This window comes from Grampus griseus (assembly GCF_964374135.1).
Source record: "Grampus griseus genome assembly, chromosome: 12".
In the NCBI taxonomy this organism is placed as follows: Eukaryota; Metazoa; Chordata; class Mammalia; order Artiodactyla; family Delphinidae; genus Grampus; species Grampus griseus.
This window is the reverse complement of record NC_139006.1, coordinates 7,606,094-7,727,989: the sequence shown is the minus strand read 5'-3', so window position 1 is coordinate 7,727,989 and position 121,896 is coordinate 7,606,094. Positions and strand designations below refer to the sequence as shown.

The 121,896-nt window shown below is 52.1% G+C and overlaps 4 protein-coding genes across 13 annotated transcripts; 2 read left to right on the top strand and 2 right to left on the bottom strand.

Moving 5' to 3' along the window:
* The first annotated feature begins 1,614 nt into the window (after positions 1–1,614).
* TMEM120B (transmembrane protein 120B) lies at positions 1,615–48,313 on the top strand. The gene is given in 13 exon segments (XM_082668349.1): positions 1,615–1,698; positions 22,778–22,896; positions 24,679–24,795; positions 28,965–29,024; positions 29,647–29,742; positions 35,511–35,600; positions 42,891–42,956; positions 43,468–43,529; positions 44,787–44,844; positions 44,846–44,877; positions 45,749–45,813; positions 46,169–46,237; positions 46,780–48,313. Coding segments are annotated over 13 exon segments (1,017 nt in total). The 5' UTR covers positions 1,615–1,629; the 3' UTR covers positions 46,894–48,313.
* A 148-nt stretch (positions 48,314–48,461) lies between these two features.
* On the bottom strand, positions 48,462–72,935 carry RHOF (ras homolog family member F, filopodia associated). 10 transcript variants are annotated; one of them, XM_082668340.1, is made up of 11 exons: positions 72,680–72,935; positions 72,227–72,269; positions 70,727–70,831; positions 68,696–68,786; positions 65,094–65,143; positions 62,942–63,022; positions 62,257–62,426; positions 61,880–61,967; positions 51,389–51,498; positions 51,167–51,301; positions 48,462–50,052 (listed from the first exon to the last, which is right to left on the bottom strand). In XM_082668340.1, exons 7-11 carry the CDS (start codon positions 62,392–62,394, stop codon positions 49,888–49,890), a joined length of 636 nt encoding a protein of 211 aa, XP_082524466.1. In that variant the 5' UTR covers positions 62,395–62,426; positions 62,942–63,022; positions 65,094–65,143; positions 68,696–68,786; positions 70,727–70,831; positions 72,227–72,269; positions 72,680–72,935; the 3' UTR covers positions 48,462–49,887. The 10 variants fall into 10 exon arrangements, with proteins under 10 accessions (XP_082524466.1, XP_082524469.1, XP_082524472.1 ...); XM_082668343.1 differs by lacking the exons at positions 72,227–72,269; positions 72,680–72,935 and adding exons at positions 66,426–66,495; positions 71,899–72,036; XM_082668346.1 differs by lacking the exons at positions 62,942–63,022; positions 72,227–72,269; positions 72,680–72,935 and adding exons at positions 66,426–66,495; positions 71,899–72,036.
* Positions 72,936–73,777: 842 nt separating this feature from the next.
* Positions 73,778–96,726, top strand: SETD1B (SET domain containing 1B, histone lysine methyltransferase). Its single transcript, XM_082667840.1, has 16 exons — positions 73,778–73,965; positions 74,217–74,315; positions 74,947–75,217; positions 77,320–77,432; positions 78,641–79,879; positions 83,459–84,286; positions 84,717–84,978; positions 85,065–85,387; positions 85,474–85,579; positions 86,169–86,642; positions 88,008–89,263; positions 90,128–90,298; positions 91,443–91,574; positions 91,661–91,780; positions 91,860–91,997; positions 94,083–96,726. Exons 1-16 carry the CDS (start codon positions 73,792–73,794, stop codon positions 94,254–94,256), a joined length of 5,880 nt encoding a protein of 1,959 aa, XP_082523966.1. The 5' UTR covers positions 73,778–73,791; the 3' UTR covers positions 94,257–96,726.
* A 4,072-nt stretch (positions 96,727–100,798) lies between these two features.
* HPD (4-hydroxyphenylpyruvate dioxygenase) lies at positions 100,799–110,615 on the bottom strand. The gene is made up of 14 exons (XM_082667999.1): positions 110,539–110,615; positions 110,393–110,419; positions 109,794–109,856; positions 109,350–109,454; positions 108,707–108,749; positions 108,485–108,567; positions 107,409–107,498; positions 106,383–106,486; positions 105,912–105,989; positions 105,214–105,376; positions 105,008–105,079; positions 103,051–103,173; positions 101,262–101,378; positions 100,799–101,187 (listed from the first exon to the last, which is right to left on the bottom strand). Exons 1-14 carry the CDS (start codon positions 110,539–110,541, stop codon positions 101,077–101,079), a joined length of 1,182 nt encoding a protein of 393 aa, XP_082524125.1. The 5' UTR covers positions 110,542–110,615; the 3' UTR covers positions 100,799–101,076.
* Between the last annotated feature and the right edge of the window lie 11,281 nt (positions 110,616–121,896).

Below are 121,896 nucleotides of genomic sequence, written 5' to 3'. Positions count from 1 at the left end.
TCTCAGAGGGGTCTATGAACCCCAGAAGTTGAGAACCTCTGTAGTAGATGATCTTTAATGTTTATTCCTTCAACAAATATTTATTGAGGGCCTACTGTGTGCTTTAGGGATCCAATGATGACCAAAACAGAGACAAGATCCCTAAGATCTCATGGAGATTATATTATATACCCATGGAGGGAAACATGCAACCAACATGGAGACAAACACTTCCATAGAATGGTAAGTTGTATGAAGGAGATAAAGCAGGTGAAATGTGACTGGGAGGAGGCATGACCCGTTGGGTGTTCAGGAACAGTTTTTTTTTAGAGATGTTGTTACAGGTTGAATTTTGTCCCACAGAAAGATATGTTGAAGTTCTAATACTCACTCCCTCAGAATGTGACCTTATTTGGAACTAGGTTTTTGCAGATGTAATTAGTTAAACTGAGATGAGTTCATGTTGGAGTAGGGTGGGCCCTTAATCCAAGGAGACTGGTGTCCTTATAAGAGGAGAGGACAAACAGAGACAAGCACGTAGGGAAAGAGGCCATGTAAAACAGAGGCAGAAATTGGAGGGGTGAAGCTGCAAGCCAAAGAATGCTGAGGGTTGACCACCACCACCATAAGCTATGAAGAAGCAAGAGAAGATTCTACTCAGAGTCTCAGAGGGAGTATGATCTTGCTGACTCCTTGATTTCTCACTTCTAGCCTCCAGAACTGTGAGAGAATACATTTCTGTTGTTCAAGCCACCCAGTTTGTGGTACTTAACCCAGTTTGTAATTCGGGCAGCCCTAGGAAACTAATACAGGTGTCATTTGAACTAAGGCTAGAATGATGAGAAAAAGGCAACCATATGAAGATTTAGAGGGAAGAATATTCCATGCAAGGGTAGGAAGAAAAAACCAACAAAAACCGTGGCTGGAGAGTACTTATCGAGAGGGATGAGATAGGAGATGTGACTCGAAAACTAGGCAGGGATAGATCTTGCAGGACCACGCCCGGGAGGTGACGGAATTTGGATTCAATTAGCATTGAGGTGGTTATGTCATTTGAGCGACAGAAACAGCTGTCAAGAGAGTCACCTAGAGTCTTAGAGGGCAGGATCTAGGATGTATTGGTTGAAGTAAATAATGACAATGTGAGATGACAGGGCCCTCTCTCCAGGCCGTCGTTGGCTTTGGCTCAGTTAAGGCAATGCTCCCTCCCCGCAATCTCCCTTCTACCTCCGGATCCCAGACACCCCCAATACACACAATTTAAGTAAAATAAGCTCTACAAATGCGGTTTGCGGACAAGTTCCCCACCCAAACTAGGCGAGAGAGATTCTGGAGGCGCAGAAGCATTCCCAAGGGGGGGCAGCCGTAGACCCTACCAAGTTCTGGAAAGCTACAGCAACCCCCCGGCAGGCCCCCGACGCGCGGGGGCGGAGCCGGGGCGGAGCGTACGCATGCGCAGGGCCTGACTCCCGGCGAGGGGTGGGGCGGGCACCAGGTCCGTGGCTGTGACGTCAGGTGCGCGCGTGGCTCCCGCTGCGCAGGAACAGCTGGTGCCTCGGAAGGCGGCCGGCGAGCGGACAGGCGTGGGGTGCTGGTGGCCGGCCGCGCCACGCTGCAGGAGCAACCGCCTCCGCCTCGCACCACTGCACCATGGCCGGCCAGCTGGAGCGTTGCGAGCGCGAGTGGCACGAGCTGGAGGGAGAATTTCAGGAACTGCAGGTAGGACCGGGCCACCTAGTCCTGAAACTCTGCTACCTGATGTGCAGGGTATTCCGCTTCCTGCTTGCCCAGCCCGGGCGGTGGGAACCATTAGGGCCCAGAGGTTGCCCCTGGCTAGGCCCTGGGGGCTGGTGGTCCGCGTGAGCCAGCCCCCTCCCATCTCCCAGTATTTCAGTTCTTCATCCCCTTTGGGCGCCGAGTCGAAGCTCCCCATTTCCCCCGCCCTCGCGCCGGCTCTTTGCTCCGCGCACCTCCTTCGCTGCAGAAAGTTGGTCTATGGCCTCTGAGGGGAAGTTCCAGGCGTGTCCATGTGGGGGAGGCCGGAGGGGACAGGTATGTTTGGGGACTCAAAGAGAAAGCCCAGCGCCCACCTCCTCAGGGGTCTCCCCTGACCCCACCGCCGCCCTCCAGCTTTCGGCAGCTCCACTCGTCCTTTACTCTGGCGGGCCAGCCCTCTCCTCTGCAGCTCCATTTTGAGAGGTGTGCTTGGGAGCCATTCACCTTGAACCTGTAGACTTTGCTTAGGGGTTAGAGACCCCTATTCTCAGTCTTTGGGGCTCCTGTGTCTGTGCCCGCCTCTCCGACGCTGCTGCAGGCCGAGTTTGGCGTTGTGGATGACATCTGTCACTTGTGACAGCTGGGCTGCCTCCTTTAGTGATAGAGGCTGCTCCCAGCTCTCACCCATTTGGCCCAGAGCCTTACACTGGGTGGGGTGAGGGCGGGTGTAAGAGGCCCCTTGAGAGAATGGCATTGCCGCTGCGCGGGCCTGGCAGGAGAAGTTGTTTCCGATAGGAGGTTCGCAGAGGCCTCAGCTATCTACCTTGGTGACTAAAGACGCCTCAGGAAACCTTAGGGTTGGCCAAGAGGGATGCCTGGACCATTTTTGGAGATGAGGCTGTTCCCTCCGCAGCTACCGGATTGTGTCTCTTTTCTCCAGAGTTGGGCTCTGTTTGCCTTAAATCACATGGAACACCCCAGCCCGCTCCTTCCTGTCCTCAGCTGGAGCAGTGACATTTTCTCTGTCCATGTAGCTCTTGTCTGCAGTTTGGTTGGCCTCTTACTGTGTCCAGAGGAGGGGAGGGGAGATTGGCAAGGGTGTCTGTGATGGGTCTTTCTAGATATGATGTCGTAGGTCCAGGTGAATAGAGAGAGGGTTGCTGGAGAGACTGAGCAGGAAGGCAGGTGCTTTTTCAGGCATGAGCACAGAGTAAGGTACCAGAACCAGAAGGGTACTTTTTCTTGGCCTGTCCAGCATGTGTGGGTTCGTGCCCTTTCCTTCAGGCCCAGGGCTTAGGGCCCACTCAGTTCCCAGGGGACCCTTCAGGCTCCACTGCCATCGAGAAGACTCAGCTATTTCTTAATGCTTTGTCCTGCTAGGCTCTCAGGTCATGTGCAGCTGTGGAGCCATGGAGGGTATTAGGGTGGGAAGTGCTTCAGAGCTATGCAATTAATGCACTTAACACCAATTAGATAAAGGAGACTTTTGACTTGTTGTTATGTTCTTACTTGGTGTCTCTGGGACTCAGGTGTGTGAGGGACAGAGAGGAATTGGGAATTAACCCTGGATTTTGTCCCCTGGTGCACAGCAAGGGCTGTAGAAGGACTGACCAGGTGGAAACCGTGATGTCCCCTGCTCACGTCTTCGGCAGTGGGGGAACTGGACTGGACTAGGTCTGACTTCTCACCCTTCCCCCCAACCCCCATAATAAATGTAAGAGCTCTGAACTCCTGAGATGAAAGTCTCTGGAAATACGCATATAATAAGTAGGGTATATATTGTCATTATGTTTGTGTTGGGTGGACTTTCAGATATGAGACATTTGTTGGGGAACAGGGAGGTCACAACAGGTAGGGAGGTGGGCAAGGTTAACAATAGGAAGGCTCTTTTTTTTTCACCAGAAAATCCCGGCCTGTCTTAATTTGCCTATATCTGCCTCAGAATCTGGGATTTGTGGGTTTCATGTTCATATCTCTCTGATTCTGTCTTTCTTGGGATGATGTATAATATCTTTGTGTTTTACCTCTTCTTCCCTTTTTCCAGTGAAGGGAGGAAAGAGGGAATCTAATTTCAGATCCTAGAGGATTTGAAAGGTCTTTGGAATTCCTCCCCATCCCTAAAAAAGTCATAATCTCTGGGACTTTCTAGAGGAAAGGATCTGTTTTCTTTTGCCTGTGATTTGCATCTGCCAGGGCCTCTCTGGACTCGGGGGCAAGGTCGAGTCACCATGAGGACTTTGGTTTTGCCTGGTTGCGGTTTCGGCCATGCCGGTGAATTGAGCATTAGTCTGAGACCAGTGCGTGTTTGGCCCTGTGGCCTGTGGTGTGACCACAGAAGGTCACTTACAGATGTGGTGGCAGGTGATTTAATGTGCATTTCCTGTCTTGTATCTCTGGAAACCTCGTGCCTCTCCACCCAGGAAGGAGGTGGCCCGAAGAAGCCTCTCCCTAACCCTGACCTCACAGAAATGCAGGGTAGGCCATTGTAAGATTTTTGGCTTTTGTTACCAATGAAACGGGCATCCCTCTGGCTGCTGTGTATAGAATAGACCTGAGGAGGACAGGGTGGAAGTAGGAAGATAAGTATTATTTTATTAAAACCCTTGAAAAAAAAAAACCCTGTGAAATAGATCCTGTTATACCCATCTTGCAGAGTGAAAAATGTACCCCAAATCACACGGCTTATGAGTACTGGATTCAGGATTCAAACCCAGGCATTGAACATCAGAGTCTATACTCTTTTTTTTTTTTAATTTTTATTAGAGTACAGCTGATTTACAGTGTTGTGTTAGTTTCAGATGTACAGCAAAGTGAATCAGTTATACATATACGTATATCCACTCTTTTTTTTTTTTTTTTTAGATTCCTCTCCCATATAGGCTGTTACAGAGTATTGAGTAGAGTTCCCTGTGCTATACAGCAGGTTCTTATTAGTTATCTGTTTTATATATAGTAGTGTGTATATGTCAGTCCCAATCTCCCAACTTATCCCTCCCCCCACATCCCCTGGTAACCATAAGTTTGTTTTCTATATCCATGACAGGGCCTGTATACTCTTAACTACTACCCAAGGCAGGTCTGTGCCCCGGGTACTCTTTTGTTTCTGTCCCATCTTGCATTGCCTTCTGGGCCTCTTTCCCTAGAAGTGGGTTCTGTGGAAAGAACTCCAGACAGGGAGTCAGGATTTCTAGGTTCAGGCCTGAACTCTGCCACTGCCTAGCATCTGACCTTTAGCAAGCCGCCTCTCTGAGCTTTTCTTTATCTAGAAAACAAAGGCTGACAATAATAGCAGCAACGATAAGAGCTGACTGTATGATACATGGATTATTCCATTTAATCTAAACGACAGCCTGGCTTTACAGATGAGAGTGAGGCTAAGAGATGTTAAGTAACTTGAAACTCGAGGAGCCAGAATTTGAACCCAGGCCTGCTGTATCCATCAGATACTTTTTGGGTTCCTAACACAGTGGGCTCCAACAGTATCCTGAGACCCTTGGCTCTCGAAGGAAGCTTTTGGACTTGTGGGGACTCATTTCATTTGTATGGTGCTTTAACATGATGCGTTAGTAAGGATTCTTAGTGGTAAGTGGCAGAAACCCAGTTGAACCAGCTTTAAGCCAAAAAACAAAAATGTTTTATTGGCTCATGTAGTGGGAAGTCCAGTGGGAAATGGCTTCAGGCAAGGCTGGATCCAGGTGCTTCAGTGATGTCTGTGTGTGTGAGTGTGTGTATGTTTCCTCTATGTCAACTTCATTCTCAACAGTCTCTCCCATGTTGTGGCAAAGATGAGCATTGGCAGCCTCAGGCTGATATCTACCAGTTCAGCAGACCTCAGAAACAGAGCATCTTCTCTCCTGTAATTCTGGCAGGAGTCCCAGGGCTAACTCTCATTGGCCCGACTTGGGTCATGTGATTATCCCTTACTTAACCAGACCCTGTGGCACTAATTGGCTGGGTCTTGGTTAACATGTCTCCCCTGGAGCCCAGGACTGGGATAAGTGCTGTTCAAACCACGTGAAATAAGAGTGGTGGAGGGGTGGTCCCATGAAGGAAAATCAAAATACTGGTAGTAAAAAAAAAAAAAAAACAGAGAAGGATGCTGGACAGGTATCTTTTTAGGAGTAATAGAAACAGTCTATATCTGTGCCTCACAAACTGTGTTAAGGCACCTCCAAGGAGCTGCAGCAAGCTCACAGGGGGACTGTGGGATAATTTAAATTTTCAAGGGAAACACAATATCTGTCATTAAAAAGAATGTTTCACACATCTTTTTTTTTTTTTTTTTCGGTATGCGGGCCTCTCACCTGTTGTGGCCTCTCCCGTTGTGGAGCGCAGGCTCAGCGGCCATGGCTTATGGGCCTAGCCGCTCCGCGGCACGTGGGATCTTCCCAGACCAGGGCACGAACCCGTGTCCCCTGCATCGGCAGGCGGACTCTCAACCACTGCACCACCAGGGAAGCCCCACACATCTTTTTAATGATGTCATATCTTTGTGAAGTTGGGTTTTGGGGGCTGATTAAAATCAAATACTATGTGAAAATCAATTTAGAACAAGAAATGAGGATGACAGTGTCCAATCTATTCCCAAGGTTTGAGATTTTGTGCAGAGCCCGACAGGCACACACATCCGTAAATAATTTTGGTTACTTCTGAATGAAATAAAAATACTTTTGTCAATTTCTGTGTATTCTTTTTTCCCCAAGAGGCTACTAAGTTGGTAGGACATAAATACTTTTCAATTATTTGGCTTAAGGACTCTGTGAAAAGTTTACTGAGACGCTAAGGGTGTGGTGAACCAACAAAGTTTGGGAACCTTTGTTTTATGTCCTGATTGTGGTGGTGGTTACACAACTATATGTATTTGCCAAAATTCGTTATGTATACCTGAAAATTGGTGAATTCGTATGTAAATTCTACCTGTAAAGCTGATTTTCAAAAACCAGTACATGCCTGTTAACATATAGCTCATCCCCTAGCTCTTCCACAACTGAGGAAACTTAAGAAGTGGCAGACTCTGGACATGAAGGCAGTCTGACTCTCAAGCCTAATCACTTAACCATTATGTTATTCTGTCTTCCAAATGCCTGACATGCATGCTGATGCCCTCACTTACTGCTCCTATAACAGACATTACTAATCGATCCTGGCGCATGACTCAGAATCTTTCCCAGTATAGAATTGATACAGTTTAGGTGAAGTCAACTTGCTATCTTTGGTAGTGTTTCCATGGCATACTGAGTCTTAGTTCAGTATATTCAGCATTCAGAAATCTTTATTTGATGTTGATTCCTTGGAAGGAGAACTATATAAATGCAGTCTCTTGAAAACTTAGCACCAGCCACACCTGTAAGTGACCACATTTTAGTGGTGGCCATGGCTCTGTTGCAGTCTGCTGGGTTGCCCACCAACTTGCAATGTTCCTAGACCAGGGCCCTGTCTGAAAATGGCATATGATTCCATTGCTGGCAATTCTTTCTTTCTTTCTTTTTTTAAAATTTTTGGCCGCACCGCGTGGCTTGCAGTTTCTTAGTTCCCCGACCAGGGATAGAACCCTTGCCCCCTGCAGAGTTCGGACTCCTAAGTGTGGACTCCTAACCACTGGACCACCAGGGAATTCTTGATTGCCGGCAGTTCTTGCAATAAACGTTGACTCAAGAGTTGTGACTCAGCCAAGTTGTGTTGAAAGGGCATCTCTAGATGTTTCACAGCTGTGCTGGCACCTGGACTCATTAACCTCATCTTCCCAGTGGGGCAGAGTTTGGGGCCTCAGAGGACAGGAGAGGCGGCAGATCTCCAAATCTTCCAGCAGAAATTCAATTGTTTGTGTCTCCCATACATGGTATAAAAGGATGGTAATCAGACATGTAGGAAAGGAGCTATGGGTATCTCAGCTTACAGAGCCAATGTTAGTGTCTATCTCTCTCTGATCTATTCTACATTTTTATAAATAATACATATCCACATAGTTAAAAACTCAAATAGGAGATATGTATAAGAATTCTGTAACAGCTGAAAACTGGAAACCTAACTGTCCATCAGAATGGATAATTCCACTGAACATCCATAGAGTGTGGTATGAAGATCAGATGAATAAACTAGAGCTATATGTATCAACATGGATAAATATTTTAAAAAGAAAAGCAACATTGGGAGGAGATATGGGGATATATGTATATGTATAGCTGACTCACTTTGTTATAAAGCAGAAACTAACACAACCTTGTAAAGCAATTATACTCCAATAAAGATGTTAAAAAAACCCCCACCAAAACCTCAAAAAAAAAAAAAAACAACCCAGCAACATTGTGTGAAAAGTTGCCAAGGGGTATGTATAGTATGACATGTATAATAAAGTTAAAAGCATTCAAAACAGCACTATGTTTTGCTTACTGATACATGTCTATGTAATACAAATATAAAGACTTGCAAGGGAGTGATATGGGCCAGATTCAGTATAGTGGAGATTTGGGCAGGGCCCTGGCAGGAAGCAAATGACTCTTCCAAATGGGTGTCACTGAAAAAAGTCTAAGGAAGGGACTATTTACAGAGGTGTGGCAGTTTAAAGACGAGGTCCCTGGAGCTGGAACCAGTCCTCATCCTAAGGGGCAGAGGGAAGGGGCGGTCACCAGAGCTTGTTGCAGGGAAAGGGGAGCTGCAGGACAGGAGCTGCAGTGGTCAAAAGCTGTAGCAAAGCAGGGAGGAGGCAGGAGGAACCAATACCCCAGCCTCTCTCTCCTCCCGCTCTCCAGTCTTCTGTCCTGGCATCCCATTGGCTAGGTAGGAGGCAGGGCAAGGGAGCCTGGGAGATGCAGTCCATAGAGGTCAACCTCCCAGGGCACAGAGAAAGACAGAATTGATCTGGGGTGGGCGTGGGGGTGGACATAACCAGCATAGAGGTTCCCCTCATTGGGGGCAGCAGATGGGAATACCACGTAGAAAGAGTACATAGGGCCTCTCAACTCTTTGTGCCCTATTATGTCTTAAACTGAGGGTGAGAATATGGGTATTAATGTTATATTTGTTTTCTATTATATGATTTTCTGTCTTTTTCAATATGTCTGAAATATTTCATAATAAAATGAGCAGGAGACCAAAAAGTAACCTAACAGTACCAAAAGGCTTATTAAAAAAAATAGGCTCGGGCTTCCCTGGTGGCACAGTGGTTAAGAATCTGCCTGCCAATGCAGGGGACACAGGTTCGAGCCGTGGTCCGGGAAGATCCCACATGCTGCAGAACAACTAAGCCCATGCGCCACAACTACTGAGCCTGCGTTCTAGAGCCCACGAGCCACAACTACTGAGCCCACGTGCCACAACTACTGAAGCCCGCATGCCTAGAGCCCGTGCTCTGCAACAAGAGAAGCCACCGCCTGCGCACTGCAACGAAGAGTAGCCACTGCTAGCTGCAACTAGAGAAAGCCCGTGCACGGCAACAAAGACCCAATGCAGCCAAAAATAAATAAATAAATAAATTTATTTAAAAAATAGTCTCAGTCATTTATGTGGTTATGACCATGCAAATATCATTTACTGAAGAATTGAGTAGTGTATGATGCTTGCGTTTTCTCTCGGAGAAAGAAATTTTTATTTATTTATTTATTTATTTTTGGCTACTTTGGTTTTTCGTTGCTGTACGTGGCTTTCTCTAGTTGCGGAGAGCGGGGCACACTCTCCGTTGCAGTACGTGGGCCTCTCACTGCGGTGGCTTCTCCTGTGGAGCACGGGCTCTAGGCGCACGGGCTCAGTAGTTGTGGCTCGCAGGATCTAGAGCACAGGCTTAGTAGTTGTGGTGCACAGGTTTAGTTGCCCTGTGGCATGTGGTATCTTCCCGGACCAGGGCCCGAACCCATGTCCCCTGCACCGGCAGGCGGACTCCCAACCATGCGCCACCAGGGAAGCCCGAGAAATTTTTTTTTTAATTAATTTTTTAAAATTAATTTATTTTTGGCTGCATTGGTTCTTTGTTGCTGTGCGCAGGCTTTCTCTAGTTGCAGCGAGCGGGAGCTACTCTTTATTGTGGTGCATGGACTTCCCTTTGTTGCAGAGCAGGGCCTCTAGGTGTGTGGACTTACATAGTTGTGGCACGTGGGCTCAGTAGTTGTGGCTCGAGGGCTCTAGAGCGCAGGCTTAGTAGTTGTGGCGCACGGGCTTAGTTGCTCTGCAGCACGTGGCATCTTCCCAGGCCAGGGCTCGAAACCATGTCCCCTGCATTGGCAGGAAGATTCTTAACCACTGCGCCACCAGGGAAGTCCAGCATTTGATTCTTTGCTGACAATATTTACCTTATAACTATACTCTTTCCTCCTGCCTCCAAAGCTCCATCTTTAGATATTTTATCAAGTGCGTCTCTTTTTTTAAAAATAGATCTTTATTAGAGTATAATTGCTTCACAATACTGTGTTAGCTTCTGTTGTATGACAGAGTGAATCAGCCATATGCATACATATATCCCCATATCCCCTCCTTCTTGAACCTCCCTCCCATCCTCCCTATTCCACCCCTTTAGGTCATCGCAAAGCACTGAGCTGATCTCCCTGTGATATGCAGCTGCTTCCCACTAGCTATCTGTTTTGCATTTGGTAGTGTATATATGTCCATGCTACTCTCTCACTTCGTCCCAGCTTACCCATCCCCCTCCCTGTGTCCTCAAGTCCATTCTCTATATCTGCGTTTTTATTCCTGTCCTGCCTCTAGTTTCTTCAGAACCTTTTTTTTTTTTAGATTCCATATATATGTGTTAGCATATGGTATTTGTTTTTCTCTTTCTGACTTCACTCTGTATGACAGACTTTATATCCATCCACCTCACTACAAATAACTCAATTTTGTTTCTTTATATGGCTAGTAATATTCCGTTGTATATATGTGCCACATCTTCTTTATCCATTCATCTGTCGATGGACACTGAGGTTGCTTCCATGTCCTGGCATTGTAAATAGAGCTTCAGTGAACATTGTGGCACATGACTCTTTTTTTTTTTTTTGCGGTACACGGGCCTCTCACTGTTGTGGCCTCTCCCGTTGCGGAGCACAGGTTCTGGACGCGCAGACTCAGTGGCCATGGCTCACGGGCCCAGCCGCTCCGTGGCATGTGGGATCTTCCCAGACCAGGGCACGAACCCGTGTCCCCTGCATCGGCGCACATGACTCTTTTTGAATTATGGTTTTCTCAGGGTATATGCCCAATAATGGGATTGCTGGGTCATATGATAGTTCTATTTTTAGTTTTTTAAGAGAAATGCAAATCAAAACTACAGTGAGGTATCACCTCATGCCGGTCAGAATGGCCATTATCAAAAAACCTAGAAACAATAAATGCTGGAGAGGGTGTGCTGGAAAGGGAACCCTCCTGCACTGTTGGTGGGAAGGTAAATTGATACAGCCACTACGGAGAACAGTATGGAGGTTCCTTAAGTGTGTCTGTTTTCTTTGCTTGGTCTTGAACTAGATAGTTGGGGGGTTGGGACTTGCTTCGGGCAGCAGAATAGAGTCCTTTCTTCCATAGCTGCTTGTCTGCTTTGGTGCCCCCAGCACTTTGGGTTATTTTTGGAGGTAGCAACTTGAAGTGGGAGTCAATCACGTTTAATAAGCTGGTACTCCTTGCACTGTGTGCAGAGACCCAACTCCCAGTTTTCAGTGAGTGTCTCCCTTGCTCCAATACACTGCTGCCTAGTTTAGAAATAAAAATAGTGGTTTGGCATTCTGGCATTTTCTTTGAAAGTTAAACATATACTTACCATATGACCCAACAATTCCATTCCTAGGTATCTATCCAAGAGAAAGGAAAATAGGTATCTACACAAAGACTTGTACATGAATGTTCATGGCAGCATTAGTCATAGTACCCAAAAGGTGGAAATAACCCAACTGTCTAACAGCTGGTAGATGAATGAACAAAATGTGATATAAGTGCTGAGTAGTAATAAAAATTGATACATACTACAACATAAATACACCTCAAAAACAGTATGCTACGTGAAAGAAGCCAGACACAAAGCCACATATTGTATGATTCCATTTATATGAAGTATCCAGAAAAGACATCTATAGGGACAGAAGGTGGATTAGTGGTTGCCAGGAGCTGGGAGGAGGGAAGAGTGGGGAGCGAGTGCTCATAGACACTGGAGATCTTACTGGATAATGGAATGTTTTAAAACTGGATGTGGTGATAGTTGCATAACTTGGTAAATGTATAAAAATCACTGAATTGTACACTTAAAATGAGAATTTTATGACATGTAAATTATACTTCAATAAAGTTGTTAAAAAATGATGGTTTAGGGGCTTCCCTGGTGGCGCAGTGGTTGGGAGTCCGCCTGCCGATGCAGGGGACACGGGTTCGTGCCCCGGTCCGGGAAGATCCCACATGCCACGGAGCGGCTGGGCCCGTGAGCCATGGCCGCTGAGCCTGCGCGTCCGGAGCCTGTGCTCCGCAACGGGAGAGGCCCGTGTACCGCAAAAAATAAATATAAAAATAAATGACAGTGACCAGGGCAAGAGCTTGGTAATAAAGAGTCCAAGATTTATGGCTTCTCTTCTTACCTGGTGTGGTTAACTTTGCCCAGATGGAAAGCTCTGTTCTTTGGCATGTTAATCTAGATTCTGACACTTGCCTCTTAAAAAGCCAAACAGAATAAAATGGCATTTGTTTGCTTACATTAATAGGGAAGTCAAAGGTGTACCGCCTTCAGATATAAGCCGATCCAGGGGCTTAAATGAAACCGTCAGGGCTCACCCTTTGTTTGCCTCTCCATCCTGTTCTCCTCTCAGTTGGGTTCATTCCCAGGCAAGGCAGCCCCATTAGCTCTGCTAAGGTAGCAGGGGTAGCTCCTGCTACCTTGAGAACTAGGGGAAAGAGAGTTTCTTTTTTTTTTTTTCCAACAGTTCTGATAAAAGCCCCCCACTGAGGTTCATTGGTTTTGAATGCTCGTCCCTGAGTCAGCCAGCCTGGTCAGGAGGCTGATATTCTGATTGGCCAGGCCTGGGTCATTTGCCCTGGAACCTGGGGTAAACCTGCTCCTAGCCAGATCTCATGGACTGAGTGTTGGGGAGGGATGGATCTCCAAAGAAACCATAAGGACATTAACCAGAAAGGGAACAGCTGCTGAGCTGGCAAAAACAACAGAAAGCTTCCATCTGGCGACTAGTTGCATTCAAGGACACAGGGCTGGCTGGATGAAAGGTAGGATTGGATTGCCTCAGTGTGGCTCATCCTCCTGTTCCTGGAAAAAACGTCTCAAAGCACAAGTCCAACTGAGGGTCTGTGGGGACTTCCCTGGTGGCACAGCGGTTAAGAATCCACCTGCCAATGCAGGGGACACGGGTTCCAGCCCTGTTCCGGGAAGATCCCACATGCCGCGGAGCAACTAAGCCCGTGCGCCACGACTAGTGAGCCTGCGCTCTAGAGCCTGCAAGCCACAACTGCGGAGCCCAAGTGCCACAAGTACTGAAGCCCGCGTGCCTAGAGCCCGTGCTGCACAATGAGAAGCCCGCGCACTGCAGCAAAGAGTAGCCTCCGCTCGCCACAACTAGAGGAAGCCTGCGCGCAGCAATGAAGACCCAACGCAGCCAAAAAAAAAAAAAGAGACAGCTGTTGTAAAATGGTACAGCCTCTCTGGAAAACGGTATGGCAGTTCCTTGAAAAAGTTAAACATGGATTACCTTATGATCCAGAAATTCTACTTCTGATTATATACTCAAAAGAATTAAAAGGAGGGACTCGAACAAATATTTATCCACCCGTGTTCATAGTAACACTATTCACAATATCCAAAAGATGGAAGCAACCCAGGTGTTCAATAACAGATGAGTGGATAAAATGTGGTATATACATACTGCAGGATATTGTTCAGCCTTAAAAAGGAAGGAAATTCTGCCACATGCTGCAATTTGGATGGACCTTGGAGCCATGATGATATGTCTAAATAAGTCAGGCACAAAAAGTATAAATACTGTATGATTCAACTTATACCTAGAGGAGTCAAATTCATAGAACTAGAAAGTAGAGTGGTGGTTGCCAGGGGCTGGGGGGGGAACAGGAAATTGAATTATTGTGTGACAGGTTTGGAGTTTCAGTTGCAATGATGAAAAAGTTCTGGAGATGGATGGTGGTAATGGTTACTCAGTGATGTGAGCATATTAGATGCCACTGAGTTGTACACATAAAATGGTTAAGATGGTAAATTTTATGTGTATTTTGTTACAAGTAGAAAATTTTTTTTAATTTAATGATTAACATGGTAAATTTTATGTTATATATTTTTGCCACAGTTGAAAAAAGACTGAGAGACAGCAGGTCTGGAAAAAATTTAGAATCCAAGAAATGAGTTGATAATCTTTCCTGCTGCTTGTGGGACTGGCATGAGGTAGAATCAGCAGAGACTGGGCGTGGGCAAGGAGTGCCCTGGGGATGGACAGCGTGTCACACTAAGGGCCTTGTTTCCAGCCCCCCAGACCCCACGTTGTCCTCAAGACTGGCAAATCCTGAGCCTGGAGCCGAGGGCAGGGTGGACTGGACGTGTGGTCTCCAGTATCAGATCTCCCTTGGGAAGTGGTTCTAGCCAATGGCAGAGAGAGAGACTGAGAACTCTTAGGGATCAGGAATGATTGTATGTGCCAAGGGACAAAATTATGGGAAGGGCCATGGACTTCCTATCCCTACTCAGTCTGATGCCTTAGGATTGGGCAGAAAATATCACCAGTGAAGCATCGGAAAAGTGCCCTTAAGAAAGTCAGTGGGGGGAATTCCCTGGCAGTGCAGTGGTTGGGACTCTGTGCTCTCACTGCAGAGGGCACAGGTTCGGTCCCTGGTCAGGGAACTAGGATCCCGTAGGCCGTGCAGGGTGACCAAAAAAAAAAAAAAAGTCAGTGGGGATAGCAGTGAGTGTTGCTTGGTGAGGTGTGGAGGACAGCTGTCATGTGCTGTGGGTGGGAGTGTAAATTGTCACAGTCACTTTGCAGGCAATTTGCCAAGATCTGTTAAAACTAAAATCAAGCCTGTACCCTGTGACCCAGCAATTCTACTTCTCTTCCCCAGAGACACTTGCACATTTCCCCAGAGAGACAGTGCAAGGATATTATTCAGTGCTGCATTGTCGGTTATAGTCAGAGACTGGAAACAACCTAAACACCCAGTGATAGGAAAATGGCTAAATAAACTATTGTATGTCCACAGCATGAAGTACTGCACAGGTCTAAAAAAAATGAAATACATCTATATATTCTTATGTGGATAGATCTATAAGACATATTGTTGAGTGAGAAAAGAAAGTTGTGAAATCATATCTATATTCTGATACTGTTAATATATTTTAAAAAATCAGAAGTATGTGCTTTAGGGTATAAGCTATGCTGCTGTAGCAAAGAGGTATCCTAATAAAAGGGTTTAAATGAGGTAGCTTCTTTCTTTCTCGCATAACAGTTCAGAGTGGGATGTGGTCCAGGGTGAGTGGTGTTCCAGTTATCTGTTGCTGCATAAAGCAACAGTTATTGCATTTTGCTCACAGAGTCTGTGGGTCAGGAGTTTAGGCAGGGCATGGTGGGGATGGCTTGACGGTGCTCCATGAGGTCAGTGGCCTTAGCTGGGAAGACGTGAATGGCTGGGAGTAACTCACATGGCTGGGGCTGGAATCATCTGGAGGTTTCTTGACCCTCATGTCTGGGACCTGAGCTGGAATAACAAGGTTTGTCTTAGTTGGGGCTATTGATCAGACTGCCTCCATGTGACTTCTCTATGTGGTTAGGGTTTCCATGCAGCATGGTGGCCCCAGGGTAGTTGAACATTTTGTTCCAAGAGCTTGTGTTCCAGCAAATAAGGCAGAAGCTACGTGGCCTTCCGTGACTTTTTCTCAGAAATTGTATAGTGTCACTTCTGCCATTTAAAAAAAATTGAGGTATAGTTGACTTAACAGTACTATATGTTTCAGGTGTACAATATAGTGGTTCACAACTTTCTTTAAAATAAATTTATTTATTTATTTATTTGGTTACGTTGGGTCTTCATTGCTGTGCACAGGCTTTCTCTAGTTGCGGTGAGCGGTGGGTACTATTTGTTGTGGTGCGTGGGCTTCTCATTGCGGTGACTTCTCTTGTGGTGGAGCATGGGCTCCAGGCGCGTGGGCTTCAGTAGTTGTAGCTCACGGGCTCTAGCGCGCAGGCTCAGTAGTTGTGGTGCACAGGCTTAGTTGTTCCGCGGCATGTGGGATCTTCCTGGACCAGGGCTCAAACCTGCGTCCCCTGCATTGGCAGGTGGATTCCTTTTTTTTTTTTTTAACATCTTTATTGGAGGATAATTGCTTTACATTGTTGTGTTAGTTTCTGCTGTAAAACAACGTGAATCAGTGATATGCATACATATATTCCCATATCCCCTCCCTCTTGCATCTCCCTCCCACCCTCCTTATCCCACCCCTCTAGGTGGTCACAAAGCACCGAGCTGATCTCCCTGTGCCATGTGGCTGCTTCCCACTAGCTATCTGTTTTACATTTGGTAGTGTATATATGTCAATGCCACTCTCTCACTTCTTCCCAGCTTACCCTTCCCCCTCCCCGCGTCCTCAAGTCCATTCTCTACGTCTGCGTCTTTATTCCTGTCTGGCCCCTAGGTTCTTCAGAATCTTTTTTTTTTTTTAGATTCCATATATATGTGTTAGCGTATGGTATTTGTTTTTTTTTTTCTGACTTACTTCACTCTGTATGTCAGACTCTAGATCCATCCACCTCACTACAAATAACTCAATTTCGTTTCTTTTTATGGCTGAGTAATATTCCATTGTATATATATGCCACATCTTCTTTATCCATTCATCTGTTGATGGACACTTAGGTTGCTTCCATGTCCTGGCTATTGTAAATAGAGCTGCAATGAACATTGTGGTACATGACTCTTTTTGAATTATGGTTTTCTCAGGGTATATGCACAGTAGCGGGATTGCTGGGTCATATATGGTAGTTCTATTCTTAGTTTTTTAAGGCACCTCCATACTGTTCTCCATAGTGGCTGTATCAATTTACATTCCCACCAGCAGTGCAAGAGGGTTCCCTTTTCTCCACACCCTCTCCAGCATTTGTTGTTTGTAGATTTTTTGATGATGGCCATTCTGACTGGTGTGAGGTGATACCTCACTGTAGTTTTGATTTGCATTTCTCTAATGATTAGTGATATTGAGCATCCTTTTATGTGTTTGTTGGCAATCTATATGTCTACTTTGGAGAAATGTCTATTTAGGTCTTCTGCCCATTTTTGGATTGGGTTGTTCGTTTTTTTGATATTGAGCTGCGTGAGCTGCTTGTATATTTTGGAGATTAATCCTTTGTCAGTTGCTTCATTTGCAAATATTTTCTCCCATTCTGAGGGTTGTCCTTTTGTCTTGTTTATGATTTCCTTTGCTGTGCAAAAGCTTTTAAGTTTCATTAGGTCCCATTTGTTTATTTTTGTTTTTATTTCCATTTCTCTAGGAGGTGGGTCAAAAAGGATCTTGCTGATTTATGTCATAGAGTGTTCTGCCTATGTTTTCCTCTAAGAGTTTTATAGTGTCTGGCCTTACATTTAGGTCTTTAATCTATTTTGAGTTTATTTTTGTGTATGGTGTTAGGGAGTGTTCTAATTTCATTCTTTTACATGGAGCTCTCCAGCTTTCCCAGCACCACTTATTGAAGAGGCTGTCTTTTCTCCAGTGTATATTCTTGCCTCCTTTATCAAAGATGAGGTGACCATATGTGCGTGGGTTTATCTCTGGGCTTTCTCTCCTGTTCCATTGATGTATATTTCTGTTTTTGTGGCAGGCGGATTCTTAACCACTGAGCCACCAGGGAAGTGCCTAGTGGTTCACAATTTTTAAAGGTTATATTTCACTTATGCTTATGATAAAATGTTGGCTGTATTCCCTGTGTTGTACAGTATATCCTTTTTTTTTAAAACATCTCTATTGGAGTATAATTGCTTTACAGTGGTGTGTCGGTTTCTGCTTTATAACAAAGTGAATCAGCTATACATATACATATATCCCCATATCTCCTCCCTCTTTCATCTCCCTCCCACCGTCCCTATCCCACCGTCTAGGTGGTCACAAAGCACCAAGCTGATCTCCCTGTGTTATGCGGCTGCCCCACTAGCTATCTATTTTACATTTGGTAGTACATATAAGTCCATGCCACTCTCTCACTTCGTCCCAGCTTACCCTTCCCCCTCCCCGTGTCCTCAAGTCCATTCTCTACTAGAATATATCCTTGTAACTTATTTATTTTATGCATAGCAGTTTGTACCTCTTAATCCCCTACTCTTATCATGCCCATCTCCCCCTTCTCTCTTCCCACTGGTAACCACTAGTGTGTTCTCTGTATCTGTGAGTCTGTTCTTGTTATATTCACTAGTTTTATTTTTTTAAGATTCCACATATAAATGATATCATACCGTGTTTGTCTTTCTCTGTCTCACTTATTTCACTAAGCATAATACCCTCCAAGTCCATCCATGTTGTTGAAAATGGCAAAATTTCATTCTTTGTTATGGCTGAGTAGTATTCCACTGTATATATATATATACCACATCTTTATCCATTTGTCTGTTGACGGACATTTAGGTTGCCTCCATATCTTGGTTATTGTAAATAATGCTGCTGTGCCTATATCTTTTTTAATTAGTGTTTTCATTTTCTTCAGATATATACCCAGGAGTGGAATTGCTGGATCATGTGGTAGTTCTATTTTTAGTTTTTTGAGGAACCTCCATACTGTTTCCACAGTGGCTGCACCAATTTACATTCCCACCAACAGTGCACAGGGGTTCTCTTTTCTCCACATCCTCGCCAACATTTGTTAATTGTGGTCTTTTTTGATGACAGCCATTCTGACAGGTGTGAGATGATATCTCCCTGTGGTTTTGATTTGCATTTATTTGATGATTAGCAGTGTTGAGCATCTTTTCATGTGCCTGTTGGCTATCTGTATGGCTTCTTTGGAAAAATGTCTATTCAGATCTTCTGCCCATTTTTTAATCAGATTGTTTACTTTTTGGGTAATTTTGACATATTTTATTGGTCAAATCAGCCATAAGCCTACTTTTAATGAGAGGGAACAGAGAACCCACTTCTCTATGTGAGGAGTGCTAAAGGCTTGGTGGTCTTGTTGTAAAACAGTCACAGGTGGGAAGCCCTGTCACATGAGGTCACCCGGGATCCAGGTTCGTTTGGCTGAGGAGGGCACAGTGGGCTTTGTCATTTGTATTATGTGGCTTCCATCTCTGGTTTCAAGGTAACTGGATCCATTGTTGCCATATGCCAGCCAGGGAAAGAGAGAGCGGAGGGCGAGCCATTCCTTATAAAAATGTGGTTCAGTTATTCTTGGCAGAAAATGTTGGCTTGACATGTGAAAACTGAATAGCTAGAAATGGCAGGTGTAATGGTTAAAAAAAAAATGTGGTTCAGAACTTACATCACTTCTGCTTGCAACCCAGTGGCTAACTCTTGGTCATATTGCTACACCTAGCTGCAAGGGAGGCTGGGAAATGTCTGTAGCTGGACAGCCACGTGCCTGGCTACCACTCAGTAGGGTCCTGTTATTAAAAGGATGCAAAGGAGAATAAGTATTAGGGGCAATTAGTTTTTGCAACAGTGTGTATTTTTCATATATATGTATACATAGTTAAGTGTGTGTATATAGAAATAGGTCTATGTGGAATATAGAAATACATAGATACATACAGTCTGGAAGAATACATAGAAAAAGATCTAGAAGAAACTGGTAACAGTGGTTACTTCTGGAGAAGTGGGAGAAGACAGGATAGGGGTATATTCAAAGCCGACTCTAGCCATAGCTGCAGTGTTTTAATTTTTAACGAGGATGATGTCTTCATGTTTACTTGTGAAATTAAATATTAATTTAAACTGAAGGCCTGGTAAGCATCGGGCTGCCGATGTTTCAGTCTTGGTCTTCTCGTGCTGTGGTGGGACCCAACACCAAAGAGTGCCAGGAGGTGGCATGGCCCAGCTGGCATTGCTGGGGACTCTCAGTCCAAAGACCCCACATTCTCAAAGGCTGCTTAGTTGGGGGATCTCTCTGCCCCCATCCTCCTCGTCCAGTTCTGGAGGGTTTCCTTTGTTACCAGCAAATATTGGTTGAACATTGAGGACTGTTTTGGCACTGAAGCCTCTCTCTGTACAGATTACTTATTAATTACAGGTAGAAAGCTGGTCACTGTACAGTGGAGAAGACAGGTGGACACCACCTCTCCCAAGCAATCAAAGTTAACATCGCAGACACCACGTCCCTCCTGATGGGAGACGCTGAGGGCCCAGCGTCACTTTACTGGCATTTCTGTCCCAGGTGCATAACTAAAATTCAATCATGAGGAAATATCAGACAAACCAAGGTGGAGGGACATTCTCCAGAACAACTGGACCGAACTCTTTAAAAATGCCGATGTCACAAAAGACGGAAGTTGAGAAGCTGGTCTAGACTAAAGGAGACCAAAGTGATATGAATAGTAATACAGGGCATCAAACTGAATCGGGTCCAGGTCTGGGGGGAAATTGCCTTCAAGAGATAGTTAGCATCCAAATTTGAATTTGAATTTGGATGGTATTGGAGGTGATAGTATTGTATTGTATCAAAGTTATATTTTCTGTATTTGATAACTGAATGTATAAGAGAATGTCATGTCCTTAGGAAATATGCACTAAAGTATTTAGGAGTAAAGAAGCCTGTTGTCTGCAACTAACTCCCAAATGGTTTAGAACAGGAGTAGACAAACTCTTTTGGCAAGAAGGTCAAGTAGTGAGGATTCTGGGCTTTGCGGGCCATGTGGTCTCTGTCACACTACTCTTGCTATGCTGCTGTGATGTCACAGACAATATATAAGTGAATGGGCAGGACCGTGCTCCAGTGAAGTTTATTTATGGATACCGAAGTTTCAATTTCATGTACTTTTCACGTGTCACGAAGTATTCTTCTTCTGATCTTTTCCAACCAGGCAAAAATTATTTCTAGCTTACTGCCCATACAAAATCAGGGGGCCAGATTTGGCCCGTGGGCTGTAGTTTACTGTTACCTGATATAGAAAAAGAATACACCCAACACACATAAACGCACACACACATGGGAATAAAGCAAATATGTCATAATGCTAACAGTTGGTGAATCTGGGCGAAAGGTATAGGGGAGTTCTTTGTACTCTTACAATTCTTTTGGAAGTTTGAGATTATTTATTTTATTTTAAATTTTTTGGCCACGTCGCGCGGCTTGTGGAATCTTAGTTCTCTGATCAGGGATCGAACCCAGGCCCCCTGAAGTGGAAACACCGTATCCTAACCACTGGACTGCCAGGGAATTTCCTGGAAGTTTGAGATTATTTAAAAATAAAAAGTTAAATTAAAAAAGAGACACAGTTTTCCTCTCTTGGGGCCCGGGAAGGAGTGAGGAAACTGTATAAGTCCAGGGGACTGAGCCCTCTCTTCTGGGGGCCAAGGGGGTCTCGCTCACAGCGTTCTTCCATGTGGCTCTGAATTGCTATCTGTTCACTTCTGGGCCTTCACTTTTTCCTTATTTTCTGGTTTAACCTTCATATCTAGGAACCTGCTTGACAGACATGAGAGTTTAGGCTGTGGCCTCCCTGTCTGACCGTCCTCTTTTTCTCTGTCTCTCTGCTAATACAATTCTCTACCACCCAAGCAAACAGCCACTTTAAATATGTTCATTGCATTATTGTTTTTAATTTTATGGTCCCCATCCCCCATATTGTTTTCTCCAGATTGTTGGTATTTGTCTTAGATTATCAAACTCTAGAAGAAACTGGTCGTTTCCCTGCATATGGCATTATTTGGGGGGAGGTGTGCTGTGGCAGCAATGTCGAGAAATTACTGTGTTCCATTCTCCCTGCATTGGGGTGAAGTCTCTTGTATTTCCTCTGGCCTTATGGCCCTGAATGGTTATTTCCAGGAATGAGATGTTGAGTGTATTGGAGTGACTGTGCCTGGGGTAGGGAGGGTTGGCTTTAAGGGAAGAGGTGTGTCCTTTTCTTAGTTGACTTAGCAAGAGCTCTCTTCATTGCCAGGATCAAAAACCCAACTCAAACTGGACTAACTGGAAAGAAATTTATTAATTCATGTAACTAAGAGTATCAGGTAGCATTACATTCAGACTCAGTTAGATCCAGGGGCTGAAATGGTGCTATGAGAATGCTGTCTCTTACCATGTCTCAATTCTGTTTTCCGTTTGGCTTCATTCTTAGGCAGGCTCTCTCCACTCAGCAGCCCCAGGTGTACCTTCTACCAGATTAGCAAACCCAGGAGAAAGAAGGCATCACTAAACCAATACTTCTAGGTAAAAGTCCCAGGGCTGACTCTCATTGGCTCAGTTTGAGTCATGTATCCACCTCTGAACCAATCAGTTGCCAGGGGATTGGAGGATACTGATTGGCCAGGCCTGGATCACATGACCACTCTTGGCATGGGAACTGTTAGCTCTACTCAAACCATCTGGATTAAAACTTGACAAGAGGTGGCTGACCTCTCAAAGGCATGTTTGGTTGCTGTTCCCATCAGGAAGGATGGAACCTGCACAGGAAAAAACAGTAGTTCCTTATTACAGAAATGCTGTGCTGTGCTGTGCTGCCTTCCCCAAATCCAGTCCCAATTTTATAAGCCACATCTTTGATAGGTGTAGTTGTATCATCTTTTTTTTCCTCTCTCTTTTTTAAAAATTAATTTTATTGGAGTATGGTGGCTTTACAATGTTGCATTAGCCTGCACTGCCCAACAAAATGAATCAGCCATACACATACAGATGTTCCCTCCCTTTTGGACTTCCCTCCCATTTAGGTTACCACAGTGTAGTAGGTAGAGTTCCCTGTGCTCTACAGTATGTTCCCATCAGTTGTCTATTTTATACGTAGTATCAGTAACGTGTAAGTGTCTATCCCAGTCTCCCAGTTCCTCCCACCCCACCCCTTTCTCCCTTGGTATCCATAGTTGTATCATCTTAACTGTGAAACTGTGATTGCTGTAGTCACATCCCCAGACACAAGCAAACTGAAAAATGACCCCATTATGTCCTCCTGCACACGCTACCTGGGCTGCTCCGTCCCTTAGGATATTCACAGGATCTACAGGCAGAAGCTGGAGGAGCTGACCGCACTCCAGACTTCGTGCAGCAGCTCCATCAGCAAGCAGAAGACACGACTGAAGGACCTGAAGCGCACGCTCCAGAGGTAGGCTGGCTGCAACTCAAAGGCTCCCCTGAATCCCAACTCAAAACTGGCCCGGCTTGAGCAGAGAATGGAAATTTTAGTGGAAAAAACCAGGAGTGGCTTCAGGCATCACTGGATCCAGGGGTCAAAGGGTGTTTTTAGGAATCTGTTTTTTTCCTCTAAATTCTGCCTTCCTCTAGGTTGGCTTTACTTTGGCTGAGATGGTCACTGAGATGGCCACCAGCAGTGCCAGGCTTTTATCCTCCAGCCTTTCTTCCTCCTGGCTCGGCCACACCAGCAGAAGTTCTGGGCATGATCCCAGAACTTGGCTGGAATTGGTCACGTACCCGTCTGCAAACCAGTCATTGAGACTCTGGTTGGACAAGACTTGGTCATATGTTCACTTTATGGACCTGGGGGATGGGACAGCCCTACTTGAACCATACGGGATGGGGCAAGGATGAGGCATAGTTCCCCAGAGGAAAGGTGTTCTAATAAGTCCTACTGGGCAGGTAAATAGCAAGTATCCTTCTCATGGGTGTGGGAGCTCACTCCTCACCGGGCTCTCTGGTGGAGGGGGTGAGAAGTCTGGCATCCCTGGTGGGGATATGCTTGAGCTCATGACTTAGTTCAGTTCCTGAGGCCAGGATCACCTGTTCACTTCCTAATCCCGTGTCTTCACGGCTTGAGAAGTGCTCTCATCCCCTGCAGGTGAAAGCGTCCGCTGGATACTGTGACCCCCCCCAGGGAGGCAGGAAAACATGCTCTCAGTGGCTCGTCCCAGGTCACTTAGCTGGGCCTCCATTCCAGAGTTTGTGACAATTCTGGAATCCTGGTCAATTCTTCCTTTCCCTGGTGGGCAGTTTTTGGGACGGTTACTGATTATACCCCTATCCTTGACTGACCATTTTGGAAATGGAGGCCCGTTAGTCATGGTGTAGAGTGTGGATGGTTCCATGTAATGACATCACCACCCTTGGAAAAACACATCTTACTGATGACAGGACTCAAGAGTCTTTCATCTGTCTAGGGTTTTTCAGTCGTGGCACTATTGATAGTTCTTTGCTGTTGGGGGCTGTCCTGTGCATGGTCGGACGTTTAGCAGCATCCCTGGCTTCTACCCACTAGATGCCAGTAGAACCCTCTACCCCTGTCTTGACAACCAAAATGTTCCCAGACAGTGTCTTCATGGTTTGGGAAGTGCTCTCATCCCAGGTTTCCCCAGTTGAGAACCACTGAGTTAGAAGGTTGACCCGTGAGTTATGTTCTTACACCAAGGAGCCCTGCTATTCTGAGAGTGTCTATGACTTGCTTTCCTGGTTTTGAGATTAAGTGTCACCAAAGAATAACAGTCAGACCTTGGTTGGTTGACTGATTATACTTTCAAAGCATCCTTCCTGTCTGTACTCTTAGTAATCTTCAGGTTGTTCCTATAGAGTAGCCTGGAAAGTAGTACTGCCAGTAGATATCCATTGAACTTGTACTTTGTGTCCGGTATTCTAAATGCTTAACATTGCACTTATTCACTTTATTCTCACATTGATATTGTCTATAAGGTAAGACTGATGGGATGTATCCCTGTGTTTGAGGTATGGAAAATAAGGCAGAGAGGTTGAAGGACATTCCCAAGGTCACAAGACTAGCAGGGAGTCAGCATCAAACGCAGAGAATACAGGTGGAGGACTGAGGTTGTGAGAAGCATTGTGATGGCAAGATGGGAGGGCGGTACCCAGAGTTTCCAGATTCTTCCTGCAGTCTGTGTAACGCCCCTGCTTCTCTTTACGCCCACACCTCTGACCACAGGTACAAGCGCCACACCAGTCGGGAGGAGGCAGAGCTCATTCAGCAGTTGGGCGCCAACGTCAAGGAGCGGCAGAACGTCTTCTTTGACATGGAGGCCTACCTGCCCAAGAAGAACGGGTAGGAGCTGGGGACCTACTCCCCAACCCCCAGCGCTGTGGGCAGATGCCCCGGCCTGGAGCACCTGGTCTGTGTGACTCCTGCCTCCCTGTTGGGGCTTGAGTTGGAGGTGAAAAGGAGGGAACAAGGGCAGGAAAGAGAAGGAACCTTCCTTACACATCTCTCCATGGGCCCAGGAGGGGACCTCAGCCCCTCCCGTGTGGTAGTGACATTCCTGGAAGGGCTTTTTCAAGGAACAAGATGAAAGATCTGGTTCCCGGGATCTGCCACGTTCCTGATGCCACCTGGGGTCCAGAGGAAAGGTGTTCTCTCTTAAGAGAACAAACATTTATGGAGAGCGTGCTGTATGCCTTGCATCGTGCTGGGGGCTCTCCTGATGTCACTCACTTCATCCTCAACAACCTGGTGAGTCAGGTCCATGAATCCGCATCCTTCAAGGTTCAGAGAAGAGACATTAGGGAATATCTTGCCCAGGTGGCTCAGACCGGGTGTGACTGAGCCAGGATGTGAACACTAGACATTCTGACTCTAGAGCTTGTGTTCTTTCCATCTTCCTCCTTCAGAGAAGTCCCATCTCCTTCCAAGTGACATCACCGCCACCCTGTTCCAGAGAGAGATCCTTACAATATTGTATCATGACTTGACGTGGGCAGCTAAAAGTACGTCCTGGGAAGCACCCTGACTTTCTTCCTGGTTTGGCCTAGCCCTAAGTCAGAGCCTTCTACCAGAGCCCTTCCTCTTGTCTTCTTTTTTGCTGTATTTGGTTAAAAACTCTAGGCTTTGGGTGGCGATAGCTTTCTACAGAATGAAACAGCATAACCTTCTTTTAGAGTGTGGCTCAGATCCACTTTCCCAGCTCCAATCTCCCTAGTCCTCTGTGCATGTTAACATTAGTCAGGAGTCCTTGGACTGTAAATGACAGAAAACCCAACTCAGAGTTGCTTAATTAAAAATAGGGGATTTATTGGCTCTTGTAACTGTAAAGTCCAGGTGTATCTATAGGTATGGCTGGATCCTGCTGCTCAAATGATACTGTTAGGCTGTGTCTCTCATTTAGCTTTCTTTTTACTCTCTTTTCCAGCGTATGAGTTTTATTCTTAGGCAGGCTTTCTCTACAAGCTAGCCCCAGCAGCTCTGGGTTTGCATCCTACCCACTTAGCAAATCCAGTAGAGAATGCCTCTTTGTTCTTTAGTAGTTCTGGGAAACGTCCTGTTACTGATTCTTATTGGCCTAGATTGTGTCACATGATCGTTATTGACCCAATCGGGAAGTTGCACCACCTTAGCTGAACCTGGGTCATGTGCCTTACCCTAGAGCCTAGGGGAAAAGTGATTCTCTGAAGGGAAATTGTACTGCCCTTCTAGGAAGTGGGGACTATATGCTAGGTGGGAAAAATGGATGGTCTTTTCACACCTCTGCTCCAGGTACACCAGACGGGAAATGCCCCTAGAATTTACTCATAGCTAGAAAGAAGGCTTTCCTGTTCCCTTTTCTCCTCTCAAACTTCTACTCATCCTTCAAAGCCCAGTTCACATGTTACCACCTCAGTGAAGCCTTTCCAACCCCCTCTCTCTCCTTCTGTGAAATTAACCCTTCTTCCCCTGAGATCTCATAACCCTTTATTTGCACCTTTATTAGTGTGTTAGAGTACAGGCTATTGTAACAGAAGCCTAATGGCACAATGGCTCAAACATGCGTGGTTTTTGTCTCTTACACACAACAGTCCAGAGGTGAGTGGACTCCTGAAGGCCGAGAGTGGTGGGCTCCCAAGGTCACCTAGGGACTCAGGGTCCTTTTCCAACTTACTACTTCACCCCCGCTTGGGGAGTTGTCCTCAGCTACATGGCCAAAGCTGGCTCACACCATCTCATTTTCAGGAAACAGGGAAGAGTCAGGCAGCAGAGGGCAAGCAGATCCCTTTTTACAAAAATGTTTGCCATTTCCTACTGAAGCCAAACACATACATACCATACGACCCAGAAATTCCACTCCTGGGTGTGTGTGTGTGTGTGTGTGTGTGTGTGTGTGTATGGTGGAAATGGGTGCTGAATGTTCACAGCAAGGAAGCTAGACACAAAAGGCTGCATATTGCATGAGTCCATTTATACGAAATGTCCAGGATAGACAAATCCATACAGATGCAATGTAGATTAGTGGTTGCCAGGGGCTGGGGGGAGTCGTGAATGTGCTGATAGTGGGTATGGGCTTTCTTTTGGGGGTGATGAAAATGTTCTGGGATTAGGTGATGCTGATGGTTGCACAACATTATAAATATATCAGAAACCATTAAATTGTATAATTTATTTATTTATTTATTTATTTATTTATTTATTTATTTATTTTGCGGTACGCGGGCCTCTCACCGCTGTGGCCTCTCCCGTCGCGGAGCACAGGCTCCGGACGCGCAGGCTCAGCGGCCATGGCTCACAGGCGCAGCCGCTCCGCGGCATGTGGGATCTTCCCGGACCGGGGCACGAACCCGTGTCCCCTGCATCGGCAGGCGGACTCTCAACCACTGCGCCACCAGGGAAGCCCTATAATTTATTTTTAATTAAAAAATTTTTTATGAGCTCACTTTATTATTTATTTATTTATTTATTTTAGTTCCAGGTACACATAGTGAGTTGATATTTCTGTACATTACAAAATGATTACCACTAAGTTGCATACTTTATTTTTAAAATTTTTTTTAATATTTATTTTATTCAACAAGTTTCATGAGCATCTACTTTGTGCCCAGCACCATTCTATGTACAGTGGATAAAGCTCCGAATAAGTCAAAGTTTCTGCGTTTTCAAAGCTTACATTCTAGAAGGAAGTGGGGGATGAAAATATATATGTACATACACACATATGTACATAATATAATCATAATTTTTTTTATTGCAGTATAGTTGATTTACAATGTTGTGTTAGTTTCTGGTGTACAGCAAAGTGATTCATTTTTATACACACACATTTGTATATTCTCTCATATTCTTTTCCATTATAGGTTATTACAAGATATTGAATATAGTTCCTTGTGCTATACAGTAGGACCTTATTGTTTATCTATTTTATATACAGTAGTTTGTATCTGCTAATCCCAAACTCCTAATTTATTCCTCTCCCACCCCTTCCCCTTTGGTAACCATAAGTTTGTTTTCTATGTCTGTGAGTCTGTTTCTGTTTTGTAAATAAGGTCATTTGTATCATATTTTAGTTTCCACGTATAAGTGATATCATATGATATTTGTCTTTCTCTGTCTGACTTACTTCACTTAGTATGATAATCTCTAGGTCCTTCCATGTTGCTGCCAATGACATTTCATTTTTATGACCGAGTAGTATTCCATTGTTCATATATATATATATATATATATATATATATATATATATATATCTCAAGTTAAAAAAAAAATAAAACATTCACAGCAGCTCTATTCATAATAGCCAAAAACTGAAAACAGGTCAAATGTTCACCAACAGTAGAATGAATAATTACATTGTGGTACCTCCACTCCATAGAATAATATACACAACGGGAAAGAAGGAACCACTGATGCAGACAATGTGGATGAAGCTCACAGACTTATTATTGAGGGAAAGAATCCAGACATAAAAGAGAATACATTGTATACATTTATGTGAAGTTCAGAAACAGGGAAAGCTAACACAACAGTGGGCATCTTTGCCGGGGGGGGGGCGGTTTACTGACCAGGAGGGGGCATGAGGGCACCTCCTGGAGCTAGAAGCATTTTATTTGATCTGGGTGTTGGTTACATGGATATGTAAATATATAAAAATTCATCATGTTGTATACTTAAGATTTGTATGCTTAGGAAGAACCCTTTTTAAATTGACCTAGAAACTGTACACATGCCTTCACCTCATTGGCTGGAGCTTAGTCACGTGCTCACATTAGCTGCAAGGGAGGCTAGGAAATATGGTCTCTAAGCCAGCTGAAATGGGGAGAAATGGGTTAATCATGAAGGTCATGTCACAGCTGTCGTGTTCTCTACTTAATCATTTTCATTCTCGCTCCACGTGAGGCTTTCACTGCTGAGCTTAGCACCCTGTTTTCTAATATCCGGTGCTCAGTGCTATGCTTATTAAGCTTGGATATTTTTGGTTGGGGACCGCTCCTGGGGCTGTTAACATGGTGACCCTCACAGGTCTTTCCTTCCAGGCTCTACTTAAATCTGGTTCTCGGCAATGTGAATGTGACCCTTCTCAGCAACCAGGCCAAGTAAGTATCCCAGGCAACCCTCCACTTGGCTTTACAGAATCCAGGCATCTTGCTCTTGCAACTCAGGAGAAATGGGACCAAGCTAGTATTTTTGCATAAGTAAAAAAACATTCACAGTTGGGAGTCTGGCTTTGGTCTTTTGGACGAGACTCTGAGGTCTCTTCCTCAGTGGGTAGACCACCTGGGGGAGGTTTCCTTCCTTCCTTTCACAGAGTCAATACCTGGGGTGGACAGGACTGCCACTTTCCCATGAGAAATGGCCCCTGCTCCGTTCCACGCCTTGTTACACACATTCCTCCTGGGAGGTAGGCAGTCCAGTCCTGTCCACCCCAAATCCATCAGTTACCAGGGGAAATGGAGCCGTGGCTTTTCCACTGAAGTAGCTGGTTGGGGGAGGAGACCCTACCTCTGCTTCCTGCCCATCACAGGCTTGGAACCTTAAGCGAGGAGTCCAGGGACATGAAGCTTTGCACACTGGCCCTCTTTCCCTAACTAATCATCACCGTTAATTCAAAGTCTCTCCCTTAGTGTGATCAGCAGGTCAAGATCTGATGGGGTCAGGGTCCTTCCCCCAGGTGGGCTATAGTTATGTGACCTTTCCTGGGGGTGTCTGTCTCTGCAGATTTGCCTACAAGGATGAGTATGAGAAGTTCAAGCTCTACCTGACCATCATCCTGCTCCTGGGTGCTGTGGCATGTCGATTTATCCTTCACTACAGGTGATGGGGTGTGGTGGTGTGTGTGTGTGGGCATACGGGGGTGAGGAGAGGGCCATGAGAGAGGGATCCAAGGTCTCTCTTGCATCTACAGCATTTGGTGTGATAAGGTCTAGGGTAAAGAAGGACCATTTCTTTTTTTCTCTTTCATTTTTTAAAAAATTAAATATATTTATTTTTGGCTGCGTTGGGTCTTTGTTGCTGTGCGCGGGCTTTCTTTAGTTGTGGCGAGCGGGGGCTACTCTTTGTTGCGGTGCGCGGGCTTCTCATTGCGGTGGCTTCTCTTGTTGCGGCACATGGGCTCTAGGCGCATAGGCTTCAGTAGTTGTGGCTCGCGGGCTCTAGAGCACAGGCTCAGTAGTTGTGGCGCACGGGTTTAGTTGCTCCGCGGCATGTGGGATCTTCCAGGACCAGGGCTCGAACCCGTGTCCCCTGCATTGGCAGGCGGATTCTTAACCACTGTGCCACCAGGGAAGCCCAGGAAGGACCATTTCTTATGGGAAATAGCAGTCCTGTCTGCCCTACATCTGTCCAACAAGTATCTACTAAACGGCTGCTGAAGCGACCTTTTAACGTAGTAGTTAAGAAAGAGCCCAAGTGGTCCACCCATACAATGTAATACTATTTGGCCACAAAAAGGAATGAAGTACTGACATATGCTATAACATGGATGAATCTTGAATACATGATGCTGAGTGAAAGAAGCCAGATGCGAAAGGTCACTTACTATATGAACCCATTTGTTTGAAATGTCCAGAATAGGCAGATACCATAGAGACAGAGAACAGATTAGTGGTTGTCAGGGGCTGGGGGGAGGGGAAACGGGGAGTGACTGCTCAGGGCGACATGGGTTTTTATTTTGGAGTGGTGAGAATGTTCTGGAATTAGATAATGGTGATGGGTGCACAACTCTGTTAATATACTGAAAACCACTGAGTTTTATACTTTAAAAGGGTGAATTTTATGGTATGTGAATTATATCTCAGTTACAAAGAGAAAGGCAGTGGGGGGTAGGGTGGGGAGAAAGAAAGGAAGGAAGGAAGGAAGGAAATAAAAAGAAAGGAAGAAAAGAAAGAAGGAAATAGATTGACTACAGACTGCCCATTTTTGAATCCTGGCTTTGAAACTTACTGGCTGTTGCCATGGGCAGCTTCCTCTGGATGCCTCAGTCTCCCCATCTGTAAAACGAGGGTGACACCAGGCCCTGCCTCCCTGGGTTGTCATGACAATTCAGTGTGTTAACACGGTGCGTGGCTCTGCCCAGTGCCAGGCACCCAGCATTGTGGTTGAGAGTGCCGGCTGCCCTGTTAGCATAGGATGAGGCCAGTGAGCTGAGGCTGCGCTGCCCCGGGGGTTTCGTTCCTCTCTCTGGCCCTGGCTTTTCTCCCCAAGTGTGGCTTGGGCATTTGGCCCACGTGTCAAGGGTTTATTTCCTGACAGGCACTTGGCTGGGAGTCCAGTTGCTGGTCTGCCCACTTGAGTGTCCAAACAAAGGCTCTTTCAGGCCCTGGGCCCGTGGCGGCCTGCTGCCTCAGGCCTGGCGCATTTCCCTGGAGGGCAAAGGCTGCTCACGCCAGTAACGCCTGCTCACATGCCCCCTGGAAGGGGTAGAAGTTCTTGATGTGCAACCAGATTGCCTTGCCCTGGGGCCTTTAGGGCCCTCAAAGGACAAACCTGTGGTGTGTTGTCGAGATCTAAGGCTCACTGAGGGCCTGGCATTTCCATGTCTCCCATCCCTTTCTGTATTCATTTCCTGGGGCTGTCGTAACAAGGCACCACAAGCTGCGTGGCTTAGAACGATAGAAATATATTTTCTCACAGTTCTGGAGGCCAGAAGGCTGAAATCAAGGTTGAAATCACAGTTGGCAGGGCCGTGCTCGCCCTGAAGGCTCTAGGGGAGGATCCTCCTTTGCCTCTCCCAGCTTCTGACGGTGACCGGCCGTCCTTGGCGTTCCCTTGGTTCAAGACTGACTCCAGCCTCTGCCTCCGTCGTCATGTGGCTATCTTCCCTGTGTCTCTCTCATGGTCTTCTAATGAGGACACAGTCGTTGGATTTAGGGCTCACCCTAACCCGGTATGACCTCAGGAATTCCCTGGCGGTCCAGTGGTTAAGACAACACACTTTCACTGCTAAGGGCCCGGGTTCAATCTCTGGTCGGGGAACTAAGATCCTGCAAGCCATGCGGCATGGCCAAAAAAAAAAGTAACCCAGTATGACCTCATCTTAACTAAATTACATTTACAAAGATCCTATTTCCCAATAAGGTCATATTCTGAGGTTCTGGGTGGATATGAATTTCGGGGGGGGGACACTGTTTAGCCCACTACGCCTTCTGTGGGTTAAAAATAGGGCAGGCGAGGGGGCCTGGATGGGCAGCTCATCTCTGAACCTCAGTTTCCTCATCTGTAAAATGGGAAGTAGTACTGTCTTAGTTTGGGTTCCCCCAGAAGGAACCACCCCCACAAGACAAGTATTTGAGTGCCCATAGTTTATTTGGGAGGTGATCCTAGGAAACACTGGTAGGGGAATGGAAGTGAGACAAGGAAGGGTTATCCTGTGGGCACCTGGAGTTCAGTGCTGCTGGGGAACTGTGGGACAGCGAAGGATGTGTCTCACTTATCCCACCCGAGGGGCGAAGGAGCATGTGGTATTTATTCTCCGACTGCTGTCAGTCTAGGAAGGATTGACTCCCAGAGAGTGTTAATCCCCCTGCCCTCCTGCTCTGCCTCTGGCACCAGCAGGGTGAGCTCTGGTGGCCTGAGAAAGCCTCTAGGCGCACCAGGAGTTGCACGTTCTGGCTGTTGGAAGCCATGCAGATGGGAATGGGTGGGGTACATGCACCTGCCATGAGAGCCAGCCCTGTGGGGTTGTTCAAGGGTCCAGAGAGATCGTCCACGTAAAATGCCTGCAGCGTTGCAAGTTCCCAGTAGTTAGTGTTCGCCTAGTGTGTCAGGTTGCATAACGGTCCCCAAAGATGTGCGTGTTCCAGTCCTCAGAACCTGCGAACGCGTGACCTTACATGGCAGAAGATCTTTGCAGATGATTCAGTTAAGAATCTTGAGATGGGGAGATTCTCCTGAATTATCCGGGCGACCCAGTGTAATCACAGGGGTCCTAGTAAGTGGGAGGTAGCAGGGTCAGAGTCGGAGATGTGATGACAGAAGCAGAGGTCAGAGTGATGTGAGGCCATGAGACAGGGAATGCGGGCGGCCTCTGGAAGCTGGAAAAGGCAAGGAAGTGGATTCTCTCCTGGAACCTCCAGAAGGAACACGGCTCTGACCTGATGACCTATTTCAGACTCTGACCTCCAGGACTGTAATAGAATAAATGTGTTCCTTTAAGCCACTAAGTATGTGCTCATTTGTTACAGCAGCAACAGGAAACTCAAACACTTTGGCAGGGCAGACTGAGACCAGCACCTCAAGCATGTCCCTAACGTGCCAGGGCCATAAAACTATTTTCACTCCTCTCTTTACTGATATAGGAAGGGACCAGTGGAAACTATGCTGGTAACCACCGCTCGCTTCTGGGGCTGCCTCCTGTCTGGAGATATCTAAGTGACCCTCTGCAGTGGGAGGCCATCTTCACTCCCCTGTTTCCTGTTCAAGTCAAGTAGGCCTTTGATTTCCTCAGAGTTAGGCATATGAGACTCATTGCTTGGACTCTGGGCGCTCTGTGGTGCTTCCCAAATTATTATGACAGGGGACACCCATGGCTCTTCCTAGGCTGCAGGCACTGTTCTAAATTCAGCTGATGCTCACAGCAGCTTACCCGGGAGGTGCTGTGACTCTCCCCACTTCACAGATGGGGAGGTGACGGCACGGGAGAATCACTGACTTGTCCTTGGTCCCACAGCTGGGAAGAGGCAGAGACTGGATTGGAACTCGGGCCCCGTGTCTCCAGAGTCTGTTCCTGACCCTCCCGAGACTACCTCTGCAGGCAGTGGTTCAGCGGGGCTGAGAGTCTGTCATCTGTGACCATGAAACAGGGTCACATAGCTTAAAAGACACCTTCCAATGTCTTTTTTAAAGATAGCATTTAGTATATCAAATTGATTATTTGGTCTAAGATTTAAACAGATATTTTAATATACACATTTATGCAATATGTAGCATTTGTGCTATAATTGTCTACAAAATAAAAAGCGGAGCATGGGACTTCCCTGGCGGTCCAGTGGTTAGGACTCCACACTTCCAATGCAGGGCACGCAGGTTAGATCCCTGGTCGGGGAATTAAGATCCCACATGCCTCACACGGCGTGGCCAAAAGATAACAAATAAATAAGTAAATAATAAATAAAAAGTGGAACAATATAAGTGAGCATAATAGGTACAAGTATCCATTTCAACAGGTCAAATTTAGTTATTATCAACACTAATGAAAGCACATTTCCGTATATTTAACCTTCAAGGCCCTACTCAACTGTCATCTCTTCTTTGGGGACTTTACACATTTAAGTAATTAGGAGTCTCTCATCTTCATTCTTACAGACTCTCCCAGACGCCTCCCAACGTCTTTTATTATTGTTAAAGTTGTATCCTCCCATTTCCCTCCCAGGGCCTTTGTAGTTGGGGAAAAGGATCTCCCAGTTCAGGGATAGAATGGAGGAGATCGGGGGTGTTCTCCCTCCCCATGCAGTCATTTCTGTTCCCACGACAAATGGATCTGTGTGACAGCAGGAGGTACAGAGCTGCTTCCTGTTGGGGTCAAAGATAGAGTCTTTATCGAGGGCCCGTCAGAGAGAGCCAGTGGCGGGGGAGCCCTCTGAGGGGCTGTCTGTTGCTGGCTCTGTCCCAGGATCCTTCACCCAGGAATGCTCATGGAGGGGGTCAACATTCCCATTGTACAGATGGCAAAGTTGAGGCCAGTCAAGGTCACGCACAGCGTGTCTAAGGCTCTCCCCTCTGACCAGGGCACAGCACGACTCTAGCTGCCATGTTCTGCCTGCCTTTAAGGCCTGTTCTGCCCACTGTAGAGGAGGCAGGGTTTTTTTTTAATTTATTTATTTTATTTTTGGCTGTGTTGGGTCTTCATTGCTGCGCGCGGGCTTTCTCTAGTTGCGGCGAGCGGGGGCTACTCTTCGTTGCGGTGCGCAGGCTTCTCATTGTGGTCAGTGGCTTCTCGTTGCGGAGCACGGGCTCTAGGCACGCGGGCTTCAGTAGTTGCAGCACGCGGGTTCAGTAGTTGTGGCGCACAGGCTTTGTTGCTCCGCAGCATGTGGGATCTTCCCGGACCAGGGCTCAAACCCGTGTCCCCTGCATTGGCAGAAGGATTCTTAACCACTGTACCACGAGGGAAGCCCAGGGAGTTCTTAAGTTCATCTTTTTGTATGTGCAGCAAAGTTTACAGACGGTTTAAGGGGATGGAAGGAGTTTACACTGGAGTTAACACTGCAGATAGTTTAAAATTGCAAATTAGGTTTCCTGCTTAAAGTCCTTCTCTTGTCATCCCACCGGAAATTTCATATCAGACAGATGTCAAATTTAGAAGGGAAACAGGTTGTCGTGGGCTGAGCGGTCAAGGAAGGAGGGGAAACCTCAGCTAGAGCCTTAAGGGCGGGTAGGATTCATGTAGAAAGGTGAGCGGGGGGATGGGCATTCTAGGTGGAGAGAAGACACGCCGCCGCCTTCCCGGGGTCACTGGGGGTTTCTGGAGGCATGCCTCTGTGGGCGGTTCTCATCCTGGTTTGCTGTCCAGCTGTGGTGGCGGGGACAGCCGTCCCTGGTTCTCATGCCTGCCCCCCCTCCCGGGCGCTGTTTCTCTATGCCAGGGTGACAGACGAAGTCTTTAACTTCCTGCTGGTATGGTATTACTGCACCCTGACGATTCGGGAGAGTATTCTCATCAGCAACGGCTCGAGGTAATTGGGGGCCCAGCTTTGTGGCGGGTATGGGGGAGCCAAAGGGAAATCTGTCATGGAGGTGAGGGCTGTCACCCTCGCCTTGCGTTCCCTTCCTCCTTGTGGGGGTGGGGTATTCATGACCGTTCAGACCCAGGGAGGAGGAAAACGGTATCGGCTGCTGCACCTCATTTGCTGTGCTCAGTCTCTTGCTTACAAGAAACCCTAACTCAAATGTACTACTTAACACAGTAGGAAATTTATATTCTCATATCAAGGAATGGGTCCATTGGCACTGACTTCAGGTAAGGCTTAATCCAGGTGTTCAGACAATGTCATCAGGACCCAGTGTCTCTCTGTCTCTCACCTTTGCCTTCTACTGTGCTGTTTTTATTCTCAGATTCCAGGTAGGAGCCCCCAGCCGCTCCAGGCTCACATCTTTATTTCTAGCATTCCCAGCAAAATAGGGCACGTTCCTCTCTTCCAAGAGTCTCACTGGGTCCTACTGGCACTCACTGATCACGTGCCCATCTCTGAACCAATCGCTGTGGCCAGCGAATGCGCCGCTGTGATTGGCTGGTTGTGAGCCTTGTGCCCACCCCCAGGGCTGTCAATGAAAGCCTAGAAGCTGAGTGTCAGGAGAGGAATGGTTTCGCAGAGGAAAATCAGGGTACTGTCACCAGAAGGTTGAATGGATTCTGGTGAGAAAAGTGGATGGTCCTCTCACAGGGCAATGAGAGTCTCGGGACTGAGTTAAGATCCACGACTTGCCACTTGCAGGACCCATTTTCCACAGGTCGGATGCCTTTTGGGGGTGTCCATTTGAACCTCTGCACACCATTCTTGTCCGTTTTTCCTGAAACAAAAAGTAACAACCTCCCACCCCTCCCCACTTCCTCCTTCCTGGGGGCTGGTAAGGAACGGCCAGGAGCTGTGTGTTTAAGATTGGGGTGTTTGCCAAACCCCCAAATAATTTGCCACCATCTTACTTCTCTGCCCAGTGGTCTCTTATGGCATATCCCTGCCCTGCCGGGCCTTACCCTGAACGTAGAGCCAAGAGGTAAGGACCAGGGGAACAGCAGTTCTTAGGTATGCAGCCCTGTAGCATGTAGCCCTTTAGAAAAGATCAGTGTTTCTCAAACTGCATTCATTCTTGTCCCATGCACACCATTTTTACCATGTCCAATATCACCTGGATGATAATTTTCTCACATTTTAAATCTATCCTTCCTTTTTTTTTTCTACTTAAATAAACATTAATTTATTTTAAAAGGGAACTATTTCACCACCATATGTGGAAAAGCAGCATCAATTGCAGGAAAGAGGAAATAGTGTAAAAATAGATTTTCATTTTCATTGTCTAATTTATTGAAGTCAGTAATCTTCCTTCCTGAGGCCTGCTATTTCTCTTCAGCGTGTGTATGTGTGTAAAAAGGGAGATGAGCAGATCTCGAGAGGCATTAAAGGTGTCCTAGCATTTAACTGAGACTCTCTCCTTGACTTAATCAGGAGAATGGAAAGAAGAGAAAACATGACTTCTCACCACGTGATTCAGTATCATCTAGTGTTACACTCAGGTACCATCTAAAACTTGGTGGTACATGCCCCATGCTTTGGGAAACACTGAAGTAGAAAATCTTACCAAATAAATAACATTTGTAGTTTTCCTTAATTGTAGTGAATAGTGTCTTCCAGCTTTTGGGTGGGGTCGGAGGGGACTCAGAGTAGTACATAGTGGGGAAATGGGCCCAGGACAATGGGCCAGGCTTTCTTGTTACTAATTCTCTTTGTGCATCCCTGGGCTTGCTGTCGGCCTTGGAGTTTCCTCCTTCTGCTGGACTCATATTAAGAGTGTTCAGGGACATGCTACATCTCTAACAGTCACTAACACTTTAGTAAGAGTTATCCTGGTCACTTTTTTCTGTGGATGTGGTTGGGGAGGGGGTGGTGGTCCCCGAGAGGAGGGAGCAGGACTGAGTGGAGGTGCCTGCAAGTGTGGGGCACACCCAGAAAACAGGGAGGAGGGCTGAAGGGGGAAAGTGGGGTTCCAAAGCCCCCTCACTTTCCTGACACTTTAATGGGGCCTTTTCTGGGGCCTCCCTAGGGCTTGTGCTCTGATGGGACAACAGATGTGTTGGTGGTGGGAGTGTGGAATGAGTGGGGTGGGCCCGTAAAGGTGTCTCGTTTTCTGGAATGACTGTGGGAGTTGTGGCCAGTTTGTGGGGGAGGGAGGCACGGCAGGTGGATGGAATCTGGGTGATTAAAACTTGTGACTCATCCTCAACATCTGTTGCGTATTTAGCCTCCATCCTCCCCCAGCTCCTTCTCAGAGCTGATTCCTCTCCTGGGGGCGGGCAAGGGAGATGCCTGTGAGGTTTCCCCTCACCCTTGGCACTTATTAGGGAATAGCTAAGAAACCCTTTCAAGAAAGCACAGTGAGGAAGAGGGAGTGGGTCCGGATTGGTATGAATACTACCTTTCTTATTTCTGAAGCGTCTCAGGGCTACCTCTGGAGCTCACAGTCGATACCCAGTAAACACCCCAGGGTCTATGTAGAAATGAATTGAACCCAAGCTCTGCAATGAGGGGAAGGTCATTGGGGCCATACCTGTGTTCGAAAGACAGCTGGAACTGAGCCATATGGGTTTCCTGGAGGCCTGCTGCCCAAGTTTTGGCCTGACGGGGCCTTTTTCGTCCTGTTCCCAGTTGCATCGGAGACCTGAATTAGGGGTGTATTGGGGGAAGAAGGCCTGGAGAGGTGGGGTGTGGGGAGGGTGCCCCCCATCATGGGCTGGAGCCACCCTTGGTTTGTGTCTGATGCTTCCCATGTGAGATGTAGCTCATTAGCTCAATTAGTGTAATAAGCAGGTCAACCTCCCTTGCAAATTTTGCAAATGACAGAAAACCACCTGATAGGAGTAAACATGAGGGGTATTTATGGGAGCATATGAATCGTTCAAGGAGGTCAGAAGGGCTCAAACAATGTAACAGCCCCCCTCCTTCTCCTTATTCTGTTATCTCCTTCACTGGCTCCCAGCAGCCCAGGCCAGCATTCTACCAGATCAGCAGTCCGAGAGGAAAGAGCATCTTTCCTCTACTGGCCTAGGGGTGATCTTGAGACAGACTTCCAATTGGCTAGGTGCAGGTCACATGCTCATCCCTGCCCCAATCACTGTGGCTGGAGGGATGCAGAGCCCTGATTGGCTGGCTCTGGGTGATGTGCCCAGTTATCTTAGCTCCACTGAGCCACCCAGACTGAGAGTGGGGGTGAGGTGATTCCCCGAAGGAACGATAAGGGGGAGAACCAGAATAGGGAGTGATTGACAGGCAGGCAAAACAGATGTCCTCTGCCCTAGTTCCGGGCCAGAATGAATAATGAATCAGGAATCACGCTGGCTTTTCTGGCAAGCCAACCCACCAATGCCTAGATCTGATGGGTTTTTATAAGGGCCTTTCCTAGGATACAGAGGTGTAGGGGTGGCAGGGGCAAGAGGGTGCCTCCGTGTAGAAGCCATTCCCCCAGCCGCCCAGATTGACCCGAAGCTCAAAGCCAGCCAGGGGTTGAATAGTGACTGGTGCCCAGGTCTTATGCACACATGGCTGAAGGGCCCTGAAGGGAGCTCTCCGGCCACAATCCCCAGATACCAGGACGTGCTGTCCCTACATGCTGGCCATGCAGTGTGCCACCCTTCCTGGGGCATCTACCGTCTGCTCATTTAAAAAGCCCACAGGCTCCTGCAGGCTTCGTTTCTGTGGCAGAACGGGCCCAGAGGGTGACTGCTAACGGGTGCGGCTTTCTGTCCGGGGTGATACGGGTGATACAAAATGTCCTAAAACTGATTGTGGTCGTGTTTGCACAACTCTCTGAATATACTGAAAACCACTGAGTTGTATACTTTAAATGGGTGAATTGTACAGTGTCTGAATGACATCACAGTAACACTGTCATATAGACACACACATGTGAACGAAACCAGCCCAGAACCCTGGGGTGTGCAGATGGACCATGGGGCTGCTGAGTGCGCGCTGGGGAAGAGGCCATTTTTAGCCTCTCCCAATGCCGCTGCGCTGGGTTTATTGGTGGCATCTGTCAGCGCTGGGCTCTGGGCACAGTGAGCTGTGAAATTAAAAGCTGCTGCCCAGGCAAGCTTGTGGCCCAGAGCCTGTGTCTGCCTCCAGCCGTTCCTGTACAGAGAGAGGGCATTTCTCAAGGGACCTTTGCGGGTAGGACAAAGGACAGTGGGGCTTGCCAGGCCTCCGGGGCTTGCAGAAACTTCTTGGTAGCTCTTCAAGCTGAAAGGCTAAGGATGGGGCCAGCTGTGTTTTCAGTCAGAAAATTAGAGCCAAGGGTCCTTGTAGACTCTTGACGGGCAAGACAGGGACACAGGGAAGGGGAGACTGGGAACAAACAAGTGGACGGATGTCTCATCCTGTCCCGTGAACTCCCGTGGCACCTGCATCAGTCTCCTGTCACCTCTGTGCTGGTGGCATCTAGACCAGCTGCACCTCCTGGACATCACTTTTTTCGTTTCAACATTTCTTGAGTACCTACTGTTTACCTGATGCTGTTAGTGCTGGGAATAAAGAGCCACCTAAAACCTTGCTCCTCAGCACAGCCCCTCAGGCATCCACAGGCCATTGCCTTAACCCCCAGTTTATGGCCAGAACTCTTTTTTTTTTTTTTTTGGCCACACCCTGCAGCATGTGGGATCTTAGTTCCTTGACTAGGGATCGAACCCACACCCCCTGCATTGGAAGCACAGAGTCTTAACCACTGGACCGCCAGGGAGGCCCCTTTCATTTCTTTCTTTCTGTTTATTTTAATGGCCAGAACTGTTGAAGGGCTGCAAAGAGAAGACAGGGGTAAGGTGCTGTTCCTGCTTTTATGATGTCTGTGTTCGGGCTGGAAGGTTTTAAGAGCAGTCAGATCCACTTATGAGGACAATGCAGATTAAAGCCTCCACGACACACCAATCGTCACATAATAAGACTGGGAGAAATTTTAAAACTGGGTATCCAGCATTGGTGAGGGTTTGGGGAGCTCGACAGGCTCTACTGAGGATGGGAGTGTAAATGGGGATAGCCGTTTTGGAGGGTAATTTGAGAAGTAACCACGCACGTGCCCACCGACCCAGCCATCCTGCGTACTTCCTGGTAGCTGCCGTGGAGAAACAGCGTCATCGCACGGGGGGGCTTCCACAGTGTGTCGTGGCATCATGGAGCATGATAGCAACATTTCAGGAACGGCAGAGCCACATCCTGAAATGTCGTGTCGCATTTAAGAAGTCAGTGACAGGTCCACAGATAGCTGCCTGGGAGTCGAGACAAGAAAGCAAGTTGCAGGATGATTTTAGTTCCAAAGAAAAGTCTAATCCAGCAGCTCGTCCCCCAAACCAGCAGACCCTCAGGTGCCACCGTTTGGTGAGCAGGAGCGCCCTGGACCCCATCTCCCCACTTGGCTGCACTCTAGTTCTCTCCCGAGAGAGTTCTGGAAAGACAAAGGTTGAGTGCTACTCCCACGTGGATGCCTTGAGGTCCCAGTTCCTGGCATCCCAGGGTGCATTTGACAGGGCAGATTGCTGCCACATCATGTTCCGATAACTGAGCTCCTGGAGAGGGGCCGGGGAGCCCAGCAGAGGCCTGAAACACTCGGGGACTTTGAAGGATAAGGGCTGCCTGTGACACCGCGGAGCGGGTGACAGCCAGGTTCCCTGTCCTGCTGTGGAGTGAGAGCCCTGAGCTGGGGGACCGCTGGGCTCTGACGGCACGGTTCCCGCAGCTTCTGGACTGACTGGGGCGAGGGCCTGCTGTAGACGGAGGAGCAGATGAGCCTAGGGCATGGGGCTCCCAGAGAGAAGCTGCGTTGGGGATGGTGCGAGATGCAGCGTGTACAGCCCGTTGTCTTTCTGCATCTGTGTGGGGTAACGTAGGTAGCTACAGCTCTGCATAAACGTGTGCGAGTGTTCTGTGTTTATTCAACACGCTTACTGAGCACCTGCTCTGAGCCAGGTGTCACAGATGAACAGACAAAATCCCTGCTCTTTTGAGCAGGGAACGGGGTTCAGGAAACAAATGAGAAGAAAATAATTTCAGATAGCATGAGCACCATGAAGAAAATGAAGCAGGGTAGTGTGTTACAGATCGGGGCTGTCTAGCTGTTTTATTTATTTATTTTTAACATCTTTATTGGAGTATAATTGCTTTACAATGGTGTGTTAGTTTCTGCTTTACAACAGAGTGAATCAGCCATACATATACATATTCCCCATATCCCCTCCCTCTTGCGTCTCCCTCCCACCCTCTCTATCCCACCCCTCTAGGTGGTCACAAAGCACCGAGCTGATCTCCCTGTGCTATGCGGCTGCTTCCCACTAGCTATCGATTTTACATTTGGTAGTGTATATATGTCAATGCTACTCTCTCACTTCGTCCCAGCTTAACCTTCCCCCTCCCCGTGTCCTCAAGTCCATTCTCTACGTCTGCGTCTTTATTCCTGTTCTGCCCCTGTCTAGCTGTTTTAGATAAGGTGGTCAGGGAAGGCCTCTTGGAGGAGGTGACAGTTGGTCCGAAATTTGAACTTGGGCCAGGAGCCAGGCAGGCCAAGGTCTTGGAGCAGAGAGGACAACAAGTTCAAGGACTTTGTTAGTCTGCTCGGGCTGCCATGAAAAGATACTACAGACTAAGGGACTTGGAACAACAAAAATTTATTTTCTCACGACTCTGGAGGCTAGAAGTCAAGATCAAGGTGCCAGCAGGATTGGTTTCTCCTGAGACCGCTCACCCCTGGTGTCTCTTCCTCTGCTTCTAAGGACACCAGCCCTGTTGGATTAGGGCCCCACCCTTATGACCTCATTTAACCTTAATTACCTCTTTAAAGGCCGTGTCTCCAAATATACTCACATTTTAAGGTACTGGGGTTAGGACTTCAACGTAGGAATTTGGGGGGGGGACACAATTCAGCCCATAATAGACCTCGAGGAAGCAAGGGGCCTGATCAAAGAAAAGGATGCTTGGAGCCTCTTAGGGTGGGGGGAGGGGGGACGGGGAGGCGGGGCTTGGGGTCATGAGGAGGTTAGGGATGTGTTCTGAGGGTAGTGGGAAGCTGCTGGAGGCCCGAGTGCCTCTCTGGGTCTCTGTGTGATTGTGCATCTCGTTGGACAGAAAGAGAGAAGTCCTGGCGTGGGTACGTTTCTTCCTCCAAGGAGCTGTCTCTGGGTCACAGGGCACCCCCCCGCAGACACAGGCTGGGAAGCAGGGAGACACTTGCGTTTCTCTCCTGGCCTGAGCTCCTTTTCCTTCTCTTCTTTTAAGAATCAAAGGCTGGTGGGTGTCTCACCACTACGTGTCCACGTTCCTGTCTGGAGTGATGCTGACCTGGTGAGTGTCCCCCGCTGTGCCCCAGGGCCTCTGCTCACTCTCCCCAAGGAGCCAGTGAACTGAGCACTGGTGGTGGCTGAGGGGTCCAGATGCAGGGGCCTTATGGCCTGACATCTGGGCCATGACGTAAAGCGTGAGCTTACGACGGGGCTGCAGGGACACCCCAAGTCGGCTGGGGACTTCTCCGAGGAACGTCCTGTCTGCCTCCTGGCCGGGGTGACAGCGAGTCTGGACAGAACAAGCACAGGGACGAGGCTGTGACTGATGGAGGGTTAGGGGGAATCGGTGGGAATTTAGGCTTCAAGATGCCTGCCTGCACTCCCCTGGTTGTAGAATGGATTAAAGCAGTGATGGAAATTACCTGGTCCAGCCCCAGGGACATGGTGATAAAGAAGGTAGAATTGGGTTTTAAATCTTCTTTTCTCTTCTGGTTGGAACAGAGATGGGGTGGGGATGAACAAATGATTTCAGAGCGGGGGCTCATCTTTGCTTTTCCCTCCCTTCTCTGCAGGCCTAACGGACTGATTTATCAGAAGTTTCGCGATCAGTTTTTAGCGTTCTCCATTTTCCAGAGTGAGTGTCTCTTGCTTGGATTCAGGGGAGGCTTGGTGTGGCTTTCACCGATGGAGTCTGTTTTGTGAAGGGTGTGTCTTGTGTGGAAGGGAGGTGAGACTGGGGGAAGTCCCTGGTCGGCCAGGGACAGGGGAGGGTCCCAGAAATCCAGAAGGAGCCATCCACCCCCCATCAACTCCATCCTGCCGCCCAGCCCCTGGCCTTAAGAGAGCAATGTCTGACCCACACCCACGCCCTGGATCTCCAGCCACTGCCATTTTCTTCCCTGGATCAGAACTGGACCAATTGTACCCTTCAGGAACTGAGGGGTGTTGGGGGCACTAACTCTGTTTTCCTCAAAATGGAAATTTATGTTCTTTTTCTCATTTAAGAATAGCTCTGGATTTATATACAACGAGGGGTTACCTCTGAGAAGCAGAAATTGGGTGGTTGGGGGACAGGGAGAGAGTTTTACTCTTTACTGTTTGTTCCCCTTAAATCTGATGCCAAGTGCATATTACCTATTCAAAAAATACAATTTAATTTTTAAATAAAACCCTGCTTACAGGCAAATACAAACATAAGCCAAGAAGGAAAATTACATATAATTACATATAATTCCACCCTTAGGGTGTTAATTGATCTATGTCCTTTCAAACATTTTTATTCATAAATATATATATATACACACATATACTGCATTATGTGTAGTCTACAAACATGGGATCCCTCTACACAGCTTTGTTTATAACCTAGTTTATATTCTATTAACAATTATCGTGGGTATTTTTCCACGTCAACATGGAATTCTGCCTCCTTAATTTTTAGTGACTACAAAGTACCCCATTGTATGGAACTGTCTCTTTCATGTCTTGGTGCTGGGAGCACACAGCTCCCATTCCAACAAGCATCTGATGAGTGCCAACTGCATGCCTAGGAAAGCTCCAGAAGTTTCTAGCCTAGTTGGGGCTTAGTTGCAGTCTCAGATAACCTGAGCTCTCTTTGAAGGAATAAAAGCAGGTTCAGACACGTGTGTGTGTGTGTGTGTGTGTGTGTGTGTGTGTGTGTGTGTGTGTGTGTGTGTGTGTGTGTGTGTGTGTGTGTGTGTGTGTGTGTGTGTGTGTGTGTGTGTGTGTGTGTGTGTGTGTGTGTGTGTGTGTGTGTGTTTTGGGGGTGGGAGGAGGTTGTACCCTCTGGGCAATGGAGACCTGCCAGCCTGCAGTGGAGGTGTCGCTGGGTCTTCCAGTCCCTGAGCTGGGCGCTGGGCTCCCCCTGCAGGCTGTGTCCAGTTCCTGCAATATTATTACCAGAGGGGCTGCCTCTACCGGCTGCGGGCCAGGGGAGAGGAATCACCTGGACCTCACGGTGGGTGAGTAGCCTAGCCTGGGGGGTGGAGGGGCAAGCACCGGCCCTCCCTGCTCCCCCAGACCTCGCCCTGCACTCCTCACTGGGAACAGGTGCCAGTAAGAACCTGACAAGACCTGCCACACGCGAAGCCAGTCTGCCGACCTCACCCCAGTTGCTTTTCTTTTTTTTTCTTTGGTTTGACATATATACACTAACACAGTTGCTTTTCATAATTCGTCGTGGGATTCCATTTCAGCTGACAAGTGCGAGACCAGCTGTGGGCCAGGCCCTGGATGCTGGCCTCTAGCTTCTTTTTAAATGGATATTTTTTGTCTGTGTCTTATGATGTACATAATCTTAGTCTAATGTTTTTACACTTATGCAATTTATGTGTGCTTAACTTTCACTCAGCAAGGTGGGTGCCCCATTAGGAAAAATCGGAGACTCCTCATCTAAACTTTCAGGGGAAAGTGTGGTTAATAAAAATCTTCTATCTTTTAAGATGGTCATTTCCATCGAATTACTCTGCACAGTAGGCTCTATTTCATCAAGACTCGATTGAAGTGATGCATGCAAAAGCCAATTATAAAATGCAAAATCCCGTGCAAATTAAAGAAATTACTAGAAAGCTAGTGCCGGCACATCAGTGTTCTGTAAGAGTTGTCAGCCCACTTGGTTCACAGTGACTTGAGGCGTGAGGGCAGTCAGGCCTGGTGGCAGGTGTTCTGCATGTTTTTTCCTGGGTTACTTTCCTAGTGAGCGCTCACCCACCTGGAGGAGGTGAGGGCTGTGCCCCTCCCCCATCCGTGCGTTTGAACCTGGCTAATCTCAGAGTGACTGGCCTGCCTGGGCCACCTCACACGGGCCCTTCGCTCCCTCCTTCCTCCCCACAGAAGGATTTCAGTCCTGGATGTGGCGAGGCCTCACCTTCCTTCTGCCCTTCCTGTTCTGTGGCCACGTGAGTCCCCCTGGAGTTTGTGGGTATCCCCTACACTGGGCAGACCTCCTGGGAACAGAAGGTCTTCAGGGCTCTCCCTCTCTCACAGCCATCCCCGAGCTGGGCCCCACGGGGTCCTGGGGCTGAGACGGCCCCAGTGTCCAGGGATGCCAAAGGCAAGAGCCAGAATCGGCCCTCGGCACCAGCACGCCCAACCCCAGGCGGGGTGCCCCAGTTTCATTTTGGGGGGGCTGTCAGTGTCTCAAGGGCAGTTGACAGCAGAAGCTGGGGGGCTTGGCGCTCTCCCTGGGCTTTCCCACGTGGGTCTCCAGGGGACTCCGGTGGGCTGAGCAGTGCCTGTCTCCCCTCTCTGCAGTTCTGGCAGCTCTACAATGCCATCACGTTATTTGAGCTCTCCAGCCACGAGGAATGCAGAGAATGGCAGGTATGGTGTTTGTGTGTGTGTGTGTGTGTGTGTGTGTTTTGTGGTGTGTGTGTGGAGCGTGTGTGCGCATTGGTTGGGGGTTTCCTGAGGAAGGTTGGGGCCGCTCAGGGAGAATTCCTTCCTCAGCTCCCCCTGCCCCCTGCCTGCCCTGTAGGGCCCTGCAGTCCAGAGCTCGCTGCAACTGGGGCCTGGGAGACCGTGGGAGGGAATTCGGGAGACCAGGGAGCCCCTCAGTGGTCTGAGAAACCCAAGGAGGTTCGCGCTAGGAGGGGGGCCACGGGAGGAGCCCCCCAGGACTCTGCCTGACCCCGTAGGACTCACACCCTTCACCCAGTTAGCCCAGATCTCTGCCTTCTGCTGGCAAACGCTGCAGTTCGCAGGTAGCTTGTGCCAAGGGGGTTCTGAGCTCCCGGGGGGCGCGGGGGGCATTTCAGCAAGGAGAGCTGACCCAAGCCGGCGCGGCCTTTGCCTTCTTTCTCTTGTGCTTTCTGCCTCGCCTTCCCTGCCCTGGGCACCCCCTTCTCTGCATGCCGCCCGCCCAGGTGTTCGTGTTGGCGCTTACGTTCCTTGTCCTCTTCCTCGGCAACTTCCTGACCACACTCAAAGTCGTGCACACCAAACTCCAGAAGAACAGAAGCGAGGCCAAGAAGCCGTGAGCCACGGGGCCGGCGCCCCTCGACCCCCGGACTTTGAGACTGCAGGGGATCCCAGGCGACACCCTCGCTGCCGGGTTCCTCCCAACCAGTGCCAGTGGCCACTGGCAGCAGTGACCTCAGGGGCCAGCGGCATCGCTGGGAGCAGAGCCGAGGCCCCGGTCCCCGGCCGGACAAGAGGAATGTGACCCCAACCTGTCCGTGCAGTATTAGCCCGTCCCAGTCTCCCTATTTATGACATATTTAATATCGGCGCACCCCCTTCCCTAGAATCTGCCGCCCTCTTACCCCGCTGCTCTCCGCGAGACTGCGTCAGTCTTCCTGGGGGGTGGGGGAGGCTTAGCCTCAGGGTCCCCCTCTGTCCCCCATCCTGTCGTTTGAGCCCTTCAGGTTGGGCTTCGGACGTGCCTCGCTGGGGTTGGGTTTCCTGTGACCTGCTACTTACTGAGTCCCAGGCGGGTGGAAGGAAGCCCTTCCGTGTTCCGGGGAGCCGCCCTCCCCGGGGCACCGCTTCTGCCGTAAGCTCCCGGCCTCCGCGCGTCTGCCGCGCGGGTGTTCAGGTTCTCGGAGAACCGCTGTCCGTGTCTTTGTGCCTCGTACTCTTTGTGCTTCCTGAGTCTTCAGCCTGCTGGCCGCCAGGTGGCCCTGCCTCCCACAGGCCCAGGGCTTGGCCTGAGGCGGGAGGGTTTTCTGAGGGTCACCACCAGAGGGCGCCCCTGCATCGTCTGGCTGGTGTGAGGGCTATTTTTTTTTTTTCCTCTCAAAGTTTGGGTCCACTTTTGGGGGCTTCATGACTCCCACCCCTCAGCCCACCTTCCCAGATTCTCTCCGTGAGCACTCAGGGCGTGGGGTCAAGCCCCTCGGCAATGGTTGGGACGTAAGCCAGCGTGGAGGTCACCCACGCTCAGGCTTCCTCCCTTCACCTCAGAGCTTCTGGACCGTGGGGGGCGTCTGAGCAGGCGGCGGCCACACTCTAGAGGCCAGGGCAGGTCTGTTGGTCCCCTCACGTTAGGTTCTGTATCTGTGGGGAGGGTGAAGAAGCGAACAGTTTGGCTACATTTTCTGCGTCTTCTCATATGGGCCTCAGCCGTCCTTAACGACTTACTTAGAAATCCCTGTCGACCAGAGTACATAGATGGTGTCCCTAATCATGCTCTGGGTGTCAAAGGGGTTTAAACTTTTAAAGTATGAAATTTCCCCTCCCCTCCCCTCCCCCCAGTAAGATTCCACATAAAAATCCAGATTTCCACTTTCCCTAGAGAAATGGAAAGATCTAGAAACATTCCCACAGAGCAGCATCTAGCTGGGCTGAGCTGCCTTGTCTAGGGTGGGGTGCTTGCTTTCTAATTTGCCACAGGCCCCACCACTCCCTTTCATCCCTGCCCTACTTCACTCATTTGGGTCTCCCATCTGGCCCCTTAGGCACTTGGGTTTGCCCTAGACTAGGAGTTGGCGAACTTTTTCTGTGAAGAGCCAGATGGCAAACATTTTAGGCTGTGAGGGCCAGATGGTCTCTCACTCTAGTCTAGTCTGCAACTGGAGGGCAAAAGCAGCCAACGCGTAAACGAATGGGCTGTTTTTCACTAAAACTTTATTTACAAAAATAAAGATTTGGCCCACAGACTGTGGTTTGTGGACCTCTGTCCAAGACCATCATTTGTCCACGGAGCCTTGGACCGAATGCTCTCTTGATTCCCCAGGGCGCGGCAGGGCCTTGGGGAACCTAGGTGGGGTGGGGTAGACTTCAGAAGTCTCTTTCTCAGGCCTAGTGGGCGCTGAAGCACTGGGCAACGGAGGAGGCTGAGGCAGGAGATACCGGGGATGGCAGGACCACCTGAAGCCATTATCTCATCTTAGGTAACGCTGATCCCTGGGCTTACTCAGGAGCCACCAGCTCTCAATCTCTGGGGCATCAGAATCACCTGGGGCACTTGTTTCAAAACTCTTGGGCCCCTGACCCCAGACCTTCTAGGAGGTTCAGTGAATCTGCACTGGGGGTTAATCAAGTCTGTTCTCGCAGGAGGCCAGGATGGCCTTGGTTCCAGATCTCCACATCTTGGCAGAATTGGAGGCTGTGAGAGACGGGAGCTCGATGACTCTTTAAATGAGCCAGTGCCGTCCTTCTGCAGACAGTCTGTAGAGAGACCTGACTTGCCCAAGATCACTCGGAGCTGGTGTCACTTTTCATCTCGGGTTTCTGGCAAGTAGTGGCGAGCGGAGGGGTTGCAGGTGAGGAGACACTGAGCGAGGGTCACATGGATCAGCCAGATAATACTTTTTGCTTTTTGAGAGAGGTTCTTCTCTGCCTCACGTGCGTCCAGCTCTGGAAAGATGGCGGCCAAGCCGAGGGCTGAGACTTAAGTCCTCTGTTTGGCAGGGAGGAGGGAGGGGGCTGGTGCCGGCCCCCCACGTTTGGGGCTGGGGCCTGTGTTCTTGTGATAGGCCTCGGTCCCATCCTGGTGCCTGAGTTCCTGCGGGGAGGAAGCAAGAAGCTGGAGGATGCAGCCGTGCCTATCTCAGGAAACCAGGGAGGCGGGTGACTGGGGAGAGCAGGCTTGGGGGCCGTGTGGAACGCTGCCAAGTCCACATTTATCCTCATACCAGACGTCATTTCTCATCTCAAGCACAGGCTTTGAGGACCTATTGGGTGTGCAGAAGGGGACACACAGCTGGGGGTTGGTAGTGATGAGGGCACTCCTGAGTCCTGGGGACAAATGCTAGTTCCAGGGTACAGAGGGACTGAGTCCAGCACCCTCGCTCACCACCACCATGCAGGCTGGAGGGGAGCTCGTGGTCAGAGCCCCAGCTGGGAAAGGAGAGAGTTCCAGAATGTTCCAAGAGCCTGGCCACAGGCTCCAGACACCAGGCCCTGGAGACGCCCGACTCCGAGTGCCCTTCGAGAGCTGGGGAGGGTGCAGGATCCGGGGAGTAGTCTGGAGCTGGGGACCTGCGTCCTCTCAGTTCTATCGTGAGGGCCGTGGGCCCCGCCGGGAGGTGTCAAAGCAGCAGGCACAGGCGGTGTTGTTTCTGCCGCTGTGCTTTCTTCAGAGCACTGAGGGCAACTTTGGCGGCCTCTCGGAAGACGTCCTCCACGTTCTCCCGAAACTTGGCAGAACATTCCAGGTAGAGGGCAGCTTGGATCTGTTCGCAGGCGCTCTGGCCCTGGTGGGGGGAGGGGCCGCGATTAGACGAGGGGCCTGGAGCATGCGGTCTCCTGTGAGACCCCTCACAGATTTGGGGGCTTGCTGGGGGCGGAGGCCTCGGTGTGGGGATGCTTCACCCCAGGGCCAGCACTCCCCAGTGTGTGCGGATGGACCATGAAGGCCAGTGTGGTGTGGCCTGTGGGCTGTAGCTGCTGGGAGCTCTGTCCTGGCCTCCTGCCCACGCTTCCCCTGAACTCAGGCAGAGACGGGGGCTGACTTCAGCCGAGAACTGGGGTGGTGTGTTGTGTCTGCCAGGCCTGTGAGGAGAGTTGAAGGCCTCAAGACAAAAGGGCTTCCTACGTGCTTCTCTCCCCTGCTCTTCCCGAAAGCGCAGTTAGGGCAACTGAGCTGGCTATTAGAGTAAAAACAGTATTTCTAACACAAATTTATTAATGCCTGTTCCTTTTTATTAAACTTCATTAGTTTTCCTTCGTGTTCCTTTTATTCTGCCATGCCTTACCCAGAAGGCCGCAGGGTTTGGTCAGGCTCATGAAAGGAACCCTGCTTTCCAACGCAGGCCTGCCCTTCCAGGCCTCTGGGGAGATGGGACAGGGTGGTGGTTAAGGGCTCAGGCTCTGGGGCCAGAGTGACTGGGATGGGATCTTGGCTCCACTTCAGGTTAGCTGTGTGACCCTGGGCAAGCTACTTAACCTCTCTGAGTCTCCATCTCTCCTCTGTAATATGGGGGGCGCTAATAGTACCTGCCTCAAGGTTATAAGGATTACATGAGGTAAGTAATGTAAAGTGCTCAGGCAAGTGGCCTATCATTATTAATATCTAAAAATTATTATTCTTAACCCCGGCAGTCCAGTGGTTAGGACTCGGTGATTTCACTGCCGTGGCCCTGGGTTCAATCCCTGGTCAGGGAACTAAGGTCCTGCAAGCTGCTCGGGGCGGCAAAAAAAAGAAAATCATTATTTTTAGAATCCTGCTGGCTTCAGCTCCCGAAAGGCTGCTAAGGCACACCAAATGCAGAGGCCAAAGACCTGGGAGGCTTTCTGGCCATGGCTGTGTCCTGGGCTCCTGGCGATGGGGTGCAGCGGAGCGGGGTGGGGGAGGGGCCCCTGGCCCACCTGCGTGTAGGTGATGGGCTCCAGCTGGGCCGCCCGGAGCTTGCGCAGCTGCTCCTTGTCTTTCCTCAGGTCTGTCTTGCAGCCAACGAGCAAGATAGGGATCCCACGGCAGAAGTGGGTGACCTCCGGGAACCACTGTGGAAGGAGAGGGCGGGCATCAGGGCTGGGGCCCCGTCCGTAGCCCCTCCTCCAGAGGCAGGCAGGCTGGGAGAGGGGCCTTACCTTGATGAGAACGTTGTCATAGCTGGTGGGGTTCATGACGTCATAGCAGATGAGCACGAGCTGGGTGTTCTGGTAGGACAGGGGCCGCAGCCGGTCATAATCTTCCTGCCCTGAAACCAGACAGCAGGTGGAGGTCAGGGAGGTACCACTTACTTCTCTACCTGAGTCCCCTGTCTGGGCTCCGATGCATGAGGGGTTGGGGGTCTCCTGGGCAAGAGACTCTAGGCCTCGGTTTCCCGTCTGTAAACCAGAGGTGGCGGGCTTCCCTGGTGGCGCAGTGGTTGAGAGTCCGCCTGCCGATGCAGGGGACACGGGTTCGTGCCCCGGTCCGGGAGGATCCCACGAGCCGCGGAGCGGCTGGGCCCGTGAGCCATGGCCGCTGGGCCTGCGCGTCCGGAGCCTGTGCTCCGCAACGGGGGAGGCCGCAACAGTGAGAGGCCCACGTACCGCAAAAAAAAAAAAAAAAAAAAAAAAACAGAGGTGGCAGCCCGCAGTCCTACACGAGATAAAAGCCATGCAGGGACTTCCCTGGTGACACACTGGATAAGACTCCACGCTCCCAGTGCAGGGGGCCCAGGTTCGATCCCTAGTCAGGGAACTAGATCCCACATGTATGCCGCAACTAAGAGTTCACGTGCCACAACAAAGGATCCCACGTTCTGCAACTGAGCCTGCCTGCTGCAACTAAGACCCATCACAACCAAATAAATAAATATTAAAAAAAAAATAGCCATGCAGTGATCAGAGATAGGCCTGATTGCAGGGTAAGTGCTGGAAAAACTGCTAGTAATCATGCCAGTGATGATCACCCCTCCCTCCCATCCTTATCCCTGGTGCTCAGGTTAATAGCGCAGACTCTGAAGCCAAATCTGAAGTGAAGCCTCCCCTCCCTGAAGTTTCAGACCAGTGGGGTTGGGTAGGCCCAGGACACTGCAGTCAACCGTGGAGTGCGCCCCCCGCCCCCCGCCCCCCCCCAGGCTGAGAGGTGCATGGCCTCTGGTTGAGCTCCTCCTGCCATTCCTGCCAACACTAGGAGGAGGGTGGGGGCATGCTAGAGGTGACAGACCGTGCGCCCATCCAGGTCCACTCGGCACAGTGGCTGTCAACCCCTCTGCATACCAGACTCACCAGGAAGAACTGACAACTTCTGACACTCGGTCCCTCCCAGCACCACCTGAATCAGAACCCAAGGCTGGGCTTGGGTGACGGTTGGTTTAAAAAAAAAAACTTTTTTAGTAATTTTTTATATTGACAATTTCAAACTTACAGAAAAATTACAACAGAGAGCACAGAACTCCCTTACTCAGATTCACCGAGGCCTTACGTTTTGCCCACTTGCTTTATCTGTATATATACACTTTGAATCACGTGAGAAGGAACTGCAGACCTTCGGCTCCCCCGCCCCCACCCCCACCCCCACGGGAGAGTTCCTATGCGGTTTTTCTAAGAACAAGGACGTCCTCTCACCTACTCAGGACAAGTATGAAACTCAGAAACCAACACTGACATTGTACTCTTCTAATCCAATCCATAAGCTGTATTCAGATTTCACCAATAATGTCCTGTAGTATTTTTTTCCCTAGTTCAGAAGCAGGCCCGGGATCACACACTGTGCATGGTTGTCATGCCCTATTTTTTGTTTAAAACTACCACAGTGAGAACTGAGAGTCTTTCAGGCCCTATGGCGACCCCTGGCCACCTCTGCAGAAAGACCCAGGCGGTGACTACCTTCCAGGGAACACAGAACTCAGAGCCCAGGAATTCCTGCCCCATCCTCTAGCCTGTGGGTGCCAGGGAGGTGCCACCTGCCCTCTGATCCCTCCGTGCCAAAGGCCTCTCAGGACAAGCAGCCTCTCCCAAGAGCACAAACAGGACACATCCTGCTCCCAGACCCCTGCTGATGACAGGACACGGCTGCCATCTCCTTTCCCACTGGCCCTCCTCAGCCCAGGGATCCTTGATGGTGTGCAGTGACTGGGAACCCAGATCTAATGATGGCTGGGCCGGGAGGACTGTCTGTGCTGTCACTCAGCCAAAGTTCCCTCAACACTGGAGAAGGGGTGAGGGGTAGTCAGGGCCCCGCAGACTCAGGCCCTCCTGCCCTCATTACCAGAAAGCTGGAGAGATCCTTGTAAGATGGTGGGAAACCGGCCCAACGTGCTCTTCCAGCCCATCTCCCCTTCCCATACATGTCCCCTCTCCTGACCTTTGTCCACATCTTTCTGATAGGGTAGTCACTAGCCCCATGTGGCTATTTGAGTTAATTAACATTAAAAATTCAGGTTCTCCGTTGCATTGGCTACATTTCAAGTAATTAACTGCCCCACGGGGCTAGTGGCTACCGTAATGGGCAGTGCGGGTGTGGAACATCTCCATCATTGCAGAAAGTTCTGCTGGATGGCATGGCACTATCCTCATCCAAGCCACCGTCAGTCTTCTGTGCCACCTCCTCCCTGGCCTCCTGCTGCCCCTCAATCCATTATCCACCTGGCAGCTGGATGGATGGTAACACAAGTAAAATCACACCCCTCTCCCCTCAACTGAAACACCTTCAGTGGCTCCCTACTGCCCTTTGCAGAGAATCCAAGCCTCTCCCAGTGGTCCACATGACCCTGCTGCCCACCAGTCTCGACTTCATCCCCCTTCCTCCTGCCCCACTCACTCGCTGCAGTACAACCAAGGCAGCCTCCTTGCTGTTTCTCAAACCTATCAAGCTCTTGTGCCACACCTGGAATGCTTTTCCCTCATTTTTTCCCCCATTTCCTTCCTAGCATTTCATTTTTAAACATTCAGACTGACCATCCACAGTATTTCCTTTTTCAAGATACTTGCCTTCTCTCTACTACTTACTGGTAATGCCACCTTATACGTCACACTTTTTCTTTTGGCGACCGCGCGGCCTTGGGATCTTGGTTCCCCAACCAAGAATTGAACCTGGGCCCTTGGCAGAGAAAGCCCAGAATCCTAGCCATTAGGCCACTGGGGAACTCCCATCACACTTTTTAGAGTGCCTTTGCCTATAAATGATTAAGAAACCTTTACAGGAACTTCCCTGGTGGCGCAGTGGTTAAGAATCCACCTGCCAATGCAGGGGACACGGGTTTGAGCCCTGGTCCAGGAAGATCCCACGTGCCGTGGAGCAGCTAAGCCCGTGCACCACAACTGCTGAGCCTTCGCTCTAGAGCCCGCAAGCCACAACTACTGAGCCCGCGAGCCACAACTACTGACGTCCACGTGCCTAGAGCCTGTGCTCTGCAACGAGAAGCCACCGCAGTGAGAAGAAGCCTGCAAACCGCAATGAAGAGTAGCCTCCGCTCACCGCAACTAGAGGAAGCCTGCGCGTAGCAACGAAGACCCATGAAAAGAAAAAGAACAGCAAAGACCCAACGCAGCCAAAAAAAAGGAAACCTTGACAACAACCACCTGCCTGATGTGCTAGTCAGGGATCTTATGAATACTCCCATTTACATATAAAGAAACATGAGATGTGAACTGACCCCTCTGAGGTCACCGAATCAGAGCCAGGCCTGACTCCACATTCATTCAAGTCCAAGGCCAGCGTTCCTTCTGCTGATACGCAGCAATGCTCTATTCTGCTCTGTAGTGTGCAAAAACAGGTTCTGGGCCTCTACGATGTAATGATGCGGCTCAGAATTCTGGCCTCACATACACTCTGATTCCCTTTTAGAAACACGGCAGGAGGAGACAAGCAGTTGTAAAATGGGGCTACGGTGTTCTGACGTCTCCTCCCATCTTGCCCGGCTGATTCCTCAGAGAGGCCTTCCCTCACCACGCAAAGTCCATCCACAGCCTGTACTCACACATTTGTTTACCGCCTGTCTCCCGGGAGACTGTAAGCACCCTGAGGGCAGGGTCCATGTCTGTCTAAAAATCATTCCTGGCACAGGGTAGGTGTCCAGTCACTATTGGCTGGTGGGTGGTTGAGAAGTTGTTCATCTCTTGTCAGACTTAGCAGAGACGAGGGCTGAGACATGCCACTGGGCTTTGCAATTAGGGCCTGTGCTGACTGCAGCAAGCTTGATGAGGGCGGAGCCAGACTGCAGTGGGTTGAATGAGGAAGTCAGACCAAGCCTGCTCCTGGCTCAGGGCCTCTCCCTTGCTGTTCCCTCTTCTAGAAGGCTCTTCCCAGGTAATAGCATGGCTCACTCCCTCCTTTCCTTCAGGTCTCTGCAGAAATGTCACCTCTTCCAAGAGAACTTTCCAGACTGCTCTGAAACAAGAGCCTCCTTTGCAGTCTGTCCCATGACCAGCTATGGCTTTATTTTTCTTCCTAGCAAGTATCACTACCTGACATCACAGTTGTTTTTGTTTGTGGGGGGAGATGTCCCTCATGAGCACGTAAGACCCTGAGGACAGGCCATCTCTGTACTCCTCACTGTTAGATCACCTGGCGCACACAGGCTCTATAAACATTTGGGGAATGAACGAATGAACAAACGAGCCGGTGAATAAAGTGGAATAATCATCTCTATGGCTTTCAGGTTTGCAAGGGCATTTCACTTCCATCACCCGTTAATTTTTTTTTTTTTGGGCCGCACCTCGCAGCGCGCGGGATCTTAGTTCCCCGACCAGGGATCGAACGCGTGCCCCCTGAAATGGAAGCGCGTATTCCTAACCACTGGACCGCCAGGGAAGTCCCACCCGTGTTAATTTAAGCAGTCGCCCCCCCACACACCCCCCGGGAAGCTGGGCGGGCAAGTTCTTCCTGTTAGGAGCCCACGTGGCTGGGGGTGGGGCTGCAGGTTTCAAGGTCACTGACAGGCTCCCTGTGAGCTGAAGCACCAACGCGGTTCCCAGCTCCAAGGCCAGTTTCCTGCCCAGACGCTGTAAAAGCTCCAGTCCTCCCGGGAAGCCTTCCTAATTGAGAATTAATCTCTGGACCTCAGTTTCCTCATCTGTGAAATGCGTATGTAAGGAGCAGGTGAGCCTCGATAATAACAGTAAAAATGGTTAGTATCAACAATATTTATTGGCCGTGCTCTCACTCATCACATGCCAGGCCCCATTCAAAGCCCTTTACCTGCATAGACTCATCACTCCTCACTATGATTCCTCACTACTGGCTACTGTTTTTGTTTTGTTTTGTTTTGTTTTGTTTTGTTTTTGTCGAGTCATGCAGCTTGTGGGATTTTAGTTCCCCGATCAGGGATTGAACCCAGGCCCTTGCCCGTGAAAGCGCGGAGTCCTAACCACTGGACCGCCAGGGAATTCCCACTACTGCTATTGTTATCACCAATTTACAGATGCAGAAACTGAAGCACAGAGAGGTGAAGTGACTTGCCCAACGTCACACAGCCAAAGGGAAGCTTCATAAAGGACAGAAGACCATAGGTAGAACTATTGGGGTGCTTCTCTCTCAATCCACCCCAGAGGATAGGGAGCTGTCCTCACTCTACAAGCCCCAACCCTGACCCAGTGAGGAAAGGCTGCCAACAAGGGGATCTTGAGAGGGAGGGACTCTGGGAGAGGATGGGTAGCCAGCCCAGATCCCATCGCCTCTTCGCAGTTCTCTCTTTTTTTTTTTTTTTTTGCAATACGCGGGCCTCTCACCTTGTGGCCTCTCCCGTTGTGGAGCACAGGCTCTGGACGCGCAGGCTCAGCGGCCATGGCTCACAGGCCCAGCCGCTCCGCGGCATGTGGGATCTTCCCGGACCGGGGCACGAACCCGTGTGCCCTGCATCGGCAGGCGGACTCTCAACCACTGCGCCATCAGGGAAGCCCCCAGTTGTCTTCTTGACTTGACTGTGCCTGGCTCAGCTTTCCCCAGGAGTTCAGTGTGAGCCTCCACATAGGGACCACGCCTGCAGACTATGGACTTCTGGGTGCTGTCGACCTCATGGCTCCTTGGGAGGAGTGGAGTGTCCTGGACACCCCACCCCTATGAGTCAGGAGAGCCAAGCTCCACTCAGACTCATTTTCCATGATCTTGGCACCTTCCCTCTCTGGGCCTCAGTTTCCTTATCTGAAAAAGGGGGTGATAACCCTGCCCTTGATATTGGAAGTAAAGGACTTGTAGGCTGAGCAATGCTGGGCAAAGGTGTGGGCCTGCGGTTACTATTGAAATAGAAACTGAATGGGGACCTGGGTGGGGGATTCTAACCGCAGATCTTGGGACCCACGAGCTCTAGGAGGCCTCCCATCCACTAGGTGATACAATTACCCTCCCCATTTACTCACAGTGATGCCCAGGCTTAAAGGGGGCAAAGTCATCTGCCCAGAGGCGAACAGGGGTCCCACTCTGGCCTCTGCAGATGGGCTTGAGAGGTTAAAAAAGCCCCCCGAGGGCTTCCCTGGTGGCGCAGTGGTTGAGAGTCCACCTGCCGATGCAGGAGACACGGGTTCGTGCCCCGGTCCGGGAAGATCCCACATGCCGTGGAGCGGCTAGGCCCATAAGCCATGGCCGCTGAGCCAGCACGTCCGGAGCCTGTGCTCCACAACGAGAGAGGCCACGACAGTGAGAGGCCCACATAACGCAAAAAAAAAAAAAAAAAAGCCCCTCGGGTTATGTGCAAAAGGACACATTTGCTTCTGGAGAGGAAAGGTCTTCTGATCCACAGCTCCCCCGGAAGCTGCCCATCTTCCTGAAGCTGGCGGTGCCGCAGGGCCTGAGGAAGTGAGGCTCACGCGAGCGTTATTTCCTTTGTGGGAAGCTCTGCCATGACAGTCATCTTCCCGGGGGCATGGTCTCTAAGACCTGGTGCCGGGTAGAGGAGAGGGTGTCATTGGGCCACAGTGGTCCCCAAATCTGCCAGAGGACATCTACAGGGCACGTGGTTCCCATCTCTGGCCGGGGTGTTGGTCAGGGGAGGGAGGGGTGCAGGCAGCGTGAGAAGGGGAAGCTGCCAGAAGAGGAACCCACTTTTACTAGTGCTACTGGGGCCCGCCCACCTGTGTCTCCTAACCGCGGTCTGGAGCTCAGACCACGCATGCGCCATAGACCCACAGCGTCAGCTCCCCCGCCTCCAGGGCTCCTGGCTCCTAGGCACCCCTCTTGTCCGTGATTCCTGTCTCAGCGACTTCTTTGCGCCCCACTTTTCCTACTGTTCCCATCTCTGGCTGGGAAGGGGACCACAGCTCCCCGACCTCCCGGGGCAACTCCAGCCAGTCCTGTGATGCCCCACCCCAAAGCCCAGATAGCTCTGTCTCCGGTTGGTGTCTTAACATCCCACCTCGCCCCCACCTCCCCTCTCTCTGCCCAGGAAACTTCAGACTTCACCGCAGCTTCCTGCCTCTGAGGGTGTCTGGGCAGGCAGATGAGCTGCTAGGGCAATGGGTGCTCACAGCGCCCGCCCCCTTCACCTTTGCGCACTGCACTGAGAGCTCCATCACCCCTCCATCCACCCTCCCGCCGCAGTGGTGTCTGTAACTGCTTCCGCAGGACGGAGACAAGTAGCCAGACTCTCCTCCCACACGGACCCCTGTGGCTGAGGTCCTGGGTGTGGAGAAATTCAGCCTCTCGGGGGGGGGGCACCCCATCCCACAGCTCTGAGCACCACTGGTTGGCTGGAAAGATGCTCGCTCCCCTGCCCCCCACCTCCCACCATAGGGTCTAGCCCATCAGGTTCTAGAACCTTCTACCATAACCTTTACTAGACTTGGGGCTTCCCTGGTGGCACAGTGGTTAACAATCTGCCTGCCAGTACAGGGGACACGGGTTCGAGCCCTGGTCCGGGAAGATCCCACATGCCGCGGAGCAACTAAGCCCATGCACCATAACTACTGAGCCTGCACTCTAGAGCCCGTGAGCCACAACTACTGAGCCCGCGAGCCACAAGTACTGAAGCCTGCATGCCTAGAGCCCGTGCTCCACAACAGGAGAAGCCACCGCAGTGAGAAGCCCACGCACCGCAACGAACAGTAGCCCCTGCTCGCGCAACTAGAGAAAGCCCACACGCGGCAACAAAGACCCAACGGGGCCATAAATAAATAAATAAACAGATAGATAAATAAATAAATAAAACCACCATTACTCATCTCTACCTGGGCCACTCCCTTCACCCTTGTCTCTATCTTTTTCTAGTTGATCACCTGGCCATTCTTTCTGCCACTTTCTTCGGATATCTGTCCACCCCAGAGAGAGAGACGAATCCCATCACCTTTATCACAAAGGACCTTCTCCAGGGGTGTCTCTGCACCCAGGTTTCTTTTTCATTCATTCATTCCACAAGCCTCGCTCTAGGACAAGCACCACGCTGGGCACTGGCGTGTGGAAGAGGAGTGACCCAGGCTTTCCTTCATGCTCCTCCTGACAGTGGGGCTTCCCAAGTCACAGCGGGACACCCTTGAGGGAACAGCCACGTTTCTTCCCCCCAGAATATCCCTCCTGGGCCATCCTGCTGACTGTGAGGCCAGTCTACTCCCCCAGGGATGCCACTGAGAGGTTCAAACCCCAGCTCTGCTTTTCTGCCGCCTGGAACAGTCCTGCTGGGAAAGCAGAGGGTGGGGGCCGGCACAGAGCTCTGCAGGCAGCGGGTTCAAAAGAATAGGCTTGGGCTGGGGCCTGGGCCTGAATGGCAGGAGGTTAAAAAATCACAATGACAGTGAGCCCTTTGCAAAAGCCAGGCCCTGCACTAAGTGCTGCATGTCACATGAATTTGATGTAATCCTCACAACTATTTTAGCCTTGATTACAGAGAAGGAAACTGAGGCCTAGGTGCCCCCACTGACACGCAGCCAGGGGGGCCAGCATCAAAGCCCAGGTCTGACTCCAAAGCATGTGGCAGGAAGCTGTGGACAGGTAATCATCGCCCTGAGTGGTCACTGCTCCTGGTGATTTGGGAAGGAGCTCTCCCCATCCCTCCCACAGTAGCTCTTAGTGAAAATCATTCCTTATACCAAGTAGAAGCTTTCCAGAACCTCTACAGGACAATCTACGCTCATAAGTTCTTTGAGCATCTTTCTCTGGGTGAGGCCAGAAAGACCAGAAGTGATCCTTACTCTGGGTCCGATGAGGGAGGCTGCGGTGAAGCCCTGAGGGCAGAGGAAGGAAGAGAGTGAAATCTTCCCTCTGACTCTCCCTGCCCCACCAGCACTCCACCCACAAAGTGGGGTTAATGAACCTGCCCCCACCTGGGTCCCGGACAGGAAACATGTGAAACTGAAAGTGTCCCAGACACACCACGATTTTTACTGCTCTTGTGGCCACGCCCTTGGGAATTCCTCAGACGCCTTTGGCTTTCCCAGTTCAAGGGGCTGGAGGCATGGCCCTGTTCTGGGGGCAGCCCTGCAGGGCCCTCATCCAACAAGAGAGGGCCCTTAGAGGCCACTATAGGGGGGACACACCCATATGGCAAAGTCAGGAATGAAGGAGGGGTTTGGGGCTGGGAGAGGCCCTTTCCTGAACCTCTCCAGAGTGGAATGAGAGATGTTACTGGCAGCCTTATGGAGCGGTGGGCAGGAGGGGGTGGTCCTGGATTTTGGCCCTATCCAAGACCAGCTGGAAGACTTGACCTCATACATACAAGGCTTGGCCGACAGGGGAAGGGACACCTGATGACATAGTCCCCTGCAAATTACTGAACACTGAGTCACAGAGGCTGGGTGAGGCCCCAGCTGGGATCCTGAGCTTTGCTCCCCAAAGTTGATTCAGCCCAGAGGGGCGTCAGGGCAGGATGGAAGCTCCCCAAGGGTACCAGTACCAGCAGTGTTACCCAAATCCTCCCGTTGGCTGTGCTCCTCCACCCATCCCCCAACAATAGGAACGCTGATGACTGTGACGCAATTAGCATAAATACACTTGCCTTAGGAGCTGCAGGTGGCAGAGAGAACCTTATTTTGAACCTACATTCCCTAGAGCTCTGTTCCTTCTTCAGTGCCAGGAAGAAACAGAACTGTAGCCACAGAATCCTAGAACCACAGGCTCAAAATTATAGACCATAGAATTCAGAGTCATGCACCATAGTCCATGGAATTCCAGACACATGGGACTCAGAATGTGTAGCTCTAGGGCCCTAGAGCCTCAGGGCTGTTGGCCACAGAATCCTGGAGTCACAGGCTCTGATCTATAGCCCAAAGTATTCTAGAACATAGGACCCAGAAATGCAGCCCACTGAACCCTAGCACCAGGGGACTCAAATCTGCAGCCCACGGAATCCTAAGAGACCACAGCATGTAACACGAAATCCTGGAACCATAATAAGCAGAAGCAAAGCCCACGGTTTTCTAGAGCCATAGGAGAGGAAGGAACCCGTGAGCCCTCAGAACATCAGCGCTAAGAGGGTGGCTCAGGAACTCACCTCTTCCAAATACCCTCCTTTTACAGATGGGGCGCCTCTGTCGGCCTCCAGCACCACCCAGTCAGGCGGTGGTCAACCGGTTCCCAGCCAGCGCCCCTCCGCGGCCTCCAGGAGTGACGGGATGTCAGGGCCCCGGGAGAGGCAGAAGGGCGGGCGGGGATGCCCGGCGGGGAATGCCCCTCAGGGGAAACGCTCCTGGCGGACCCTAGGACCCTCGCCGCGCAGACGCACTCACCGGCGGTGTCGTATAAGTTCAGGGTCACCTCCTTGCTGCCCACGGTCACGCTGGCCGTGTACTTCTCAAACACGGATGGGGCGTAGTGCTGTCGGAGAACGGGCAGTGTTGGTTCTTAAGAGGTGCGGCGGGGACCCAGGGTCCGACTGGATCCCCACCCCCACCTTCACCGCATCCGGCTCAGCCCCCCTCACTCTGCTGGGCTCTGGAATTCCCGAGGGGGCGCCCCGGGGTGACGGCCGCCTCTCCGTGCGCAGGACGCCAGGGACCTGGGGTCCGGGTTCGGGGCGCAGGCTGAGGTCTGTCCCTCACCCCCAGTGGTCCCAAGCCCGTCTCCCTCGCCCCCAGCCTGCTTCCAGCCCCCCGGCGGGCCTCACCTCGGGGAAGGACCCCTGGCTGTACACCATGAGCAGCGAACTCTTGCCGCAGCCGCCGTCGCCCACAACCACGATTTTCAGCTGCTTCTTGCCCGGGCCCGGGGCGGCAGTCGGGGCTGGGGCCCCAGGGTTGTCCATAGCCGGGAGCAGGCAGCACTGGCGGCGGCGCCCTGAGGAGAGCGCTAAGGTTGAGCGATCCGGGGCGGGCGGGGCGCGGGCTGGCCCCTAGGGCGGGGCTAAGAGAAGCCCCGCCCTCGAAGCCGGCACCTCCTCCGCCAGGCAGCCAGCCGGGGTCGACCTCCCAGACTATTTCCTTCCTGCTAGGTTCTCGGCCCAGAGTCTTCACCTCTCGTTCCCAGGGAAACTGAGGCAACTGAGAAACGGAGTGCTCAGCGGCAAGCGCAGCTCCCATCTCTCCTGCGAGTCACGGCGCCCCCCACACCCCAACCAGCAAGATCTGATAGTTTCCGCCCCTTCCCGCCTGGCACCCTTGATTGGCAGTCTCTGTCTTCAGGCAGGGACCCTCTGATTGGCCGACTCGGCCTCCTCCATCGGGCAGGGTCTCTTTGATTGGCGGACTGCCCCCCAGCCCTCGGGTTCGAGAAGCCTTGGTCTCAAGCTCTGGGAAAAGCCCCCCAGCTTCTCCCCGCCCCAACTATGTGGCCTCGGGGAAGTCCACTCTGACCTGTTTTCCCCCAGAAGGTAGCGTCGGTGGTTCCAAGAAAGATCCTGGCATAGGGGTCCTGTCTGCCCACGTGGTCTGGCCCTATTGGAGTGAGCCCGTGTGTGGGTTGGGGAATAGCGGTTCCGCTTACCTATCACCCCACCTCCCAAAGGTGGAGATCTGGCGCCCTCTGCCGAGCGATGGCCTCGGCGCGGCAACTTTGGTAACAGGTGAGTGGCCCCAGAACCCTTTCGAGGGTTGGCCCCAAACCAAGCGGGCGGGAACCTCTTTCTAGCAAGGCCCAGAGGCGTGGGAACCAAGCAAGACGCCGTCGAGAAGGGGAAGGGGAAGGTCAAAGTAAATCTAGTTGAGATCAGCTGGGCCCCCTTCCGTCCACTTTGGAGACTGATAACCCTGCTCCCACCAAGAAATTTGTGTTCTCCAGCCAGCAGCCACATATCCTTCATCCCAAGCTTTCTCCTCAACCCCCGGACCCAAACTGCTATTTACTGAGCATTCACTCTGGCCAGGTACTATCAGGGCGTCTGGGCAAAACCACCCCTGCCTCCCACCCCTTCCCTCCCTTGGACTGTCTTTTGCACAAACCAGGCCAGTGGTCAGGAGTGGCAGAGGGACCCCCAGGATCAGGCATGTACCAGGCAGGCACTGGGACATGGCTAGGAGAGCAGAATCTTTCCCAGCTGGGGTAGGACATCTGACAGTTTCCTCAGAGAAGGGCTGGCAGGATTCAGGATTTTCTTGCCCTCATCCCACCCAGAAGATTCCCCACTTTCAGGTACTCAGCAAGGATCAGGTAAATTTTACTTCGGAAAGGAAATCGTCAACCTGGCACCATAAATGCCTGGTCAACGTTTTCAGAGACTGCAAGGCATAATCTGGCCACCAGATGGCAGCAGAGACTGCCCCAGGAAGCCCCCAAAGAGCCCAGAGCTGGGAAGAGAAGACCCAGCTCCAGGTTCTTAAGCAGAAAGCCCTACTCTTGTCACCGGGCCAGAGGGCATCTGCTGGGTCAAGCACCCCTAGACAAATATACAGCAATTCATTCATTCCTTCTTTGCAGCACACGTTTATTGAGAGGCAATTGTGTTCCTGCCTTTGAGGAACTCAGTCCTGGGGGAAGCAGTTAAAGGAGTCTGCGAGACGAGAACAATTCAGACACCGGAGCCCCCGTGGGGTTCAGAGGAAGTTGAGAGCTGGGCAACACATGAACTAAGCTTGGCAGTGCTGGCAGGAAGGGCCAGTGGAAGTAGGATGGGTACCCAGCCTGAGTAAATCCATGGTGGCTGGAAACCCCATCAGGTTTGGCAGTGGCTGGGGCATGAGGAGGGAGACCAGACATGGTTGTCAAGGTGGTGAGGGTTAGATCACAGGGGCCTGGCTATCAGGCTCAAGATGGGTGTCAGACAGAGGCTCTGAACAGAGGAGCCCAGCCAAAGCTCTTTCCGGTGACCGGGGGGAGCTGTGATTGGCTGGTGAGGACAGAGCTGGGGCCATCTCTACACAGTGGCAGCCTGGGGCTGGCAGAAGAGGAGGGGGAGGAAGCCATCACTCAGGGAGAGGGAGGATGGAAGAGGGCTTTGAGGGAGGGGAGGACCACTTACCTTTGAGCCAGGCACAGGCCTGACCTCACATCAGATACCCTGAAGCTCAGGGAGTGACTGGGAGAGTAAGACTACCTCATCTGGGAAGGGCCTTGAGAGAACTCACTTAGAGTTTGCCCATTCTGAGCAAACTGTGGGAACTGCTCCAGCCCGTAGGGAGAGGGCACTTAACTTTTCCTCAAAATCCTCAGACCTCGGTTTCCACCTTTTCTGTCTAACTAATGGATTTCAACTTATAACAGAAAAAATGACTTACACGAAAGCAGGTCTTCCCAGGCCGGCCCAGGTCCAGGCAGGACAGCTGACACTGGCCCCAGCCTGCCCACCCACCCCTGCCTGGCTGAGAGGCTGGCACAGAGCCCCAGCCCCACCCTGCCTGGAGCGTGTTTGATTTGGACCTGGCTCCAGTGGTGGTGTAGGGGCTGGATCTGTAGCTAAAAATACCCGGCAGCCAGGCTAGCTGCTCGGAGCTTCCTTGGAGGTGCTGTGCCAGGGCAGGCCAGCTGAGGCACTGGGAACACCCACAGGCCCGGGGAGCCCTACTCCCTTACCTGCAAAATGTTCCGAGGACCCATGCCATTCTTCTATTCACCAGGAATTCCTGGAGAGATTTAGGAGGGTAAGAAAAAATTCTTTAAACTGGTTCTTGCCACAAAGCTGTTGAGACACAGAAGCCTAGGGGAGCTGGCAGGTGGCATCTGCGGGGGTGAACTGATTTGTGCTCACATCTAGGCCTGGGATCTAGTGAGGCCAACTGACCACAAGAGAGAAGTAGGGCCAGATCCACTTCTGTCTTGTCAGGGCAAGGTCTGGCCAGCACAGGTCAGGACGGGGACGTTAACGACAATGCTAATGGCTTCCACTTCCCTGGTGCCTCAGCATACTCTGGGAGGTCACTACACACCTGAGGGGTCATCCACCCCACGTGAGACAGAAGTAACCGACCATCCTCTGGGGCCCCAGGGATGGGAGGTGGCCCAGCGCAGCCTGGGGGATCAAGGCTGTCTATCCCTGTCCCAGGACTCTCTCCAGGCTCAACATGTGGTGGTGGGCTCAGGGGAGTCACCACCAGAGTACAAAGAGCTACCTCCACAAAGCCAGACTCAGAGACAGGTCAAAGGTTATCTGCCAACCTCCTCCTCCTGATTCACAGGAGAGACCACGACTCCTGGAGGGGTAGGAACTCATCGAGGTCACTGGCCAGATGGAGACAGCACTGGACCCAGGCGGCCTCTGAGATGGCAGGGTGCCCATCTCCACAGTCCAGGCAGAGGTTCAGTTTCCACCCAGGGAGTCCAAAAGGTCGTACTCCACGCCTCGGCTCTCGCCCAACGGGCCGGAAGGGGCGGGCCCCTGGCGTCCAGTAGGAAGGCAGGTCCGGCCACCTCCGGCCGCCCTTCCGCTGGCGTGGCCCTCTCCAGGCAGGCTCCACCGGCTGGGCGCCAGGAGCAGCCCCGCCCCGAACTTGCTGGGCGACCGGTGGGTGGAGCCACGCTCTCGGCAGAGGAACCAGTCTGAGGACTGATAGGCTGCCCCGCCCCTCCCTTCACCTAGGAGGTACTGGCGTGCCAGACAAAGAAATTAGAAAGAGGGGGTGAAAAAAGGAAGCGGGGAGGGGTACGATCCTTCCAGGTCATCGGGACCCCTCTCCCTTCCAAGAATCACACCCGGACCACAATGGAGCGCCTCATTGTTCCCTAATTGGTCCGAGGGCGGGAGTGGAGGAACTGGCTGTAACCCTCCAAGCTGCTGCTGGGAGGGAGAGGTTTAAATCAATTATTTAACTATCCAACGCCCACGGGAGATAAAGACCCCAGCCCCGTGGAGCCCCAAGGGCTCTATCAGAAGGGATGCAGGACACCCTCAGGGGGCAGAAAGGTCACCTGAGAATCCAGGGAGTTGAATGAACTCATCAATGGCAGAGCCGAATTTAAACCGCCGGATTGGGGCAGACTGTGGAAGGAGGGAAAGGCTCGTATGATACTAATAATGTGAGCCTCGCCAACTTTTACAAAGTGCTCACCCTGGGTAGGGGGAAGGGAGTCTAGTGCCAGGTGTGGTCGGCTGCACCCCTTGCCCCCCAGCAAAAGACAGCATGGACCAAATCCAGCTTATCTGGAGACCCTCATGGCGCCAAGGCATGACAGCCAGAAGGACCTAAGAGTACCACGCTGGTTACTTTCAACCAAATAGCTTTCCCAGCTCCCAGGCGGTGACGCCAGCAGACAGCTAGCACTGGCAGGAGCCCAGAATAACCCAGCAGCTGGGGCGAGGGGGTGCCATGCACACAGGTGCTGGGCTGGAAGACACCTGGAATCTCATCCTGACTGCCGGTGGTGACCTCCTGACCTTGGGTGAGTCACGTTACTCTCCGGGTGGGGGGAACCCCCCAAACCATGACCCATCATGGAACAACAGCCTGTGGACTTGAGGAAAAGCCACCATCCCAACTCACACACTGGAGTAAAAATGGAGCTGGCTCCCAGCCTGCAGAATGTCAGCCTTCCCCTTTGCCCTGAGGCTGTGCCACGTGCTACGAGGTGGGCTGGTGGGGGAGGAGCTCTCGGACAGCCCAGCCCCACCCTCCGCAGCCACCTCCGAAGGGGGGCCAACTGGTGTGAAGCCTGTGAGGCCGGCCCCCTTAATCGCACTTAATCCGCCCTCCACCCTTTACTGCAGGCTTCATTATCATCACTTTACACAGGAGACTCGCCCAAGGTCAACCAGCACAGGGGAGAGTCAAACCCACAGCTGCCTGCCTTAGAGCCTCCCTCGATTAAGCACCAACACGCCCCCAACAAAACCTCTGGGTCAAGCCCTACGGCTCCCCCAGTCCTCACTCCAGCCCCCAAACTGAAGGACGGGATAAAAGTGAGCAGAGCCTATTAGACCCGGAAGTCAAGCCTCGGCCCGAACGGGGGAGGCGGCGCAATCAGCAGCACCTGGACCCAAATGGCTCATCAAAGTAATCACAAACTAAAGATCACGTGGGAGAGGGGTCAGAGATCAAGGGCCGCACTGTCTCCAGCTGCGGAGCTTCCTGGAGATAAAGAGAATGGGAAACTGCATGCTGTCAGCTTGCGTAAGGAGAATAAGGAGAGAGCTGCCATCTCTACGAAGCGACACCTCCGCACCAAGAAATAGTTCGGGGTTCCAAGAGCACATGCTTGGATCCTCACAACACCCCAGGTGTTACCTGGCCCAAAGGTTCTCAAAATGTCTCCACAAGGCAGCATCAGCATCACCTGGGAACTTGTTAGAAATGCAAGCTCTCAGGCCCCACCTACTGAATGAGAAACTCAAGGACCGGGCCTCGGAGTCGATTCTAATGAGCCACCCGTGTGATTCGGCTGCACACTCAACTTTGACAATCACTGACCCATCTGTGCAGATGGTGAAACTGGGGCTGAGGATCTGTGCTGCTTACGCAAGGTCACAGCAGGTGAAATGGCTAGCCAGGTTTCAAATCCGGGTTTCTCCCGTTCTACAAACAGGGCTTTTTCTTTTTCTTTTCTTTTTTTTTTTGGTGGGGGTGGGGGCCTGGGTGAGGTGGAATCGTGGGAATTCCCTGGAAGGGGAAGAGTCAAGAAACCTCTTTCTTAAAGAAAGCTGGCCCAGATCTCAGGTCTTTCTGTTCTTCACCTCCCTAGCAGCCAGACATCAGAGGGGAAGAGGCCAGCTCACACAGTCACCCCACACGCCCCCAGCGGAGGCCGGAAGGGAGGGCCAGGGCCGGGCCCGGTTTCCTGGCAGCTGCCTGTGTCTTTCAGAAGAGGCATCCAGGGCACTCCACCCACCAAACACACAACTGGGAAATATTGGGTTGGCCAAAAAGTTCGTTCGGGCTTTTGTAAGATGTTACGGAAAGACCCGAACTAACTTTTGGGCCAACCTAATACATGCAAGTGCAGCCTCTCCTATGCTCCTAAATATGGCAAAGAATTGCACGCCCCAAACTCCTGACAACGGAAGCTGACAGGCGGGGATGGATGGACCAAGCAGGCCCAGCAGGCAGCCGATTTCAGTCCCACACATCTGTGGGGGGGAAGGGCTGCAGAACCAGACTAGCAGGTTTGGGGTGCCCGCCCTCCCTGGGCTCCAGGCCAAAGCCCCCCAAATATCTCTCGCAGGCTGGGAAAGGGCTCACACCTACCTTGGTGGGAGGACTGTCAAACTAGGCCTGCTTCTGTCCAAAGGAGGACGGTCCACTCTGGGGGTACCGGGCCCCTTCTCCGGTCATGATCCTGGGGGGAAAAATCGGAGGGTGTTTTAGGGCGTCGATGGCCACAAACCGGATACGGTCTCCATGAGGGAAGGGGAGCCTTACAAATGCCTCTCCCCCCTTCCCAGCTGCCAAGGCAGCCCTCACTCCAGAATGAATAGGAGGGGGGTGTGGATGAATCACCAAGGTTCAGCCGGGGCGCTGAGCAGCAGGCGGCGGCTCATCTGCATTTCCAAAGGCCCGCCCCGTCCGCATCCCCTCCCCCAGGAAGGGCCGGAGATGCGAGGGTTTACCCCAGAGCCCTCCGCCTCTGCGGATCCCGGGGAAGGCCCGCTCGGCTTTCCCAGGCCCCAAACCCCACCCCACCTTCCAGAGCGCCGGCTGGCCGGCTGTGCCTGGACGGCCACCTAGGGACGTCGGCGGCCAGCGTGAGGGCCTCACGCCCCAAGTGGGGACAAAAGGGGCCCACCTGCCCCTCGGGCTCGTCTATCAAAGGGCGGTTGGAAGCCGGACGTGGGCGCCGAGGCTCGGGGTGGGCAGCAGGGACGGCCTGGGATCAGGGCCGGGCCGCGGGGAATAAGTCCACGGCCTCTGGAGGAGCCGGTCGGGGTCAGGGGGTGGCCTCGAGGCCCCGACTGGCCCGGTGGCCCTTTGCTACTGGCTCCCGCGCGGGAGGGAAGAGAAAAGACCCCGCGACCGCGCCGGCCTCCTCGTGCCCCCGGGGGCCCCCAGGTCGGGAGCGAGGTCCGAGGACGTTGCGGAACCCGCGCTCTTCGTCGAGGTTTCCCCGGGCCAGGGGCGTCCCCGCAGGCGGAGGCCTGGAACGCGGGCGGCGCCGCGGCGGCCTCCCCTCCCCCCACCCGCGGCCCCGCCGCCTCCTTCCCTCCTCCCGCCTGGCGCGCGGCGGCCGCCACCGCCCGAGCCGCGGGCGGCGCGCGAAATGGCGCCCGTCTGACCGCCTCGCCCGGCAGAGGCGAGCGCGAAAGCCGCGGCGCGCGACGCCCCCAGGCCCGCGGCCCCCAAAACGGCCTCCGTGACCACCCCTCGACCCGGGGCGCTGTGTCCTGCGGGCTCTCGGGGCCCGGCCCGGCCGAGGGGCCGCCGCCTGCTCCGGGCTCCCTACGACAACCGGGAAAGGAGGGAGGAAGGAAGAAAGCGGCCGCCATTAGCCACCCGCAGTCCCGCCCTGGCTCCTGCCCCGGCCTCGGCCTCGGCCCCGGCCCAGCCGGCGGCTCTGCTCTGAACCTGAAAATAAAACTCGTGTTTGGGAGGGAGGAGCGAGCGCGGCCGGGAGCACAGGCAGCGCTCGGGCTGCAGGCGGGAGAGATGCTGCGTCATGGTGCCAACATGGACGCCGGCCTTTTGTCCTTTTTCGCTCAGGAAGCGCAGGCGCACCCCGGAGCCCCGAAAAGCCGGCTTCGGAGGGCGAGACCCCCACAATCAAAAGGGAAAGAGACCCCAGGCCCGGAAGGAGAGGCTTCCTCGGCTTTTGTGCCCCCATTCCCCAAAGCACTTCAATTTCTTCTCCCCCCAAGGCTCAGACCTAGAAAAGCGAGGACGAGCGCAGGCGGCTCCGTGGATGCCCCACGTCGCTGGGGAGACCTTCCTCTCGCCTCCGGGGCAGAAGGGGCAAAAGGGTCTGAAGAGCCCTCCTCGTCCCCACCCCCCCACCCCTCCCGATCCGGCTGCCAAACATGAAGCTCCTGAAACCTTCTCCCCTCAGCTCCCAAACATTTGCAGCCCTTGGCCTGCTCGAAAAAACATTTCCTCGAAGGGGTAAAAGGCAGTTTTGTTGTTGTTGTTGTTGTTGTTTTTACTTACCCGCTCAGCCCGGTGCCATGGAGTCTGGAAGATCAAGCTGGGCGGAGGTTTTGGAGGTGTTATTGTAAAAAATATCTTTTAGGGGGATTGTTTAGTTGGGAATATTTGGAGTAGTGGTGGTGTCTTTTTTGTTGTTGTTACCTTTTTAAAGTTACACTCTCATGGCATTTTCAGCTCCTTCCACTTCTGCAAATTTTCCAGGGTTGGGTTGGCAAAAGGCGGCTTCGCTGAGGACTGTTTACTGCTCTGGATATAGCAATGGTGTGACCGTCATTAAGAGACAAAAGGCGAAAATACACAGTCAAATCAAACAAAAGGCAAAAGACGCACCGGCCATCCCAACCACCATAGAAAATACCCCCGAGTTAACGATGGTGTTTGGCTCGAACCAGCTAGGACTTGTTTTCCAGTTTTAATCTAGTTTCCTGTGACGGCTTTAGTCTCTTTACACAAAGAGGTCTTCCTTTCCCTCACCCACCCCCCTACCAAGACGAGAAAAACACAGATGTTTTTCTTCAAATAGATAGATTTTCAAAGAAAGTGTACATGTTACTGGGAAGAAAGCTGACTAGCATTTATTGCTATAAACATTTTCAAAAGCTTAAAGCTAAAACCCTAGCTGTATAAAAGCAAAATCGTCTAAAAGCATTTTAACTGTTTTATGTTAGACAAGAGCGACAAAGACATACATGCAGATGAAGGTTCAGAAAATTAAGGACATCTCAGCAACATTAACAATGAAAACTGCACTGCGTAAGGACAGAATGGACTGGGTACTTACAATGTAAAAGGTTTTTAAAAAACTTAAAAGAGTAACGACTGCTTACAATTTTTTGTTGCTGCCATTTCGCTAGTCCTAAAACTATACATTTAAAACATTACCTTGTTAAAAAGAGAGCAGAAGGAGTTAATAAGATGGCCAGGTTTAAGTGTTTAATAGAGGAAACTATATATATATAAAAATTTATTGTTCAGTCAAGAGAATACAGATTAAGACAGCTCCAAGCTCCCCCCACCCACCCAAGAAAAAAAAAAGAGGAAAAAAATTAAATATGTCGTTTACTTAGGTTTTTTGGAATTCAAAATTGTTAACTGCTGACATTAATGGTGTGCTATGACCTAGTTATACAAGACAAAGATGGATTCCAAGTCATAAGGAAAAATCCAGATCTTTTTAAAAAGTCTTCTTCATTCTTCCAATTGTGAGTCCTTTAGCCTGTTGACAAATGTTAAACACAACACTGAGGCGTCCTGAACTGGATGGTGGAGTCAAAGGAAAAACATTCCCCATTTGCAACAAAGGAAAAACCCACTTGGCCATTTAATTCCATTGCAGAAAAATGGCTCCCCTCATCTGTTGGCCTCTCCTTCGTGTCTGATGAAGGATGTTTTGAGAGCAGCGTCTAATAACTCAAGCCCTATAGAAGCCGCGCGCTGATTGGCTGCCGCACCCTGCCGCCCTGCTCCAGCCAATTACCTACCCACGGCCAAATTACAAACCCCGAAAAGAGCCCCAATGTGAAATACACCACCACGAAGCCCCAGCGAGGCGACTTCCTCGCCTCGGCCGCCCGACAGGAGAGGCAGAGGGGGCTACAAACGCGTCCTCGCGAAGCCCGGGAGCCTTGGAGTTGAACTCACAAAATGGAAGCCGCGCGCTGATTGGCCGCCGCCACTCCCGGACCTTTAATAAAGAAAGGGGAAGGAAAGATAAATGCAAAAAAGGGGGACTCTCTCCTTCGTCGGTGACTGGAGGAAGGGGGGGTGCGGGGAGAGAAGCATGTGTTCACAATTACAGGGCGCTCCTCTCCAAAAATAAAAACAGAAAGAAGCTTCTATCACCCAGGTCCAGGCAAGGGCTGCATCCTCCCAGGAATGTGAATGCTAATTTGGTTAAAATCCTGGTTTCCCTTCCCCAGCTCCGCTCTGGGGGGAGGGGGTCGCGGGGCAGAAGAGGAAGCCGGAGCCGAGATACCTCGATTGCAACTCGTCTTGGAGCCTCCTTGCCGCCCCTCACGGCTCCCAGCGTCCAAACACACAATCAGACACACACCCCAAACCCCAGCCCTTTCCCCTGAGCCCCCACGCGCCCACCTCCGGTTTTGGCAGTTTGGAAACAGTTTTGGAGGCCCCAGGCGCACGCCGCGGCGGCCGCGGCTCGGAGGGTAACCCCAGCCGCGGGAGGTAGAGCTCGGGGAGACCCCCTCCCCCGCCAGCCAAGCCCCCCACCTAAGTCCCAGCAGAATAAATAAATTAAAAGGCCTTCCCCCCGGGAGGGGGGAGGCAGTGTGGGAGCGCGAGAGTGAGGGGTGGGGGGCCGCTGGGGCCCGGGGCTTTGGCGGCGCAGCTGCCGCCGCCGGGAGAGTGCCTGGGGAAGCGGCGAGGAAGGAGAGGGGAGGAGGAAGAGGAGGAGGAGGAGGAAGAGGAGGAGGGTGAGCGCTCGGGTCGGGCTCCTTAGCGGTGTATTGTGGGATGTGCGGCTACTGGGAGCCGAGCCTCCGCCGCCAGCCGCCTCCCGGGCAGCAGCAGCAGCAGCAGCAGCAGCAGCAGAGGCGGCGGCAGCAGCTCCGGGCCCGGCAGCCGCGGCGGCGGCGCTCCCCCCTCCCGGCCCCCAGTCCGGCCGCCCCGGCCTCGGTTCCCGCGGGGGACACCATGTACTGGCTGGCGGCGCAGGGAGGCCGGCGCCCGGCGGGGATGTAAGCGCGGCTCGGGGAGGGAGAGGCCGCTGCCGGCAGCCGGGCGGCCCGAGCCCCCAGCCCCCAGCCCCGGCCCCGGCCCCCGCTCCGGCCGAGCGGTCGGGCGGGCGGGCGGCGCCAGGCCTGCCGCGAGCCCCGCGCCCGAGCCGGGCGGAGCGAGCGAGCTAGCGCCACGCCGGGCGGCCGGGCGGGTACCATGGGCCGGAGCCCGGGTCCTCCGGGTGCCCCGGGCCCCGCCAGTCTGCACCAAGGGCCCCCGGGAGCCCCTCGCAGCCGCCCCGAGATGGTGGCCGAGCGGGCGGGCGCCTAATTCTCCGGAAGGGTTATTCTCTCGCTCCATTCTTATTTTGGGGGGAGCCAGCGAGACAGCTCCTTTTGGGGCGCGCTGGTAAGGTGGGAGGGGGTGGGGGCTGGACGATTTGATTCCTTCGCGTGTGTGTAGAAGCGGCCGCCGCCGCCACCGCGGCGGAGACGACAACAACTTGCTCGTTTTCAGGTTGGGTTAACGGCATGGAGAACAGTCACCCCCCCCACCACCACCACCAGCAGCCCCCGCCGCAGCCCGGCCCTTCGGGCGAGAGGAGGAACCACCATTGGAGAAGTTACAAGTTGATGATTGACCCGGCTTTGAAAAAGGGGCATCATAAACTGTACCGCTACGATGGGCAGCATTTCAGCCTGGCGGTGAGTAGCCGGCGCGCCTCCCCGCCGCCCGCACCCACCCTCCGAGCCGTGGCGAGGAGGGTGGGGGCGGAAGGGTCCGATCGGCCCGGGGACCCCCCTCCTGACCACCCGGCCAACTGTCAGCCGGGTCCGTAGTCCTGGAGTTTGACAAGTGCCTGGAGAAGGGCGGGGGGGGGGGGGGCTTGCCCCTGTCCCTGGGGAGTTGGACCAGGCCACCCATTACGTCCCCCCCCACCGCTTCCTCCCCACAGATGTCCAGCAACCGCCCGGTGGAAATTGTCGAAGATCCCCGGGTCGTCGGGATCTGGACCAAAAACAAGGAGCTGGAGCTGTCGGTGCCCAAATTCAAAGTAGGGCCCCTCCCCCCTGCCCCGCGCCCCTGACCCCCCTCCCCAAGCCCCGAATTCGAAAATAACGCCAGTCTTGACCGAGCCCAGCCGGATTCTGAGTTCCCGCCGTCCGGGGCCTGGGAAGTTTTGGCGGGGAGGGGGAGATGGCAAAGAGAGGGGTGTCCCCTCTCGGCTACTGTAAACAGAATAACACTCGGTGAAACTGTAATCAAGGCGCTGATACAGTATCCTGCCCGCCCAGCTGGGGGCTCCGGGTCCCCACCTGGCTCCTGCCAGCCCAAGGGCTCGGCCCTGGGACCCGCCCCCCTTCCCAGCCTTGTGGCTTTAGGGGTACAACTTCCTAGCCCAAGGGGTCGCCCCTGCGCTGGCAGCAGGGAGAGGAGGATAGAGTAGGGGGTGGGGAAAGAGAAACTGTTTCTTTTTCCCCTTTCCTTTCGAACCCAGAGGACTTCCACGTTCCAAACGATTTAATCCTCCGCTTCCCGGGCCCGCCCGCGTGCATTTTTTTTTCCAAAAAAAAATTTTTATTTTTTACCTTTCATTGTTTTCAAAGGGCGGGCGAGTGGGGAATTTTGTGTTTTCCATTCGGTTTCAGTGTTCTCAACCTCCCTTCCCCCTCGTCCCCTGCCAGATCGATGAGTTCTATGTGGGCCCGGTGCCTCCGAAGCAGGTGACATTTGCCAAGCTGAATGATAACATCCGTGAAAACTTCCTGAGGGACATGTGCAAGAAGTATGGGGAGGTGGAGGAGGTGGAGATTTTGTACAATCCCAAGACCAAGAAGCACTTGGGCATCGCCAAAGTGGTCTTTGCCACGGTCAGGGGAGCCAAGGAGGCGGTTCAGCACTTGCACAGCACTTCGGTCATGGGCAATATCATCCACGTGGAGCTGGACACCAAAGGTGAGTGGAGGCCCGCTCAGGACAGCCATCGCGGAGGAGCCACAGGACCTGTCAGTGTGACCCCCTCCTCTCCCAGAGGCCCTCTTGCAGTGTTGGGGAGCCCCTCACTCTTCCTTAGGTGCCCCCTACAACCTTTTCTTTTGCCTCCTCCTGAGGGTAGAGTCACGTGGAGCCAAATGTGTTGTCTGTTGCTAGGAGACAAGCTGTAATTTACCAAATGTGCCGGTCCTTGGCCACTGAACCCCAAGGGACCACCCGGAGGCTTCCCCACCGCTGACACCCCCTCGGGCCCCGCGCGGAGCCCTGGTGGCCTGGGTTTAGGCAGTCCCCAGTGTTGCCGTCTGTGTTAGGAGAGAAAGCAGGGTTCGTTTATTTGTGGTGGGGGCGCTGACGGAGAGCCACTAGAACGCCTTTAAATATCCAAAGAGTACGTCCCTCCACTAAAAAGAGAGTCCTCCAGGGATCTGGAGTGCCCCTCCCCCACAGGCCGACCCTTCCCCTTGGAAGTGGGAACCAATCTGGGCCCAGAGTGTGGTTTCATTGATAATGCTCCCGTTGGAGCTGGGCGGGCTGCTCCCGGTGCTCTAGGGTTGACACTGTCTTCCCTCCTCTCTCTTAAAGAGACAGCACCACCTCCCAAGCAGCGGAATCCCGCTCTGTGCTCACCGAGCCTCTGAGCGGCTGCTGGGAGAGCCGGGCTGGGGAAGCCATACCTCCCACCCTCAGGGTCCTGGGAGGCTTCTCCTCCGTGCTGGCTGGGGGGCTGGCAGGACTCTAGGGCATCCCCTAAAGTTTGCCTGTGACCTCTCTAGAGAAGTTCGTACCAATACAGAAGAAAGTGCCCGGTGCTCTGAGGCCCAGCCAGCCCTGTGACTGGGCAGGGACTGTTGGGTCCAGAGCCCCTGGGACGTCCCCTGGGAGACCCTGCATGGGAGGGTTTAGGTGAGTGGCTTCCAAGGGTTTCGTGAGCACGGGGTTTAGGGGCAACCCGGGCACACCAAACCCAAGACTGGAAAATGTAATCCTTTCTTTTTCGCCTTTAATAATGAGCACATATTGACTGTCTCTAAGACCTTGCTTGGGGATGCGGAGGGATACTGCTTCTGGGTGGGCACAGTTATCCTATAAACTCTTGCCAAACCTGTGCCTAATTCTGAGGTTCCTCAGGGCACAAGCCAGGTTCCTGTTCCAGTCACAGCGCCCTTCACCCCCCTTCTCTAGTTTCTCAAGTCTGTTGGGGAGACCCCTTGGGTGGTTGCAGGCTGACCTCTCCCTGAGAATCAAATGTAGAGCCCCTCTCCCATCACATGCCCATTTTAAGGAGTAGTCAGCCCTCACCAAAATTTCATTTCTGCAAAAAAAAAGAAAAAAGAAAAAAAGAAAAGGCCCTTAGAGACTGCCACCAAGTTTGTATTTCAAGAAAGAGACCGGTAAAGAGTAGCTCAAGGAATGCGTCTCCTTTGCATATGTAAGCAGCTGCCTCAGAGGGCTCTATAAATATAGATAATCTGGCCCCCTGGTCTATAGAGGCCTCTCTCTGCCAGGGGGTGGGGCTGGGGTGGAGGGTTACCAGAGTGGTTCAGTGGGCCGGGGGAGGACCTTGTGGAGTTCACAGTAACGCAGTACTAGAGTGCATTTTACAAACTCTGACAGGCACCTGAGAGAGTTAACAACAAAACTGTCACTCCTGTGTCACTGGGTTTCCTCTTCACTTGCTACAAGGCCCTGGATGTTAAGTGGGAAGGTGAGAGGATGGGGATTACCCCTTTCTTTGGGTGGCATGGCCCAGGTGACAGGAAGGGGCTTTGTGTTGAGGCTGGCATTTCTGTATTTGGGGGAGTCCCAGCGCCACGAGGCATTAAATTCTGAATCTCAGGATCAGAAAAATCATACAGTTTAGGAGCTTCATTGAACAGATCGGACTCCGGAGTGAGGTACAAAGAGAGAGAAGTGGGAACTTGGTCAGGGTTACTTAGCTTCCCTAGGCCTGGGGTCCCAGGCACAGGGGCCCCAGGCACAGGGGCCCTACAAGGATGCCCACCTGTGCGGGCTGCCCCATCCTGGAGCCTCACTGAGTCCTCCCTCCCTTGCCTTTTCCACAGGGGAAACCCGCATGCGGTTCTACGAACTGTTGGTCACGGGCCGATACACACCCCAAACCCTCCCAGTGGGCGAGCTGGATGCTGTCTCTCCAATCGTGAATGAGACCCTGCAGGTGGGTTTATGGCTGTCAGTCCTTTCCCCGCCTCCCCACCCCATCACCAGCTCCCTTGATGTGGCTGGCCCCCACCCCACTTCACCATCTCCAGTGTCAGACACCAGGAAAGGAGCCTGGCTGTGCCCACCAAGGCTTCCAGCAGGGGGTCTGAAAGCCCTGTTTGCCAAAGCTGTCCTCTGGCACGGCCCCCAGCCCTCTCTCTGCACACGCTGGGATTCCCATCCCAGAGATCCAGAGTCCACGTGCTTTCCACGTTAATGCTGAAACACTGCTGTGTCCAGGGTCCTAGTCTCTGGTGTCCCGTGCACCCCTCTACCCCTGCCCCCAGAAAGCCGAGTTCAAGTCCCTCCTTCCAGAGCAAGATGGATTCCTTCCCCACCCACCGCCTCCCAGGACCTCACCTGGACCACCATCTCATGGGGAGGTTCTCATCCCAGCTCCTACCCCAGCATCAACCCAGCCACCCTCTGGAACAGCTTTTCCAGAGTGAACAGTCTTTGCTTACTTGCTGGTCGGCTGTTTATCAGGCACTTTACGTGTTACACTATTTTTTTTTTCTTTTCCGGTACGCGGGCCTCTCACTGTTGTGGCCTCTCCCGTTGCGGAGCACAGGCTCCGGACGCGCAGGCTCAGCGGCCATGGCTCACGGGCCCAGCCGCTCCACGGCATGTGGGATCCTCCCGGACCGGGGCACGAACCTGTGTCCCCTGCATCGGCAGGCGGACTCTCAACCACTGTGCCACCAGGGAAGCCCTACGTGTTACACTATTTAAACCCTAAAACATCAAGAGGTTGGAGGGACAAGGCCCTTGGCCGCCCCCTCACTTCCAAGACCATTGTCTGCTATCTCTACCTGGAAGGTCTTTGATATCTGACAGCCTGGGGCAGGAAGGAAATCCCAGTTCACACCAAGATGTCAGGGTCTTATCTTTACTCTGCTTTAGGGATTAGGAAAAACCCTCAAGGTTCTCTGAGGATAATTGGCTACCCCAAGATTAGAGAAGGTGAGGACCATCCAGACACTCCTCTTAAATCTCCCCCCTTCCCTCTGCCACCGCTGCTTCCGTTCACTATGCTGCAGCTCTAGAGTGACCAGTTTGGCTCCGAGCTCCCCGGTAGCTGGAGTGAGAGGGGAAAACAGTCCCATTCTATTGCATGTTTTCCCCCCAGTGATCTCAGACCTCTCTCTCTCTCTCTCTCTCAAGCTGTCAGATGCCCTGAAGCGCCTCAAAGATGGTGGCCTGTCTGCAGGCTGTGGCTCTGGCTCATCCTCTGTCACCCCCAATAGTGGTGGGACACCCTTCTCCCAGGACACTGCTTATTCCAGCTGCCGCTTGGACACGCCCAACTCCTACGGACAGGGCACACCGCTCACGCCGCGCCTGGGCACCCCCTTCTCGCAGGACTCCAGCTACTCCAGCCGCCAGCCCACGCCCTCCTACCTCTTCAGCCAGGACCCCACAGTGACCTTCAAGGCTCGGCGCCACGAGAGCAAGTTCACGGACGCCTACAACCGCCGCCACGAGCATCATTATGTCCACAACTCTTCTGCAGTCACCGCAGTGGCAGGGGCCACAGCCACCTTCAGGGGCTCCGTGGACCTCCCATTCGGGGCAGTCAGCAGCAGTGGGGGCGGCAGTGGCCCTCCATTCAAGGCCCAGCCACAGGATTCAGCCACGTTTGCCCACACTCCACCGCCTACCCAAGCAGCCTCCGCTCCTGGAGTCACATTCAAGTCGGCTTTCTCTCCATATCAGACTCCTGTACCCCCTTTCCCCCCGCCCCCTGAGGAGCCCGCTGCCGCAACCCCCTTTGGGGCCCGTGACAGTGGGGAGTTCCGGAGAGTACCTGTGCCCCCGCCCCTGCCGCCCACTGAGCCCCTGACAAAGGAGAAGCCAGGCACGCCACCTGGACCCCCGCCCCCTGATGCCAACAGCATGGAGCTGGGCGGCCGGCCGACCTTCGGCTGGAGCCCTGAGCCCTGTGACAGTCCTGGTACGCCCACGCTGGAGTCGTCGCCTGCAGGGCCCGAGAAGCCCCACGACAGCCTGGACTCACGGATCGAGATGCTGCTGAAGGAGCAGCGCACCAAGCTGCCCTTCCTTCGGGAGCAGGACTCAGACACGGAGCTGCAGATGGAGGGCAGCCCTATCTCCTCCTCCTCCTCCCAGCTCTCCCCACTGGCCCCCTTTGGCGCTAACTCTCAGCCTGGCTTTCGAGGCCCCACACCACCCTCCTCACGCCCATCCAGCACCGGCCTGGAGGACATCAGTCCCACACCACTGCCCGACTCGGATGAGGATGATGAGCTTGACCTGGGCCTGGGGCCCCGGCCCCCACCCGAGCCAGGCCCCCCAGACCCTACCGGTCTTCTGGGTCAGACAACTGAGGTGGCCTTGGACCTGGCTGGAGACAGGACCCCCACCTCAGAGAAGATGGATGAGGTACCATGGTGTCTGTCCATCTCTGTCTGGGATTGGTTTTGTCTGTCTTGTGGCTCCCTCTTTCCTCCTTGAAACATTCTCCCCGTCGGATAACTAGCTAAGACACAGAAGCAGCAGGGCTAGGGCAGCCAAAATAACAGATCACAAATAAAAAGAGAATGAAAAGAGAATACGAAAAGCACCAGGGGCTATGACTGAGCAGCTGGTTTGCTCTGAGCTCCCTAGCAGCTTTGGTGAAAAGGGAAACATGACCTAGATCTGTTGCTCTCCTTGTTAGGTATGGGAAGTCAAGACCTTTTTCTGGGGATAAATTCTGACTTGAGCTTCTTTGGTTGGAGTTTGCTGAGATCCCAGAGAGGTGGACTGTGGTGATGGTTTGGGGCCTCCTTCTCTGTTGGGAGGCTGGGACCTGATCAGGACTGGTCCTGACACTCAGGCAGATTTGGGAAGAGGGATCAGCCAGAGTGTTCTGCTGAGCTAGGTCAGGTGGCAGCTCTGGAGCACTGTCTCCTAGAACCTGGTGCCCTCTCAAGAGATGGGAAACCATGGTGGGCAGGGAGGACATTGAAATGTTCCTCCTCCCTCTCCCCCTGCGTCCAGGACTGAAGGAGTTAAGGGCTAGCCCGGGGGAGGGCCACAGCCAGAACCAGGCTGAGTTGACCACCCCCCACCCTCTGCCCACCCAGAGATCCTCCTCTGGGGTCTCACTGCAGCCTGAGGGTTGGGGTGGGTGCTGCTGCATGCCACATTCCCTTGGGGGAGGATTCCGTCATCTTCCTTGGCTCTGCTCCTCCCCCCTCCTGGTCCAGGCACCTGCCCTGGCCCTTCTGGCTTGGCAGGCATGAACAGCAGGAGCTCAGACACAGCTCTTCGCCCCCCGTGGGCGGTAGGGAGGAGGGTCCCTCCTCCCCGAGTCCTTTGATTAGGCCGATGTGGCCGCCTCAGGGAAGAACAGAGAGGAACTTGGCTTGCCTGGGAGGGGATTGCAGGTGGCTGGGGCTCCTGGGGGCCTCCAGGCTGTTCTGGGGAAGTGGTTTCTGGCGCTAAGGGGTTCAGGCAGGGAGAGCTGACAGGTGTGCAGAGGTGGGGGGGCTGCTGGCCCTGCTGCCATCCTCCCTTCTTCCCTCCCTCTCCTGCCGGAGGTTAGGGGATGTTTATTTAACCATGCTCACTGGCTGATCCAGGGCCGGGAAGCCCAGAGGAGCCAGAGGGAATGAGCTTTCCCACGGTGTCACTGTAGGAAAGGGGAGACTGAGGCCCAGAGAGCTGGGGTCGGGGATGCCCCGGGACATCAGCCCAGGGAAGCCCGGGAGTACTGATAACCTCCAAGATGGCCCTCGGGAGCCCCCTGCTGACAGTCGGGAGAGCAGCTCCCGGGTTCCTCCGGCCTGAACCCGAGGGAATCCCAGCCTAGGCTGACCACATGGGAGAGCAGCACAGGGGGACACTCCCTTTCTTCACAGAGGCTGATAGTTAAAAGTTCCGGCTCCAGTCCTTAAGTCTTGAGCCCCACCCCTGTCACTTACTGGTCATGTGGCCTTAGGGAAGTTACTTTCCCTGCCTGAGTCTCAGTTTCGTCATCTGTGAAATGGGATAGTGAGAGTAGCTGCCTCACACTAATCTCGGCTTAAGTGAGGTGCCACCTGGGAAGCTCCAGGCACGGCTGGAGCTGATGCCGAATATTCAGCCGCCAGTTCCCGCCGGTTCTCTGCCCCCCCCCCCCGCCCCCGGACGCGGGAGGGGCGGAGGGAGGGGCAGGGCCGCGGGCTGGGCTGGATCAGGGTCTCCTTGTGATTGGCTGGCAGCCGTGGCGGCGTTAACCCTATGCGTGCTGCGCTTGCCTTGCTGGGCGCTGTCCAGGACTGATCTGGCGCTGTCCCTGAGTATCAGGCTGAGCCTGCCAGAGCCTCCCTCAGCATGTGTGTGGGACCCCGAGAGGCAGAGTGTGTGTGTCTGTAGAGGGGACAGAGCAAAAGCGGGGGCTTTCTTCTGCCTTAGGTTTGCTTTTCCTCTTCTCTCTCCCCCGCCCCCCATTTCCCTTTGAAGCCTCCCTCACCTGTACGTCTGACCTCTGACCTTACAGCCTGCACAGACCCTGCCCCCTCAGCCTTCAAATGCACTCCCTGGCAACCTACAAAGGCTCTGTCTTCCCAGCCACGTTCATCCAGGCCAGGGCCTGAGCCCCCTTCTCGCCTTGGGTCCTGACACAAGAGCCTGGGGGTAGCCCATCCCTCCTCGCCCTACCCCTGCTTTGCCTTCTTGCTCCACTTCTACCTTGTGGACCCCGTGCCCCCCTCCAGTTCCAGGCCTCTGCATCCACCTCCCCAAAGCCCCATGTCTGAATGAAAAGAAGTCCTTTCCCGTTTCACAGCCAGGTCATGCTCGACTCCTCCCATTCACGTGGTGCCACGGTCCTGGATTCCCACAACAACCCCCTGACGCCTCGCTCAGCAGGCACCCTGGGCTCGCATCCCAGCCCGCTTTCTGACTGGCTGGGCCTCTTGGGCCAGTGATTTATGTATAGCTCTCTGAGTGTGTTTCCTCACCTGTCAAAAGGGATTGGACTAGAGCCCTACGTTGTGAGGTTAGGGTGCGGATGAGAAATACGAGATATTATGTGCTGACAACACTCAGCCCCACCGCGGCCCGTACTAAGACTATATGAAAAGAGTAACTAAGGAAAAACGTAAAGACATACCTCCTATTCGTGCACCCTCACTACTGCTAAACGCCCCCGCTGCTCGTGTCACCTTCTCTGCCAGGCCCTCTCTGCCACAGTGAAGACTACAGGCCAACTGGGAACAAAGGCTAGTGAGCCACTTCCTGGTTCAAATCCGGGCTCCATCTCTTAGTGGTTGTGTGGCCTGGGCAAGTTACTTAAGCTCTCAAGTGTTCCAACTTCCTCATCACTAAAACTGGTGATAACAGACCTACTTTACAGGGTTGTTCTGAGGATTAACTGAGTTAAGGTACGTAAAGTGCTTAGAAAGGTGCCTGGCCTGTAGAAAAGGCTAGAGAAGTTTCAACTATTAGTATTATCTTCTCTGAATGCAAATTGAAACAGAGTCTCTCAAATTGAAACAATCTTTTACCCTCTTCACACCTCACTCCCCTTCCCAGCTTTCTTTTTCTCCATGAAGAACTATATATTTCACATTCCTCCTAGTTATCCTTTGCCTTGTCCCTCCAGAAGTTCAGCTCCAAGACAGCAGTAATTTCGTCTGTCTTGTTCACCACTGTGTTCCTAGCACCTGGAACAGTGCCTGCTACACAGCAGGTGCTGAGCAAATGTTTGTTGAATGAATGAATGAGTGAATCTGCATGATAACCCCGTGAGGCAGGTACTGTGGTGCTCATCATGCAGATGGGGAGACTGAGGCTTAGAGAGATTAAACGACTTGCTTGAGGCCACGTGGCTGGCAAGGGAGGGGACCAGGATCAGAGCTGCGGAAGCCACGTTGCTCTCTCTGTCTTGTAGAAGGCTTCTTCTCTGACCTGCGGGTGTTCAGCAGGGGGATCTGGGAGCCTGCTGGGCCACCCGGGCTCACCCTCACCTCTCTCTCCTTGCTCTCCCTGCAGGGGCAGCAGTCCTCGGGGGAGGACATGGAGATCTCAGATGATGAGATGCCCTTGGCCCCCATCACCAGCGCTGACTGCCCCAAGCCCATGGTGGTGACCCCCGGGACGGGGGCTGTGGCAGCTCCCTCTGTGCTGGCCCCGACCTTGCCGTTGCCCCCGCCTCCTGGCTTCCCACCACTGCCCCCGCCCCCGCCGCCCCCCCCGCCCCAGCCTGGCTTCCCCATGCCCCCTCCTCTGCCCCCGCCACCGCCCCCACCGCCCCCAGCCCACCCCGCTGTGACAGTGCCCCCACCACCGCTGCCAGCACCACCGCCCGGTGTCCCACCCCCGCCCATTCTGCCGCCGTTGCCGCCCTTCCCACCGGGGCTGTTTCCCGTGATGCAGGTGGACATGAGCCATGTGCTGGGCGGCCAGTGGGGCGGCATGCCCATGTCCTTCCAGATGCAGACGCAAATGCTGAGCCGTCTGATGACGGGCCAGGGCGCTTGCCCCTACCCGCCCTTCATGGCCGCCGCAGCCGCAGCCGCCTCCGCTGGGCTGCAGTTCGTCAACCTGCCGCCCTACCGGGGCCCCTTCTCCCTTAGCAACACTGGCCCCGGCCGCGGGCAGCCCTGGCCACCCCTGCCCAAGTTTGACCCATCAGTGCCACCACCAGGCTATGTGCCACGCCAGGAGGACCCGCACAAGGCCACGGTGGACGGTGTCCTGCTGGTGGTGCTCAAAGAGCTCAAGGCCATCATGAAGCGGGACCTGAACCGCAAGATGGTGGAGGTGGTGGCCTTCCGGGCCTTCGACGAGTGGTGGGACAAGAAGGAGCGGATGGCCAAGGTGGGTGGGCGGCAGAGACCCGGCCAGGCAGCCTCTCTCCTCCCCAGGCACGTACTGGAAACACCGCCACCCAGACCCCCAAAGCAGAATAGTGTGAGTGTTATTTTGTGAAAGCAGTGTGTCGATGACACAGGTGTGTACTTACAATGCGTTCCTTTTGGGTTCCAACCTCCAAAGCGCGAGGGTCCCTGCTCCGGTGCGGGCAGCTGTAGTAGCCGCTTTGCAGGTGAGGAAGCCGAGGGTCAGGGAGGCAGAGTGGGGCCCTGGGGGCGTCCTGAGTAGTCGGCACAAAATGAGGTAGGTTCCAGGAAAGGAAGTGCCCAGTTACCACGTGGCTGTCACTGTTGAGAGGACGGCAGGCTGCTCAGGGGACAGGGCTGGTGGCAGCGCCGTAACCATGGTCACCTCCCCCTCCTCTCTTGCACCCCAGGCCTCGCTGACCCCGGTGAAGTCCGGTGAGCACAAGGACGAAGACAGGCCGAAGCCCAAGGACCGCATCGCCTCCTGCCTGCTGGAGTCGTGGGGCAAAGGCGAGGGCCTGGGCTACGAGGGCCTGGGCCTGAGCATTGGGCTGCGCGGGGCCATCCGCCTGCCCTCCTTCAAGGTCAAGAGGAAAGAGCCGCCGGACACCGCCTCGTCTGGCGACCAGAAGCGGTTGCGACCCTCAGCCTCCGTGGATGAGGAGGATGAAGGTTTGCGCCCCTCCGCTCGCCGGGTGCTGGGGTCTCCTCCTCTCCCGCGCCCCTGGCCCAGCTCTGACAGCCCTCCTTCCCCACAGAGTCTGAGCGGGAGCGGGACCGCGACATGGCGGATGCCCCCTGTGAGCTCGCCAAGCGGGACCCCAAGGGCGTGGGTGTGCGGCGGCGGCCAGCCCGGCCCCTGGAGCTGGACAGTGGCGGGGAGGAGGACGAGAAGGAGTCGCTGTCGGTGTCCTCATCGTCGTCGGCGTCCTCGTCCTCGGAGTCCTCGACAACCTCGCCCTCATCCTCAGCCTCCGACAAGGAGGAGCGAGAAAGCGCGGAGGAGGAGGGGGAGGGGGAGGAGGAGGAAGGCCCCAGGAGCCAGATCTCCTCCTCCTCGACCTCATCCCTGTCCGATAAGGTACCGTTCGGGCTGGGGAGGCCTGGGGTGCTGGGCCAGGGGAGGAGGCCCTTCGGCTCACCTTTCCTCCGTCCCTCCCCCCCCAGGATGACGATGATGAAGACAGCGACGACAGGGACGAGTCTGAGAATGACGACGAGGACGCAGCCCTGTCGGAGATGAGTGAGAAGGAAGAAGGGGACTCAGATGGAGGTGAGCGGGGCTCCCGGCCCAGCCCGGGGTTCCTCTGCAGAGCGCAGAGCCCGTGCAATAGTCAGCTATACTCTGGGGGCAGATCTCTTGACTTTGAAGTGTGAACTCAGTAAAGCACAAACAGGGCATGCCCTATGATTCCTTTCTCGTGAAGTGTCCAGAAGGGGTCAATCCATAGAGACAGAAAGCAGACTAGTGGTCGCTGGGGTTAGGGGACAGTGGATAGACGGGTGATCGCTAAAGGGAACGGGCTTCTTCTAGACAAGGGCTAGTTATCCACATTGTGAATATACTGAATACCACTGTATCGTTTACTTTAAGACGGTTAGTTTTATGTTATGTGGATTTCACCTCAGTTTAAAAAAACGTGATGACTAGTTAGTACCGACACGTGCACGCGCGCGCACGCACACACGCACACACACACACGCGCGCACACACACATGCGCGCGCGCGCGCACACACACACACACACACACACCTGAGGGCTATGTTCAGCCCAGTGCCGCCAGTTGTGAGACGTTTGGTGAAGTACCTGGCTGGAGCACAGCAGATAATGACAGCGCCCCTGCCTGTGTCCCCCGCCCAGAGGAGACAGTGAGCATCGCCACCTCCAAGGCTGGAGCTGAGTCCTCCAGTGAGAGCTCTGAGTCTTCTGACTTCGAATCAAGCTCCGGGTCCTCCTCATCACCTTCCGAAGATGAAGAAGAACTGGCAGCAGGGGAGGAAGATGAGGCGGAAGGGGAGGAGGCAGCTGCAGAAGAAAGCGTGGCTCCCACTGCCCCTGACAAGGACTTTGAGGATGTGGCCACAGGAGCACCCGTGACGGAGTCGCTGGTCCCAGAAGAGGAGGTGGACATCGAGGCTGAGGACGAAGCCTCCGAGGCGCGGACCCCGATGCTGGAAGAGCCTCCCTTGCCTGTGGGTGTCGAGGAGCTGGCTGGCTGCAAGGAGCCCCCCGACGAGCCAGGCCTGAACCAGGAAGGGGCCAGGTTGCTGTCTCCAGAGCCCCCTGCTGGAGAGATGGAGGCCCGGCCCCTGCCATCCCCGGAGCCCACCCCAGGTAACACTTGCAGCCCCTGGGAGGGCGGTGGGCATGGAAGCAGGATGTCCTCACCGTGAGAGTGAGCCCAGCCTCCTTTATACTAATCACTTCACCTTAACTAGTCAGTTTCCTCATCTGTAAAATGGGATCCGTGTGTTGTGCTTCCCCTATGAGGTCATATGGGAGGACAGAGTGAGATGACTTATGACGTGCCAGCATGGAGCCTGGCACCTGTTAGATCCCAGAGGGGTCTGCTGCTGTCACCATTCCTCTGTCAGTATTTCCCTGGGGTTTAGTCCTTGGACCATTAATTAGTCCCATGAGATGCTCCCAGGAGAGGGCGTGTGGGTGCATGCAGGTGTGTATGGTCATTTCAGTGACAGAAAGCAGCAGAGAAGGCCTCGGGGTGCTGGGCCAGTTGAGAAGAGGCCATGGACGCTGCCCCCTCCACCATCTTGGTGGAGCTGCACAAAGCATGTTAAAGGCTCTAACAACGCTGTCCAATGGAACTTTCTGCAGTGATAGAAACGTGCTGTCCAATAGAACTTTCTGCGGTGATAGAAACGTTCTCTCTCTCTCCTGTCCAATACTGTAGCCACTAGACACCGTGTTGCTAAGAGCAGTTGAAAGGTGGAGAGTGCCACTGTGGAACAGAATTTGTGACGTTGTCTCATTTTCATTAGTATAAACTTACATAGCCACATGTGGTTAGTTTGTACCGGTAATAGTCCTTGAGAAAAGAAACCCGTTGTATTTTGTTTAATTCTGTGTTATTTGGCTATAGAACCACAGGTCTTTGAATATTGTTAAACGTATTAATTGAGCCTCTATTGTCGTCCCCAGTACTGTTTTATGAACTGATAATACAACAGTGGACCAAACAGACAAAAATACCTGGGGCTTACACTCTGGGGCAGGGTGATGGATGACAGCAGATAAGTTAGAAAATGTATTCTGTGACAGTAGAGATAAATGCTAAGAGAAAACCTTAAAGGCTCTGAAAAGTCCTGCAGCAAAGAGACTTGTTGGATTTTATTTGATAGAGCTCATTTTTTTGGTCCATGGGATGTTCCCGGTTCACAGGAACACCGTTCTAAAGACAGTGTTGAGGGCTACAACCATGTCTCCTGCATCTTTGATTTACTTCCACCAACATTTATCAGACACCTACTGTGTGCCTGACACTGGGCCGGGTGCTGAGCGGTCCTTGAGCGGCTTAGCTGGAGGAGGACAGTCCATATACTCACAGAACCCCTAGGGACCCAGAGGGTATGAGTGCATACCCAGAGACGTGTCAAGTGCATAGTAGGGCAGCATGAGTAGGGCGCTGAGGGACATCTGAATCAAATAATAAAGGTCTGGTTTTTGCCCACCTCTCTGCAGAGAACAACCTGGAAGCGGAGCCTGCGCCCCCCGCGCTGCTCTCCTTACCCCTGCAGCCACCGTTGCCGCCCGCTCGACCACCCCGGCCACCCAGCCCACCACCAGAGCCCGAGACCCCAGACCTCCCGCTCCCAACAGTCCCTCTGGAGCCTCCCCATGAGGACCAGCCCCCACGTACTCCAGGCCTCTGTGGCAGCTTGGCCAAGTCGCAGAGCGCAGAGGCCGTGCCGGCCACACCGAGTGGGGAGCCCCTGCCGTCGGGGGGCAGCAGTGGCCTGCCCCTGAGCTCCCCGCAGCTGCCAGGCAGCCCCTTCTCCTACCCATCCCCATCCCCCGGCTTGAGCAGCGGGGGCCTCCCGAGGACACCTGGCCGGGACTTCAGCTTCACACCCACCTTCCCTGAGCCTGGTGGGCCCCTGCTCCTGCCTGTCTGTCCCCTCCCAGCTGGCCGGCGTGATGACCGGTCTGGCCCCCTGGCCTCCCCTGTGCTCTTGGAGACAGGCCTGCCGCTCCCTCTGCCCTTGCCCTTGCCCCTGCCCTTGGCATTGCCCGTACCCGTCCTGCGGGCCCAGACTCAGGCCCCCACCCAGCTGCCACCCCTGCTGCCTGCTCCGCTGGCCCCCTGCCCACCCCCCATCAAGAGGAAGCCGGGCCGGCCCCGGCGATCCCCGCCGGCTGTGCTCTCCTTGGATGGGCCCTTGGTCCGGGCGCCAGGAGGGCCCCCCCTGGGCAGGGACCTCCTGCTTCTGCCAGGCCAGCCACAGACCCCTGTCTTCCCCAGCACCCACGACCCCCGGACCGTGACCCTGGACTTCCGGAACGCGGGGATCCCGGCTCCCCCCCCACCCTTGCCCCCCCAGCCTCCTCCGCCCCCACCTCCGCCACCTGTTGAGCCCACCAAGCTGCCCTTTAAGGAGCTAGAGAACCAGTGGCCCTCTGAGGCCATCCCTTCGGGTCCCCGTGGGCGCGACGAGGTCGCCGAGGAGTTCATGGACCTGGCCAAGGTGCGGGGGCCCTGGCGCCGGCCACCGAAGAAGCGCCACGAGGACCTGGTGGCCTCAGCCTCCCCCGAGCTCTCACCGCCGCAGCCCCTCTTTCGGCCCCGCTCAGAATTTGAGGAGATGACCATCCTGTATGACATTTGGAATGGCGGCATCGACGAGGAGGACATCCGCTTCCTGTGTGTCACCTACGAGCGTCTGCTGCAGCAGGACAACGGCATGGACTGGCTCAATGACACGCTCTGGGTCTACCATCCCTATATCCTGCCAGGCAGGGTGGGGGGGCTGCACCTCCCAGGATAGCGCACATCACTGTCACTTACGGAGCAGTGTCTATGCCGGCACCGTGCCAGGCTCTGTACAGAGTCATCACTGGCACTTTTAAACACTGCCCTCTGTGCCAGAATTGGCAGGTCTGGGGGCTAAATGTAACAATGTGATTGTACAACATGACAGAAGCAGGGGCTGACAGAAGGTTCACTCTCCCTGGCTCCCTCTCATCGCCTAATTTAATCTTCCCAACAGCCTAGTGAGGTAGGGGCTGCTATTATTCCCATTTTACATCTGAAGAAGCCGAGGCTCAGAGAGGTTAAGTTACCTGCCCGAAGTCACACAGCTATGAAGTAGCAGAGTAGAGATTTGAACCCAGGCAAATGTGGCTCCAGAATCTGCGTTCTCAGCCACGATGCCACGCCACAGTCGGTTGTTACCACAACCCTATGAAGTTGGCGCTGCTTTTATCCCTGTTGTACCAAATGAGTTTATTGAGTTTATTTACTCTGTGTCAGGAACTCTGCTAAGCAGCCTAAGCATCTGTAGTCATTCCACGGGGCATCGTCATCCCCAATTTGCATATGGGGAAACTGAGGCAGAGGGTGGTTTTAAAAAAAAAAAAACACCCAAGGCCATGCAGCTGGGTACCTGTCAGAGTTCTGACCACGGTGGAGTTGGCCAGTGGGCAGGTGCAGGGAAGTGGTGTAGGTGTGGGCTGTGGAGCTGGGCGTCCTCGGCCTCCTGCAGATGGGTCTGAGGGTGGAGAGGCCAGGCCCGGGAGGGCGGGTCTCCAGGCAGGACTGGGAGGGGCTCTCCGAGAATGTCCATGTGGCCCTTGACCCACACCCACCCACCAGCCTCTCTTCAGCTAAGAAGAAGAAACGGGACGACGGCATCCGGGAGCACGTGACAGGCTGCGCCCGCAGTGAGGGCTTCTACACCATCGACAAGAAGGACAAGCTCAGATACCTCAACAGCAGCCGCGCCAGCACCGACGAGCCCCCCACGGACACCCAGGTACGGCCATCGGGGCCTGGACACCCCGGAGCCTCCCGGGCTGCGCAGAGGGTGGGGCCCTCCTGGAGGGGGTGTCAGGCACCGGGAGCGGTTGTGGAGCCAGAGGGGCCGGTGCATGGAGCACGAAGCGTGCCACTCCCCTGGGTGCTCAAGTGTGAGAGGTGAGGTGAGGGGCGGGTAGGGGAGAGCCTCCGAAGGGTTTTAATCAGGGATACGAACAGAGTTGAGTTGCATTTCCAGAAGTTTCCTTCATTCTTCTTGAAATTAAGGAAATAAATTGGGTAGGTTGGACATGGGGGGCCGTGTGGGAAAAAGAAGATGCATTTGAAAGACTCTCAGGAATATTCGAACATTAGAAGGTCAGATGGATGGGACTGGGGGGCCTGACTGGTTACAGGAGGCAGAATGGGGTGGGACGCTGCTGGGTCCAGCCTTGGGGACTGCGTAGCTGGATGCCAAGCACTGAGGTGAGAAGGAAGGTGGGACCCCCACTTTGGGATGGTTTGAGTTTCGAGGTTTGTGGAACATCCAGGTCGTGAGGTCTGGCGGACGGTTAGATATATGGGTACAGTAGAGAGCTTGGGAGAGGGACGTCTGGTCTGGGGACCTAAATTTGGGCATCATGAGGATGGAAATGTTAGCCAAAGGCCACAGCAGGGGTGAGCCGACCCGGGAGAACATCTGGAGGGGAGTGAAGCTCCAGGTGTCAATGGTGGGGACAGAGGAAGAGGGAGGCCAAGAGAGGGAAGGGATGCGAGGCTGCTGGGAAGAACCGTGATTTTGAATGAAGCCACGGGGTGTTAGGTAGACAGACACCCACCATCTCTGTCCAAAAAGCGGAGATGCTTTCAAATCTAGCTGAGAAGGGAAACGACAGCAAGAGTGAAGAGAACGCTGCGTCGTCTTGTTTAAGATTAGAGGAACTTGATCACGTTCAGATTCCGACGGGAAGGACCCCGTAGAGGAGAGGTGGCTATTAGGAAGCTCGGAGCAAGGAAGCTGGGAAGCTAGGGCCACAGAGCTCACGGTGGGGTTGCCAAGGATGAGACGGGGATGCGGGTTCCCTGTGGCCAGCTCCCCCAGGCGGCCGCGCCCCTCTCTGATCCGTCACCCGCCGTCCCCATCCTTGTACCCATCCTCACAGGGCATGAGCATCCCAGCGCAGCCTCACGCCTCCACACGGGCCGGCTCGGAGCGGCGTTCCGAGCAGCGCCGCCTGTTGTCCTCCTTCACTGGCAGCTGTGACAGTGACCTGCTCAAGTTCAACCAGCTCAAGGTGAGGCTGGGCCCCACCTGGGGCGGCCGGGGCGGCCACAGAATCCGGAACCAGGGCTCTCACCCCCATCCCCTTCCCTCCCCCAGTTCCGGAAGAAAAAGCTCAAATTCTGCAAGAGTCACATTCACGACTGGGGCCTGTTCGCCATGGAGCCCATCGCAGCCGACGAGATGGTCATCGAGTACGTGGGCCAGAACATCCGCCAGGTAAGCGCTGCCGGCCAGGACAGGTGTCGGGGTGGGGCTGCGGCCAGCCCCGCCCAGACTGAGGCCTCTTCCTGGCCAGGTGATTGCGGACATGCGGGAGAAACGTTACGAGGACGAGGGCATCGGTAGCAGCTACATGTTCCGGGTGGACCACGACACCATCATCGACGCCACCAAGTGCGGCAACTTCGCGCGTTTCATCAACCACAGCTGCAACGTGAGTGCCCGGCTCGGGGCAGCCGCCCCTGCTGCTGTGCCAGGAGGACCCGCAACCGGAGGGCACAGGAACCGGCGCGGCCTCCTTCCCGAGCTCGGGGCCCACAAGGATAGCGGGGAGGGAGGTGGAGGTGTGAGGCCTTATCCAAGGAGCCATTCTCCTCTGAGCTTCAGTTTTCTCATCTGCAAAATGCGCATAATGAGACCAGAGGTGCTCGTGACATGGTCCATACAGCTGGTATTAACAGAGTTCCTTCTCCGTGCTGGGCGTTTTCGATGCCTCTGGGGCATTGCTGGCCAGTAGAACTTTCGACAGTGACGGAAGTGCTCTGCATCCTTGCTGTCCACTGATATACACGTGTGGTGTTGAGCGCTTGAAACGTGGCTAGTGTGGCTAAAAAACTGAGTGTTTTTTTTTGCGGTACGCGGGCCTCTCACTGCTGTGGCCTCTCCCGTTGCGGAGCACAGGCTCCGGACGCGCAGGCCCAGCCGGCCATGGCTCACGGGCCCAGCCGCTCCCCGGCATGTGGGATCCTCCCGGAGTGGGGCACGAACCCGTGTCCCCTGCATCGGCAGGCAGACTCTCAACCACTGCGCCACCAGGGAAGCCCCCAAAACTGAGTGTTTAATTTAACTTAAAGAGTCACACTCGGCTACTGACGGCTGACATGGCACAGGTCTGGGTGTGGAGGTGGGCGTTGATAACAAGGGTGGTCCTCTCGTGAATATAAGCACGGGGAGCTTCAAATGGAGGACAGGCACCCCTGGCTGTAGGTTCAGGTCTTGGCATTGCTACTTAGTGAGCGACTGTAGGCAGGTCACTTCATGTCTCGGTGCTTCAGTTTCCTAATCTGTAAAACTGGGATGATAACAGTCCCTCCTCGTGGGGTGTTGGGAGGACCAAGCGGGTTACCGAGGGCAGGCCTTCTGTGCAGATACAGCGGGCGCTCAGTACGTGCCAGCTCGCATGACTGTGACTTGATCATACCCTGGGGCCCGTAGGGACTTCGCTGTGCGTCTCCTGTGAGAGCTGAGGGGTAAGAGGGAATTACCCGGGTGCAGTAATGAGTGAGTGAGGTGAGGCCTGGGGCAGGGAGGGAGAACACCTGTTTGAGGGGCAGTGAGATGAGGTAGGGGGCAGAGGGCAGGGTGAGAGGATGAGGTTGGCGGGGTTGGTGGTGGCTGGGTCACTCAGCCTTGTAAGCAGAGCTGAGAACTTTCTCTAAAAGCCGAGGCCGGCTATTGCCCTGGGGTGACGGGATTTGCTGTCCCTTTGGAAACATTTCCCTGGCAGCTGGGTCAGGAGTTATTCCGAGTTCAGAGAGGCAGCGGGAGCCGCTGCAGTCCAGGCAAGTGATGACAGAATCAAGAGGCCCTTTGAGGCAGAAGCCGCTGGGCGTGGTGGGCTGGATCCAGCACTGCTAGAGGGGAGGCGGGGGGCAGATGCTTGGGGGACTGGGTGCGTGGAATGGCCGCTCCCTAGGTCTGAGTTTACTGACTCAAAGTTGTCTCCTTGAGCTGCCAAAAGGTGGATATGGAGCAGCTAGTTGGATCTGGGGGCCTGGAGTGCAGGCAGGCAAACCTTTTCTGTAAAGGACCAGGTAGTAAGTATTTTTGGCCGTGTGGCCCAGACCATCTCATAGCAACTACTTAACTGCCATTGTAACAAAGGTAGCCATAGGCAATATGTAGTGAATGAGCGTGTGCCAATAAAACTTTATTTTCAAGAACAGGCAGCTGGGGGCCGGAGTTTGCTGACCCCTTCTCTAGAGCTCAGAAGTAGGGCCTGGGCTAGAAACATAAATTTGGGGATCACCTGCGGTATAAAAGTAAATTGGATATTTCCCTGCAAAATTTATTATTATGACAATCATTATTCTTATTTAATATCAGAGACGGGGCCCTGGTCCGCCAGATGGGGGAGCCGAGGCCTAGGGCAGGTGGCCAGTGGGCAGTGGGGTCATGCGGCCAGTACATCAGGCCTTGAGCACGGGGCTCGGTCGGGTTTGGGGGACTGCGGTCAGGGAGGGCCCGGGTGGGGTCCCAGGTGGGTCGGCTCACCCTCCCCCCCACATCCCACCCACAGCCCAACTGCTACGCCAAGGTCATCACCGTGGAGTCGCAGAAGAAGATCGTCATCTACTCGAAGCAGCACATCAATGTCAACGAGGAGATCACCTACGACTACAAGTTCCCCATCGAGGACGTCAAGATCCCCTGCCTCTGCGGCTCCGAGAACTGCCGGGGGACCCTCAACTAGGCCCGGTGCCTGGGGATGTCAGCCGCCCCCGGCGCCCGAGCGTGGACCCCTGGCCCCGGGGCCAGACCCCACCTCCCACCCCCATTTCAGGTGCTGTCCCTCTACCCAGCAGCCGTGCCAGGGCCTGGCGCCCCCAACACTACCCCCAGGACCCACCGCAGCTCCGGCCCCTCAGTGGGAAAGGGCTTCTCTGTCTCTCAGCCCATGTCTCTTTCATTTTTTTAAAGAAATGCTCCTTTCGGGACTTTGGTTTCCGGTGTAAATGTCTCCCCCCACCCCCCTACCTCCCCGGCGTCTCCCCTTCCTCCACCTCTTTCTCTCTGTCTTCTCTGTCCAGCCTTCCCTTCCCGGTCAGCCTCTTCCCATGAATGCTGCTACGTTGTTTTCATCTTCTCATTCTTTTCTTCTTCTTCATGAGAAAAGACGCTTTAACCATTGAAATGTGAAGGCAGAATCAGAGAGTGGGGACCCCAGGAAGGGGCTGCGTGGTTTGATGGTGTGTCGGTCCACGTTCTGGAACCCTCCGGGCCCGGGCGCCGGGCCAGGTGCTGCAGAGGAGGGGGGTCGGGCCAGGCGGCTTTGACCTCAGAACACTACGGAAGGCCCGCTCTCTGCCGGCGGCGGACTCAGTGAGAAGACCCCCCTCTTTCCGACCCCCCTCCAGTCTGTTCCTTCCCCAGCAGCCTGGGGGTACCTTCCCCCCTCCCCCAGCAGACCCTGGTGGAGCCACGCTGGTCCCAGGCAGGAATTTCCCCTGGGGCTCTCCCTGCCACCCCACACCCCTCCACCCCCCAAATCTTGGGTTCAGTGTTTACTTTCTCATTCGAATGCCAGCGGGGGGGGGCGGGGGCTGGGGGGAGCTGGAAGGGTTGTGTTTACTTACCCTCTCCTGCCCTCACCTTCACCCCCAGGGGAGAGAAGCACCTCCCACCAGGGCAGGCGGGTCCTGAGTCCCGCCACTACGGGTGTCTGACCGAATGCCTGACCGAATGCGCGTGTGGCGTATTTTTGTTTGCTTATAAGCTTCACCCGCTCGCCCCCAGCCTGTAGCCTGACTCACCCTGCCAGCAAGCCCCTCGCCCCAAGAAGTCAAGAGCATATTTATTTTCAGAGTGAGAAGATTTATTTCTCCCAGAGAAAGGAAAATCTTGGAAAAGATTTAAAAACTCAGATCTACGTCTGACAGGTTTTTGGTTTTTTTTTAACCCTTGGCATCATCTTTAGAGTTCCTTTCCACGGATTTTTTTTTTTCTTGTGCGTGTATAAAATCAAAACAAAGGGGGAAAAAATAGGTTTTTGAAGTTCAGAACAGATTTCTGTACATAGGCTGCCATAAAGGACTTTTTTTCGGGAACATTGTTTCTTGTAGAAACATGTGGGAAGACTTTTTTGCTTATTTCTTTGTACTTCCAAAAAAAACCACACACACACACACACACAAGCAAGTCCCCCGCACCCCAGAAAGCAAAGAAGGCATGTAAATAATTTATGGAAAGTGACTGTTGTGACCAGGAGTCATCCTCACCAAGACGGGAGAGCTCCCCGCGGGGCTGCCCCGACCCTGCAGATGCAGGCCCGGAGCCTCTGGTATCTCAGCTTGTGTCAAGCTTGTTATCATGTAAATTCTGTACAAAGAATTGTTATTTTTCTCTTTTTTTTTTGTCGTTGGTGGTTTTGTTGTGTTTTTCTTTTCTTTTTTTTTTTTTTTTTCAATTTCTTTACCCCATGCCCTCTCTGTTTGAGACTATGCCCACCGGTTTCAATCTTCATGAAATCGGTGGCATTAAGACACGGAGGGGGACCTGGGCACAGCGGCAACCTTCTCTTCCTTTTGCGGTTTTCTGCCTCATTGTGCAACTGAGGAAATATTTATTTTTCACATGAGGAAATGTGTACTTTGTAGAGATGGCCGATTTAAGTTACTTCTGGAGCCCCCAAGGGGCTGTCTTCAGTCTGTCGCCTCCTCCCGTAAAAGAAGTGGGGCAGGGGTAATGTGAGGAAACCAGGGTCCAGGGTCCTGCCTCAGCCCTCACTCTGGCCTCACCTTGCCCAACCAGCCTTCCCTACAGGCGAGCAAGGGCCTGGACCCTCCCTGTCCCCAGGAACCACCACCCCCCCGTCCCACCCCTGAAATGGCTTGCAATAGCCAGAAATGTGTCAACTCATTTTTCTTTCAATGCCTTCATTTTCATTGAAAAATGAAAATGCTTTTGAAGAATTGGGGGTTTCTGCTTTTTCTTTTTCTTGTCCTTGCCCCCCGCCGCCTCCCTCCTCCAGCAAAGAAGAGAACCCATAAGTTTTAGGGATGTTTGTGCATATAGATTCTCATCGTACGTAACTTGTTTTGAAGAGAAGTGTTTCCGTTGTGGGTGTGTCTTGCTGTAAATATTTGTTCATATTTTTGTGAATTCAATACTATGTACCATTGTATTATAGTAACTTTTATAAAGCAAACCATAAATATACTGACTTTTCTTACAGATACGCCATCTCCCTTGCTCTCCTCTCTCTTCTCCTCCTTTCTTTCTGTTGGGGGCACACCCTGCTCGCTAAGGAGCGGGTGCTCCGGTAGTCAGGGGTAGGGGTGGAAGGAGCTAGGTGGGGTGTGGTACATTCAGACCATCTGCTTTTTTAAAAACCTATATATATTTTTCTTCCACTTTTATTGAGCTGTAATTGACATACAGCACTGTAAGACCAGCTGTTCTTAAACTCTAAGCCTGTAGGTGGATTCTTTGAACTGGGACAAGTTATAGTCAGACTAGACCTTCCACAGCTTTCAAGTTTTCCTTCTAGAACTCTTCTTAAAGCCTTAGGTATCTAACACTGCTAATGGTCTACAATTAAAGGAAACAAGATCAAATATCCTATTTCTATTACTAGAAGATCTTGGAAAGGTGGTTCCTCAGAAATGATTAACACTAAGGGGACATCACTCCGGTCTGTGAGGCAGGAGGGGGCTGATAAAACAGTCACCAGTTGAGAAGAATTAAATGTATGCAGTGTTGTGGGTATTCCACAGGTTCTGTGCCCCATAGGTCTCAACTCTGCCTGATCCAGTGGTGGGGTAACTGAGGGACCCACGGAGAGTTTGTTAGACGATGTCCACTTATCTTTGAGAAGGACAGGCTCAGAACCTCAGCAAAAAGCAGCGTGACTGAAAAGAAGTTCACTTCTTACTAAGGAAGCGCAAATTATACCCCGATACCACTTCCCCTGTCAAGTGGCAGATACCAGTGTTGGTGAGCGCGGGGTGAGGGGCACTTACGCACCGTTAGTGGAAGCATTAGTTGCTGCAACCTTTAGGAGGAAAAATTACATGTTAATGATCAATATTTAAAATGCACATAAACTCTTGGCCCAAATGTTCCACTGTCAGGAATTGAACCTGAGAGCCATGAGCAGGCAAGGATACTGTACAAGGACGTTCTTTGCAGCCTTACTTGCGAGCAAAGAAATGAAGGCAAGGGAGGTGTCTCATTGGTGGGCTGTTTTCTTGGAATTGTCCATCCAGACAGGTGGACACCACTAGAGTTGGATTCGTGGGAACAGAAAAGGAGTTGACAGGCAGGGCCAGAAAAGAGAAGGTAGGGGCAGCTGCTGGCCATTCACTTATTCATTCAACCAATATTTATTGAGCACCTACTATGTGCCAGGTACTCCTCTAGGCACTGGGGCTACAGGAGTGGAGAAAACGTACTTCCTGTCTTCACGGTGATTGTGTCCTTGTGGGTGAGTCAGGCAAACATGAAGAATAAATGCTATGATAAGGAGAAAAATAGCTATGAGAAGTGGGTGTCAGTGGGAGAGAGGCGAAACTTTAAACAGGGTGGTCAGGGAAGCCCACTTACCTGACATGTGAACAAAACTCAAAGGAGAAAAGGGAGTCAGCCCTGTGGAGACCCAGGTCAAAGGAGATAGGGAGTTAGCCTGTGGAGACCTGGGGGAAAGGTATTCCTGGCAGAAGGAACAGTGAGTGTAAAGGTCCTGTGGCAGAAGACTGCCCGGTGTACTTGAGGACCAGCAAGGAGGCCTGTGTAGCTGCAGCTGAGTGACGGGGAAGGGTGAGTAAAGCAAATGAGCTCTGAGAGGTAGACCTGGTGGGGGAGTGGGGGAGGCAAACGCTGCAGAGCCTTGCAGGGCAGCACAGGGACAACCCAGGGCGTCCAGCCCAAGGCTCACCAAAGAAACACACGTGCCAATCTGAGTTTCCTTCAGCTTTCCTCTCCAACCTGCTGCTGTATTTTCCACCTCGATCAATGGCGTTTCTATCCCACGCCTCCACCCACAACTGCTGCCGCTGGTTACCTAAGCTCAAAGGCTGGAAATCCTGGGCTTCTCCTTTCCCCCAGCTACCAAGGCTGATGGTTCTTCTACGGTATTCAAATGCATCCACCTCTCCCTCTGTCCCTCAGTCCCACAGGGAAAGTCCTCTCGTCACTGCTTCTGCTGTGGGGGCCAAAGCGAAGCCTCAACTCAACACGTCTGCGTCAGAGCAGACGGGGCTGTGCTGGAGAGGGGCAGGTGCCAGGTAGACTTGGGCGAGAGCCCCTCATCCAGGCCCCTCTCTAGAAATAACAAGAGCAAACACATAGCACTGAGGCTGTGCCAGCAACAGTTTTAAACATCTTTGATATCAAACTCACCGTAGTGCAGGACTCCCCTGGCGGTCCAGCGGTTAAGACGCCGTGCTTCCACTGCAGGGAGCCCGGGGTTTGATACCTGGTCGGGGAACTAAGATCCTGCATACCACTCAGCCACAAACAAACAAAACGAACAAAAAACAACAACCAAAAAACAGTAGCGCTAGGAGGTATTATCCTTATTTAACAGACAAGGGAAACCGAGGCACTGAGAGATCAAGTAGCTTGCCCAAGACCACACACAGCTAGTAAGCGGCTGACCAGGTAGTGGGGCTCCCTAGTCTGTGTTCAGCTAATGAGGGTCGGCTCTGTCCATGCCCCATCTGAAGAGGCACCTACTGCCCTGTGCCAGCTGGTTGTCACTGCACAGGAAGGCAAGGCCAGAACTGCCTGGTTGTCCCAGGTGGAACCAGAACCGTAGAGTTTGTATGTGAAATATCCTGACCTTCTGAAAGGTTGACTCGAATTTGTTAAAATCAGGCAGACGAAATAAAATACATCTGTGAGCCAGATCTGGCCCGTGAGCTACCAGTTTGCAGCCCCCTGTGTTACAGAATTTCCCTTCTTTGCATGAACCATGGGAAAATAGAGGGAGGGTATCTTTGGCCAGCAGCACTGGCCTGGGACCTGCCGTTGTTCCTCTGGTTTCTCACTGCTGTTCTTTTCATTTCTGAATTCATGATCCTAGAAGCCCTGATTTCTATAACCTGAGGGGGGTGGAAAAATTCCTCCCAATTCCTCCATTACAACAACTCCGATTTTTTTTTCTTACACTGAGATCCATCTGCTTCTAGTTCTGAGTTGACTCCTCCCCAGGGAGGGTTGTCAAGCATCAGAAGTAGGGAATTCCCTGGCCGGCCGGTGGTTAGGGCTTCGCACTCTCACCGCCCAGGGCCAGGGTTCGATCCTTGATTGGAACTAAGATCCCACAGGCTGTGCGGTGCAGCCAAAAAAAAAAAAAAAAAAAAGAAAGAAAAAGAAAAGAAAACGAAGAAAAAAAAGAAAAGCAGAGAAAGAAAAAATCAAAATCAGAAGCAGAAGAGGTCCTATTTGCCCCCACCTCCTTTTCTCCAGTTTTGAAGAAAATTTTCCTTCTGTTTTAGGACCAGTAGCTCCTTTCCCAACTGTGTCACTCTTTTTTGCAAGGGCCATTCACACTTGAGTATGAACTAGGCTCTCTTCAAATGGAGTCCACGTCTGGAGCAGGGTTGGGGGGAGTAGAGCTGCACAGGGGGTGTGGGGGAGTAGGCACTGGTGTCTGCCGTGCTGCTGGTAGAGGGCAGAAGCTGAGGGGCGCAGATCCCTTCTACCAGCTCTCACACCAGGAACCATGTGCCATGGGTGCTGAGCGAGGATGATGCCCCAAAGTCCCTGGACTAACACTTTCCTAAGTCCAGAGGTTTGGGTTCAGGGCAGCAAAGTTGGGTACAGCTCATCCTTGGAGATCAGAACGCCATCAGACAGGATGCTGCCAAGCTTTGTCCCACCTTAGGGCCTTTACCCTTGCTGTACCCTCTTCCTGGGATGCTCTTTCCCCAGATTTTCCCATGGCTGGCTCCCAAATGTCACCTCCCAGAGGGGCCTTCCCTCGATCGACATTAGTCCTTCCTCCCACCTTCACCTCTACACAAGCTCATCACCCGCTTTATTTTCTTAATAGCATTTACCACTCTACAAAACGCTATTGTCTGTCTTTCCCTTTAGCGTGTAGGCCCTCTGCACCTCTTGGTTCCAGAACTCCCCGCAACCTGCGCGGTCCTACTCAGCCCAGCGCTAGCCCCCGGCGCCTCCTCGGCTCCCGCAGCCTCTGAACTCCTAACGCGGATGTCTCCTACAGTGCTGCCGCCCTGAGCTCCCCCTGGCGGCCAAAGAACCTCACTGCTCCAGCCCGGCACAAACACGTGGACACCGCCTTGGACCCCAGTCCGCTTTATTCCGGAGGGCGGGAGACTGAACAGCCCAACCGAGAGGGCGAGTTAGGAGGTAGGCGGAGTCTTGTGTGTGTGGGAGGTCCCGGAGGCGGCTGGTGGGCGGGGTCTAAAGGGAGCGGCCAGTAAGGAGGGCTCGCTCGCTGTTCAGGGCCTGTGGAGTGGGCGCGTTCCAGGACGAGGGGGCGTGGCCCACCGTGCGCCGGCAGGTGGGCGGGGCTTCGGTGGGTCAGGCGGCACCAGGGCGGCCTACATGCCGGGCACAGTCCCGTTGGTCTCCATGTCGGTGAGGTTGCCCCGCAGGTCCTGCTCCTCCTCGAAGGCCTTGAACAGTGAGTTGAAGTTGCCGGCTCCAAAACCCTGGAGCGGGAGAAAGGAGGTGAGCTGCGGACCCAGAAAGCCAACCGCTGGGGACAGGCGGTCCTTAGTGGTACCTGGTGGTTGTAGCGCTGAATGACTTCCAGGAAGAGCGTGGGCCGGTCCTGCATGGGCTTGGTGAAAATCTGCAGGAGGTAGCCTTTCTCGTCGTAGTCCACCAGGATTTTCAGCTCCTAGGTGGGAGACAGGGGACTGGGTAAGGGGGAGGCTGGCTGGCCCCTCTAGCCTGAAATGGTGGGATATTTAGAAAGGCCATGGGGGCTCCTGCACCCCCAAAGCCAAGAAAAGACCCTTTTCTGCAGCAGTTCCAGACACCTCCACCTCCCGCCTCAGCCCCTGTGTTAGCCACCCAAGGCTGGCCTGGACCACCCAAGTAGCACCCACACAGCTCTTCCTGCTTCTGCTCTTGCCTCCTTACAATCCATCTTCCTCACATTCAGGGGTCTTTCAAAATCAGATCATCTCACTCCCCTGTTTAAAACTCTCCAGTGGGGCTTCCCTGGTGGCGCAGTGATTGAGAGTCTGCCTGCCGATGCAGGGGACACGGGTTCGTGCCCCGGTCCGGGAAGATCCCACGTGCCGTGGAGTGGCTGGGCCCGTGAGCCATGGCCGCTGAGCCTGCGCGTCCGGAGCCTGTGCTCCGCAACAGGAGAGGCCACAACAGTGAGAGGCCCACGTACGGCAAAAAAAAAGTAGAAGTAGAGTTACCATATGACCGACCCAGGAATTTAACTCCTAGGTATCTACCCAAGAGAATTAAAACGTATGTCCACACAGCTACTTGTTACCCAGATGATCATAGCATTATTCATGATAGCCAAAAAGTGGAAACAAATGTCCATCAACTGATGAGTGGGTAAGCAAAATGTGGTCTATTCATCCAATGGAATATTATTCAGCTATAAAAAGGAACAAAGTACTGACACGTGCTACAATACAGATGAACCTTGAAAACATGATGCTGAGTGAAAGAAACCAGTCACAAAAGATTATGTGATTCCATTTATATGACATGTTCAGAAAAAGCAGCTCTATAGAGACAGAAGATCAGTGGTTGCCTAGGGCTGAGGGTGAGGAGGTGGAATGGGGAGATTGAGAGGTGGTTTCTAAGAGGTTTCAGGTCTCCTTTTAGAGTGATGAAAATGTTCCAAAATTGATTTCAATGATGGCTGCATAATACAGTGAAGAGCCAAAAACCACTGAATTGTGTATTTTAAAAAATGATGTATGTTTTGTGCCTTAAATATCAATAAAGATGTCAAAAACAAAACCAGAAAAACCTCCAATGGTTTCTGGCCACAGAAGAACAAAATCCGAACTCTTAAATAGCCTACCAGAGGAATCGGCTCCTGCCTACCTCTTTGACCTGGGCCACTCCTCAAACACTTCCTTTCATTCACTCTGGCCCTCTTTCTGTTTCTCAAATACTCAGAGCTTGCTCTTACCTCAGGACATTTGCACTTGCTGTTCCCTCTGCCAGGACTGCTCTTTCTCTAGGTCTTCACACAGCCAACTCCCTTTCATCATCTTGATTTCACTGAAATGTCACCTCCTCAGAGAGGCCTTCCCTGACTGCCTCCTATGTAGCAGCCCCAGATCACTCTCTGTCATAGCCTGTTTTAAGTTTCTGCACAGCACCAACTCTCTCTCTCTCTCCAATGGTGTTTGTGTTGTTTATTTGTCATCTGTCTTCTCACTAGAATGCAAGTTCCATGATGGCAGGGACCTGGTCTGCTTTCCTGGCTGCATCCCAGTGCCTGATGCAAGGTTGAGACAGCATTTGTGAGGCAAGATGGAACTCAGGGCTTGTTCTCGGCTGACTGAGGATCCTGTTCGAGGCCTTACCTCCAGAACGTCAATATTCTCCTTCACCCGGATCTTGGCCGACTTGAGCTTCTCCCGCAGTTGTTTGTAGTATGTGGACGGAACAGCCAAAAACTCCATGCCTCTCTCTCTCAAGTGGCGAATCTGTCTCAGAGCAGGGTCAAGGTCAATCCTCTCTCCATGCTCAACACTCCCAGCCAGGGGGAAGTGCTGGGCCAGGAGGACGCAGGGTCCCTACTCCAGCTTCCCCAAACTGCCAGGATGCAGTGTGACCTCATCCCCTTCCTTCTTTGGGCCTTGTGGGTCCCGATGGAAGAACAGCAATCACTAACATTTATGGGACCTCACTACGTGCCTCTCTCGAGCACTTTCTATGTACTGTCTCATTATGTCGATGCACTAATCTTTTGAGACATTTAGATGATTGTTCTCCCCATTTCATAGCTGGGAAAACTGAGGCATTGAGAGATTAAGTATTAATATCTATTCTCAACATAGGAGCCAGAGGGATTTTACTAAAATACAAGTCAAATCATGTCACTCCTCTGCTTACCAACGGTGGTGTCTCAGAGTCAAATTTAAAGTCCTCACTATCTGCCCCCACTCCTACCTTCTGACCGCATCTCCTACCCTTCTCTTCCTTGTTCATTCTGTTCCAGCTGTTCCTTTAACCTTCCTCTACCCTGGATGTCCCTTATTCCTGGGGCGCTTTCCCCAGATTTCCACTGCTTCCTCTCTCCTCTGCATTTTTTTTTTTTTGGGGGGGGCACACGGGCCTCTCACTGTTGTGGCCTCTCCCGTTGCGGAGCACAGGCTCCAGATGCGCAGACTCAGCGGCCATGGCTCACAGGCCTAGCCGCTCCGCGGCATGTGGGATCTTCCCAGACTGGGGCACGAACCCGTGTCCCCTGCATCGGCAGGCAGTTTCTCAACCACTGCGCCACCAGGGAAGCCCAATGTCTTCTGCATTCTTAAATGTCTCCTTCTTAACGCCAGGACTTTGGTGACCGCCTAATTTAAATATACAAAGTCCTGGGACTTCCCTGGTGGTCCAGTGGGTAAGACTCTGCCCTCCCAGTGCAGGGGCCTGGGTTCGATCCCTGGTCAGGGAACTAGATCCTACATGACGCAACTAAGAAGCCCGCGTGCCACAACGAAGATCCCGTGTGCCGCAGCTAAGACCTGGCACAGCCAAAATAAATAAATAAAAAAGAAAAAGAAAAACTTGAAATTAAAAAAAAAAAAATGTCCTTCACCCTCCCTCGCCCATGGCCCTGCTTGATTTTCCTCTAGAGCACTCACTGCCATCTAACAGAGATATTTTACTAATTTTGTTTTGTGCCTCCGTAAGGGTAGAAACTATTGTCTTGTTGGCTAATGTGTCCCAAGTACCTGAAACAGTGCCTGGCACATAGTAGGTGATCAATAAGCATCTATTGCGTGAATGAATGAATGAAGTTGCCATGGTCATGGTGAATTCTTGGTTGGGCCAGGGCTGAATGGGACAGGCCAGGCTCTTGTCCACTTGGTCGTACTGCCACATTAAGAACAGGTAGGACCCAGCCTCCCCAAGGGCTGGAGCCATAGACTCAGGACATTTAGTTTAGATGAAAGGATCTAGTGGATCTTGTAGCTTAATATCCTCATTTTCAATTTGATGCAGCTGAAGCCCAGAGAGGGGGTTGAATCCCCCAAAGACTCACAGTATGTTACTGGCAGAACCAGGTCTAGAGCCCAGGCTTCTTGTTACTCTGGCACTTGCTACTTCTGTAGCAGAGAGACCAAACTCTCTAGGGTGGGACTATGCCTGCACATGAATGGCACGAGCCAGTAAGGGAGCCCTGTCAGCCGTCTGGGCTGACGAAGGGGACCCAGGACTGCCACTCGTCACCCCCATCCCCAGCCTCTGACTCAGTTTGCAGAGTTTGGCTCTGGAGCTGAATGGGAGGTGAATTAGGACCAGGAATGGGCTTCTAACCGCTGTGATGATGTCTTCAGTCTTGAGAGCGATGTGCTGGACCCCAGCGCCCCCGTTATAGTCCACATATTCCTGTGGGAGGGGAGCAAGGAAACCATTGTCAGTGGCCCCGTCACCCACACCCCTGCCCCTGCAAGAGCCCTCAAACCTCTTCCCTGCTTCATTCTTCCCCAGCCAAGGCCCCCGGGGCCCGAGGGAGGCCCCACCTGGATCTGGGACTTCTTCCTGCCCGGCGCTGGCTCGTTAATGGGCATTTTGATGGACTCCTCGTAATTGGCCACCACGATGGACCGCAGAGAGCTGTACTCCGTGTGCACCTGCGTGTCATCCACGGACCAGAAACGGTGGAACTGCAGGTTCTTCAGGTACCTGTGGGGGGTGGCCGGAAGGGCACAATGGCTCTGATGTTGGCCTGGGACCTGCCCCCTGCCCCTATTCCACCTTCCAGAATTTGTTCCCTGAGCAGGCTCCAAAAAGGGTACCACCTTTCACATCACGCACATCATAGGTTTGTACCTTTATTATGACAATTTTCCTTTGGGTGGAAGTAAAGCATCTGATAACAAGATCCGTATACATGGCACCGCTCCAACAGATGGAGGTGCTTTTGAGAAAGGGTACTTGCTTCTAATTTGCACACACATGCTCTTTGGGTAGTGACAGCCTTCCTCCAAGCCTCCCTGGACTGTGACACCCCCTGTGTTGATTCCCCAAGGTTCCTCAGAGGGAGACCGGTGGGTCACTTTGGGCCTTAAATCCTCTGGTCTCCATGGTGACAGTTTTTCAGGGAACAGATGAATCAGTGACCTCAGACTAACCTGGCCCCACCTCGTGCTCTATTTCCTGACAACACCTGGGAGTGGGCCTGTCACACATGTGGGAAGGGCTTGGGCCAGGGACTCACCATTCTGAGGCAGACAGCATCTCCTGATCAGGCTGGTTTCCCACAATGTGATCAATTCTCTCGAGACTGCAGTTGGGCCTGGGAGAGGGAGGCAGTTAGGGGGTGAGGAGAAGGCTACTCCCTAAATCTCTTCCTTCCACCAGCCCCTCAATAACAGTAACTGCTCATTATTTCCATAGCACTTACTATAGACACACTATCTGCATCAACTCACGCACTGTTACTAGCCCCATTTTACAGATGAAGAAACTGAGGCTTAGAAAAATAACTTGCCAAGGTTAAATAGCTAGTAAGGGACAGAACTGGGATTTGAACCAAGGCAGTTGGGTTCCAGACCCTAGGCTCTTGGCCTCTATGCTGCCTCTTCAAGCCATCCTGGGATGCTCAGGGGCTCCCCAGCAGGGACCAAGATGCTCTGTCCCCTCTGCGTGGAAGAGAGGGCACCCCACCCTTGCCCCAAGGGGCACTCACAGCTTGGAAAGTAGGGGGTCGACGAATGCTGGGGCCTCGAATCCAGGCAGGAACCAGCCGGTGTAGTTCATCTTCTCCACCAGGGTGTGGGTAGTATCCCCATACTGTGGGTGGCGAACAGCCTGAGGTCCCATCCCTGCTGAGGCCAGGCTGCATTCCATGGTGCCAACACAGCCCTGGGTTCCAACCCAGACCTGGCCCTAACTCCAAGTGTGATTTTGGGCAAGTCACTTCCCCTTTCCAAAATGAATTGCCGTCTGACATTTGGGAATTTGACAGTCTGTCTGCCCCACAGGACCAGAAGCTCTGTGGAGGCGGGGATGCCATTTTGCTCATGATGCTGTCCTGGCACATAATAGGTGCTCGATTAAAATGTGTTGCCTGAATGAAGATGATGAGGGTGTTGGATCTAATTATATGGAAGGGCCTTTTCAATCATTCTAACAATCTTTGAGTTGTATTAAATCTTGAGGAGGAAGGACCTATGATTGTATCAGGTAATCTTTGCTGCGTGTCTGTGATATGCCAAGCGCTGTTGTTCTAAGTGCTATACACAAATCATCTCATTTGATCCTTTAAATGACCGTGGGAGGAGTTATAGCTGAAGAAACAGGCACAGAACGGTTAATTAGCGTGTGGCAGATCACACAGGTGGACCACGCAGGTGGTAACTTGCTCATTTAAACGGAGTCCCAGGGAGGTGAAGTGATTTGCCCAAAGTCACATAGCTTGAGTGGGGCAGGGCTTCCCTTCCACCTCCTTCCCCAGACCCACCCATCTCCTTCCTTGCATCCCCATGCTATCAGCCCCCACTGGGGAGGAAGGGAAGCCCAGAGGCGTGACTGGTAGCCCTCCTCAGCCTCTGCACACCAGCCAAGAATACAGGAGATCAGGGTCCAGGGAGAATGTCTGCACTTTGAGGCACAAGTGTGGGATGGTATAATGGGGTCAGGGGCTGCGGAGGGGGGTCCTGGCATCTAAGTGGCTGCTGACAGCAGGAGAGGTGGGGCACTGAGGTTAACTCACCGTCTGCAGCACAGCAAACTTCACCTTCCCAAACTTATCTTGCTCTACCCAGGGTTCCCGCATGATCTTGGCGCCTCGTTCCCGGGCTTTCTGCAGAGGAGATGGGGTGGGGAGGTGGTCAGTGCTGGACCCTCAGTGCTGGACCCTTTGGCTGCCGCTGCTGGATCCTCTCTGCGTGGTCCTGCCGCAGCCTCCTCCAGTTTTTCCAGCCCCAGGCAGGAACTCCAGCGAACTTTAGCTGTTGCCCTTGACACCCATGGCTCATGCCCATTTGGCAGATAGGGAAACTGAGGTCCAGGCTCAGAGCTGGGGCTATTTAAGACAAACCAGGTGGGGGTGGGGGTCTGTCCTGCCTGTCCTGTGCTAACTCACTCTGTGGCCCTTCGCCCTCTCTAGTCCTCAGTTTCTTCATCTGTAAAAAGGGTGGTTGGATAAGACAAATACAAGCTGACATTTATTGAGCACCTACTATGTGTCACACCCTCTGTCAAGTGCCTTACATGCATGAATCATGTATTTGATATTTAGCAAAACCTTATTACTGCATGTCTATGCTTATCACATGTCAGGCACTGTTGTAAGTACTAGCCTCTTTAATCTGCACAGCAACATTACATGAAAGGCACTATAATTGTCTCTGTTTTATAGATGAGAACATTGAGGCACAGAGAATTTAAGTCACTCACCTGAAGTCACACAGCTAATAAGATAGAGACCCAGCAGTCTGCCTCTGGAATCTACACTCTGAACATCTAAACTGCCTCTTGAATACAGCGTTTGGTACAGTCAGGCCCAAGAAATGATAATTGTGACCTCGTTTCCTCTTTGTAACAACTCAGTGAGGTAGGTGGTTATCCCCATTTTACAGATGCAGAAACTGAGGCTCAGACAGAGGTTGCACGGCTACTAAGGGGCAGGGTGTCACTGGAACTCAGGTGTGTGTCAGCCAACATCTGGGCACATCACTCCAGCGTGGCAGTGTCCTCCAGCCCTGACTGATGGGGGTCCCTGTCGCAGACAGAGGGCAGGCTGAGCCTTACTGCTTCGTCTCCACACCAGCCCAGGTGCGGCCTCACCTGCACGATGTAGTCACAGTCCTCCACCTCGAAGGCAATGTCCTTCACTCCGTCGCCATGTTTCACCAGGTGATCGCCCATCTCTGTGGCCGGCAGGGGAGGCAGGTGGCGCTGGAGTCATGGCCCCTCCCTGAACCCTGATCCACCCCTGTGTCCCTAACCCCCACCCACAAAACCATGTCTCCACTCCCTGGCACCCCGAACCCTCTGGGGCCCCCTCACCTTTGTTCCAGGGGTTGAGGGCAGAGGAGAAGATGAACACAATCTAAGATGTAGAGGAGAAGGGAGGTGTGGCTGGTGGCTCAGGTGAGCTTCTAGAGGTGCATCCCCGGCCCCCCTCCCTGCCCACCAGTGAGATACCCCTGGTGGGACATTAGGACAAGACCCCTCTTCCCAGCCAGGCAGGACTGTTGACCCTGGGTTCCTGTCCTTTCTCAGCCTTAGCTTCCCCTCTGGTCCTGAGGGATGGGGGCTTCTCCCGTGACAGACCCTCCTGGGGCCTTGGGATGAGCTGCCAGTCAAGCCTCCCAGTGGGGAGAGCCCCAGGGATCCATGGACCAGGGCACTGCTTAGATTTCCAGTCTGACGTCTGAGGCCTTTGCCAACTTTTCCTGAACGTCAGTGAGACCAGCGTCGGGCCAGGCCGAGAAGTAGACCAAACCAAGAAGGTCCCTGTTGCATGTCGTACGAAGGTGCCGGTGGAGGGCCCAGTGAAGGCTGACCTCAGTGCACGCTCCGGTAACCACACCGGGCAGCCTGGAAGAGCACTGGGCCGCCAGAGGTGCCAGAGCTGTCAGGGAGCTCAGAGACCAGCAGGGAGAGAGATGGCCCTCCTGGATGGGTAGGGTCCTGGGCGGAGACTCACCTTCCCTTGCTTGATCACGTGGCTGACTGTCTCCCGGGAACCTGTCTCCAGGCCCTTGTAGGCTAGGGGTTCAAAGCCCATCTTGTTGCAGTAGTACGACGCAGCCTGAATCACAGAGTTGCAGACGGGCCCGTGAGGGTCGAGGGGCAGGCCCCCAGTCCCCCAAGCCTATCTGCCCTGTTGCCCCAGCTGCCGAGATCCTCCTGGGAAGAAAGCCTGCTCCCTGGCCCACGCTGATCTCAGGTAAGTTTCCCACTGGGATCCGTGGCCCTGATTGTGTAATTAGGATCCAAAGAGTGACTGTCCATCCTGGGACTCTCCCAACATTGGCCCTGATCCTCCCGTCCCAGGGCCCAATCACAGACCCAGCTGGAGACCTGCCCTTGTCCTAGAGGCCCCCTTGCCTGCCCTCTATCCACCCCCAACACCTTGCCCAGCTTTTACCTGCTTCGCGTTGCCAACCCAGAAGGTCACGGAGTGAAAGTGGAGGAATCGGCCTCTCTCAGGCTGCAGAAGAAGAGAAGGGGCAAGGCTCAGTCCCTAGAAGTGGGTCTAGAAAAGTGCAAGTGGAGAGGTGTCCCCTAGCCACCTCCCTTGTCCCACCCTCAATCCAAGAACTGAGGAGAAGCCAGCCCGCCCCACCCTGCTGCCCTGAAGGCTTGCCAAGCCTCGAAAGGTTTCTCATGTAGAAACTGAGCTCCTGTGGGCTCAGGATTGGTGAGCCCCCCTCTCCCCTGGGAGGCCTGCCCAAGTTTCACAGGGGGAAACAGCCTTATGCTGCAGCGACACAGATTTAAGTTAGACCTTAGAAAGAACTTCCAGACAGGATTAAGGGATTGGCAGGAATTTAAGAAGAGGTAAAAGTTTTTCTTAGGAGGGCAAGGTTGAGTCCAGCTCAGTCTAGACGTGGCAGCGGGGGCAGAGATGAACTTGAGTGTGCATCCAGAACGTCACGTAACCCTTGTAGCTATTATTCCTCTTCTGCTCTTTGCTAGCATCCCGGTCTCCCGGGGCCCTGACCCCACATTTCCCCTCCTGCTTACCTTCTCTCCTTTGTTGCTGTAAGTCGTCTAAGGAGAAAGAAAAGGACAGTGAGACATGGAAACTTGGACACAAGGTGCTTCTGGAAATCTCACTCCAGATCCGTGGCCGTTGGCAAAAGCTGCCATGGCTCCAGGCAGGCTCTTACCATGACTGATCTTGGTCACACTTCCTCCTGGGAAGACTGGGATGAGAGGCCAGCAGAGTGCTGGACAGAAATATTTAACACCCAGCAAGTCCCGCCCCTGGCCTCCTGGCCTTCCTGGGGGTGGGAGGTGATCCTGGAAGCTCCTAGGCCTGGAAGCCTCTGATCCAGGCACGGCCTCATTGGACAGGGTGATGCTGTCAGGCCTAGAAAGGGGGAGTGACTCGCCCAAGGCCACCAGCCAGTTGGGGGCAGAGCCGGGGCCAGAAGCCAAGGGCACATTCTTTCCAGGACCCTGGGCTGGGACTGCGATCTTTGCCCTCCAGAATCCAAAGCTGAGAAGCCAAGGCCAGCTTGGGTGCAGAGGTGGCTCCAGCATTCTTATTCAGGGAGAATTTGAGGGGGATTAGGGACTGGTCTTGAAGCCAGCCACTTGTTTGCGTAGCAAGTGTATGGTTTATATTTAGGTAAAAAGCTTGTATTCAATAGTGGTTAGAGGCATGGGTGTGGGGGTTTGGATCCTGGAGGTCTACATACTACGTGACTGGGGAAAGTTACCGAACTCCTCTAAGCCTCAGTCTCCCATCTGTAAAATGGGAACAATAGTAGTGTAGCAGGGCATTAAATGAGATAAACATAAGTTTTTGGAATAGAATCTGGCACACAGTAAAATCTCTGTTAATGCTGGTTATGATTAGTTATGTTTCTTTGGGGCTTTGCGTGGGGGGCTGATGGAGAATAGGGAGGCCTTGGCGTTGCCACAGCCTGGGTGTTGGGAAAGAGGTTGTGGCCCTACTCCTGGCCCAGAGTGGTGGGAAGGGGGAGCTTACGGCCCTGCGAGGAGGAAGGCCTGGGTTCCTCCCCAGCATCCCCCATACCCGAATCCTCAAGGCTCACTTTCCTGGAAGATGGAGTGGTAACTGCTGGCCAGCTGTGGCATTTACCTGAGGGCTCCAGGACAGCCCCCTGCCTCTAGCTCCACGTCCGTCCCCAGAAACTCTGTTGCTGAGACATCTTCCTGGGGAACTGACTTCATCAACTATCCTCTTTGCCTGGAAACTCTTCCAAGACCCTGAAGCTGGCAGTCTCAGCCAGGGACTGTGCCAACCCCACCCCACCCTCTTGCATTTTGGCTCCCTAAATGTCCTGCATTAGCCGTTTTTGTTGTTGTTGTCTTTTGAGAGTAATATTTATTTTGTCCTAATTATAAATAACTCATAGGTTTTCTTTCCAATTTATTTAAACTAAAAAAAAAAAAAGTTTATGGGACTTCCCTGGCAGTCCATTGGTTAAGACTCTGCGCTTCCACTGCAGGGGCCGCAGGTTCGATCCCTGCTCGGGGAACTAGATGCCACATGCATGCCACAACTGAGTCCATATACTGCAGCTAAGAAGCCCGCATGCCACAACTAAAGATCTGAGGTGCTGCAACTAAAGATCCTGCATACCACACCTAAGACCTGGCGCAGCCAAAATAAATAAATAAATATTGAAAAAATATTACACTGTGTATATATATACACACCACATTTTCTTTATCCATTCAGCCATTGATGGGCACTTAGGCTGCTTCTATATCTTGGATATTGTAAATAATGCTGCAATGAACATGGGGATGCAGATATCTTTCTGAGTTAGTATTTTTGTTTTCTTTGATATATACCCAGAAGTAGAATTGCTGGATCATAGTTCTACTTTTAATTTTTTGAGGAATCTTCATATTGTTTTCCATAGTGGCTGCACCAATTTACATTCCCACCAGCAGTGCACAAGGGTTTCCTTTTCTCCACATCCTTGCCAATGCTTATGTCTTGTCTTTTTTTGTGTGTGTGTGTGCGGTACGCGGGCCTCTCACTGTTGTGGCCTCTCCCGTTGCGGAGCACAGGCTCCGGACGTGCAGGCTCAGCGGCCATCGCTCACGGGCCCAGCCGCTCCGCGGCATGTGGGATCTTCTCGGACCGGGGCACGAACCTGTGTCCCCTGCATCGGCAGGCAGACTCTCAACCACTGTACCACCAGGGAAGCCCATGTCTTGTCTTTTTGATGATAGCCATTCTAACAGGTGTGAGGTGATAGCTTATGGTGGTCTTGATTTGCGTTTTCCTGACGATTAGTGATGTTCTGCATCTTTTCATGTACCTGTTTGCCATCTGTACGTATGTCTTTGGAAGAATGTCTAGATCTTCTGCCCATTTTTCAATCCGATTATTTGTTTTTTTGCTAGTGAGTTATGAGTTCTTTATATTCAGTATATTTTAGATGTTATCCCCTTATCAAATATATGATTGGCAAATATTTCTTCCCACTCAGTAAGTGGCCTTTTCATTTTGTTTATGGTTTCCTTTGCTGTGCAGAAACTTTTTAGTTTGATGCTAGTCCCACTTGTTTATTTTTGCTTTTGCTTTTGGTGTGAGAAGCCTTTTTTTTTTTAATACAGAAAAACATAATCTTGGCAAGTTATGACCTCTTGGATCATTCAATCCAACATTCTCATTTCTCATATGAGAAAAACTGACAAACAGCAAGAAGGTGCCTGACATTACTCCCCTCTTTTCTTCCTCCCCCTCCTCCCTCCCTGCCTCCCATGTCTTTCCCTACCAACCAGGGAGCAGAGAGGGGCTTGTAGCAGGGAGGAGTCCCCCTCCCCACCCTCCTCAGCAAAACCTGCTAGGTCCCCTGGGCCACTCTCAAGTTTCCACCTCTTCCAGGAAGCCCTCTCAGAACTCCCCAGCCCCAGGTCAGAGGTTCAGCTGCTTAGTTGCCATGGGTCAGCTTTAGTCAGCAACCCCCGAGGTGGGGCCCAGGACAATCAGAGAACTTTCCTAAGCCACCCAGTTAGCAAGTGGCAGAGTAGAACTGGAATGGGAATCAGGCTATTCTAACTCCAGAGCCCACACTTTTCACCTCTGTCTTGCCTTCTAGACAAATGGGAGATATTGATCCCCCAACTAGACAGATGGGGAAACCAAGGCTCGGAGAGGGAACATATGTCCCTGGGGTTGTGGAGCTGGTAAGAACAGAGATCCAAGCTCTGGCCTATTTGCTTCTGAAGCTGGATCCCCTTCCAGCAGTCCAGACACCTTTTTCCTTTTCTCTGTTTTCTGGGCAAATCTGGAGGCAGGCGAGGAGGCCCCACCTCCTTATCCTGCCCCTGTTGGGCCAGCCTGCCCTCAGTGCCCACCTTGGTCTCCCGGGTCTAGGTTTCCAACGGAGAAAATGGGGGTGGAAGTGGCCCAGAGTGGCGCTCACAGGCCAGAAGGTTCCACGGTGGGCAGGTGTCTCCGCGCAGCCCTCCCGTCCCGGGTGAGGGGGACCTCGGCAGCTGACTCAAACCCCCGCTCACGGAACCTGGCCTGGCCTGTGTCCTCGGCACAGTCAGTGTTTGCTGAATCAAGGAAGCGTGTCAGCAGCAGCCTTGGATGCCAAAGGCAAGTGTCCGGCTCAGCTGGCCAGGGCTGTTGTCTTCGTCCCTCCTACCCTCTGGACTTTGCTCCCGGAAACACTGTGGGTCTCAGTCACGCTCGGGATACACCCCTAGGTGCCTCCCCCATCTGTGGGCAGGGGTGGGGGAGGGGGGGCCCGCAGGACCCAGTTTTTGGAGACCCCGTGTCCCCTCCCAGATGCTCCCTCTCAGGCTGGGCCCAGTTGGAGAAGAGGTTAGCGGCGGGTGGGTGTGGCTGTCTGGGCTCTTCGTTCCCGAGTGGCCAGTTCACGCCCCTCCTGAGCTAGGAGCTGGGTTCCAGAGGCCTAGCTCAAGGAGCCCACTATTCAGCTGGGCTCACTGACTCACCCTCCACTGTGCCCTGGTGTGTAGAACAGGGTGAACACAGCAGGCTTGAGGCTGCTGTTTGTAGAAAGACCTGCTTGCGAGGTTGAGCCTTGGTTGGCATCGAGGAACTTGGGTTTCAGGAAGGTTCCCACCATCCCCAGAAATGATAAGAGGCCTAAACTGTACAGACAGTGTGGCTTCTGCCGAACACCTGCTTGTCTCCTGGGAGCCTGGGATGTTGGTACGTGCTGTGCAGTGGGTGCCTTCGTGACCAGCCTCCCATGAAAACCCTGGAGCTTAAGGCTCAGGCCCACTTCCCTGGTAAACACTTCATAACCTCTTGCTGGAGGAAATAAGTGCATCCTGTGCGACCCCACTGGGAGAAGACCCTTAGCATCTTGCCCCTGGTTTCCTCTGGACCTTACCCACACTTCTTTTCCCTGGGCTGAGTTTGCTCCTTTTGCTGTAATACAACTTAGCCGTGAGTATGACTATGTGCTGGGTCCTGTGATCCTTCCTCATACATCATCAGACTTGGGGGTGGTGTTGGGAACCCCTGACACAGTGGTGGCAGCCGTGGGATTCTCCTGACAGACCCTCGACTCACTGAAAGATGGCAGAAATACTGTTTTGGGAAAGGAAGGTTGGATTTGCAAGGGATGTCCTTCCTAAGATGTGAATGTGAGTTTCCTAGCTGTGTAATACTGGCTCTCTTCTTCCTCATGACCATGACCAAGGTGGCCTTGGCCCTGAGCTCCTTTCTGAAGACCTTGCTGAGCACTCAGTACCTGCCTTCGGGTGGCCTGCGTGGCCTCCCGGGATGGTTGACCAGCCTTTGATGCCTGGGTGGCTGTGGAGTTGCCGGCAGTGTGAGATAGCAGCTTAACTACAGCCGAACCTGTTGTGAGGTAAAAATTACCTCTGGGGTTTGACGGCAACAGATGGAGCCCCAAAAGAGCTGACTAGCTGCATCCCCGTGGTTTCTCCAGGCTGCACAGACCAAAACGAGGGGGAAATGCCCAGTGTGGGTGTTGCCTTTGGTTTTTTGTTCTCTCCTCTAGACAGGAGGAAGAACAGCCCAAACGTTCCCAAAGGTGAGCTTTAGGTGGCCCCCCAGATGTTGAAAGTTTGCATTAGTTTTTCCTCTAAGGGGGAAGAAAAAAGTTAAATCTGTTCCCAGAGCTGGAGAAAAGCTTTAGTTAAACCAGAGGGGAAAAAAGGGCAGGGGGGGATGCTCTAGCTGCTGCTGCCACAGCCTCGCCCACCCGACCCCCTGCCCCCCTCCCGCCCCTGCCGTGAATGTTGAATTTATTGCTAGGGGTTTAAATAGATTTGCAATGAAAATAAAGGGGGAGGAATTTTTTTTAATGGCTTTGTGTTTTATAGCTATTACATATGTATGTACGATTAAAGCAGATATAAAATGTTACATGATTATAATTTCGTAACTATGAGAAGGATCATCATTAGGGAGAGCTGCAAGAAAAAAAAAAGCATCACTGGGACAAAACTTTCTTGCATTTTGCCACATGGGCAGCTTGGAATTTGAGTTCTTTGAGTATCGGAAACAGAACAATTATTACTATGATTTTTGCCTATTGGATCCTTCTGAGAATAAAAAGGAGACAGTGAAAAAGAGAGCCAGTCTCTAAATGGAGATACACTTTTGAGGTTTGGAAACAGTCTTTAGTTGCTAATGAGCTCCTGTGAAATCACATCTGACTTTAGAGACAGTTTGCCATGACTTGCATATTCTTGAGGGACTCAGCTTGTGTTCTAAGGCCAACATGACAAAAAGGGCATGGGAGGGCCTCGGTTGTCTCCTGAACTTGGGACACAGCTCTCTGGTTTTGCTGCAGCAGAAGAGAAGCTGCTGTTCCCCCTGACCCCAGCTTTATTGAGGAGTAATTGACAAACTACTGAGAAGAGAAGCTCATCAGGTTTAAACTCCACAATGTGGCTTATGCAGATCATCTGCTTGCCTCTGGGAGTCCGGAGTTTTGGTACATTGTACCAGGCAGAGGCTTCGCAGGATTTCCAAAGATGTCCATGGCAAAAAAAAAACAAAAAAAAAGGCATAAGATCTCACGCTATAGCTACTACCCACGTGAATCCCCACCCTCATTTATAAGCCTGTTCATTTGTCTTGGTTCATCTGCCATCATCGAAAATACTGTAAACAACTTAAATGTCCATCAACAGGGGGTTGGTTAAATACGAGGAAACATTAAGTAACTATAAAACGAATGAAGAAACTTTCTATCTAGTGGTGGGGAAATACCTTCAAGATACATTGTTAAGTTAAAAAAAAAAGGCACAGAACACTGCCTTTTATAACTTTTTATAACTTACCATTTGTAGAAAAAAAACACTGTTTATGGATCTTTTAAAATTTTGTTCTTTCAGTTTATTTGAATTTTCCACAGTGTAAAACATGTCATTGATTGTCAGCCACTGAATGGAATTTATTTATTTTTAAGTTTTATAACTTTAAGTATTTGTTGATTTTAAGTGTAGTTGGAGTATCGTTGATTTACAACGTTGTGTTAGTTTCAGGTGTACAGCAAAGTGAATCAGTCCCAAATGGAATTTAAATAAAGAGAACCAGTTCAGCCTTGCCCTTTGGAATCCTCTTCTTTTGGGAGCACCCCAGGCTGTAGTTTATTTCCTTCTCTTCATGTCTAATTTCCCTTCTGGTTCGGCAGCACAAAATATTTGCATGATTTACATGATTTCAGAAGTTTTAAAATGGCTTCTTGAGGGTCATAGTTATTGAAGTGTAATTTATATAGAGTGAAATTCGCCCTTTTCAGCGTACAGTTCTATGAGTTTTGAAAACATATAGTCACGTGACTGTCAACCACTATCAAGATATAAAACAATTCCATTACCCAGAAACATACCCACCCCCCCATTCACCGCTGTGTACCTTTATAGTCAATCCCTCCCCCACCCCATTCCCTGATAACCATTGATCTACTTTCTGTCTACATAATTTTGCCTTTTCCAGCATGTCGTATAAATGAGTCAGACAGCAAGCAGCTTTGTGAGCCTGGCTTCTTTAACTCAACATCATGCATTTGAGGGTCCTCCATGTTGGTGCCTCTATGTGGACTGTATTTCTTTTCATTTTTGAGAAGAGTTTCGTAGCATTGGTCTACCAGAGTTTGTTAACACTTCTTATTAACTCTTTAAAATCAGCTGACTGACAAATTGAACAAGACTTGAGTCTTGGTTACAAGACAATATAAAAGTAGGGACTGGGCTTCACTGGTGGTTGAGAATCTGCCTCAATGCAGGGGACACGGGTTCGAGCCCTGGTCCGGGAAGATCCCACAGGCCGAGGAGCAACTAAGCCCGTGTGCCACAAATACAGAGCCTGCACTCTAGAGCCCACGAGCCACAACTACTGAAGCCCGCACGCCTAGAGCCCGTGCTCCGCAACAAGAGAAGCCACCGCAATGAGAATCCTGTGCACTGCAGTGAAGAGTAGCCCCTGCTGGCCGAAACTAGAGAAAAGCCCGCGCACAGCAACGAAAGACCCAACGCAGCCAATTTAAATTTATTTAAATAAATTTTAATAAATTTATTTTTTAAAAAACTTGCAACTTAAAAAAAAGTAGGGGCTTAGAGACACTTTCCTTCATCTTACAAAGAGAAGAGTTTATGCTATGCTCTCTAAACATGTTACCTCAAACAGAAGTTTCAGAATTTTATTTATTTATTTATTTATTTATTTATTGGCTGCACCACGAGGCATGCGAGATCTTAGTTCCCTGACCAGGGATCGAACCTGTGACCCCTGCAGTGGAAGCGTGGAGCCTTAACCACTGGACCGCCAGGAAAGTCCCTAGAATTTTATTTAAAGCAATAAAAGCAATTGAAACCCAACTAAAATAAGTTGTATGGAAGCAGGGAGTGGAAAGGCGCAAAGTTGGTGTGAAAAAGTCCTTTTTCTTAAAAAAAAAATGTCTTTGTCCTTCATAATAAGCTGTCAGTGAGTAGGTAAGTCCAGAAAACAAAACAAGAAACTCCCAAATGAGTATGGCCTCTAAGAAGAGGAGGGAGGTGTGTGGGAGCAGGGAAGGAGGTCATTTCTATTTCTTAAAGTCCTTTTATTTTTATTTTAAAAAATTTATTTATTTAGGCTGCGCCCAGTCTTAGTTTCGGCATGCAGGATCTTCACTGCAGCATGCGGGATCTTTAGTTGTGGCATGTGGGATCTAGTTCCCCAACCAGGGATCGAACCCGGGCCCCCTGCATTGGGAGTGTGGAGTCTCACCCACTGGACCGCCAGGGAACTCCCTTAAAGCCCTTTTAGAGGACAGTGACCACAAGGGTCACAATGAGGGTTTCTGGGGTGCTGGGAATATTGATTACAAAGTGTGTTCACTTTGTGAACATTCATTGAGATGTGTGTGCCTAAGATTTGTGTACTTTCAGGATGGATATTATCTTTCAATAAAGAAAACAATTTATTGTGGTGCAATACACATAATGTAAAATTTACTATCAATGACACTTAGTATATTCACAATGTTCTGCAAGCATCAATACTACCTACTTCCAGAACATTCTCCGTATCCCCAAAAAGAAATCCTATACCCCTTAGCTGTCACTCTCCAGTTTCCCTGCCCTCTAACCCTAGAAGACCACTAATCAGCTTTCCGTCTGTATGAATTTGTCTATTCTGAACATTTTATATAAATGGACTCATGCAATATGTGGTCCTATGTGACTGGCTTCTTTCACTCAGCACAATATTTTCAAAGTGCATCCATGTTGTAGCCTGTGCCAGTTCTTCATTTCTTTTTATGGTTGACTATTCCATCATATGCATATACCACATTTTTGTTTATCCATATTCATCAATTGGTGAGTTGATTTTTGGCTGTCATGAATAATGCTGCTAGGACTGTTAGCATACGAGTTTTTGTGTGGACATACGTTCTCATTTCTCTTGTGGATATACCTAGGACTGGAATTGTTGGGTCATAGAGTAAGTCTGTGTTGAACATTTTGAGGAGCTGCCAGATTGTTTTCTACAGCGGCTGCACCACTTTACATTCCCACCAGCAATGCATGAGAGTTCCAATTTCCCCACATCCTCTGCTAACAGTTGTTGTCATCTACCTTTTTTATTCTAGCTGTTGCATCTCTTATTGAAGTGGTTTCCCCCACCCCTTACCCCCGACACTGCATGTCTTGTGAGATCTTAGTTCCCTGAGCAGGGATCAAATCCATGCCCCCTGCAGTGGAAGCGCGGAGTCCTAACCACTGGACCGCCAGGGATGTCCCCTCATTGTGGTTTTGATTTGCATTTACCTAATGGCTAACGATGTTGATTATTATGTGCTTATTTTTAATTTGCATACCTACTTTGGAGGAATATGTGCTCATATCCTTTGCCTACATTTTAATTGTATTATTTGTCTTTTTACTACTGAGTTGTAATGGTTCCTTATGTATTCCCTTTTCAGGAATCAAGTCCCTTGTCAAATATATGATTTGCAAATATTTTTTCCCATTCTGTGGGTTGTCTTTTCACTTTCTTGCTGGAATCATGGGCAGCACAAAATTTTTTAATTTTGGTGAAGTCTGACTTATCTATTTTTTCTTTTGGTGTTGTATCTAAGGAGGGGGGCTGATTTTTTAACTTAAAAGATCTTCAGCTGAAGGAGTGTGATCTGTCTCAAATTGTCACCTCTGGAAGCAGAGCACTTTAAAAAAAGATAATAATAAGAACAACAAAAACTCAGATTTTCTGGTCGCTTTGTTTTATGTGCCAGGCACTAGACTAAGCATGCTAAGTGCTGTGTCCTTTATTTTTATTTTATTTATTTATTTTTTATAAATAAATTTATTTATTTTTGGCTGCGTTGGGTCTTCGTTGCTGAGCGTGGGCTTTCTTTAGTTGTGGCGAGCGGGGGCTACTCTTTGTTGTGGTGCATTGGCTCAGTAGTTGTGGTGCACGGGCTTAGTTGCTCCACAGCATGTGGGATCTTCCTGGATCAGGGCTCAAACCTGTGTCCCCTGCATTGGCAGGCAGATTCTTCTTTTTTTTATTTTAAAATGAATTTATTTATTTATATTTGGCTGCGTTGGGTCTTCGTTGCTGTGCGTGAGCTTTTTCTAGTTGTGGCGAGCAGGGACTACTCTTCGTCGCGGTGTGTGGGCTTCTCATTGTGGTGGCTCCTCTAGTTGTGGAGCACGGGCTCTAAGTGCGCAGGCTTCAGAGTTGTGGCACACGGGCTCAGTAGTTGTGGCTCGCGGGCTCTAGAGCTCAGGCTCAGTAGTTGTGGCACACGGGCTTAGTTGCTCCGTGGCACGTGGGATCTTCCCGGACCAGGGCTCGAACCCGTGTCTCCTGCATTGGCAGGCAGATTCTTAACCACTGTGCCACCAGGGAAGTCCCTATGCCCTTTAATTATTAAATCCTCTAACAACCCTGTGAGATAGGGGCTATCATCCCCATTTTACAGATTGGAAAATGGAGGTTTACAGGCGTGTCCTTTAGACCACAACTAAAAAGTGACAGAACTGAGAATTGAACCCAAGCCTGACTCTCTCCAAAGTCTATATGCTAGCCACTTCCCACCATGCTGTCGTCGTTTTTGGAAAATGCTTTGGGAATGACCCCTAATCCCATTTTCAACCAGCCTCCTGGACCCTGGAGAAACTTCCTCTTCCTTTGGCGTGTGGCTGACTGGGAAGGGTTGGCTTGGCGGGGGTGCAGGGAGGGGATATGAGGGAGGTAGGAGCACTGCAGGCCTGCAGGGGGGCTCTGTGGACAGGCTAGCGGGGAGCAAAGCCCTGGTGTAGGCAGAGGTGGGGACTCCTGCTGAGCAATCTTGGGCAAGTCACTTCACCTCTCTGAGCCTCAGTTTCCTCATCTGTAAAATGGGAATTATAGTGGTACCTCCCTCATAGGGTTGTTACGAGGATCATCTGAGCTAGTGTACGTAAAGTGCTTTGCTTGATGCCTGGCACACGATAGACTCCATTAACAGTTACCGATTATGCTTATTATTATAAGGAATGTGGGAGGGTCTCAAATATCAGGTTAGGGGGCTTGGGCTTTATCTTTTAGAGAATGAAGAGCTTTTGAAGATTTTATAGGAGAGTTGCAACATCATCAGGACTTTAAAGGCTTCTGCTCAAGGTCAGCACAGGGAAAAGCTGTGGATAGCTGCTGTGCTTGGACTGGAGTGGCCCAGTGGCCTATTTGTGATTCTTTATTATATTTGAGGACCATAAATAAACCAAAAGGCTTTTTTTACATTTGAAAATTGGACCCCCAAACAGTTAAACAGCCCTGTGCCCTGTTTCCTAGAATCTACAACTCCAGACTCCCAAACAGACAGAACTAATGAGGATTCAGAGGCACAAGCCCGTGGATAGAACCTCCCCATCCTCTGTCAGGCTCCACAGACTCCCCAACAGGGCTGAAATAACAGTTGGGGAACAGAGGGTGTGAGGGCTGGCCAGGGTCCCCAGCTGTTATCAGGGCTAGTGCAGTGGGGCAGGGCCAGCTGGGTGGGTCTGGTTCTTATCTCTTGGGGCACAGAGCCCACGTACCTGAGCTTTGGGGT

Coding starts and splice junctions, on each gene's coding strand:
- HPD (XM_082667999.1), bottom strand. Junction 103,174..105,007: donor CTGAAGACATCATCACAGCG/GTTAGAAGCCCA, acceptor GCTCTGAGACAG/ATTCGCCACTTGAGAGAGAG. Junction 101,188..101,261: donor TTCAGCGCTACAACCACCAG/GTACCACTAAGG, acceptor CTCCCGCTCCAG/GGTTTTGGAGCCGGCAACTT.
- SETD1B (XM_082667840.1), top strand. CDS start 73,792: ATGGAGAACAGTCACCCCCCCCACCACCACCACCAGCAGCCCCCGCCG. Junction 74,316..74,946: donor TGTCGGTGCCCAAATTCAAA/GTAGGGCCCCTC, acceptor GTCCCCTGCCAG/ATCGATGAGTTCTATGTGGG. Junction 86,643..88,007: donor ATCCCCGGAGCCCACCCCAG/GTAACACTTGCA, acceptor ACCTCTCTGCAG/AGAACAACCTGGAAGCGGAG.
- RHOF (XM_082668340.1), bottom strand. CDS start 62,394: ATGGACAACCCTGGGGCCCCAGCCCCGACTGCCGCCCCGGGCCCGGGC. Junction 51,499..61,879: donor GAACTTATACGACACCGCCG/GTGAGTGCGTCT, acceptor GTCTGGTTTCAG/GGCAGGAAGATTATGACCGG. Junction 50,053..51,166: donor AGCCCATCACCTACACGCAG/GTGGGCCAGGGG, acceptor TCCCCCCACCAG/GGCCAGAGCGCCTGCGAACA.